The 144,179-nt window shown below is 17.4% G+C and overlaps 32 protein-coding genes across 32 annotated transcripts in view; 12 read left to right on the forward strand and 20 right to left on the reverse strand.

Moving 5' to 3' along the window:
• PRELSG_0602400 (conserved Plasmodium protein, unknown function) overlaps nt 1–1,581 on the reverse strand; it is a gene marked incomplete at both ends in the record, with an annotated part of 1,851 nt that extends 270 nt beyond the window's left edge. The window contains one exon of the mRNA XM_028675472.1: nt 1–1,581. This exon is cut by the window's left edge and continues 270 nt beyond it. Within this exon, the coding sequence (XP_028532057.1) occupies nt 1–1,581 (1,581 nt within the window).
• Nucleotides 1,582–4,261: 2,680 nt separating this feature from the next.
• On the forward strand, nt 4,262–6,161 carry PRELSG_0602500 (hypothetical protein; the record flags this gene model as incomplete). Its single annotated transcript, XM_028675473.1, has 3 exons — nt 4,262–4,294; nt 4,384–4,445; nt 4,547–6,161. 3 exons carry the CDS (start codon nt 4,262–4,264, stop codon nt 6,159–6,161), a joined length of 1,710 nt encoding a protein of 569 aa, XP_028532058.1.
• A 2,652-nt stretch (nt 6,162–8,813) lies between these two features.
• PRELSG_0602600 (eukaryotic translation initiation factor subunit eIF2A, putative) lies at nt 8,814–15,046 on the forward strand (the record flags this gene model as incomplete). The annotated part of the gene is made up of 2 exons (XM_028675474.1): nt 8,814–14,780; nt 14,858–15,046. The coding sequence occupies 2 exons, from the start codon at nt 8,814–8,816 to the stop codon at nt 15,044–15,046; spliced, it is 6,156 nt and encodes a 2,051-aa protein (XP_028532059.1).
• Nucleotides 15,047–15,999: 953 nt separating this feature from the next.
• Nucleotides 16,000–21,651, reverse strand: PRELSG_0602700 (conserved Plasmodium protein, unknown function; the record flags this gene model as incomplete). The annotated part of the gene is made up of 1 exon (XM_028675475.1): nt 16,000–21,651. One exon carries the CDS (start codon nt 21,649–21,651, stop codon nt 16,000–16,002), a length of 5,652 nt encoding a protein of 1,883 aa, XP_028532060.1.
• Nucleotides 21,652–23,556: 1,905 nt separating this feature from the next.
• On the forward strand, nt 23,557–24,288 carry PRELSG_0602800 (conserved Plasmodium protein, unknown function; the record flags this gene model as incomplete). The annotated part of the gene is made up of 1 exon (XM_028675476.1): nt 23,557–24,288. One exon carries the CDS (start codon nt 23,557–23,559, stop codon nt 24,286–24,288), a length of 732 nt encoding a protein of 243 aa, XP_028532061.1.
• A 917-nt stretch (nt 24,289–25,205) lies between these two features.
• On the reverse strand, nt 25,206–30,202 carry PRELSG_0602900 (zinc finger protein, putative; the record flags this gene model as incomplete). The annotated part of the gene is made up of 3 exons (XM_028675477.1): nt 25,206–29,728; nt 29,876–29,968; nt 30,076–30,202. The coding sequence occupies 3 exons, from the start codon at nt 30,200–30,202 to the stop codon at nt 25,206–25,208; spliced, it is 4,743 nt and encodes a 1,580-aa protein (XP_028532062.1).
• Nucleotides 30,203–37,237: 7,035 nt separating this feature from the next.
• PRELSG_0603000 (60S ribosomal protein L30e, putative) lies at nt 37,238–37,784 on the forward strand (the record flags this gene model as incomplete). The annotated part of the gene is made up of 2 exons (XM_028675478.1): nt 37,238–37,361; nt 37,582–37,784. The coding sequence occupies 2 exons, from the start codon at nt 37,238–37,240 to the stop codon at nt 37,782–37,784; spliced, it is 327 nt and encodes a 108-aa protein (XP_028532063.1).
• Nucleotides 37,785–38,421: 637 nt separating this feature from the next.
• On the reverse strand, nt 38,422–45,374 carry PRELSG_0603100 (conserved Plasmodium membrane protein, unknown function; the record flags this gene model as incomplete). Its single annotated transcript, XM_028675480.1, has 25 exons — nt 38,422–38,583; nt 38,666–38,801; nt 38,892–39,051; nt 39,190–39,388; nt 39,584–39,721; nt 39,793–39,956; nt 40,054–40,184; nt 40,267–40,382; nt 40,471–40,551; nt 40,729–40,804; nt 40,894–41,012; nt 41,104–41,168; nt 41,290–41,496; nt 41,618–41,738; nt 41,810–42,053; nt 42,160–42,285; nt 42,380–42,699; nt 42,793–42,994; nt 43,064–43,168; nt 43,340–43,658; nt 43,754–43,835; nt 44,051–44,212; nt 44,467–44,570; nt 44,672–44,798; nt 45,294–45,374. The coding sequence occupies 25 exons, from the start codon at nt 45,372–45,374 to the stop codon at nt 38,422–38,424; spliced, it is 3,747 nt and encodes a 1,248-aa protein (XP_028532064.1).
• A 997-nt stretch (nt 45,375–46,371) lies between these two features.
• On the forward strand, nt 46,372–49,014 carry PRELSG_0603200 (conserved Plasmodium protein, unknown function; the record flags this gene model as incomplete). The annotated part of the gene is made up of 1 exon (XM_028675481.1): nt 46,372–49,014. The coding sequence occupies one exon, from the start codon at nt 46,372–46,374 to the stop codon at nt 49,012–49,014; it is 2,643 nt and encodes an 880-aa protein (XP_028532065.1).
• A 649-nt stretch (nt 49,015–49,663) lies between these two features.
• Nucleotides 49,664–51,736, reverse strand: PRELSG_0603300 (conserved Plasmodium protein, unknown function; the record flags this gene model as incomplete). The annotated part of the gene is made up of 1 exon (XM_028675482.1): nt 49,664–51,736. One exon carries the CDS (start codon nt 51,734–51,736, stop codon nt 49,664–49,666), a length of 2,073 nt encoding a protein of 690 aa, XP_028532066.1.
• A 667-nt stretch (nt 51,737–52,403) lies between these two features.
• PRELSG_0603400 (tRNA methyltransferase, putative) lies at nt 52,404–54,932 on the reverse strand (the record flags this gene model as incomplete). Its single annotated transcript, XM_028675483.1, has 1 exon — nt 52,404–54,932. One exon carries the CDS (start codon nt 54,930–54,932, stop codon nt 52,404–52,406), a length of 2,529 nt encoding a protein of 842 aa, XP_028532067.1.
• A 1,967-nt stretch (nt 54,933–56,899) lies between these two features.
• ATG8 (autophagy-related protein 8, putative) lies at nt 56,900–57,274 on the reverse strand (the record flags this gene model as incomplete). The annotated part of the gene is made up of 1 exon (XM_028675484.1): nt 56,900–57,274. The coding sequence occupies one exon, from the start codon at nt 57,272–57,274 to the stop codon at nt 56,900–56,902; it is 375 nt and encodes a 124-aa protein (XP_028532068.1).
• A 1,761-nt stretch (nt 57,275–59,035) lies between these two features.
• Nucleotides 59,036–61,252, reverse strand: PRELSG_0603600 (large subunit rRNA processing RRM protein, putative; the record flags this gene model as incomplete). Its single annotated transcript, XM_028675485.1, has 10 exons — nt 59,036–59,157; nt 59,241–59,298; nt 59,432–59,509; nt 59,632–59,672; nt 59,757–59,910; nt 59,980–60,054; nt 60,184–60,261; nt 60,389–60,507; nt 60,649–60,753; nt 60,859–61,252. The coding sequence occupies 10 exons, from the start codon at nt 61,250–61,252 to the stop codon at nt 59,036–59,038; spliced, it is 1,224 nt and encodes a 407-aa protein (XP_028532069.1).
• Nucleotides 61,253–61,864: 612 nt separating this feature from the next.
• On the reverse strand, nt 61,865–62,793 carry PRELSG_0603700 (flagellar outer arm dynein-associated protein, putative; the record flags this gene model as incomplete). Its single annotated transcript, XM_028675486.1, has 3 exons — nt 61,865–61,981; nt 62,228–62,413; nt 62,791–62,793. 3 exons carry the CDS (start codon nt 62,791–62,793, stop codon nt 61,865–61,867), a joined length of 306 nt encoding a protein of 101 aa, XP_028532070.1.
• Nucleotides 62,794–64,204: 1,411 nt separating this feature from the next.
• PRELSG_0603800 (conserved Plasmodium protein, unknown function) lies at nt 64,205–66,873 on the reverse strand (the record flags this gene model as incomplete). Its single annotated transcript, XM_028675487.1, has 3 exons — nt 64,205–65,836; nt 66,012–66,592; nt 66,711–66,873. 3 exons carry the CDS (start codon nt 66,871–66,873, stop codon nt 64,205–64,207), a joined length of 2,376 nt encoding a protein of 791 aa, XP_028532071.1.
• Nucleotides 66,874–69,093: 2,220 nt separating this feature from the next.
• PRELSG_0603900 (cytoplasmic dynein intermediate chain, putative) lies at nt 69,094–71,277 on the forward strand (the record flags this gene model as incomplete). Its single annotated transcript, XM_028675488.1, has 1 exon — nt 69,094–71,277. The coding sequence occupies one exon, from the start codon at nt 69,094–69,096 to the stop codon at nt 71,275–71,277; it is 2,184 nt and encodes a 727-aa protein (XP_028532072.1).
• A 648-nt stretch (nt 71,278–71,925) lies between these two features.
• PRELSG_0604000 (S-adenosyl-L-methionine-dependent methyltransferase, putative) lies at nt 71,926–73,529 on the reverse strand (the record flags this gene model as incomplete). Its single annotated transcript, XM_028675489.1, has 2 exons — nt 71,926–73,335; nt 73,425–73,529. The coding sequence occupies 2 exons, from the start codon at nt 73,527–73,529 to the stop codon at nt 71,926–71,928; spliced, it is 1,515 nt and encodes a 504-aa protein (XP_028532073.1).
• Nucleotides 73,530–73,970: 441 nt separating this feature from the next.
• PRELSG_0604100 (conserved Plasmodium protein, unknown function) lies at nt 73,971–75,212 on the forward strand (the record flags this gene model as incomplete). The annotated part of the gene is made up of 1 exon (XM_028675491.1): nt 73,971–75,212. The coding sequence occupies one exon, from the start codon at nt 73,971–73,973 to the stop codon at nt 75,210–75,212; it is 1,242 nt and encodes a 413-aa protein (XP_028532074.1).
• Nucleotides 75,213–75,560: 348 nt separating this feature from the next.
• On the forward strand, nt 75,561–81,117 carry PRELSG_0604200 (conserved Plasmodium protein, unknown function; the record flags this gene model as incomplete). The annotated part of the gene is made up of 3 exons (XM_028675492.1): nt 75,561–75,629; nt 75,782–75,904; nt 76,024–81,117. The coding sequence occupies 3 exons, from the start codon at nt 75,561–75,563 to the stop codon at nt 81,115–81,117; spliced, it is 5,286 nt and encodes a 1,761-aa protein (XP_028532075.1).
• Nucleotides 81,118–82,046: 929 nt separating this feature from the next.
• On the forward strand, nt 82,047–85,667 carry PRELSG_0604300 (histone acetyltransferase, putative; the record flags this gene model as incomplete). The annotated part of the gene is made up of 2 exons (XM_028675493.1): nt 82,047–85,232; nt 85,350–85,667. 2 exons carry the CDS (start codon nt 82,047–82,049, stop codon nt 85,665–85,667), a joined length of 3,504 nt encoding a protein of 1,167 aa, XP_028532076.1.
• Nucleotides 85,668–86,340: 673 nt separating this feature from the next.
• DLAT (dihydrolipoamide acyltransferase component E2, putative) lies at nt 86,341–89,263 on the forward strand (the record flags this gene model as incomplete). Its single annotated transcript, XM_028675494.1, has 11 exons — nt 86,341–86,580; nt 86,775–86,841; nt 86,910–87,263; nt 87,340–87,419; nt 87,512–87,558; nt 87,742–87,837; nt 87,917–87,997; nt 88,078–88,117; nt 88,239–88,318; nt 88,401–88,875; nt 88,952–89,263. 11 exons carry the CDS (start codon nt 86,341–86,343, stop codon nt 89,261–89,263), a joined length of 1,872 nt encoding a protein of 623 aa, XP_028532077.1.
• Nucleotides 89,264–90,525: 1,262 nt separating this feature from the next.
• On the reverse strand, nt 90,526–91,527 carry ARF1 (ADP-ribosylation factor, putative; the record flags this gene model as incomplete). The annotated part of the gene is made up of 5 exons (XM_028675495.1): nt 90,526–90,613; nt 90,722–90,872; nt 90,951–91,038; nt 91,160–91,230; nt 91,380–91,527. The coding sequence occupies 5 exons, from the start codon at nt 91,525–91,527 to the stop codon at nt 90,526–90,528; spliced, it is 546 nt and encodes a 181-aa protein (XP_028532078.1).
• Nucleotides 91,528–93,413: 1,886 nt separating this feature from the next.
• Nucleotides 93,414–94,724, reverse strand: PRELSG_0604600 (conserved Plasmodium protein, unknown function; the record flags this gene model as incomplete). Its single annotated transcript, XM_028675496.1, has 4 exons — nt 93,414–93,508; nt 93,594–94,091; nt 94,166–94,398; nt 94,498–94,724. The coding sequence occupies 4 exons, from the start codon at nt 94,722–94,724 to the stop codon at nt 93,414–93,416; spliced, it is 1,053 nt and encodes a 350-aa protein (XP_028532079.1).
• A 592-nt stretch (nt 94,725–95,316) lies between these two features.
• Nucleotides 95,317–99,915, reverse strand: PRELSG_0604700 (conserved Plasmodium protein, unknown function; the record flags this gene model as incomplete). Its single annotated transcript, XM_028675497.1, has 1 exon — nt 95,317–99,915. The coding sequence occupies one exon, from the start codon at nt 99,913–99,915 to the stop codon at nt 95,317–95,319; it is 4,599 nt and encodes a 1,532-aa protein (XP_028532080.1).
• An 889-nt stretch (nt 99,916–100,804) lies between these two features.
• Nucleotides 100,805–102,508, reverse strand: PRELSG_0604800 (conserved Plasmodium protein, unknown function; the record flags this gene model as incomplete). Its single annotated transcript, XM_028675498.1, has 1 exon — nt 100,805–102,508. The coding sequence occupies one exon, from the start codon at nt 102,506–102,508 to the stop codon at nt 100,805–100,807; it is 1,704 nt and encodes a 567-aa protein (XP_028532081.1).
• A 737-nt stretch (nt 102,509–103,245) lies between these two features.
• On the reverse strand, nt 103,246–104,675 carry PRELSG_0604900 (conserved Plasmodium membrane protein, unknown function; the record flags this gene model as incomplete). The annotated part of the gene is made up of 2 exons (XM_028675499.1): nt 103,246–103,688; nt 103,778–104,675. The coding sequence occupies 2 exons, from the start codon at nt 104,673–104,675 to the stop codon at nt 103,246–103,248; spliced, it is 1,341 nt and encodes a 446-aa protein (XP_028532082.1).
• Nucleotides 104,676–105,886: 1,211 nt separating this feature from the next.
• Nucleotides 105,887–108,372, forward strand: PRELSG_0605000 (endomembrane protein 70, putative; the record flags this gene model as incomplete). The annotated part of the gene is made up of 7 exons (XM_028675500.1): nt 105,887–105,979; nt 106,137–106,520; nt 106,651–106,757; nt 106,849–107,727; nt 107,816–107,883; nt 107,959–108,040; nt 108,129–108,372. 7 exons carry the CDS (start codon nt 105,887–105,889, stop codon nt 108,370–108,372), a joined length of 1,857 nt encoding a protein of 618 aa, XP_028532083.1.
• Nucleotides 108,373–109,760: 1,388 nt separating this feature from the next.
• Nucleotides 109,761–111,722, reverse strand: PRELSG_0605100 (RNA helicase, putative; the record flags this gene model as incomplete). The annotated part of the gene is made up of 1 exon (XM_028675502.1): nt 109,761–111,722. The coding sequence occupies one exon, from the start codon at nt 111,720–111,722 to the stop codon at nt 109,761–109,763; it is 1,962 nt and encodes a 653-aa protein (XP_028532084.1).
• Nucleotides 111,723–112,778: 1,056 nt separating this feature from the next.
• PRELSG_0605200 (deoxyribose-phosphate aldolase, putative) lies at nt 112,779–113,570 on the forward strand (the record flags this gene model as incomplete). The annotated part of the gene is made up of 1 exon (XM_028675503.1): nt 112,779–113,570. One exon carries the CDS (start codon nt 112,779–112,781, stop codon nt 113,568–113,570), a length of 792 nt encoding a protein of 263 aa, XP_028532085.1.
• A 1,355-nt stretch (nt 113,571–114,925) lies between these two features.
• PRELSG_0605300 (conserved Plasmodium membrane protein, unknown function) lies at nt 114,926–131,274 on the reverse strand (the record flags this gene model as incomplete). The annotated part of the gene is made up of 5 exons (XM_028675504.1): nt 114,926–115,169; nt 115,287–115,716; nt 115,931–125,275; nt 125,454–130,806; nt 131,074–131,274. 5 exons carry the CDS (start codon nt 131,272–131,274, stop codon nt 114,926–114,928), a joined length of 15,573 nt encoding a protein of 5,190 aa, XP_028532086.1.
• Nucleotides 131,275–132,560: 1,286 nt separating this feature from the next.
• SEA1 (schizont egress antigen-1, putative) lies at nt 132,561–138,661 on the reverse strand (the record flags this gene model as incomplete). Its single annotated transcript, XM_028675505.1, has 4 exons — nt 132,561–132,600; nt 132,693–132,814; nt 132,912–132,996; nt 133,137–138,661. 4 exons carry the CDS (start codon nt 138,659–138,661, stop codon nt 132,561–132,563), a joined length of 5,772 nt encoding a protein of 1,923 aa, XP_028532087.1.
• A 1,437-nt stretch (nt 138,662–140,098) lies between these two features.
• Nucleotides 140,099–144,179, reverse strand: part of PRELSG_0605500 (conserved Plasmodium protein, unknown function) — a gene marked incomplete at both ends in the record, with an annotated part of 4,947 nt that continues 866 nt past the window's right edge. The window contains one exon of the mRNA XM_028675506.1: nt 140,099–144,179. This exon is cut by the window's right edge and continues 866 nt beyond it. Coding sequence (XP_028532088.1) covers nt 140,099–144,179 — 4,081 coding nt within the window.

A 144,179-nucleotide genomic window follows, 5' to 3' on the forward strand; every position in this document is an offset into this window, starting at 1 on the left:
TTTTTTCTCTTTTAAAAAATTTAAATATTTAAGCATTTCTCCCCATTCTTCATTATTTTTACTATAAAAATGCAAAAATAAATTCAGCTCCTCTAAATTACAATTTTTTTCAAAATTTTTTTGGTTTTTAAAAATAAAGCAATCAATTTTTGATAAAATATTATCACTATGTATATTTAAATTTTTAAAACATAAAAGTAAGCGATATATATAAGAATAATTAAAAATAATATTTTTTTCTAAATTTTGTAAAACTATATTCATAATTTTTTCCATATTATTATCCATATAAGGTAAGATAACAAAAAATTCTAATATTAAAATACTTTCTTCTAAATTTATTTTATTTGATTGAACTTTAGATAACAAAAAATTTAGTAATCTTTTATAAACAAATATGTAATTAAAATAATTTAAATCTTTATAACAACACAACAGTTTAATCATCTGTTTTAATGACAAAAATGCTAAACAACTATTTACTTTCGAAAATAAAAGATGAATGATATCTTTTAGTATTTTCTTATTATAATTTATACTATTTTCATCTTTACTATAATCATTTAAGTAGCATTCTTCTTCTAAATCTTTTTTATATATACAGCTTTCTTTCTCTTTATTTATAGTAGTACTATTATCATTTATGTATACTTTATTATTAATATTGTTACTTTGTTCACTATTTTCTTTCTTTGAATCAATAACATTTTTACTAGCATCACTGATAGTACTACTTTTATTTATTTTATCATCATATAATATATTTTCTTCACTGAAATAAATAGAATAATTCTTATCATTTTTTATTTTATTTATAATATATTTTATTTGTGTTAATGTATTGTATATAGAAATAGAATCAAACGAATTTATATTTTTATATATATATTTAATTAATTTTAGACATAACTCAGAATGATTATTATTAGATTTTGAATATGCTGAAATTAAATGATTAATATAATTACTTTTAATTTCGTCAAAATTTTTTAAAATATAATTCCCAGAAATTTCTAATAATTCTTCATCATTTATTTTTAATTTAGAAAATGCGTGTAAAATTTTCGAAATTTTTTTTATACCGAAATAATCTAAATTTTGTTTAACTTGTTTCAAAAAAATTGTCATCAATTCAAAATCAGAAAAATTCAGTTGATTACTAGCTATAATATACTTATAAATATTATCATAAGTTATTGATTCATATTTAATTTTGTTTTCTTTGAATATATGTAATGATCTATTAGATAAAATAGAATAAATTTCAAAATTTCTTTCTTTACACAATGCATAAGATTGTAAAATTAGTACTATATCTGAAAATTTTAAATCATTAAGATGTTTTTTTACCAAATTATTATATAAATCAAACATATTCTTATTAATAAATCCATTTTTGACACTTTTTTTAATACCATTACATATGTTTTCACTATTCATATCTTTTAATTTTTTTATAACATTATTTTCTACGTCTAAGCCCGTTCTTGATGATATGTTTTTCCTTACTATTAACCTACATATTTTATCATTCTTATTCAAATGATATATAAAATATTTTTTTAAAGAATTCACAAACATTGCACATTTCATTTATATAAATATATATATAATTAAATATATTTTCATATATAATAATAATAATAATAAATTTCACTTTTAATATTTTTTTCCCTTTTTTTTTATAGCTTGTTTTTTTTTTTTTTTGTAAAATAAATTCTTTATCAAAATTATTTAATTTTATTTTATTTTATTTCATTTATTTTATTTTATATTATTTTATTTTTTTTTTTTTATTTTTTTTTTTTTAAAGAAATTTCATTGTAAGCAGTTAATTGTTCTCTAAATTTTTTTCTTTAATAAAAATACAAAACCCTATAGAACACTAGTGAATTTTTGAAATATTCATGATTCATCTATTAAATTATACTTTTAAAAAAATTCAAGTTGTTCATATATATACTTTTTACAATAAATAATTAGATTCAAATATTTTAATATGGGTTCTTAAAATATTTAGGTAGATTAAAAAAAGTTTTGAAATTATAAAAAAGGAAAAATTAAAATTCTAAAAAAAATCTATATGTATTACAAAGCTTAAAAAATAAATATAGATTTGTTTATTAAGAAAAACTAAAAATACATTTAACTTGATTACGAAATGTTTTCCCATTTTCATTTCAATCATTTATTTTGAATTTTGATAAAGAAATATTTGAGAAAAAAAAAAAAAAACTGTAAATCCTAAATTTATATTTAATAAAAATGGAAAACAAATAAAATAAATTTAAAGAAAAACTGAAAAATAACCTTTTTAAAAGAATAACGATAAAATAATAAGAATTTAATATAAGGGTCTATTTTAAAAAAAAATTATAAAATAAAACAACAAATTACGCAACATGAAGAAAAATAAAATAAAATAAATAAATAAATAAAAATTATAATAAATTCCACATTATTAAAATTCTAGATTTATGCGTTTTTATAAATATTTTATCCTTAATTTTTTAATTGTTTAATAACTAGTATATATCCCATTTGGGAATAATCATATCTAGAAAAGTTATATTAATTTTTTTTAAAAACAAGTTTAAAAATATATTATTAAATTATTATAAATTAAATAAAAAAAAATTTCCACTGTTCTAATTGTTAATTGTAAATTATTTTTATAACGGGGGTAGACAATATACAAAAAAAAAGATTTCAAAAAACAATTATCAGAAAGTTTTGTGGTACTAGTAACTGTTTAAAGCTAAGAATGAGAAAAACAAAAAACAATTAGAATAAAATGAAATGTAATAATTTAACAAAAAATAAAATTACCACATCTTATTTATTATTCGTGTGTTATACATTTAGAAAAATTAAAAAAAAATTATTATCCCATTGAAAAAAAATTATTTAAAAATGTTTATATTATTATAAAAAATTACTTTATTAATATTAAATATAAATAAAAAGTGGTGAAAATAATGCATAAGATATAGAGTATATTAATTTTATTGTAGATAATTTTTTTTTTGTTTTGTATCCACATGCATGTAACTTCAAGATTAATGTAAACAGAACATAAATTATTAGTGCTTTATAATAATTAGTTAAAAAGTCGAAATACAATTATCATATTTATTAAATATATTTTATAATATAAATGTATTTTATTTGAATAGAGACAATCTCAACATTAATAAAATCAAAAATATATCTAATAGACTTTTATAAATTAATAATGTTATTTTTGCATTGATATAGTAGATTTTACTTACACCGTATTAGTATTTTGCTGTTTTTAAAAAAAATTAATAGAATAATGTTGGGTGCATGGTTATTTACCTTTTTATATACAGTTCTACATAATGTAATTTTTTTTTTTTTTTTTTTTTTTTTTTTTTTTTTTTTTTTTTGTTCTTTCTCTTTTTAATATATTAGCATTTTTTTATGTTGATTATATAAATTTAAAAAAAAAATTTATCATAATAAATTGTATCTTTTGAATAAAATATTTTTATAGATTACCTACTTATTAGTAGTAAACTTAAATTATAACCAACATACGCAATATAGTAAAAATATAATTCTTTATTATTTAAATATCTATACATATATATATATATATATATTTGGAGAAAAAAATAAAATAAATAAAAGATGCATAAATAAAATAAGAAAATGTGTTTTTTTTTTTATAAGTATATAGAATGTCATTCACAAATTATATTCAAAATAATAATATTAAGATTAATAAAAAAATACTATTGCACTTTTTTAAAAGATATATTTTTTCTTAACGTATCTCTTAAAACTTCATGAATTCATTTTTACATGTATATAAATATATATACTTATATCTATACATATCCATATCTATATATATTATTATTATTATCGTAAGTATATGAAACCTTTTCGTTTCTTAAATAAATATTTTTAATTGAACTTAGATTATTGCAGAAAATAATTTGTCATGTTGAAATAATATTTTAAAAATTATAATTTTTAGAGGTAATTCTTTTTTTTTTTTAATCTTGTGCACATTTAAATATTTTACATATGCATAATAAACAGATTGATTTAAAATTAATAAAAATTTAAAATTTAAAAAAAAAAAAATAAAAAAAAAGGAGAAATCTTTACATTTTTATAGAGAACACCTAAATATAATCTACTAGGCGAAGGTAGTTTAAATTTTCTTAAAGTTAAAAAAAAAAGAACAAAAGCTTACTTTGAAGATATAAATTTTTCTATAAATTGGAATATGAACAAAGTGATTGTCTATTTTATCGCTTTCGTAATAATTATATAAACATAATTTAAAAAAAAAAAAAGATAGAATCATACTTTTAGAAATTTAAGAAATATTTTTTTTTTCTATTTCAGACTTTATTATATTTTCGGAGTATGAACTACAAAAATAATATTCTTGTAACAGAAGCTTCACAGTAATTTTTTTTTTTTTTTATATTATTTATTAATATTAGAGATTCCATTTTTTTTTTTTTTTCTTCTTTATACTAATATATAAGAAATTTTTATTTTTTAGATTATCTAAAGAATGCGTTAATGATGACATGGAGAAAAAAGCTAATACATTCCCAAGTCGAAGAAGAAGCATATATCAGATTAATTTACCTGAAGATGATGACAAAAATAAGGATATAAGTAATTCATCAAAATTAAAATATAATATGAATAAAAATATTAATATTCAGAATGAACCTAATTTTTCACTTATTGCTGATATGGATAACATGGAATTATTATGTAAAACATTTTCTAATTATTCAATGGAAGATACATATGGCAGAGATTATATAAAAAATTTAAATAGAGGAATATTTTTTTTTATGTATGAAATATATTATTTTTTCAAATCAAGAACATTTGAAAAAGTTAATAAGATTGTTAAAAGAATAACTGTATTAAATTCATTTAATTTTTTAGAAAATATGAGCAATTTTAAAGAAAAAAATGTAAATTACCTAGAATATGTTCCTACAAGTTTGAGGAAAATGAGTATAAGTGAATTTGATGATATTCATAAAAAATTAATAATGCTAATGCAAAAAACTTATATAGAAATGTATATTCATAATAATAATTTTTATAATTTAAAAGTGGGAACGGACTACATTTTAGATATTTCTTTTTTTTTAAGAGAAAATGTTTTCGAAATTAGCACTATGGATAAAGATCCTAGTTTTTTTAAAATTTGTATTAATTTATTAGAATTAACTTATAAAAATTTAAATGAACTTACTTCAAAAGATATTTTATATAATATAAAATTAAACAATAAAATTAATATGTTTTTAAATAAAGAATTTACTTTAGTAGGTAAGCAGGCTAGAGAAGAATTAAAAAAATTAGATTCAGCATTAAAAGACCTTCATTTATCCCATTTATTAAATAGAAACAACTTCAATATTTTCTTTCATTCTTTCCTAATTAAAATATTAGAAAAATCAAAAGAAAAGGCAAAAGAAATTGCTAATGATTATAATTCAAGAAAAGTATTTAAACCATTTGTTAAAATAAATAGCTCATTATTAAATTTTTATAAAGAGAACTTAAAATACCACACTTATTTTCATTTTAATAATATTGAAACTGTTTTAAAAAAATATTTGGAAGAAGAATTCTCTAAAGTTGAAAATAATTTAATTAATGAAGCTTTACAATCACATAGAAGACATGAGTTTTTAAAAAAAAAGTTGATTTATCTAATTGATATTGCAAAATTAAATCACAATAATAAAAAAATCCTGAGATATGCTAATATGCTTGGAGAAAATTATATGGATGATATTGCAGTTAAAGAGAAAATACACTCCAATTTAAAAAATATCAATGAGAAATTAAAAAGTATTACAGAAAAGAAAAACATTGCAACTATAATTTTAAAAAATGTTCAACATGCCAATTTATTATTGAATGAATTAACGAATAATGAGGATTTTTTAAAAAATATACAGAAATATCTAAATACACTAATCTTAAGTAGTAAAAGTATAAAAGAAAAATTGAACAATTCAGAAGAAACCAATTGCCTTTTTAGATTATTACAAAGAAAAAAGAAAGTTATATTAGATAATAAATTTATGTCTGCATATACTCTTCTTTTCTTTTACAATTATATTTCTATTACTACAATTTAATGAAATAACTACCTCTTCTCATAATGTATGTAGTACGTATAAAAAAAAAAAAAAAAAGATTATTCGTTACATAATATTTTTTAGTAAACATTTTTCAATTAAATTTAATACTTTTAATTTTTTTTTTTTAGTGATTTATATTTATATATATATATATATATATATATTTGTGTATTATAATGATATTTTTGTATATAATTTATTTTACTTACTATTTTTTATTAGAAATAATAAAATTAAATAGTTATATACATTTATATGTTTGTTTAAAATAATACATTTTTTTTTCTTTTTTATCATTGGATAAACTTATTTTAAAATTTTTCTTTTCATAATTTGTTAAATAGCTTTTAAGGAATTATTAAAAATATTATAAAAGCTTTTAATATGTTTCTATAATTATGTTAATATTACAAAGTTTTAAATGTTAGTGGAACAAAAAAATAAAAGAACAATATGAAAAAACAATATCTTAAAGAGGGGTTCCTATAAAAAGAGGAAATTGAAAATTTTGTAATTTTCTTTAAAATTTTAAAAAATACTGTATATTATTTATTAATTTTATATTTATTACTTTATTATTTTTTTTTTTATAAAATTTCTCATAATTATTTTCTGCAAAATTTTTAAATTATATAAATTCCAAATATATATGTTCATAAATGTTTCTGAATTTTTTTTTTTTTTTTTGAGTAACTTTCCTTACAAAATAAAAGTCTTAAACAATTTCTGATGTTTTAAAAATTTTAAATTTTTATGTTTTTTAAGAAGTGTTTAAACGTGTAAGGTATGTCACTATTTTTAATGAAATTTTAGTGATTCTTTAAAATATAATTTTCTTAGATTTTACATATTTCTCCATATTTGTATTTTTTTTTAATATTAACAATTATGAGTATACTAATCTCAATATAATAATAATTTTATCATTCTACAAAATGTCTACTAAATTATATCTATAATAAAGAAATATATATATAAATATTAAATGAAAAAAATGAGTATATTTCTTAAATATATAGCTATATGCCTACAAAACAATAAAATAATTTTCTAAAGCATTTACTTAACATAATTTACAAAAAAAAAATACCTTTTGTTAGTTTAAAAACTTATTTTGAATTTTTTTTTTTTAATTATATATTAATAAAAATAATTTTAAAAAGATTAATATATATATATATAATGACAAACTTGTTTTATTTAAATTAGAAAAGTTTATTCCTTTTAATCTTGTTATGAATACATATGTACCTTTTTTTTTCAATGTAACTTTTAGTTAAAATTACATAAAAATAAAAACATAAAATTCTTTTATATAATTTTAGGAAAAAAAGAATTAAAAAAATGAACTTAAAAAGAGAACCTAAAAATAAAATTCCAAAAAATTATATCCGTTTTTAACAATATATTTATGTCATATATTAAAAACTATTTTTTCTTTTTTTTTGCTTATTTTTAGTTTCCTTTTTCCTTTTTGGTTGCTTATATATCTATTGGTTTAATTTTCTCTTTATCTATTTGTTATTTTGAATTTTGTATAATTTATTTTTTTTTAGCATATTTCTTTTTTTTTATTTTTATTCATTTATTGATGCATGTTACTTTTTATAGAAACACAAATAATTATAATAATAATTGTATTATTAAAACTTCTTAAATTATATATGCACATGTATGTAAGAATTATTTTTTCCTTATATTTTTTTAATGTACGAATGTATTTGATATTAAATAATGCAAAAAAAAAAAAAAAAAAATAATTTTTTATATTGTAAACGAGTATATTCATAATACTATATTTTATTTATTTATTTTATATATATATATATGCAACAAAAAGAAAAAAGGAAATGCATATAATATTAAAAAATATATCTTTATATATGATCTCATTTAATAGGTTTAAGTTATAATTACATTATTTAATTTAAACTTTTGTACATTTATCATATAAATAAAAAAACTTTTTAATAATGACCAATAGTTTTTTCTTTTCTACAAAATAAAATAATTATTAAATTTTTATTATAATTATTTTTCTTTTTACGCAATTTTTAAATATAATTCCAAAATATATATATATATATATATATTTCTTGTGTTTAAAAAAAAAAAAATTAATTTAAATTAAAAGAATTTTAAGACTGAAAATATAACGAATGATTTTTTTTTTTTTTTTTTTATGCATATATTTAATTCCATTTTTATTTAATGTATTTTGATATAAACATATTAATTTTTTTTTTTTTTTTTAAAGTGTATAAATTTACTATTTTGATTTATTAAATGAAGAACAAAAAATAGTTTTTTCTTTTTTTTGTATTTTTTTTTTTTTCTTAATCGTTTAATTAAGAAATAAAAAAAAAAATTAAATTAAATAGAAGGAAAAAAAATTTTAAATAATATTATAAGAATTAAAAATAAGAAGGTTTTAAAAGAAAACAAAAACTAATAGAGTAGTTATTAAAACAATTTCGAAGAAAAAGTATCTTTTTATATATGTAATTTTGAAAAAGTTTATTTAAATAATTAAACTTTAGTGAATAAGAAAGAAATTAAAACAAGATAAAGATATCTTAATACATTTAATATTGAAGGAAAAAATATATCTTAATAATAAAAATTTTAGAAAAAAAAAAAAAGAAAAAGATGAGCGAATTGCTTATTAGATCAAAAAGTGGTATAAAATTGTATAAATTTGATAAAAATGAAAATAAATATGATAGTAAAATAATCTTCGAATATGACGGTTGTATACATGATGCTATTTGGTCTTATGATGGCAATTCTTTTTTAATTTTACATTCAGTAGAAGGATTATTATTAATTACAAATTATAGTGAAGAGAATAAAAAAATTAATAAAATTACTTGCTTAAATAAATATAAACAATTATTTGATTATGATAATATAAAATTAATAAAACACGTACAATGGTCGCCTAATAATAAATTTATTGTTTTCTTCTTCCCATATGAAGAAAATAAACATGTAAAACTAGGAAACTTATTACTTTGGAATGTTAAAGATAATAATGTTTTATGTTCTTTTAAAATAAAAAAAAAAAGTTGTAGTAATTGGCCTATTATTAACTTTACTGATGACGACGGTTATTTTTTTTTACAGAAAAAATCAGAAGTATATGTTTATGATACATTACAACTAATACAAAATGGAAATATTGATAACTTAGAAAATTCTGATGTTCCTATTAATTATATTTATTCATGGAATCAACCAAATATTATAAGTATATATTTATCTTCATATATTGATGAAAAACAATTTAGATATTTTGTTGCACACACAAAAAATAATTTTTTGGGAGATATATATATTTACAAAATAGGAGGATTAATTAATAAAAATCAAAAAAAAAAAAAAGAAAATGAAACAAGTATAATTACGAATACTACTAATATAAAAATTGAAGGTATAAATGATAAAAATGATGAGTCAAATAATGTAAATGAAAATAGTGTAAATGATGATAATACTATAAATAATAATAATAATAATGGAGGTGATATAAAAAATAATTCAGATGAAAAAAATTCTTGTTTAAACAAAGATATAATTAAAATGGAATTACTCATAAGAAAAAGTTTTGATAATTTAGATAATTTAAATTGCATGTGGTCAGAAAGTGGAAAGCATGTAATATTGCTAGTTCATACAAATGACACAACAAATAAATCTTACGGCTATCTAAGTAATTGTTATTACTGTTCTTTGATTTCAAATAATTTTTCTATAAAAAGAATAAATGAAAATATAGCTCAAGATGTGAAATGGAGCAAAACAAAAGATGAATTTTTAATAATAGAAGGAAAATCAGATAATACTATTTATTTATATGATCATGAATTAAACATTAAATGTAAATTTCTTTCTCAATATAAAAATACAATTAAATGGTGTCCTTTTGGAAATATGATAGCATTAGGAGGATTTGGAAATTTAGCAGGAGATATTAATTTTTATTATAAAGAAAAAGATGATTCTGTTATTTTAATAAAAGAATATAGGGAAGCTTGTACTGTTTTGTGCGATTGGTCAAATGACGGTTTATTATTTATGACAGCATCTACATATCCTAGAATGAAAGTTGAAAACACTTTTAAAATTTATACATATGAAGGTAATTTAGTAAATAGTTTTAATTTTAATGAGCTATATGATGTGAAATGGAAGAATTCTCTACCCGGGTTCTTTAAAGAACCAATTAAACCTAAAGCCAATCTAAAAGATAATAAAAAAAGTGTTTATAAAATTAAAAATATGAATGTAGATAATAATAGTAATAATGATATATATGAAGAAAAAAATTTAAAAAAAAATAGAAACGAAAGTGAAAAAGAAAAAACGAAAATAAAAAAAATTATTACTTCAAGTACTACTACTACTAATACTGCTGCTACTAATACTGCTGCTACTAATATTTCTACTACTTCAGGGACTACAGCTACAACTAATAATGCTAATAGAAAGAAAAAAATAGAAAAAAACAAAAATGCATATGATTGGGATGTTGATTGGAGAAATAAGAATAACGATTCAAAAAATAATAATAATAAAAATATAGTAGAATATATAAATGAAAAACAAAACAATAACGATACAAGTAATAATAAAAATTTAGATTATTTAGTTGATAAACTATGTAAAGAAGATTTTAAAATTGATGATAATTTTTATACTAAATTATATAATTATGAAGAATTAGACAATAAGGATAATAAAAAACAAAATTATTATCAAGATAATAGCGATAATCTAGAAGAACAGAAAAAACAAAAAAAAAAAAAAAAAGAAAAAGATAAAGAGTATATTAAACAAAATTTTCAGTTAAAACAAATGATAAATAATTTTGATGAAGATGAAATTAACGAAAAATTTCTCCTTAATAATATCAATTTAGATAAGGATAAACTAATTTATTTCAATTATTTAAAAAATAAAGATAAAAATAGAGATGAAGAAATTGAAAAATTGAACAGTATTTATATAAAGGATATAAATAAAAGCAATTATTATAAAAAAGTTGAAGAACAAGAAGATAAAAAAGTAGAATGTCGTAAAGAAGAAAAAAGTCAAGAGAAAAAAATTAAAATGAAAGAAAAAGAAAATAAAAGTTCTGGAAATAATTTAACTGATGAACAAGATAAAGAAAAAGAAAAGGAACAAGAAAAAAAAAAAAAGAAAGAAAACAAAAATAAAAAAGGAAAAAAAAAAAAAAATGATGATGATAGTAACAACAATAATATTAATAATAATAGCAATAACATAAAAAATGACAGCAATCATAGTCATAATAATAATAACAGTAATAATGATAATATTAATATTACTAATAATAATAATAATATTACTAATAATAATAATAATATTAATAATAATAATAATAATAATGATAGCAATACTAATAATAGTAATGATAGCAATACTAATAATAATAATGATAATAATATTAATATTAATAATAATAATAGCATTAATTTAGAAGAAACAAAAAATAGAGAAGAGGAAAATATTAATAATGTAAATGAATTTTCCAATTTATTTTTAAAAATAATGAAATATAAGAATGAATTAAATGCTAAGCAAGAAATAAAAAATAATGTATTGTATAATAATAATCCAAATGAAAATAAATATTTTAAAAATCATGATAAAGATATTATGAATAATGAAAATTGTAAGTATATATCTAATAATAATGATAATGTAAATTTTAAAATAGATATGAATTTAAATAAAATGGATAATGACAACATTAATTTATCAAATGTTGATAATTCTATATTAAATTATAATAAATTACATGTTTTTTCCAGGAACAGTAACCCTGATTATATAAATCATAAAGTTATAGATACACAAAACAATAACAAAAATAATAATATGAATGATAATGCAGTTATTAATAATGAAGAATTTATAAAGCATTTATCAATTATTAAGAATGAAAAAATTAATATGAATGATAAAAGTATAATAAACCAATTAAATAATAACAGTTTATTAAATCATTTAATTAATAATAAGCAAATCTTAAATAATAATTATATGAGAGATTTATTAGATAATACACAAAAGCAGTCAATACAAAATGAAAATATTGAAATGAATAATGATTTTAATATATATAATTCTTCAAAAAGCAATATATGTAATAATTTAAATCAACAAAACATAAATGAAATGAAAAATGTAAATAATTCAAGATCGCTATTTTATTCAGAAAGTAATTTAAAAAATAAAGATTTAAATAATGAGCATATAAAAAATGGAGTAACTTATGAAAAAAATATAGTTGATAATGATAATAAAAACGAGAATTTAAAAAATATAATGAATTATCAATCAAATGAAGATTTATTAAATTTATTTAAAAAGGTTTTACCTCATGCAAAAGTAAATATAGTATCAAAAAATCAAAACACATCGATGTATGATCATAATAATTTACAAAATGTAAACAGAAATGTGCCAAGAAATATAGACATGTATAATGAATATGTACAACAAATGAATTTTAAAAGAGAATCAATCGATTCTAACTTTGAAAAAAAGAAAGATAATAATAACGCTTCTATTAACGAAATGAAAACGGAAATAAACGGTATAAATGAATATAATAAAGAACATTATATAAAGGATTTGCTACTAAAACAAAATAGATTAAATCAAAATAATGCATATTTAAATAATAAAGAAGAAAAAGTGCTAAATAAAACAGATATTCCCTTAAATTTAAAAATCCAATTAGATAATTTAGATTTTTGTGAATTATTAAAATGCTATCATTCTCTAAATATACAACAAATACAAATAAAATTATATTGGATACATCATAAAATTCAAACATGTGAGCATAGTAATGTAGTAGCCAATATGTTGGATAATTTTAATAAGGAAAAAAAAATAATAAGTAAATTAAAAGAAATAAGATTAATATTAAATTATGCAAATGATTTATTGAGAGAAAAATTTTCAAATAATAAAGCTAAATATCAATCTTTATTACAACAATTTATAGTTATATTAAAACATCATGATAATTTATATCAACAAAAAAAAGAAAAAATAATTAGTGAAAATTATAACAATCAACAAATTATACATTTTATATATAATATTGAGAAACTAATAGAAAAAAATATAATGAATGAAGAATGCAATCAAAGTAATATAAATGATTTTATTTCATCAGATAATAAATTAATCAACAATAGTAATGGTAACAATAATAATAATAATAAAATTGGCAATATCCCAATCAAAAATGTTAACAATTTAGAACTTCAAAAAAAATTAATAATACAAAAAATGAATGAACATTTCATGAATATCAATGCAAGTGAAGAACAAAAGATTATTTTTTTAAATAAATTAAATTTAAGTGATGCACAAAAAAAATATATATTAAATAAAATGAATTTAAATGAACAAAATACTAATTTCTTAAATCATACAGATATAAAAAATCAAGAGAATATTAATTACTCAAATGAAAATTTACGATTAGAAAAATCAAATTATAATAATAATTTAAATTCAAACTATTTTGATATGAATGATGATGATAATCCCTCTCCTCTTTTAAGCATTATAAATAAATCTTATGATAATAAAGTTAATAGAGAGGTTGATGAAGTAAACAATGATAATCAAAAAAATTTAGCAAAAAAATATCTTTTACTTGATATGTTAAAAAATAAAAATAAAAATGAATCAGAAAATAATGATCATTTAAATGAAGATTACATTGGTATGAAGCATTTATCAAGAAAAATAGATAATTCTTTACAAACAAATAATTACAATCTTCAAGATGAATTAGCACAAAAGCTAAAAAATATAGTGAACTTATATCAAAAAGATCAACCACATTCAAATCAAATTGATCAAATGAATTATTCATATCAAACTAATCAGTTAGAACAAATTACATACCCTAGTCATATAAATCAACAACCAGAACAAAGAAATCATTCTGATCAAATATGCAATCAACACGACCCAATAAGCCACTCTGATCAGTTAAAACAAGAACAGTTAAGTAAACAATATCATTTTTCTTCACAACAAAAAGATTTTATAAATTATAGTAATTTTAATTCATTGAATAAGAATGTTAATATAAATGCTAATAATTTAAATCAAAATAGTTACTTTTCTCAGTCAAGAGATGATAGTAAGAATATAAATGCATATTTAAGAATATTAAATAATGAAAATATGTTAGTTAATCAAAAAAATAGGAATGATAATTCTAATTCTAAGATTTTGAGTATAAGAAATATAATAGATGAACAAAAGGTTATAGATAATAGTGAGATACATCATGATTATTTAATGAATGATCAAAATAAAAATTCAAAATTTTATTTTATGAATCAGAACGGCGAAAATTCAATAAATAATCATCATTCTCAGCCACTTCTCAATAAAATGCCAAATAAGTATAAAATAAGTACTGGTAACAAACCTTTTAATAATACACCTGAGAAAAAACCTACAAGTAATATTTTAGAAATAGAAGAAACAAAAAGGCCAGATGCCTTAAGGGATAAATGTTGGCAGTATGTTGATCCTAAAGGAGTTGTACAAGTATTAAAAAGAAAAAAAAAAATTATTGTAAAAACTTTTAATGTATTATTTTATACATTTTACATTTTATTTTTTAGGGTCCCTTTTTTTTAGATGAAATGAGGGTTTGGAGTGAAATGGGATACTTTGAACCTATGCTACCTGTACGATGTTGTGATTCTGATCGTTTTGTTGCATTAAATAAGTTATTTCCCCCACCTCATAAACCTTTTACCATTGTACCAAAGCCTCAGCCAATATTACAATGGGAAGAAGAAATATTATAAAATTCAATATTCTTTTTTAATTTATATTATATATTATTATTATTATTATTTAATTTTTTTTTTTTTTTTTAATTTATCTGTAATTTAAAATACAGAAACTGTATGTGTAATTGTATATATATATATATATATATATATATATATATATATATATATATATATATGTGTATATATGTATATACGTGTGTCAATAATAATAGTTCTTTCTCTTTTTTTCTGTTTTTTCTTTTTTTTTTTTTGTTGTTTGTGCTTAAAGAAAAATATATATATATATATATATAATATAAAAATAATGAAAAGATTTATAACTTTTTTTTTTAACTTTAAACTTTGTTTTCTTTTAATTTGTTCATATGAGAATATGTATAAATCATCTATTATTTTAAAATAGTATAAATTTAATATAATGTAATATGATTTCCATATTTATTAAATAATTATCAAATTATATTTTTTTTTTTTTTTTTAATAACATCACGATTGTATTTTTCTACATTTATAATTTTTTATTAAAAAAAGACATTTTTATTAAAATGCTAACTCATGATCCTTATTTCAATAACTTAATTAAATATATAATAAAAATCATGTGATTCATTAACAATTTTTTAAAAATTTTAAAATTTTATTTTTTATATAAAAAATTATTTATAAATTCAAATAATTTAGATTAATTTTTCAAAGAAAGTTTTTAAATTACATTTCATATATTTAAGACATTCTAATACATAATTTTATTAAAAAAAAAAATAAAAAAAAAAAAACAAAAAAAACAAAAAAAACAACAAACAAAAAGCAAAAAACAAAAACAAAAGAAAAAAAAAAAGGTATTTATATGAATTTTTACCGTTATTTATTTTATTTTATTATTTTTTTTTTTTTATTTACCTTTAATAGAACAGTATTTTATTTCTGAAATTTTTTAAAGCAAATTTCGTATACAAATATATAAACTATTTATATTTTAATTTTTCATATTTTTCGATCAGAGCAGATGTTTTTAACAGTGAATTTTTTTTTTTTGTGCTAGTAGACTGTCTACTGATATAGCAGTTTTTGCTACAACTAGAATGCTCATTTTCATTTACAAATTTGAAAGAAGATGATCTTGAAAATGTGTTGTTTTTTTCCGTATAATTAATATTTATTGGTTGTTGATATAAAAATAATTTAGCTTTATTATTCATTAAATATTCATTTATACATTTATTTTTATTATTTATAAAATAATTCATTTTATTGTTATTTTGATCAAAGTTGCTTTTTATTAGTTTATTTTTATTTATACTTTCTGATAACGTGATAGAATTATTCTTTTTAAGGAACAGATTTTCATTCATTTTTGTTCTTGTTAAAAAAATAGAATCTTTAATAAATTTTTTTTTGTTATTAAACTTATTTATAATTTCATTACTTTTACAATTAACGTGTGTATTTATATTTTTTTCATTATATTTTAAAACATTGTTTTTTTTTTTAATATATGTATTAATAGATTGATAAACGTTCTCATTACTATCTTTTCTAGAATTTTTTTCATTAATACCATTTCTTAAGCTAAATAATTTAATAATAGAAAAAGCTGTTTTATCTAAATCATCTCCACTTTTAGATAAATTATAATCCATTTCCTTTAGATAATTACTAAATAAATTATAATCCTCGCAAAAAAATTTTGCTAATTTAAAAAATTCTATATTATATTTTAGCGTATACTTTTCAGAATTTTTATTTTTTCTTTTATTATTTAAGTATGCTTTCATTAATTTACTTTTATCATCCTTAGTTATTGGTTCTTCTGAATTGGGATATACGTCATTATTTTCCATATTTTTTAAATAACGACAGTAATATGATTCATTAAAATCTAAAACATCAATTTTGCTATTTGATTCAAACATTATATCATTTATTTCATCTGAATTACTTGCGTTTTCATTACTATTATTTTTACAATTACTATTTTTACTATCATACTTTTTGTTAGTATCAATTACAAATTCATTATTGTTAACATTATCACTACTGCAATTACTATTATTTTTAATATTAACAGAATTGTTATTATTATTTTTATTTCTAGTATTAACTACATTATCATAATATTTTATATTATTATTTTCTTTAATATTAACTCTACTAATATTATTATCATATATATTATTATTATTTAACATTTCAGAACTCTTCTTAATTGTTTTATAAAAAGTGTCAGTGTTATTAGCACTATTAAAAAAATTATCAATTGATGTAATATGATTACTTGAATTTATTTTATTATTATTATTAGAGGATTTATCAAAATTAATTTCATCGTCGCTATTGTTACTACCTGTTTCAACCACTTTATAGTTAATATCATTATTATTACTCGATGAAATTATTACATTTTTTTCTTTAATATTGTTTTTTTCATAATTTTTTAACTCTATTCCTTCATCATATGACAAAATTTCTTTTGGTAATTCCAATATTTCCTTAGCATTAAAAGAATTTAATTCCATTTTATTTTCTTCGTTAACTTTTCTATTATTATCATTTTTCATTGATTCAATTTTCATTTTTAATATTTTTTTTAAAACATTACTATTTATTTTTAAATTAGTCTTATTTTTTTTTTCATTCAAGTTTTTTTTATCTTCATTAAAATAGTCATTTTTTTTCTCTAATAAGTTCTCTTTTTCTTTGTTATCATTTATGAGTGAAATACTATTATTAATATCATTAATTGTTGAATTCATTTCATTTTCAGTTTCTTTTCTTAAAAAATTATATTTTGCATTACCATTATTATTTAAATATGGAATTTTTGCGCTTATGAAGTTTTCTACATTTTTCTTATTGCTGTTCAATTTTTTATTGTAATTAATTTCTTCCTCGTTTTTTTCTTTATCTATTTCTTCCTCATTTTTTTCTTTATCTATTTCTTCCTCATTTTTTTCTTTATCCATTTCTTCCTCATTTTTGTTTTTATCTATTTCTTCCTCGTTTTTTTCTTTGTCTATTTTTTCGTTATATTTTTCCTTATCTGATTCTTCTTTATTTTTAAGTGTATGCAATTCTTTTATCATATAATTTATTATGTTACTATGACATATACTGTTTGAATTTTTAAAAGAATTTTCACGTGTATGATTATATATATTACTTTCTAAATTAATTAAAGGATCCCTACATAATAAGTACATACTTTTTATGTAATTGATAATTTTTTTTTTCTTTTTTTCTACATATATCTTATCCATAATTAATTTCATTTCATTATATTTATTATTTTTTTCTTTTTCATAATGTTCTGTATCATAATTTTTCAATGAATGAAGAAAATTTTTATTTGAATCATAACTAGCACTTCTTTTCTTTTTATTTATACTATTTTTTTTTATATATTTTTTAGTAAAATTAACTTCATTATAATTTTTTTTAATCTTGTTTAATTTTTTTATATAATTGCAGAAGTTTAAATTATATGTAAAATTATTGCTTGGTAGTGTAGAAACTAAAGTGTTTTTATTATCCTCTATTTCTCTTTTTTTGTTATTAATTAGTTTTATATCACCAATTTTTTCAATTTTTTCTTTTTTTATATTAATATTTTTGCATTTTTTTTTTATATTTTCAGCATTATCTTCATTTTTACTTTTTTTATTATGTCTATTATTAAAATATTTTTCTTTTTCATTTTCACTTTTATATTCACATCCACATTCACTTTGCTCTTTTTCACTTTCTTTCTTATTTTTTTCTTTATTATCGTAAATATCTTCATAATTTTTAATCTTATTTTTATTTTTTTGATATTCATTTTTGTATCTTTTTTCTTTATATTTAACTTCATCCTTTTCTTTTAACCTCTTTTTAATCATATCAAATTTTAAACTACCAGAAACACTATCTTTTTTTAAAAAATATTTTTTTTCATTTTTATGTATAGGAAATGAACATATAAAACAATTTGTACTGATATCATGTTGATCTTTTCCTTCTGTTGACAAAACTGAATTAGAATAAGAGTTATTTTCCTTGTTACTATTCAGAGATGAATTTTTAATATTTAAAGTGTTTTCGCATTTGAGATTGTTCAGATCATTTAGATGATCATTACTTTTCTTTTCTATCATTTTTTTTTTTTTTTCTCTCTCTAAAGTTGAAGAAATTATGTTGTTTTTGAACATGTATTCATTGGATAAAAAAAGTTTTTGTGTATTTTTCAGCAAATCGTTAGAATGTTCTAGTGTTAAATTATTTTTATCATTATAAATATTTGATAAAACACTTTTAAAATAATGAGAATTTTTTTTTAAATAACTTGGTATTTTTTTTCGTTTCCATTTTTCTATTTGCTCTTTTATAAAATTACGTTTATTGTCATAATCACATAAATAGTCCACTTTATGAGAACAAGGATTAGAATAATAATTATTCATATATTTAAGAATATTGCTATTTATACATTCTTTAGAGTTAATATAATTTTCATTATTTGAAATATTCCTTTTTATATCATTAGATGATATTATGTATTCATCATATAAATTATAATTACTTATATACGCATTAGAACTTGCTATATATGAACTTAATTCATATTTTGTTTTTTTTAAAACACTATTTTTGTCTATATTTTTATATACTTTATTTTTTCTTTTTATTATATCCTTAACATTATAAGCTAATGGATTAGTATGATAGTGAAGCATCATCATCTGTTTTTTTAATAATTTTTTTTGGCATCTTTTTATATTGTCATTAGTTTCATTCACACAGTTAAGATTTATATCATATCTATAATCATTATTACAATTACCTTTTACTGAAGAATTAGAAATATCTGATTTATAATTTAGGTTATTTGAATTATATATTACAATTTTTTTTTTTTTTTTTTTATTTAAATGAATAGGAACACATTCATTATTAAACGTATCTTTATCATTTATTATGTTTTCATTGATTAAATTATAAAAATCATTTTTACATTCATTCCTTTTAAGTGTCTTATATTTATTTATACTTATATTCCTTGGAAAATAAAAAATCCTTTTTTTTATATTATCAAAATGTTTAACATATTGCTTATTGCCACATATATTATTTTTCTTTTTTTCATAATCTTCCTCTTGCCTGATTTCATCATCTTCTGTATCATCGTTATCAGTATCTTCAGAAGTTTCTATATATGTTCTATTGTTTTCTAGTAATTGGTTTTCTTTTGATACATCCATTTTATAATTTATATCACTATTTTCATTTACTAAATAATCAAAGGATTTTTTTTTTTTTTTTTTTTTTCTCCTTTTTTTTTCCATATTAATATGCTTATTAATTAATAATTTTTTAAAAGAATTTGAATGTTCATCAATACTATCAATGTATTCAGCATTGGTGAAATGCCCATTCTTATAATTTTCTATTAATGCATTTGGATTTAAATTTTTTTTTTTATTTGTCTTTTTTTTATAATAATTACAAACATAAATATTTTTTTGAGTAGTAAATAACTCTACACTATCTGATACAGACTTCTTCTCTTCATTTGAATTAACGATTGATAGAGAAGATGATATATTAACGAGCACGGAATCTTTTGAAGAATTTATATATGTTAACTGATTACTACTTTCTGTTGAAATCTTTTGAATACTCTTTCCATTAGATGAAAGAACACAGCATAAAGTACTATCCTCATTTGTTGGATTTCCCTTTTGTTCTTCGAAATGTCTTATCTTATCTTTCATATTTTTTTCTATTTCCAATAGTTTTTTTAAATTATTTTCATATGTTCCTTTATCATTAAAATGAGATTTTATATTTTTTAAGTCATTTTTATTATCAATGATTTCATTTTCTCTATAATTTATTTCTTCAATTACATTAGCTTTTTCTTTCTTCTCATTATCATGATAATCACTCTTATCATTATCTCCATTTTCGATGTCTCTCAACTCTTTTTCATTTAGACTAACATCGTTTTTTGGATAATTACTTCTTTCACCACTTATAAGATAAAGATTATTAATTTTACAATTAACAAAATTTCGAAATAAATCATTTAAATTGTCACTAACCTCTTTTGAAATATTTTGAAAATCATTATTGTTATCTGATATATTTGCATCGATAATATCGTCATCATATTTTAATTTTTTGACATAATTTTCTACATTTTTTTTATTTTCAGAATTGTTAATCTTACCTATTATATTTCCTTCTTTAATATAATTGTCTTTTTTTTTAACTGTTTGATTAATTTTAATTTTATTTCTGTTTTCTTTTGAATAAGCTAACTTAATATCTTTTTTTTTCATTTCACAGGATTTATAAGAACACTCATTTTTTTTTACATATTTATTTATTGATGACAATTTAGAATTTTTAAAATTTTCTATTGATTTTTTTTTTGGTAAATTACATTGTTTATTATTTAATAATTTATCTACATTAATAATTTTTGCAGTATGTAAATTACTCTTTCCTTTATTCTTGTCTTTAATTGTTCGGATGGTAGTTGAAGAAATTTTTTTTTCTCTTGTTTTTAATAATCTATTTTTATGTTTTTCTAACGACTCTTCTAATCTCTGCTTTATTCTATCTAAATTATTCATCTTTTTCTTAAAATATGCATGTGATATTACAATAATATTTCTGTGTATTTTAGATTATATATTTTCTTTTCAATTTTAACTAAGTATCAAAAAATTACAAATTTCAAAAATAAATATGTGTAAAGAATTTTTATTTCAATTAAAAAAAAAAAAATAAATAAAATAAAATAATAAAATTAACAAAATAACTAACAAAAATAAATAAATAAAATAAATAAACAAATTAACAATTATGTAAAATTAAGAAATTATATAGAATTTTCACTTTTATATTGTTGTATATGTGTTTGAAACAAAATTTACAAATAAATTAAAATATATGAAAATATATATATATATATATATAAATAGACAAATTATGCGGTATAATTAATTAAATGAAAAAAAAAAAAAAAAAAAAAGAATTAAAATAATTATTCCCATAAAATAATTGTTTCATTTATTTATATTAATATCAAACAACTTAATTGAAAAAATAATATATTTTAAAATAATTACAAATGGTGTAAAAAAAAAAAAAAAAAATCCTTCAACGTAAATTTTTTTTCTGATGGGATTATTAAAAATATAAAGTAGAAGAAAACCTATAAAAGTAAAAAGAATATTAAGATAAACCTTTAAGTAATTAAATTAAGAAATGAAAGTTGGTTATTTAATTTTAAATATTTTTCTTTTAATTATTGGATATAATAGAATATTATATTTTTCCCTTTTTCTTTTTTTTTTTTTTTTTAACCTCGAGTAAATCAAATTTGACGGAAAAAAAAAGAAAAAGAAAAAGAAAAAATAGTAAAAGAAGAGGAAAAATATATTAGACAATAATAAAAAAAAAAGAGAAAATTATATTACAAAAAAATAAAATCTTAATTTTCATTGAATCATTGGAACCATTAGAAAAATGTTTAAAAAAAAAAAAGAAAAGAGTAAATATAAAATATATATGTTAGCTAAATAAAAATTATTCTAACACTCTTTTAAAATTTTATATTACATAATGATAAACTAAATAGTTTTAACCAAAAAAATTAAACATTTTTTTTTACTTTTTTTTTTTAATTTATTCTATATAAATATATATATATATATATATTCTTTGCACCTTCTTGCATTAGCATTGCAGATGTAATTTTTTTTTATTTTATTGTTTTGCTTATATAATATTTTATTTTTTTATTAGTTAAAATAAAAAATACAAAAGAAAAAAATGTGTATGCAACACTTATTTGGATGAATACATTTATTTTCATACTTATATCTAAAACAAAATGAAAGATAAAAAGAAAAATAATATTAATTATCGTTGTATTTCATTTATTATAAAAAAAAATTAGTTTTAATCCCCTCATACTAATTAATTAAAATACATTTCTTCACGTCTTGTTAATGTTTTCATGTGAAAATTAAAACTTGTTAAATAAAGATTTAAATATGATGTCGTTAAATTTTTTTTTCAGATCTTCACCTTTAAAAAATTATGGGTATAAAAAATATTTAAAAATTAAAGAGAATATTTTTTTTCTTATTTAAGAATTAGTTTTAAAACTTTACATTTTTTTTTTTCTATTTCTTTTTCTTTTCTTCTTTTTTGTAAGTACACCTCTTATTTGTAACTTTTACAATTTTTATTAAATATCTAATTTTAAAATATTTATACTATCAATTATGTTATTTTTATTCTTAAAAAAATTAAGAAATTAAGATAATATCAAATTTTTTTTATATCTTTCTCGAAATTAAAAAATAAAATGAATTACTATTGAATATTTATATTTCAGTTAAACAATTTTTTTTTTTATATAATATTAAATTTACATTTAAAAAAAAAAATTGAAAAAAAGAAAAAATATAATAAAAAAAATTTTCATAAGTTTTTACAGTATATATATATATTTTATTTGAAATATAATGAAATATTATTTAGAATTCTTGAAAAAAAAATTATTAAAGAAAAAGAAATTGTCTATAAAGAGTGAGACAATAAATAAATATTCTAAAAATCAACCATTAGACATAAAGAAAACGGAAATAGATATAGTGAAAAAGAATTTAACAAATAAAGATAAAATTAAAGAAGATAATAATTTAAAATTGATCAAATTAGCAAATACAAATACACTAGAATCAAGTACAAATATAAAATTTACATTGCAAAATATAAAGTGTAATGAAATTAGAAGATTTTATTTAAATAATAGCAACAATTTTGTGAATTCAGATGGATTAAAATGTAACATTTTATCAGCCGTATATTGTAATGAAAAAAATATTTTATTTTATTTATTAGTATTTTCTTTCACAAATATAGACAAATATTATTTAGAATTAATAAAGATTCATATAAGAAATTCTAAAACTGAAGAATCAATTGTTAAAAATGCTGAATTTATAATAGTAAATAAAAATAATAACATAAAAAATGAAAATAAAAGAACATTTACAAATATTAAAATAGCTATGAAAATACAAGAAAACAAAAAAATTAGTCAATTCGCTAATCATAATAGTTTTATTCAAGATATATCACTTGATAATATATTTTATATAATTGAATATAGGAAATGGCATAATTATTGTGACTGTTTTGAAAATGCAAATTATAATGCTTTAAATAGTAGATACTATAAGAAAAATATTTAGTCATTATATATATATGCAACTAAAGAAAAATAAGGAATAATTACAAATAAAAAAAATGTAATAGTTAAAACAGTTGATAACTAAATGTTTAAAATTTATAATCTTTTTTGAAAGAAAAAAAAAAAAAAATGGAATGTTTTATTTGTTTTGTGAAATTATTTTTATGCAACTTTTGATTATTATTTAATGGTTTCACAACTTTAATTTAAAATTCTTATATAAATAAAAAAATAAAATTTTTTTTTATTTTTTAGTAATGTGCATATTTCACAAACTTTTTTATTTCATATATAAAAACTGAAAAGATTTTAAATTCCTTAAAAAGGCAAAGAACAAATATGATGCATATATATTTAAATTTTAATTTTTATAATTACTAGAGAAAAAAAATATTTATATATATTTATATGAACCTGTGATAAAAATATAGAAAATGATGTTATTTTAAATTAATAAAGTATTTATAAAACAATTTTTTTATTTTTTTTTTTCTTAATAAAAATTTAATATAAAAATGGGATAAATTTATACATGAAATTAATTTAAATTATTCAATATTATTATGTTTTTTTATATACAGTTGGGATAACAAAAAAAAAAAATTTAAAAAAAAAAAAATCATGTATATATATTTTTATGTAGACAATATTTTGAAAAACATTTCAGAAAAGTATCAATATTTTTTAATCATAAAAATATTAAAAAACAATAAAATACATTATTAATATATAAATAGTAATGAAAAATATATAATATATATATATATATATATATATATATATATATATATATATATATATATATTTACATATGTATAAATAGAAAAATAAAAATTTATAAATTATAAAAAAGTATTTGAAATAAAAAAATTATTAAAAAGAATTGTATGAAATGCTTGTTTATTTATATATATAAAATTATTCACTTTTATTTAAAAAATTAAAATTTATATCATTAGAAAATTTCATACAGTCACCTTCATCATTAACAAAAGATTTATTTTCAAAATGAACATTATAAAGGCATGAATTATTATTTAAAGCATTATTAGAAGACATATTATTTGCCATTAAATTACTAAAATCATTTTCTGCTCTTTTAGATATATCATAATTAAAAAAAGATGATGCATTATTTGTAGATATTTCAAAAAAATTATAATCATTTTTTAAAGAATCAAAAAAATTCAATGAATTTTTATTAGAATTATTATTATTATTTAAAAACATATCATTTTTTAAAAAATTTAATTTTGAATTATTATTATTAAAAATACTCGTTTTATTGCTTGAAGTATTTATTTGATCTGAATTATCAACTGCATCAATATTCATAATGGTTTCTATGCTATCAAAATTATCATCATTTAAATAATTTTTTTGATATAATTTATTATTGTTAAATATATTATCTATGTAACTATTTTCTTTATTCACTGTGTTATTATTATTGTTTGTTTCACTACCAGTATTGGTGTTATTAGATATACTAGTTTCAGCATTAATTCGAAATGAATTTAAAGCTCTTGTGCTAGAACTATTCAAATAATTATTTTCATTATTCATTTCCATATAATCCATTGATAAATTGTTTAAATTAAAATCATATATTTTTTCTTCACTTTCTTTTACACAATTAGGTTTATTATATACAATTTTAAAAATTGCTCTATTTTGTTTATTTTCTTGTGTAAGCGCATCTTGTTGCCTGTTTTGATTTTCTTCTAAATGTTCTTTGTCTTTGAAGTGTATAATATCATTCTCCTCATTTAAAGTATGCATATTTGCTTCTTTATTTAAATCAAAGTTTTCATTTAAATTGCCAAAATTACTAAATGAATTATTTTTAAAGATTTTTTTATCAATATAATTTGTAGTACTAATTATTTTATTTTTCGATATAGAATTTAGTTTAGGAAATTTATAATTATGTGAGTTGCTATCTTCTTTTCTATTTTTTATTAAATTGCAATCTTTTAAATCGTTTATTTCTTCGTACAATTTGCAATTCATGTTATTTGATAGTATCTTTTCATCATTATTATCATAAAAGAAATTATTTATTTGTTTTTCATTCATTTGATTATTATAAATATTATCATTATTATTGTTCTTAATGTTTTGATTATTGCTTCCATTTCTATTACTTTTATTACTATCATTAATATTATTATTATTATTATTACAACTATTCTTAATAGGATTAATGCTATTAATATCATTACTTTTACTATTATTTCTATTTTTAATATTATCTACTATGATATTGCTCGTATCTACTTCAATTTCTTTATTATAAACGTTTAAATTTTCCTCATTTTTAACAATTGATTCTTGTAATAAATTTATTAAGATGCTATTATTTGCATTTATATCTAATGCTGATAAATTAAAAGAATTCCTTGTTGAATTATCATTCATATTTTTTTTGCAATTATTTATAGCATCTATGACATCGTTAACATTAATAATGTTATTATTTTTTTTATTATTAATCCAACTTTTATTTTCAAACTTTTTTTTGTTTGATATATCACTAATATAATAATTATTGCTATTATTTTCGAAAAGTAAATTACATGAATTTCCTTTAATGATATTGTTATTTGTCACACAATTCTTGTTTATATTTTGTGAAATAAGCTTTTGTTGTTTCTCTTCATTAAAATTATCATAATGTTCCCTCTTTTCCATTCCATCATAATTTAAATTAACTCCTTGCTCGTAGTTTATAAAATCTTTATTCATATTAATGCTATTATCATCTTTTAAATTATTGTCATTATTATTCACAATAAAAGTATTGTTACTATTATTACTATTAATATTATTAGAAGTAGCAATATTAGTGTTATTTTTGCTATTATTGGAGTTTGTATAGTTATTATTATCATTATTTTCATTAATATTTGATTCATTATAGTCATTTTTTAAGTTTCTATGATTTCTTTTTTGCTCTTCTACATTATTACTTATATTTTTTTTATTGTTATCTATATTATTATAATTATTTATCTCATTGTTATCATCATATATATTGGAACATTTATCACCAATAATATTTATGTTATTTTCTTCTTTATCTACATAATCGTCTTTTTTTTTTTGAATCAAATTTTTTTTGTGCATCTTCGAATTGTCAATATATTTAAAAAATTCACTTGGATTGTTATTATTATTATTATGTGAACAATTTTTATATTCATTCAACTTTTCTAAATAAAATTCTTCAAAGTTTTTTAAAGTTGTTCCAATCATGTTATCACCTTTCAAAAAAAATTTTGAGTTTTCTATATTACTATCATTTTTTGAAACATTATAGCTAAAAATATTGTTTTTTTGTTTACTTTTTAATTCAGATGAATCATTAAATATTCCATTTTCAAATTGAGGATAATTAAAAATTGTCTCATTGGTCATTTTATTTAATCTATTAACATCTTCTTTTTCTGAATCTACATCATTTTTATCTTTTTCTTGTATTTTTTCTCCTTTTTTATCTATTTCTTCTTTTCTTTTCTTTAATTCTTCAGAAATTTCTTTCTGACTATTTCCTGCTTCTTTTTTTTCCTCATTTTTATTTTCTTCATCTAATTCATTTTGGTAAATACTCTTCTTTATGATCACTTTGTTATCATTATCTATAGTATCCATCCTATTTTCATCATTCATATTTTTAAAAGAGGTATTTCCACTAAAATTGTATTTTATCACATTTTCACAAGTTTCTCTTTTTTTATCTTGAACATTAATATTTTCTACACTACTATTACTTACATTTTCGACATAATTAAATTTTTCATTGAAAGAGTTTTTAATATTCATGTTCTCATTCAAATATGCATTAATATTCATTAGTTTATTTTTTTTCTTTTCATCATCCATTTTTAAATATCTTTCCATGTCCATTAATTTAGGAAGTAATGTTTTCATATCAAAATGATTGCCATTTAAAACAATATTTTCATAATAATTTATGCATTTATTTTTTTCTCTTTTATTTTTATTTAAATCAGTGCTCATATTTTCTAAGTTTGTGTTTTCTTTTACAATTTTTTTTAAGTCATTTACATTATTTGTATCATTTAAAAAACTAGAACTTCTATTTTCAGAATAGCCTATATTTTTTTTTTCATCATTTTTGTATAAATACTCTCCAAAATATTTTAAGGACTCATCAATATTGTAATAATTAAAATCAAGTTTATCCTGATTTATTTTATTTAATGGTTTTATATAATTATTTTCATTATTCGAATCATCGTTCTTTTCGTTCATACTATAATCATTGTAAACTAAATGAGTACTTCCATTTTTTTTATTTTTATTTAATATATCATTATTATGTATTATTGATGAAAATAAGTTGTTCCTACTTAAAGTGTTATCGTTATGTAAATTGGTATCCTTAGAAATATAATTATTTAAGATATAATCATTGTTTTTATTATTTAAATTATTTGAATTTGTGATTATTTGATTCAATTTATTAATACTTTTTTGATTTTTATTACAAGAGTTATAACTATTTAAATTATTTTCTATATTATTCATTACAACCTCATCACCTCTACTGGAAAAATTCATAGAGTAAGCATTACCTTTATTACTTTTCGCAATGTGATTTTTTAAAGTTGTTTCCACATTATCCAATTTTCTCATTAATTCATAATTTATGCTATCATTTATGGTACTGATATTATTTAAATTACTATTAGAACTGTTATTTTCCATTTGCTGAGGAGAATTAAAAGATAAAAAAGATTGCAAATTTAAAGAGGATACATTTTGATTAAAAGACTCATTTAAAATATTCCCATTAAGCGGGTTTTCAATATTATTTAATTTATTAATATTTCGAGTTAGTAAGTAATTTTTATTATTATTAATATTGTTATCCAATAGCAAACTATTATAATCATAAGATTGATCTTTATTCATGGTTATTGCACACAACTTTGTATTTTTTAAAGTTCGATTGTTCAATTGATTATCTTCTTTTTTTTCTTTTATGTATGATGTGTTTGGATTATCATTTAAAAAAGTATTGCAAGATGTTTGTTTAATTAAATTTGTTCTATTCATATTTTTTACAATGTTTTTTTTATTATTCGCCATAGCATTATATAAATTGTTTGAAAGAATGGAAGAATTAGAACTACTATCATTAATGTTTCTATTTAAATTCCATATTTCGTTTTTATTTTTATTCACAGTTTGTATTATTTCCTCATTTTCATTTCTTAAATCTACATATCCTTTCATTTTATTCAACATAGATGACTTTCCACTGTTTATCATATTTAAACAATTATTTAAATTTGACATACTGCTTTCTTCTTCATTGCTATTTTCCTCATTACCATAAAATTGAACCAATTTTGTATTTATATCATTTATAGAATGAGCAAATCTACATTGATTTCCTTTTATACAACGTCCTATTTTTAGAAAAAAGTTAAATATAAAGATAAAATAAAATGAATGATAATACGTTTAATAAAAATTAAATAGACACAATTATAAACAATGGAAATGCTAACAAACTTAAATAGTACAAACGAATATACGTGTATTATTATTTATACCTTCTCTGTGCAATTGGCAAATAGCTGGTTTCCCAACTTCTCTTAATTCATTAACAGAATGAGCATATATACAATTATGGTCAGTACATTTTCCTATAATTCATATAAAAAATATGTAACAAAATAAAAATATATATATGTATAAATCAAAAAATAGAATAAAAATATGTATGTTATTAACATATTAAAAAAAAAGTTACCTAGTATGTAGCTTTTACATAACTTTGTTTTTCTCATGTCAGGCTTAATTCTTAGTTCACTTATATCATGAGCAAATGTGCAATTTTCTCCTCTATCACATTTATTTATCAATGCATACTTACACATTTGAATTTTATATATTCTGAAAAAAAAAATAAAATGAAGAATATTTATAGATTTCTCATATAATAGTTACTAATATAGTTAGACTTATATAAAATAATGATTATAATTCTTATTTATTATATTATTTTTCTATTTTACTTGAATCTATGCATTTTATTCTTTAAAAATATATTTTAGATAAAAAAAAAAAAAAAATTAGATAAAATGAAACAAAAAATAAAAAAAAAAAATACTGAATTTTTTTTTTTTTTTTTGTTAAATTTATAAATTCATAAAAATATTAAAATATGTTACTTTTAAAAATATATGCATATTTATACAAAAATATATATCTACCAATCTTAAGGTGTAAAAAAAATTATATTTAAATATATAGGAAATATGTGTAAAAAAACAATTTAGAACAATAGCAATTCAAAAAAAATTTCTCTTATTATTGTTTATATTTTATTTAAAAATACAACAAAAATTATAAAGTATTATAAGAAAAAAAAAATAAAGATTAACAAGTTAAAATGAATAAAAAATTAAGAAAAAAAAAGAAAAATAGTATTTTTATAATGATACAATTATATAAAATTTGACATAACTCATGTTGTATTAATAAGGATACAAAAAATAACCATATATATAAATATAAAAAAATACAAATACTAATTTTTAATAAAAGAATGAAAATGTGAAATACGAATATTTGGAATATAATTTTTTATTTAAATACATGTATTTTTTTATATAATGATATTAAATTACTTTATTTTTAATAATGTTAATTTTACATGTATATATATATATATATATATATATATATATATATATATATATATATATATATATATGTATATAAAATCAAAAAAATTTTATTTTTTGTATTTGCATAATTTTTTTTCTATGTATTCTGAATAAATATTTCTTTTCTTTTTTCTACACAACTAATTTTTATAAGTTTTTGTTTATAATATTTCATAAATATTCTTTATTTGCATTACGGTTCATATATTTTCTCTTCATTTATATTGTATGTACAGGTCTTTTTTTTTTTTTTTGTTGATAATCAATGTTCTAATAACAATAAACATTATAATAAAAATATGTTATATAAATATATATATATATATCTATATATATATATAGATATATATATATATATATATATATATATGTACATAATAATAATTTCATAATATAGTAATTATAAAAATTCCTATTAACACCACTTAGATAAATTTTATTAAATAAATGTACAAAAATTTTATTCTTCAATTAAAAAATAAAAATATAAAAATTTTTATTCTTTGTACTATTATGTAAATATATTTTGAAAAATGTAAATACATATTAAAATATCTTCCTTTCGCACTTATATGTCTCTTTTTTTTTTTTTTTATATATATAACTAGATCATTGTTTAAATTTAGACATCCTTTATTATAATTTAACAACGATTAATTTTATATATATTATTTCTTTTAATTAAGAAGTATATTTTTTTTTAATAAATAGAAATAAAATGAATGTTCATAGTATCATCAATAAAAATACGTATATACTTGTTCTTCAATTAATCTATTTTTATAAATTTTTTTTTTTATAAATATATATTATGATTAAATAATATTTTAATTTTGCATGTTTATAACATATATTTTATAATTATATATAGGTGCATAAAAATAAAAATGAAAACAATGTTGCATTAATGATTGAACAAAATTAAAACAAATTAATCACATTTAAAGTAACAAAACAATAAAAAGAATAAAATATATTCATTCACAGCAATCAATATATACATATATATATACATATATATATATAAATATATATATATATGCATTCAACAAATGATAATTTATTAAATATAAATAGCAGGAATAATATTTTACCAAGTAAAATTAAATATGTGAAATCATATATGCATGAAGAAAATCAAAGGATAATAATATATATTTTTAAGCATTTTAAAAATTAATTAAATTAATGTTTTCTTTTTATATAAGAGACATATGCATGATGTATAATTATATATATTTATGTAATATACAAAAATGAACAATGGAAAATTATATATATATATATTTTCCACTCATGGAAAAAAATAGAAAAAACAAAAATTAATAGATGATATAAAATTAAATAAAGTTCATAAATTATATTCTTAAGAAAATATGTATTAAAGAAAAAAATAATAAATAGAAAATATAACAAATTTCATATAAAGAAATAGTTTCTTCAAAAAAATTCTAAAATTTTCTATATCTAATATATTTTTCCTTTTAATCAATTCATTTTTTTTTTTATTTATGTTTTATTTATATATATATATTTTAATTAAAATTTTTCACTTTTTAACAAAATAAATGGACATATATTTTTATATAGACGACTTATTTATACAATTTTTTATAAGGGAGATGAAAAACAGATAAATGTATTACATGAAAATTTTATCAAGAGGAAATGTATAACAAAGAAAAAAAATTAAATCATATATAAAAGGAAATATATAAAAATCATAATTATAAAACACATATAAAGATTTTTAATAGATTTAAAGTATTACGTATTATTTTATATATATATTAAAAGAAAAAATCATTCTTATTTATTTCATAATGTATCATCATATATATATATATATTTATCACATAATATAAAATTCTTTTTATTTTAATAAATAATAAATTATCATACATATATAAAAAACAAGGACTTAATGAAAATAAAAAAAAAAAATATCAAACAATCAAAGGCTTTTTATATCTCTCTTTTTTTTTTCTATTTTTCCTAAAAAAAATTGTAAATACATTATAAATTTATATTATTCTCTAAGAATTAATACAGAAATATTGAAAATAAAATAGAAAAAAAATACATGTATAAATAAAACTATCAATAAGTCAAGAAATATATATATTTTTTTTATGCAGAAGCATGTGTAATTAAGCTTTTATTATATATTTATATTCATAATAATAAAAAATAAATGCAGCAACTACTCGTGCATATAATTTTTATAAAGGTAATATACAGTTGTAATATATGGATTTTAATAGGTAAAAATTTATGCAAAATATGTTTGTATTAATGTAACTATTATCAATTTTCCTAAAAAATAAAAAAATATATTTTTTTTTTCATATAAACAGATGTATCATTATTTCTGAACTAAGTTTTAATGAAATTAAAAAAAAAAAAAAAATATACATTTTTGTTAATCAAAGTATTTATAATAAAAAGTAACTTAAAATTTTATCGTAATTAAAAAAAAAAAAAAATAATTAATATAAATAGGGAATACATATGAGAACACTTTAATAATAAAAAGGGCTTAAGATTGTATGTATGTTTATATATGTGCATACGTTAAATAATTAAAAACTAAAATATCATGGAATATTATTTTTCAATAGAAAGTGCTTTATGCCTTATGTCCCAGATCAAAAATAAAAGAATATAAATAAATTAATCAATATAAAAAAAAAAAAAATTTCCTTTTTTCATAAATAAATTATATTTTTAAAAATATTATTTTATTTTTTTTTTTTTTTAAACTTTATTTTTATAAAAAGCCCATTCTATTCATATCAAAGAATAAGCACATATTATTAAATAATAAAAAGTAGATAAAAAAAAGGTAAGAAAATTTTAAGATAAATATAAGGATTAAGAGTTATAAATTAATAATTAAAACTATTTTTTTTTTTTTTAGTAAAATAAAAAATTATAAAATATATTACATTGAAAAAGAATTAAAATATATCAAAAAATATATAGTTTTATACAAACATGTTCTTCTAAATTTGTTATTATACTATTAATAATATCTCTATTACTACAATAAAAATATTTCCTTTTAATTTTTATATATTTAAAGGAATACAAAAAAAAAAAAAATGCTACATGAAAATTTCTAATAATACAATACAAAATGCATATATAAAGAAGTAAAAAAAACATATATGCTAATTTTATATAAATATATAAAATGTATATATTTATACTTTACATAAATACATAAAAAAAAATAAATATTTTAAGATATTATATAAAAACAAACACATATATTGTAATAAATATAAACACATATATATGCTTATGAAAAGATGCAACGCATAAATAATATCTATTTTACGATTTTATAATTTCTTAAAAATAACATTTTAGGTTTTGTATTCTTTATAAAAATACAACTTATGAAGTACTTAAATAAATTCATTATAAAAGTAAAAAATTTAATCATATGTATTCTTTCATAATTAAGTTGTAATTTCTTATTTTATTAAAATAATAGCATAGAAAGTATTATATGAAGCAACAAAGCTCTAAATAGAAACAAAATAAAATATTTTAATATATGAACATAAAATAAAAAACAGGTAAATTAAAAATGCATGAAGTTTTCATTTAAAATATAATTTCAATTTTATAATTAAACTATTCTATTTTAATTATGTAATTCATAAAAACAAGACCTTCATTAAAGGATAAAGAAAAAATTTTATAAAAAGTAAAATAAGAAATATGTATATCATTTATTTAAAAAACAAAATTATGGATTTTTTTTTTTTTTTTTTTGTTATATATATTAGATAACATTTTTTATTTCTTTTTATTTTTTTTATTTTTAATCTTTTTATGCAACACAAAAAATCTTAATAAACGTATATATATTGTGAAATTTTTTTAAGAATAACTCGAAGTTTATTATAACTTTCTGTTTTTTTTCTTTTTTTTATCATTTTTTTTAATTTTTCAAAATAATAATTTACAAGTTCTTTAACAATTTAATAGAAAAAAAATAAAAAAGGAAAAAAAAGAGGAAAATAAATATTAGTGCATTATTTATTACCTAATCCTAGAATTATTAATGAGAGTTTTCTAACCTAATAAGCTTACATTTTTGGAATATTTTTTTTAAACCTTTTTATAATTTTTTGGTATTTTCTTTCTGTTAAAAAATGATAAAAAAAGAAAATAATTATAAATATTAAATTATCAAAAATAACTTTCTTTTATAATGAAAGTAACATTGTTTACTCCTAATTTTTTCTTTTCCACTATTTCTTTTTTAAAAGGAAAAAAAAAAAAAAAGAAACAAATAGTGCATGCACTTTTTAGAGTTTATATTTTTAAGATATATTAAATAGGAATTTTTCCATAATAAACTATTTTTTTTTTTTTTTGGAAAATATTTAAAATGTTTTTACCTAATTTCTTAAATGATGGGCTCATTAAAATAAGGTTCTTTATTATCCAATAATTCAGATTATAATTAAAATAATACATATATATTTATATATATTTCTTACATTATGTTTACTTGTAATAACATTTAATTAATATAAATAACAAAAATATTTGTATGCACATAAAGTGTATATAAATTATATAACTTAAAAATTCTTATAATAACAATTATTTAAGGACTTACAGTGGAAACAATATTACTTTATATATTTAATACAAAAAAAAAAAAAAAAAAAATATAATAATGCATATTTTTTAAATGTATTTTTTTAAATATATATATATAATGTAGTATTTTCATATAATCCCAGTAAATTTATAAGTTTTTGACTATGTTTATTTTTAACGTAATAGGTTTAAGTTAATATTTTAATCAATTAATAGTAGTGTAATGAAAATAACCTAAGATACATAATTGTACTTAATGCCTAATTTCAAATGAGCAAATATAAATTCCAATACGATATATATATTAGCACAAATATTTTTCCTTTATTTTATTTTTTATTTTTAAAGCATATGAAGGTATATATATAAAAATTTTTTTTTTTCTTAATTTGAAATGATGACTTTTTTTTTAAATTTTCTTTGTCCACTATATTCATATATGAACATATTTATTATATTGTAATTGTATCCTTAAACATATTTAAAAATTAAAAAAAAAATTAGCCAAAAATGATAAAAAGAAATGAAAATAAAAAAAACTTATGTTGCATTAATAGAAAGTATAAAAATATTATAAAATAAGATTTTAATTATGTAAAAATATTTAAAATAAAAAAATAAAAATATATTTATTAAAACAACTGATTTCGAAATAAAAAAAAAAAATAATTTTTTTCTATTAATTCAATGTCACGGTAAAATATAATGAGCGTAAATTTTCTTTATTAATTTTGAACATAAGAAAATTTTATGATAAAATTAATACTTTAAATTATTAAAATGTTATTTAAATTTTAATTTTTTCCATATTTGTATAGAAAATAATTTCACATATATATATATATTTTTATTTAAAATTTTTTAATTGAATATAATTTTTATCTTTTTCTTACGTGATATATATATTAAATTTAATTAAAGAAAAATTTAAACTTACACAAAAATAAGCATTTTAAGGGGTGACTCTTTTAAGTTTATTATTAATCCAAAAGTTAACATAAATTATTAATTTAATATATATAAAAGTTACTATTCCCAATTTCATTACTTTATAAAATACTTTTATAAATTATATTAATTTAAAAAGAAATACTTTTATTATTTTTTTTTAAGGAATTAAACTTTCAAAAAAAAAAGTCATATATGTATAATAAATAATTGGGTACATTATTTTATGAAAGGATATATAAAATTAAGATGCGTAATTTAATTTTTTTTATTTCAATTTGATTCTTTTATTTTAATTATTCAAACTTATTTCAAATATTTTATTTTATTCCATTTTATTTTTATTTCTTTTTCTCATTTATTTTTTTCATTTATTTTACTTTACATTTTTTTTTTTTCAGTAGAAGATTTTAAAAAAATATATAAAAAATATTTTTTTTTTTTTTTATATATAGAAAAATTAAAGATTTATAATTTGTTTGATATGCAAAAAATAAAATTTTTATAGTTCCTTTTAAGTATAATTATAATATAAACTATTTTAAAAAAGTATTTTTCATTTTTTTGAAAAAAAAATATATATAACATATATATATATATATATGTTTTTTTGTCATTTTTTATATTTTATTTGAAAAATATAAATTTTATTTTGATACATAAACAAAAATGGCCAAAAAAACAAAAAAGAGTGCAGGTGATAATATAAACTCAAAATTACAACTTGTTATGAAATCAGGGAAGTATCAATTTGGAAGAAAATCTTGTTTAAAAGCTTTAAGAACAGGAAAAGGTTTTTAAAAAAAAATTTTTAAAACAAATTTTATATATATTATATTTAAACATTAAATATATTTCATAAAAAACAATTTATCCAAAATAAGAATAAAAAAAAAAAATAAAATAAAACAAAAATATATATTTTTCTATTATTGTTTTATTCTCTACTTAATACAAATGGAAATTTTATGTATATATATCTTTATATATTTATATATATTTTTTTTTATTAGGAAAATTAGTAATAGTTAGTAGTAATTGTCCACCTATACAAAGAAGTGTAATTGAATACTATGCAATGCTTTCAAAATGCGGAGTTCATGATTATCATGGGGATAATAATGATTTAGGAACTGCTTGTGGAAAATTATTTAGAATTAGTTGTTTAGTTATAACAGATGTAGGTGATTCAGATATAATTAAAACAAATGAATAAAATTATACAACAAAAAAGAAAAAAAAATTTTTTAATTTCTATTATTATGATAAGAATTCTTTAAAAAATATATATATATATATATATTTTATATCTACCTTTTTTTTTTTTATATATTATATATATATATATATATAAAATAATTCTTTGAAACATATTATCTTTTTGTTTTTCATTTATATTTTAATCGTAAAAAAAAAAAATATATTTATATATATATGTTCTATAACATTATAAAGATATGATCAGAAAACTTCCATCTTTGCAAGATTATATAAAAATAATTTTAAAATGTATTATTAAAAAATAAAATAATTTAATCATTAGTTTAATAAAAATGAATATTGTAATTAAAAAGGAAAAGTTTTTTATAATAATAAAAAAAAAAAAAAAGCTACCTATTTTTTTTTTATGTCAAAAGGAGAAATTTTTAAATATTTTAGTTATAAAAAAATACTATTATTTTTATTATTATAATTTTGTTATATATAACAATTTAATACATATATAAATTTATAAAAAAAAAAATTTAATGAACATTTTATATCAGGAACTTATTGTAACATTAAAACAATATATTTTAAAAAAGTTCTCAAAAAAAAAAAAAAAGAAAATAACAAAAAAAAATTTTATTATTTTATTTAGGACTCCACATACCTAAACGAGTACCAAATAAAACTTTTAAATATTTCTGTCTGTTTATTTTTATTTTTTCTTCAACTTTTTTTAATATTTCATTTGTTATTAATATTAATAAATTAAAAATGATCATTAAGAAAATTAATGCTGTATCAGGGTACTATTTAAAAAAAAAAAAAGATATATATATATATATATAAGTTTAAATATTGCATATTTAAAAAATTAAAATAAAAAAATACCTGCTTAATATAATAAGAAGGCAATATAATTATACGAATTGCTACATTTATAAAACTTAAAATAAGAAAAACAAATAAACACAAAAAATAATTTTTAGAATTTTGTATACAGGACAACTTAAATATTGATTCATATCTGAAATTAATACAAATATATATATATATAATAATTTAATTTTAAAAGTAACTTTTTTATTTTATTTTATTTTATTATTTTTTTACTAACCTATCGCTATAAGACAAGGATGACACAAAAAAAAAAAGAGAAAAATGAAAAAAAAAAAAAATTTGTGATTGTTTAATCATTACATCAGCCATATTACGCATATTAAAATTCAATTTTTCATAAAGTATATAAATTAACATATGACATTTATAAAAAGATCCTATTTATAAAGTAGTAAAGTATAAATTTAAAAAAAAAGTACAAAATATTAATAATTTAATAACTTTTGCTATATGCATATAGTTTACAATTATACTTTCATATATAAATATATATATTTTTTCTAAATTTTTATTACTTATAGACATATTCTGAAGACAGTGATAAACTATATCTTCTTTGAAATTTTTTTTAAAATTATTACTTAATTCTTGTATAATTAATTTATTTTCTATTATGTATTTTTTTGTAAAACTTCTATTTATCAAATGTAGATAATATGACGATAAAATACTTGAGTATATTAGCATGGGTACCCACTTAATTAAAAAAAAAATCTAGAAAAGAAATAAAAATAAATATATAAATAAATATATTATATACATGATTTTTTATGTATTATTTTCATATTATTATTTTTTTTTTTAAATAGAAATGATAAAAAATGTAAAAAAATATTATGCAGAACTTTTGTATTATATATTTAAATATAAATATGCATATTCATTTATTTATTAAAATATTGTTCTTACTAATTTTTTAATTAAAAACTCTTTTGTAATAACTTTATCTGGGATATCATTCATTATAGTTGAATTGTTGTTATTACTTAAGAGGCATATCGACAATATAGGTATTATTAAGAGAATGAATAATAAGTAATCCACCACCTAAAAAATTGATATCATATGCATATACATAATATTCACATACTTATTTATATATTGTGGTAAATAGTTACCGAGATAAATGGTGGCAAAAAAAAAACCAAAATCATAAATACTAAAAAAGATAAATAGGAATAATAAAAGTAAAAATAAAACATCATTAATGATACGTTTTTTTTGTAAATTCTTGAGCTTTTTAATAATTTATAAACTAATTCGACTGTGTTTTGAGACAAATCTAAAAATGCATATTTATATATTTATATTTATATATATGCTATTTATAAAGCTTTCTTAATATGATGTTATTTTTTATTTTTTTTCTCTCTAAATACCTAAATTATTTTTTTCAATAATTAAATTGCAAGGGAAGCTATTTATGAAAGAAGAATATGACAATAAAGGATTTTTTTTTGATGAAAAATCTTCAAAAGGATTACTTTTTTCTTTTTTTCCGTAGCAATCTCTATAATTAAAAAAAATTATTATTAAATATTTTAAAAAAGAATAAAAAATAAAGAAAAAAATGATATATTTTGTTATTATACTTGCAAATATTATTAAAAGGTAATAATATTGAGATGGAATAATCGCATAAATTATATATATCAAAATTACTGCAATTCAAGCTATTACCAACACATGTTATAATTTCATTATTTTTCTAATAATAAAAATATATATATGGAAAAATATATCTATATATTTAAAAAATACTTTTAACAAAATTTTTAATTTTCTCTTATTAATACAAGTAAAATTTTTATCATTTCAGCTGTATTAAATTTGTTGCAACCAGAATATAGTGAAACACGTAATGGAATATCATCAACCTAAAAATTGTAAAAAATTAAATTCAAATTAATAAAGTTTAAATGAATAAATATATAATAATAATAATAATAATAATAATAATAATAATAATAATAAAGAGAAAAAATCATGAATTAATATATTATTATATAAATAAATTAATGATTGTTTAAATTTTTTTTATTTTTTTATTTTACTTCTTCTATATGTCTTTTTATATTATTTATTCCACTAGGAATAACAACTTTTCCATCTCTATTTTTAAAACTAGGTCTAAGCAAAAAAAAAAGATATATATATATATATATATAATATGAAATTATTGATTCTTTAATACAATTCTTTTTTAAGTATTTCCTAACTTATCATTAAAACTTAAAGAAATGGATGTATTCCAGTTTGTCTCCATACCTAGTAAATTTGCTATATTTCTTGTATTAATTTCATCACTTTTACTGAAATATACAAATCTAATACCTGCCTATAAGAAGTAAATTATTTTTTTATTTTAAATAAAGAATAATAACTCATATAAATTTCTTATATGTATTTTTAAGAATTTATATAATAACCTCATAAAAATCATTTATTCTAGATTGAATTTCATTGTTAGTTAAAAGTTTAACTGCCGAATTTCCTAAAAGGAATAAAATTAGTAAATAGTAATAAATTGCATATTATATATTATTTTTATTTTTTTTTTAAAAAAATTTTTTATTATATTTTTATTTCTTAATTTAAAATTTTATTTTCTTAACCAATAAATATAGTAGTTGATAATAAATGAGAAAGAAATTTTTCATTTTCTTTTAAAGGAAATGATTCTTCATTATAGAAATTTTTTATATTATAAACCTTTTTTTTGTTTATTGTTATTATATAAATGTTTTTGCGAAAATATTGTTTTAAATATTTAACTTCTTGGAAACTTAAAGGTCGATAAGCGAAACAAATACTTTCTATACCTAGAAGAAAATAAAAAATATTTTAAATATATCAGGAATTAGTATATTTGGAAAGATAAATTATGTATTCTACTTTTTTTTTTTTTATAATATTAAAAAATGAAATAATAGTAAATATAACCCGAAGAAATCCACTGCATATTTAAAATTCTTAATTCTTTTTTTTTTCTCCTTTTTAATTTTTTTATTACTTTGCCATCATAATAAAACATACATTTACTAACTAAAGCTTCTAACTGACCCTAATAAAAAAAAAAAAAATTCGTAATTTTGTAAAAATATTCAACTGTAAAAAAAAAGAAATAATTTATACCTTTAAAAACATATGATATTTATCCTTCTTTTTTTCATATAAAATAAAAATAAATACAAAGTTGTCTCTAGTTGTCAAATTGTCATATATATTGATTCCTATTAAATTTTCTCCTTCATTGTTATCTTTTACATGATATGGTATATCATCTTCAGAAATTATGGATTTTTTATATTTTTTTAATTCAATATATTTTCTCTTATATAATTCATAGTCACTTTTATTTTCTATGCAAAAAAATAACCTTAAAAAAAAAAGTTAAACAAGTAAACAAATGATAATCTATAATTATTCTTAGAGAAAACTATTTTTATTTCTTTTAATAATATATTTTTATTAATTTTTTTTACTTCTGAAATGTAAATTTATTATATGAAAAAGAAATATTCCCAATGTCACATAAGCATATGTACAAATAACTATAATCACTTTGATTCATATAATTTAATATATTATTTTGAAATTCATCTAGCAACCTAATTTAATAATTATACAAATAAAATAATAAAATAAGATATAAAAAAATGTATTTTTTATTATGAATAAAATATTTTTTTATAAAATTTCTACTTTAAATATTTAGGAATCTGAGTATAGTATGATATTAAAAATAAGGAATGTAAAATTTTAATATTCTGAATTCTTTGATAAGCGTACATACTTTTATTATCCATGAATATATCAATTATCGTCAAAATATAATTATAATTGTTCTGTATACTTTTTATATTTTTATTTAAATTAAAGTCATTTTTATTATTTAAATAATTATATATACAAATTTCTTTAATGCTATGATTAGTATTTACTATAATCCCACTGCTATCTAAAAAACATAGAACTGAGCAATCGCTTAAAATATTCAAATGGCGTTTATCTACCTTTATTCCCTTTAAATAAAATATATATATATATATATATATATATATATATATATATATATATATAAATTAAGTAGATAAGAATATTTATATATATTATACCTTAATGATTAACAAAAAGTTGCTTTTTAAATTGTAAAATAAACCAATTTTTTTTTTATTAACATAAGAACTATCATCAGTTGTTGATGAAAAATCATAAGACGAAGAAAATGTTGTCTTCTCATATTGTTTATCCTTAAAATAATTTTCATATATCATATTTAAGGAAGAGCAATAACCATATATTAATTCTGAAAATATTCTATAAAAATATTAATTATATAATAAATATTTTTATGCATTTTATTTTATTTCGTTTTATTTTATAAACCTATGAATAAATGGCAATAAAGTAACAGACATTAGTACATTGTAAATTAAAAAATAAATAATAACAAAATGAGGTATATCTATATCCTTATTAATATCTAAAAAACTTAATTTCATAAAATAAAAAAAAATTAAATAAAATATTATTTAATATTTTTTATATAATTACTAATATTTAAAAAAAAATAAAAAATAAAAATAAAAATATAATTATAATGATAATTAAAAATATGTTCCTTGAAATTATTTAACAATAATATATATTTTAATATATTACTATATGACTGATAAAATACTGGAAATTGAAAAAAGGGTTATCCATATATAAATATAAAATAGATGTATTCTTTCAGTTAAAATAATATTCCTTAAATTTTTTTTATTTTTTAATCTTTTATTATATACTACATTATCTTCAATATATTTTTTAATAATAGATATAGATACATTATCATATGATATAAAAGAATAAAGATGAAAAGATGGTAGATATTCTCTCTTCTCTTCCTTTGGATATTTTGTTAATAAGTTAATACTAATTTTATTTTTGTTAATAGGCATAAATAATTCATTCTTTTCATATTCTCTACCATATACTATCATAAAAAAAAAAAAAAATAATAATAACATATTAATAATATATTTATTAAAAAAAAAAAAAAGGAATAAAAATATTTATATATATTTATACCATTTTCATTAATATTATATTCTGCACAATGACATGGGATTAGATCACCAGATCGTAATAAAAATATATCCTGTTTTATAAGCTATTATTATCCAATTAAAAAAAAAAATATACATTTGCATATTTAAAATATGAAAATTAAAATAAAAAATATAATTAAAAAAGTTAAAATTTAAAGATATATATATATATATAAACTAAATAAATAAATAACTATATAGTTATTTTGAAATAAAACATAAATTACAATTTTTTTTATATTAAAGAAAACAATGATATTAATTTTTCATTTCTTACTAGGTTTGTTGGTAGCAACTCCCATTTTTTGTTTCTTAAAATAAAAATGAAATTAGAATTTGGAAAATAAGTAAAAGGAAAATCTCCCTTTTTATTTTTAGTGAAATTGCTAATTGATAAATATTTTATACCTTCATTAATTTTGTTTATAAATTGATTATTCTGTAAATATAAGAATTTAAATAGAATAAAAAGTGTATAAATAGAAAATATGTATCTTAATATATAGTATATATATATATATATATATAATAAGAAAATGTAAATAGTATATTGTTAAATATATAAAAAAAGGTTAAGGAAAAGTTTTTTAATTAAAATAAAAAAAAAAAAGAGTGCATATATTTATACTAATTAAAATATATAAAAATGCTAATAAAGAAAAATAAAAATGAAAAAAAAAATAAATTTGTTACTTGAGCTTTCTTTGTTTCATAATAAGTAATAGTAAACAACAATAATAATAATGATATTAATATAAATAATGAAATTAAATAATTAGTACTAATAATATTATTATCTATAAAAAAAAAATAAAATAAGAAAGGAAAGAAGATTAAAAAAAAGATGTTATATTTTCTTTATATGCCCAATTAACTTTTTTTTTTTCCTTTTTATTACCTTTTAATAGTAGCTTTCCTATAAATAAAGGAATAAGAAAAATAGATATTATAAATCCTTCTGTTTTATATAAGTATTCGAACCAAAGAACTTTTTTGATTTTCTTTTTATAATTTTCTATTAAATTCTTTTTAAAAGTATATAAAAAATTAATATATAAAAATGTATATATACATATATACACATTAAGTTCAGACAAAATTAAAAATTTATTATTTTACTATCAATGTAACATAATGATACATAGAGCAAAATATATAGAATATCTTTGTATATTTCAAATTTATCTTATTCATAACATAAAAGAATCATTATACATAAAGAAAATATTTAGAGGAAATGATTAATAAATTAATAATCAATCTCACAATATTCAAACAAAAATAAAAGTTGTGTTTTTATTAATAAAAGTTAAATTTTTATAATTTATATAAAATATGAATTATATAATAGCTAATCTATATATTTTTTTATAGGATTTTTCTTTTTTTTTTTAATTCAGCATATGATTGAAAATGCAATTTATAATAGGATCATATATATATTAAAAACATAGAATATTATTATATATTGCACACATTCATATATATATAATATATATAATATTATATACTTTTAATACCTGTAATTCTGTTATAATATATTTACAAAAAAATGCATCATTTATTGCTTCTGAATTTTTCTTGTTCTCAGAATTAACCATTTTAGTTCAGTTATTAAAAAATAAATATATATGAAAAGCAAGAATAAAAAAACTTTTTGTTATCGTACTACTTCATATGCACATCCTAAATTTTATTCATTTTTTTTTAATAAGTAAAAAAAACTTTCGTTTTTTGAATGTGTGCATAGGAAATATCTTAAAGGTATTTTTTTTTTTTCTTTTTTTAAAGAAATCATTTAACTATTATGTATATTTATTTATAAAGAGGAATATTTATGTGATATATATTTGTATTTTACTATTATATCTTTTTTTTTGCTTTTTTTTTTTTTTTTTTTCTTAATTTATATTTTTTTTTATTCTGTTTTATTATTATTCTTTTTTTTTTTTTTTTTTTGCTTAAATATATTTAACAATTTTTTTTATTATCAATTAATTCATTAAATGTTTTTTTGATTTCAATTGTAATTGGTATTATACTTATAATTTATAATCACTATAAGTGCAAATAATAATTTATATTAATTTTACAAACTTATGATCCATGTGCCTATAAAGAATTTTCTTTAGTAATTTTATTTATATATTAAATTTACCTAACCGTTGTCCTTATTTAACTATTTTTCCTTCTTTTTTTTTGAAAAATAAAAATATTAGATATTTTTTTTTTATTGTTTTTTAGTGATTTTACATAATGATTCATTAATTTTTGTCTTTTATTATAAGAATAAATATATGTATAATATATATATATATATATATATATATATATATATATATATATATATTCATTTTAAAAAGTATTTTAATGCTATATCTTAAAATGCTAATTTTTAGTTTTATATTAACTACTAATTTTATTTATTATTAATTGTATTTTACTTTTTTTTTTTAAATTGTTATGAAAAATTAATTTGTATAATTAGTTTTAATCCATCCTTAAACTATTAATTTAAGCTACTAAATGTTTATTATATATTACTTATTTTAATATATTATTATACAATATTTGGGTTTTTTTTTTCTTTTTTTAAATATGGGAAAAGAAAAATCAAGATTATATGAAGAATACTTAAAAGATGATATAAAAAAGGAAGAATTTTATGATATTAAAATTGACAGCAATGACCAAAGAATTTCAAGTTTTGCATCGATGAAATTTTCTAATTTAGAAAAAGAATTTCAAATGTTTAATGAATCCCCAATAAATAAAAAAATGATAAATAAAGAATTCGAAGAAAATCAAGATTTATCTGAATTAGAAATTGAGGAAAAAAAGCAATCAGAAAAATATAACGAAGACATTTTCTATAAAAAGGAAAATAACAGTTACAATGAATATGCAAATGAACACAATTTAAAAGATGAAAATAATCTGTCAGGAGTCAATTTTATTGATAGCATTTTAAAAAATATTCAAAATGATAACATTTTAGAAAGTAACGACAAAAAATTTTCTAATAATTTGAAATTTTATGAAACTTATGATTTAAAGAATAATGATGATAAAGCTATGTATAATAATGAGATGGAACATATTTTATATATATGGAATGGTAATAAGAAATTATTTTTTAGTTGGTGTTCTTCTTTGGGAAAGGGAGATCTAAAAAATTCCATATATAATTTCTGTATGAATGTTATAAACGATGAATTTTATTTAATACGCCTGGAAGAATTAAAAGAGGAAAATTTATATAAGGAAGATGATAAGAATATAAAAAAAATACATTTAAATGAAAACAAAATTATATATTATAAAATATGTGAATCATATGATTATGATGATTTTGGAAACATAAAAAAAAATGAAGAATATTTAATTAAAAAAAAAAAAAAAAGTTATGAAAAATTAGAAGATTCTCTAAGTTTTCCAGAAGTTTGGAGTGCAATCGAATATACGAAGGAAGGATCTAATTTATTAAAACATACGGTTTTTAATATACCTCATTTACGTTTTTTTTTTTTAAGTAAAAATTTACAATTTATAAAATGGTATTCCTCAAGAAAATCAGATGAAGAATCAAAAATTTATTTTAGAAATATAAATAGTTTAGAAATTAATAATATAGATGATAAACTATTTGAAAACTACAAAATTGATTTATTAAAAAAGCTTTCCTTCAGTATTACATACAATAATGAAAAGAAAAAAATAATTTTAACTTGTAAAAATTTCCGAGAATTTAACTATTGGATTACTGCTGTTAGGGCTCTTTTGTTTCATTTCAGGAAAATAAAGATTACAAAAGATATTTTGTTGTCCCATTTAAGTGAATTTACATATTTTGATAAAAATAAAAAATATTCCACTAAATTAAAATTAACAAATCAATCTGATAAATTTTGTGAATTAAAAAGAGTAGACGAAAAAGAGAAAGAAAAAATAAAAGAATTAGAATCATTAAAAAAGTTTAACCTTTATAATTTAATAAGCTTTCCAAATTACAATATATATCAAATAAAAACCAAATTTTATTTATTAAAGGAAAGGTTTTATAAATATAGAATTTTAATTGAACAAGAGATAGACGATTTTTACGCAAATGAAAATATAAAAAATCTATGCAAAAATAATAATAATCAAGATAGCAAAAATATAGCATTTAAATCAATAAGAAATGAGATGATACATTATAACTATAAAAGCAGTCATGAAATAAACAAAATGAGTAATTATGATTTACTTCAGCAGGGATCTCATCAATTTAATAGTAGTGGTGATAATAATAATGAAATTAATAATTTATATAAAAATTATTGTAATGATGATTATAATAATAATAATTTTTCAGAAAATGTTAATTTAAATGAGGATAAGGAAAATACAAAAGAAAATATAAACACTAAATTAAAAACAAATATTTTATCATATGAAAATTACAATTCAAGTAATAAAAATGTAAATGAGAAAAAGGAAATGGAAGCTTCATTTAAAAAAAATGATTTTGATAATACCACGAAATTAGAAGAAATATATTCATTAAATAATCAGCCAAATTTAAATATTAATAAAACGAATTTTCTTCAGAAATTAGAAGAAAATAATATTGAAGAGGATTCCAACGAATTTAAACTTTTTTTAATTATTAAAATATTTAACAGGATTGATAAAAAACTTAGAGTTATACAAAAAAATATTCTAGAAATTGTTAAAATAGTAAAATTAGAAGAATCAAGGCAAAAAAAAAATGATGTCAATTTTCTTTCATTAGATAATATTTTGAAATATACTACTGATATCTATAAAGCTATTGAAAACAAACTCGTAAAAAATGAAAGTAATATAAATATTGAAAATATGAAATTTTTTAATTCACAGAAAAATGATAATGAAATAGATAAAAACAAATTTAATAACTCTTTTAACAATATTGATTATATTAGTAATCCTAGTAATGAAAATTTACTTAATACGAATTACAATGGAAAACAAATATGTTTGCAAGAACAAAAATTTTCTGGAAAAAAAATAATAAATTCAAGTAAATTAATTCATAATATTCTGTTTGATATGTGGTTATGCGAAATAGAGTTAGGAAATATTGAAGACATTTATACTATTTACACTTATAATTTAAAAAAGAAAAATTTTTTAATTAACTTTGATGGAAATAAAATTCTTAAAACTATATCACAACATATATCAACAACAATTATGAAATATATAAATTTTTAAATTATTTTTTTTTTTTATGTAACTTCTAAACATAAATATAGATATTTACTTATTTTATAATTATTTTACACTTATTTCTCTTTTATTTTTTTTTTTGTTTTAATTTAGTATATTTTCGTTAAACTGTAATTTTATATTTAAAAAAAAAAAAAAAATCATAATTCAACAAAACAAAAAAATGATATAATAATACTTTTTAAAAAATTTGTATATATTAATAAAAAAAAAGAAAGGCTACATATTATATTTTTAAATAGAAATTTGATAACTTAAAAAATAAAAAAAAAAATAAAAATTCTTTTATAAACGAATAAAGATATATAAAAACATATAGTTTAATTATATCCGTTAACTTTAAAATTAAAAAAACTAAAACAAAAATTTATTCTAAAATATTTTATAAAAAAATATATTAGTTATTCTACATGTATATATACATAAATACATACATATAAATTTTTGATTTATAAGTATATAGACATTGTTTATACATATATATAAGTATGATTATTTTATTATATTTTTTATACATTCTCTTTTAACCGTTTATATATTTATCATCTAATGAACAACTATCATTATTTTTTTATGTTCACTAAAGTGAGAAGAAGAAACAATTCATTTAATTGAAACTCATTTAAAATTTTGATTAATTTGATATATATAATTGATATGTTTTATCGAAATCTATAAGACATTCATTTATTTCTTTAAGTAAATAATTAATAATAACTCCTTTGTGATTAAAAATAAAAAAAAAACGAGAATTTAATTTTTCTAATTCTTTTAGGATTTTTTTCTTCTTTTTTCTAGTTGCAATTTTTTCATTTTTATTTTTAAGTTGTAATGAATTTTCTTCTTGATTAGATAAAGCTGTTGATTTTGATTCAATACTTAAAAAATTTTTAAAACCATTATTATTATTTATATAATTTTTGTTTAAATCATTTTGTAATTTTTCACTGTTTTTATTTAAATTATTAATACATTTCTCAGATGCATTTGTTATATTATTTTTATCTGGATTTAAAATATAGCACATTTGCGCAGTGTTTTCATTCTTATTTTTTTCTTCATTCTTAACAAGTTGTTCATCCAATACAGTACTTAAATTTTTATTATCATTTAATATATTCATTGAAAAATCTTTATTTTCTATATTACTGTTTGATTTTTTTGTAATAATTGTATTATCAATATTGTTTATATTTTTATTTTTTATTGTTCCATTTTCCATTATTTTAACATGGAAATTTTCCCTTTTTTTCTCTATTGTATTATTATTATTATTATTTACAATATTTTCATATTTAATTATATTATCTTCAATAATGTTTACATTATTATCCAAATTATTCTCCTTTTGAATAATATTATTACTATGAATATTGTTATCACAACTGTAATTTATGAATATTTTTCCTTCTACAGAATTATTGTTATCTATTGTTGATGAACAATTCACTGTATTATTTTTATCATCACGTTGTGCTTCTTCATATTTTTCACATAGAATTTTGTTGTTCTTGATATTTTTTAAAAGTATATCTACTTCTTTATAAGATTTATAAAGATTTCGTATTTTTTTGATTGTAAAAGATAAGTTAATATCACATTTAACGATTATATTATAATATGATTGCATTAAAAGATTTACATTTTCTACAATTTCTATTAACTTCATTTTATTTTTATTATTGCTTTTATCTACCTGCATTATATTTCTAATAGTTTCTGAGATTCCATTAATAATAAATAAAAGTGATGGATTTTTATTAATATTTAAATTGTATAAATCACTGTAATTGACTAAAAAATCATTTTCATTAAAATTATGTGATAGTATCTTTTCTCCTCTAAAGTGCTTTCCTTTATCTAAAACATTGTCATGTTTTAAAAAAAAACAGTTTTCATCCATATTTAAATTTTCATAGAGACTACCCTTTCCGTCCATTTTCGAGTCTAAATTATTCATAATGTATTTGTTATTATGCATTAAAATTGATTTAGTATTACTAAGTGTTTTTATTAAGTTATAATTATCTTTCTTATTTTTTTTTATAATTCTATCATCTTTTAATTCTTTTAAATTTTCTTCTTGTCTTTGTTTTAATATATTTTTATTTTCATCATTTAACGTACTATACGTTTTAACTTCTTTATTTAATCTTTCAGTTTTCAATTTCTCTATATTATATATATTATTTTTGTTTATTTCATTGCGTTCTATGTGCATATTTTCAATTGAATATTTTTCTTCATTTTTTGCTTTTTGATCTTTCTTTTTTTTTAACATTTTTTTATTTTCTATTTCCATATTTTCACTCGTGTTTAAATTTTTATCTTTTATAAATATTGATATATTTTCAGTATTAGGTTTTACATCTTCGTTAATTATAATTTCATCCTTTTTATGTTCGTGCATATTAAGTGGTTCATCGCTTTTATTATTAAGAAATGATTTCTGATTATTACAAATGATTTTATTTTCTTCTTCATAAGAATTTTTTTTTTTGTTACACTCTACTTTTTTATTTAGATTATCATAATCATTTAAGGAAAATGATTTTGTTGCATAAATATTTTCTTTATTAAGAATTTTTTTATATAAGTGTAAATTTTTATTTTCATTTGGATTTATTACACCATTTTCATATTTTTCACTATCATTATTTGTTTCATTTATGTTTTCATTTTTTCCCTTGAATTTACTAATATTCATTTTTAATAATAATTTTTTTTAATATTTATAATTATTACTCTTATGGTATATATATATATATATATACAAGTACATGTGTTTAATTTTATATTTCTAAAAAAAATTCTTTTTATTTAAAATGATTTATTGAAAATAAGAAGTATAATATTTTTTATATTAACACAGAGTCACTAATATAAATATGTAACAAAAATAATCTTTTTAATCATACTGTTTTTTTTTTTTAAATTTCTTAATTTTTATTTTCACTTTATCTTATTAAAATTCTAATGAATGAAAAAATTAAAAAAAAAAAATAGTTACAACAGAAAAAAAAAAAAAAAAAAATCGATATTACCATAATAAATAAAAAAAAAATTCATATATAAAAATTAATTAAATACTTCTAAAATTAAAATATTCACAATCTATTTTTCTTATCATAAATGGAAATTTATTATTATTTTGTAAAATTTTTCACATATATATATATATATGTATAATATATTTTTTACTCTTTAAAAATATACACATTCATATATAATTTTTTTTTCTTTCTGAAAATATATTAAGAAATATAAATGTGAAATACACTAAAAAAATATATTCCAATTTTTGATTAAATTAGTTGTTAAATTTATATATATATGAGATAATTTTTTTTTTTTTTTTCATTTCACTAATAATGTCAAAAAATTGTTATATTATTACTTTTATGAATATTTAATATTTTTTGATATAATTTAATATCAAGAAATTGATTGCTAATCTTAGAAGATCCAATACAATGATAATAAATTAAATCATTTTGATATTTTTTTAGAGAATAAATATATTTTATTTTTCTATTTTTTATTATAAAAGGAAAGTAAAATGTTATTATTTGTCCTGGAGATAATCCTATATCTTTTTTTTGTAATTTTAAATATGCAACATTATTTAAATGAAATATTATTTTCGCCTTTTTTATATTCTCATTATTTCTAATCTTAATATATATTATTTTTTGATCTTTTGATCTTTTTTGTTTTTTTAAACATAGAGGAAATTTTCCTTCTATCCATTTTATGTTTTTTAATTTACACTTTGTTCTTATACTTTTAAATAGATCATTCTTATAATTTTTTGTCACATAAATAAAATTTTCTGCTACATTTTTATTTTTGTTTTTTATTATTTTTTTATAAACAACTACCCATTGACATGAAGAAAAAGTATTTTTGCAATTTTTTTTTATCCTTTTATTATAAAGAGAATGAATAAAATTAGTTATATATTTATTTTGTCCAATTGCATATAAATGAATATCAGAATTTTTATCTATCACAATTTCATCATCAATACTTATAATATAGTTAATATAATTCAAATTAAACAATGAAATATATTTTTCTTTAAAATTTAACAAATCATTTGTAATTAATTCACCAGATGATTCCTTTGATACGTTTTCGTTTTTATTATCTTTATCATTTTTAAAATACGTTTGTAATAACAAATGCATATTAACCTTTCCGAATAAGCATAAGCCTTTTGTCTCATTTTTATTATAATAATCAATATTTTCTTTTTTCATAAAATTTTTAATACCTTCTTTTGTATGTAGACATAAAGGAAAAAGAAATTTAGATAACTGTTTTTCAGTAAATGATGATAAAAAAAAGGTTTGATCTTTTTTTCTATCATTGCTAACAAGTAATTTATATCTTTTTTTCTTTATTTCTTCCTCTTCATTTTTTCCATGTGCATATGGAAAATTATTATTAAAAAAATTATTAGCATTATATGTATCATTAGTACTTATCATAGCATAATGTCCAGTTGATATATAAGAATAATTAAAAAAGTTATTTTTTTTTTTATACAAGCTCTTAATAATCTTTAAAAGAAAATTATATTTTATTTTTTTATTACACATTATATCTGGATTAGGTATCTCTCCTTCAGAATAACTTTTTAACATTGGCACAAGAACTTTTTTAAAATATTCATCATTAATATTTACAATGTATAAATTTCTTCTTTTTTTGCAAATGCGTTTTACATATTTCAAATCATTTTTACTACAATCATAGTTATTAAAATTAAAAAAAAAATTATCAATGTAATATTTTTTTTTTTCTAATAAAAATAAAGCCATTAAAGAATCAATTCCACCACTAAGCATATGTGCTACTCGTGGATAGGAATATATTTTCATAATATTCTTATCGGAATTTAAAGGATTACATCTATTTCTTGTTTCATTTTTATCAGATATTGAAAATAATGCTTCATTATCAGGGGCATTTTCAAGTGAATTTGAAGATATCTTTTTATCTTCATTTACACTTCTATATACCAACACATGTTCATTATATATAAAAGATGCTTTTTCTTTATTTTTAATTTTACATTTATCATTTTTAATATCTTCTTTCAAAATGAAACTGTATATATATTGATATATATAATTTATTATATGTTCAATATTAAAATGAATAGTAAATAAATTTCTTAAATTATTAGCTATTTGTTTAAAGTCCATCTTAAGAAAAAGGTTTAAGCTTACTTGTTGTAATCCTTTTAATATGGAATGAAGAAAGCAACATAACAATATATTATCACTATATCCATCTATTGTTATAAGGTATCTTTGTCTTTTTAAATTACTTTTAATTAAATCATCTACGTTATTATCTATTTTTAAAATGTTAAGAGACACTTTTTTACTCTTATTATTTAACTCTTTTTTTCCTTTAATTAACTCTAAATTGAATAAACATTTGTCTCTTTTAACTTCATTTTTTTTTTTTTTTCTCGTTATATCTACAGCTAAATAAACATTAGAATTGCAGCTGTGGATGTATTTATAAAAAACATTTTTTCTTACTTCATTGATATAAAAACTTTTTTTTCCTTTAGTAAAATCACTTATATTTTTATTTATAAATTTTTTTTTAATTAAAGGAAAATAGTTGTTTTTACATGTTTCTATATTTTTTTTTATCAAATAATTTATTTTTTTTTCTCTTTCATTTAATGATTTTAAATCTTCATATATATTTCTGATGTTCCTTTTAAAATTTTGAATGCTATATAACTTTTTCTCCAAGTTTATAATATTTTTGTTTACATTGCTAATATAACTAATAGTGCCCTTTCTTTCATAATTCCTTATTATTTTATTATTAAAAAATGACAAACATAAAATATAATATATCAAAATAATAAACATGAAAAACAATTTTAAATATTTACATCTTCTATATATATATATATATATATATATATATATATATATTTTTTTTTTATCTTTATTTTTCTGTGATACTAAAACAAAAACATTAAATCACTATATTGTTCTCTTTCTTTTATATATATATACATATATATGTATTTATTTCTATAGCTTTCAGCATTTTTTTCAACTATATTATTTCATGATTTTTATATATGTTATTATTTAATTTATTTTTTAATAAATATTTTTTTATTGTAATTATAATTGAGTTATGTGATTGTACCAGAACATATATAATATTTACTTAATTATGTTTACAGAATTTCATCATTTTTAAGTATATCCATTTTAATTGTTTATGTATGGTTTTATAATTATTAAAATCGTTTTATTACTATCAGTAATTTTTATTTTATTAATATACATAGTATTTCTATCTTTTTTTCCTTCCTCCCTTTCTTTAAATTAACCTTTTTAAGTTACAAATTAATTCACCTCTTTTTATTTTAATATTTAAATTAATATTCATTGAGATTTTTCTTTTATAGCTTTTCTCTTTTTTTTAATTGTTTATTCTAAAAAATTTTCTTCTTTACTATTTATTTTAGAAATTTTGATTGTTCATGCAAATCATTATCTAAATCCTATAAGGATTTTATCAATATTCTACTTTTTTCCCATATAAAATTATGATTTTAAAATATATCATCCGATTTATTACATTTTACAAAACTATAGTATTAGATCAATTATTCTTTAAGATTATATATATATATATAATTCTTTTTATTTCTTTTATCTTTGTGTTTTTTGAATTTATAGAAGTATTTTTATCACATAATGTGGAAATTTATTTATGTTTTCACAGAAGAAAAAAAAAAATATGTATATATATATATATATATATATACGAATTTTAACATAATTTGGTAGGTAATTAAAATATGAATAGAAGAATCATATAATGAATACGTTAAATTTTATAAAAAAAAAAAAAAAGATGAATAAAAATTTATATGAATTAAAAATGGATGTAGAATTATTATTATATCTAAACCATGAAGATATTTATATCGAAACGACAATATGCATTAACAAAAGATAAAAATATTAGTATTACAGAAAAAAGCACTGAATAATTTTTGAATAGACCATAATATAAAATTAATTTTTAGTAAGATAAATATGAAATAAATAATTTTTGAAAAATTCTTAATAATAATATGAGTTTACATTTTATTTTCTTTAAATCTTAAGATCATAGCTCTTTTATGTATCTAAGATATTTCTATGAATATTTGAAAATTATAAAAATCTACACTTTCATTTTCATATGAAGGAATATCTATTAAACAATATAATAATTTTATTACTGAAATTATTTTTAAGATAATTTGTTAGTTTTCAAAATTAATTCAAACTAAAATAGAAAAAAAAAAAAAAAAAAGTAAATACATACACAACATTTATAAAAAAAAAAAAATATAAGCATATATTATTAAAAATAATAAAGAAATAAAAAAAAAAAAAAACAAATAAATATGTGTATATACACACATGTTCACATATATTTTGACTATAAAAAATAAAATACTAATATTATTAAAATAGACATAATAACTAATTTTGTTTTTCTAATAAGAATTAAGTGTATAAATATATATGCATCTTATAATAATAAATAAAATTTATAATGAAATAATATTAAAAAAAAAAAAACTAAAATAAATATTTCCTTATATGTATTCATACATATATTTCTATAAAAAAATTTAACAGTGTTAATAATTTTATTAAAAATATTTAAAAACTATTTGATTTAAAAAAAAAAAAAAGAAGAAAAAGAAAGAAAAAATTAGCGGCATTCAACATATACATAATATTAAAAAAAATATACTGTGAAAGAAATAAAATTTTAATTTTTTATTTTTTTTATTTTTTTCTTTACTTTTTTTATTATTTTATCCTAAACAACTTTCACAACTATATTCAAGATATAAATATCCATCTTCATCTTTATACATTTCATATAATTCTTGCATTAATAAACCAGTTTTAGGTACAATATTATTAACAAATATATAAATTGTTTTTTCCCTGAATAGTTTCATATTATTTCCGTATGCACACTGATTAATATGTTGATGAAGAATGAATTTAAACTCACCAACTAGCATATTCATAGGAACAAGAAATTTTTTTTTTTCAATAGCTGGTAAATCTGATCTACTAGCTTTTTCACAGACTACAGGTATTCTATTTGGATATTTTGCTCGAATTTTATGGGTTTCTGCTACTCTATTTTCAAAAGGTACCTCTTCTTTTAATGATGGCATTTTGACAAAAAATTGGGGAAAAAAAAAAAAATTAAAAAAAAAATTCTGTACATACAATTATTTATTCTACTATTTTTATAATTCCATAGATAAAAAAAAAAAAAATTAAATTAAACTTTTGCACATATTAATTTAGTTATCTATTTTCATAACTTGAAAACAAAAAAATTATTTATAAACATATATATATATATATTAAAATATATATATCTATATAAACATCTATATACACACATTTATATATATATATTTTTTCAATTTACATATTTATATGAATTTCTATATAATTATCCTTATAAATGTTATTATTTCCAAAATTGCACGTTATATTAATGAATTTAAATAACTTACACAAAAAAAAAAAAGAAAAAGAAAATAATTATAAAGTGATACAAATTAATATAAATATTTACGTTTTTATATCTATTATTCTATTTTATCATTAATATATATTTTATTCTGTTATTTCTATATATTATATCTTTAGTATTCATGAAATGATTGGTACTTCGTTTATTCGTTTCTTTTTTTTTTTTTTTCTTATATATTTTCATCATATTTCATTCATTCTAATTTAATATTGTTACTATCTATTTTTTTTATTTTAATCAAATCTTTCAACATTGCTTTTGTAATTATTTTCTCTCTTTTTTTTTACTTTTTATACTTTTAGAATACCTATAATTAAATTGTAAATATTTCAACAGTATTTTTATTTTATCTTCTGTTTTTATAACCTTTTATAAATATTTTTTTAATTTTTTAATCTTTTCTTTTATTTTAACGATTAAAAATATAAAAAAGAATGTTTATTCAAACATTTCTTTACTAGTACATTTATCATTTAAATAAAAAATAACCTATATTTATTACTTCATGTAGTTTAATGCTTTTATTGAAATAAAATTAACGTTTTTATGTAAATATTTATTCTTTTATATATATAAATATATATATATTTTAAAACAAGAATTTTTTGAAATGTTGTGATATATTTTTTTTTTCTGTGCAAAAAAAAAATAAAAATAAAAATGAAATAAAATAAAATAAAGTGAACTTTATTTTTTTTTTTAAAACATTGTAAATCTGTAACAATTAAAAAAAAACGTATATATATATATATTTCTTTTTTTTTTTTTTTTGTATATTTACATAAATATTTATATCATAAAGTTTTAAACAACTCTCATTGTTGCATTTAAAGATGTATTATAAACAAATATGCATTTTGCATAAAAAAAAGTATACATATATATATATTATTTAAAATGATTGTTCTAATTTTTTTTTTTTTTCTTATTTTATAAAATGTCTGCATATATTTATACGTTATATTTACTATGTTTATTATTTATTTTTTAAAATAATAGTAAATTGATTTATAATGTTTTCCTATTAGAACAGTAAAAGTATTTAGCTACAGCATAAAATATAATAACTAATGTGTTTTGATATTTATTATTTTGCAATATTCTAATTTAGAATTATATTTTTAGTTATAAATATAAGAAAAAAAAGAAAAAAACTAAAACAACATAAAAATTAGTTATTTTTATTTTTCCTTATGTTTATACAAAACTGAAAAATATTTTGTGTGCAAAAACAATTTTGAGTAGTTTTATTTTTAAATTTTTAAAAAAAGGAACTTCAATTTTTCATATAATTAACATTAAAATAAAAAAAAATAAAAATAAACAAAGAAAGAAAAACAGAAATACATTTATGTATCATTTATATAATGAAAGCACTTAATGTAAATATTTAACTTGTTTCAACATTTTTATCTTTTATTCTAATTTTTTTTCTGAAGTATTTTTTTTTTTTTTTTCTGTACTTTTTAAATTTTTTGTTAATTTCTTTTTTCATTGTCTCTTTGTTTTTTTCTAAAAACAAAATTTTTTTTTTATATACATATATATTTAATTTTTTTTTTTTCATGTTCTTTTTTTTAATTTTTCAATCTTACTTTTCTCATTGTCTTTTTCGTTTTTATCAATCACTTTTTGAACAATAATTTGTCTATTCTATACAAAAAAATTATAATAAACATATTTAATATTAGATGATGAAAAATATACCTAAAGATTAGAATACATCTTATTTTTAAATTTCTATTTTTATCAAGTTATTTTATATATTTAATATAATTTTTTTTACATTTATATTTTTTCCATTAAACATCTCAATAGCCTTTTTCACTGAACTTCTATTTTTAAATAAAATAAAAGCTACTCCCTGTAAATATAAAGTACATATGAACATATTAACGTAATTATCATTAGATTCAATATTTTTAATATATTAAATATATTTATAAATTATTTTATTTGTTTTTTTTTGTTTTTTTTTTTTTTAACCGTAGAACAACTTGTTATGTTATCTCTTAAAATTCGAATTCCTAAAAGAATAGAGAAAAAAAATAAAAATGAAAGAATATAAAATAATTTTATTAATTTATAAACGATAATATATTTTAATTTACCTTTTATTTCATCTACTTCTTTCATCATTTCATATAAATCTTTTTCATTTAGTTGTTTATGCAAATTTCTTAAGCAAACAGATTTCTTCTTATTAAAAAAATTATTATCTCCAACTTTATTAATTCTTAATACATAACCATCATACACTGTTCCCTAACAAAATATAAAGAAAATGACTATATATATTAAAATAAAAATAAAAAATGTAATAGAGGAATTTACATTTCTACTCAAAAGAGTTGGTACATAATCCTCTTTCTTTAATGTTATTAATGCATTTTTGTTATCTTTAGCATCCTAATTAAATTTTAAAAAATAATATAAATTATATATAAAATTTAACTTTTGCTTTTATTTCTTATTTGCTCTTGTTATTGTTGTTGTTCATCTTTTATTTCCCCTTATTATTTTTTTTTTCTTTCATACGGTAAATTTTTTAAGTATAACTCCTAACTTTTTCTTATTTGCATATTTTTCTTCTAATGGTAACGATCGAAATCTAATCTAAAACATAGAAAGAAAAAAAAATATATATTTTTGTTTATATATATGCTAAATACAAAATATATATATATAATAAGAATAAAATGTAACAAAAATATATAAAATAAATGTATATATAAATTATTACTGATTCAACAATAGAACGCTTAATATTCAGTATTTTTAACAGTTTTGGGCCTGTTACATTTTTTAAAGGAACATTTCCAACAAAAACAGTCCTCTTATTTTTTTCAAATAATTTCTTTTCTAAAAAAAAAAATAAAAATAAAAATTAAATAATTTTAAAGTTACATTGTACAAAAATTATTAAACACTAACAATTTTAAAATTTTTTAATAAAATAATATATACATATATATATTTGCATAAAGTAAAAAAAATTATTACTATATTCATCCTCATCTTGCAATGTATGCTTTTTTAATCCTTTTAATTCTTTGTCTTTACTTGAATTAATGTTTGTTGTTATTTCCCCATCATTTTTTTTATCGTCTAAAAATGAAATATGAATAAAGATATATATATATATGTATAAATATTTAGTTTTACAATATAAAAAAAGAGTAAAAAATATAATTTATACAAAATTTATTTTACTTATTTTTAGATTAACTGCTTCATTTTTACTTAAAAATTTGACAACTGAACTAATTTCTTCCTTTTTAGTTTCATTTTTTGAACTTAATTTTTTCAATATCTTTGAAATTTTTTTCTTTTTTTTTCTTTTCAAATTATGTTTTACATTATATTTATTATCTTTTTTAGAAACTTTAGAATCATCTGTTAAATTCTTTATATTATTTTTATTAGTTTGTACATTTTTTGTAGAGTTTTCAATATTATTCTTATATTCTTTTTCTCCTTTTTTTATCTTATTTTTTTCCTTTTTTTCTTTTAATATTTTTCTTTTCTTTTCTTTTCTATTCTTTTCAATGAATTTTTTATGTATCTTAATGCTATTGGCACCCAATATTTTATCTTTGTTCTCCATATTTTATTCTTATATTTTTCAATTTAAACTTTTGAATTTATAATAATAAATTATTTTCATCATTCAATTAATACTATAAGTGTATTTAATTATATAATAGTATTTTTTCTTTTTTTTTGTATGAAAAAAATAATATGTATTTTAAGTTAAATATAATGTTATATTCTCTTTTATTTATTTATTTTATTTTTTTTTTTTATTATTTTATTTTTTAGAAATAATGATGAATCTTTTTAAAAAAAAAAATAAACATATATAATGTATCCAATTATAATATTATTTAAGGTTAATGGATATTAATATTTAAAAAAAAATAAAAATATATAATTTTACTTACAAAGCTATTATATGAAACAAATAAATGATTACCTATTTCTTTATAAAAATAAAAAATTTTTATCAAATATTTTATTTTTATAATTTAATATTTTTAAACGATAATATTTTAATTTTTTTTTTTTTTTTTAATATTTATTTAGCAAACTTACGAAAAAATGACAGTGTTTTTTTTTTTTTTATGTTTTATAGTTAATTAAATAAAAGGAAATGGGAATTTCAAAAATAAATAAAAAATTAATAAATAGAAATAATAAATACTTTTATTAAGAATAGTTAATTTTTATCTTTATCGGCAAAAGGATCTTGAACAACAATTAATGTATAATCCTTATCTGGTGCTATCATAATTTCATGTTTCTTTGATCGTAGACGCAAAAAATTTATATCATTCTTTAAAAGATATACATAAAAGAAAAAAAAAAAATTAAATAGAAATAGCTATATAAGATATATATATATATATATTTATGTTTCATAAAAATATGTAAATAAAAATATAATTGGTTATTAAAATAAAATAAATTTCATATATTTAAAAAAGTAATGTTATTTCAATGAAAACTGTATAATAATGCATAATACATTATTTTTTTTTTTTTTTTTCTTTCTTTTTTTCATATATTATTTCTTATTAACTTGAGGATCTAATTCTCTAATGACATCTCTTGCTTTATTAGACAACTGTGTTAGTAATGATGCGTGTAAATCAGATTGCTGTTGATCAAAAGTACTTTTAATTATTAATCCCTCATTATTTACAACTAGAATTCCAATTACTCCTTTATGATTTTTAATTCTATTTAATATTTCTTCTGCTTCACTCTATGTATGAAAAAAACGGGAATACTTAATTAAATTACTATGATATTATATTATAGCTGTCTAATATATAAATTCTATTTATTATCATTCAAAAATATCCTTTATAAAAATATAATAAAAATAAGAAATTTATCTTTTATATATATATATATATTTATATATATTTATATATTTTTTAAAATGATCATAATTTTTTATAGAAAAAGAAAAAAAAAATTTTAACTCTTATACTATATATATAATAAATTTTTTTTTATTTTTTAAAATATATTTTAAATAATTCTTATCTAATTACTACACTTTCTATATTCAATATTAATAATAAAAATATGTATATTCCTTATTTATTTTATCTTTCAATTTATATCTTTTATTACCATTTTTCTATATTATATTTTTTCGTTTATTTTGTATATGTAACTTTTTTAAATAATTAATAAATTTTTTAAAGATAAAGTAAATATAAATTCATTTTAATTTTTCTAATTAGAAAATTATACTAATTAATGAAGATAAGATGTATACATATAATAAAGATCATATATGTATGTATGTACAATTTTGTTAAATGAAATATGTTTTTTACATTTTATGAAAACAAAATATTTTCCTTAAATATATGATTCAATTTATCTTTTTTTTCTTTATATGTGTGCATAAAAACATTTAAAAATATAAAATATAATAATTTTTTTTTATATAAAATTAAAATAATGAAAAAAAAAAAGGCATAAAAAATTTCTATATATAATTTATAAGCTGGACATTTATAAATAAATTGAAATGAAAAAAAAAAAAAAAATGAAATAAATTTTACACACTAGTATGCACATAATTTCTTTTCTTTTTTTTTTATATTTTATTATAAAGAAATTAAAAATTTAAATATTTCTTTTAATTTAATTTTTCTTAATAAAAATTGTTATTTTGTTATAATTTCATAAACAAAAAAACAAAAAAAAAAATACATTTCATAGATATTGAAAATTGAAAAGCCTATATTAAAATTAAAAATAAAAAAAGAATTTAACATATATATATATTTATATATATAAATGATATATATAATTAGAACAAAACTAATATTTCTAGAATACAAAAAAAAAAAAATCTGATAAATTTATTTTGTATTATTCTTTTTCTTTTTTTTTTTTTTTCTTTTGATAAAAATAATTAGAATTAAAAAGAGAGTATTTTCTAAAAATTTTCAAAAATTGTTTAGTAGTAATTGATAATATAATAATAAAATAACAAAAAATAAAACATAAAATGTAAAAATATAAAACTAAGACAAAAGATAAAATAAATTTAATTAAAATAAAACAAATAAGAAAAAAAAATAAAATAAAATAAAAAACAAAAAAATAGAACATTGAAATGGAAATAGAAATATTTTGGAAAAGTTAATTTTTCTTTATTACTCTTTTATATAAAATAATTTTTTCCTTTTCATATACATATATATATATAGGTATATAGATAGATAGATAGATAGATAGATAGATAGATATAAAAACACATGTAAAATATATTCTTTTACTTTAATTTTTTTGTTATCAAAATAAGAGAAACTAAAAATTTTCTTTTGTAATTAATTCTCTATATTTTAACAAAAAATGTATATATGGAATTCTTATTTTTCTTTTTTCTTTTTTTTTTATTTTCATTTATTTTATTTTTTAAAATAATTAATTTATAATAAAATATTTTTAAACAAAATAAGATTCATTGAAAAATGATTCTGTAATTTCATAAAAATTAACGTAATAATTATGTGTATATAAAATGTTCTTATAAGTGTTGAAATAAATCAAAAGAATTATTATTTTTTGATGTTTTTATTTTAGAAAATATTTTATTACTATTATTATTATTACTATTAACTTGATACAATGGTGTCTTTTTAGAGCCTATTAATGTTTGGCATTCTTTTCGATTCTTTATTTTTTCAAGTAATCTTGTTATATGTGGTGATTTCACCGAACGGTTTTGAATTTTAATGCCTTTTCTTATAACTCCAGGGGATGTTACATCAAAATAACCAAATTTATATTGATCAGAAACTGTAAATAATTTATATTTATTTAAATTACTATAAGAATTACTCTTTTGATATGATATAGTATTTTCCTTTTTTTTAGAATTATTATTCTGTATATCATTTCCTTTATTATCTTCTAAATTTTTCTTATCATTTTCATTTTCCTTATGCTTACTTAATAGTTCTTTATAATAATTTATCAAATCATTTTTTTTTTTTAATTCTTCATCAAGTTCTTTGTTTTCTTTATCATTTTTTTCTTTTTCATCTTTTTCAAAGTCTACTTTTTTTAAATCATACTCTTTCTTAATTTTTTCAGAATATTCACTTATTTCTTCTTTCATTTTTTTTTTTTCTTTGGAATTTATATCTATTTTATAATCTTTAGAGTTATATAAACTTTTCGTTTTTTCATCATAGTCTTTATGTAGTTGCATAATTTTTGATTCTGTTTTTTTGTAAATTGCTTTCAAACTTTTCTCCATTTCTTTATTTTCATTATCTTCCTTTTCATAATTGAATTTCATATCTTTCATTTCTTCTTTAATATCTGATAAACATTTTTCAACATCTTCTTCTTTATTCTTAAGTTCTATTAATTCTTCCCTTTTTGAATTTATAAATTCATCTATTTCATTTTTTTTTTTTTTTTCTTCATCTAATTTTTCTATTAATTCCTGAATTCTCACATTTATATTTTGTATTTCTCTATCCCTTTTCCATTGATCATCCTGTTCTTCTTTAATTTTCACTTTCATCTTTTCTAAAATAGCTTCTAAGTGACTTAGGAAGTTTTTATTATCAGTACAGTTCACATCAATATCAATTAAAGCGTTATCCATTTTATTTTTTTCATTTAAAATTAAGTTGTTAATTTCTTCTTTATAATTGTTAATTTCTTCTTCTATAATATTTTTCTCTTTATTCAAATCACTTAACATATTTTGATTTAACTTTTTTCTTTCATTTTCAATTTTATCATTTAAAATTCTTTCTTCATTTTTTAGTTCAGTTAATTCTTTCTCTTTTACTTTGAACTCATTTCCTAATTCATCTACTTTTATTTTTAATTCATTAAATTTATTATTCTCTTTTCTTTTTTCTTCTTCTGTTTCTTTTAAAGAACATACTAAAATATTTATTTCCTTTTGAATATTTTCTGCGTTTTCTTCTAATTCTTTTTTTGTATTTAGTGTGTTATTTAAACCAGTATTAATTACATTTAAATAATATTCTTGAGATGATATTTGATTTTCTAAAAATTGTAATTGTGATTCTACCCTTGAGTTATTAGATTCTATTTCATTTTTCTTGATTATTAAATTTTCTTTTTGAAATTTTAATTCTTTTTCACTTAAAATTAATGTATCATTTTTTCCATCCTGAAATTAAAAAAATATACACATAAATAATATTAATTCAATAAAAAAGAATACAAATATAATAATAAAGAATATTAATACAATTTGTAATGCTAATAAAAATTACATATATAATACACAGTTTTATTTTCTTATGAATTTTTTTTTATTTTATTTTTTTTAATTATAAAATAACCAATTCCTTTTTTTGATCAATTAAATTTTGTCTACATATTTTTATTTTATCCTTATTCTCATTGATATTATTTATTATGCTTTCTTTTTCATCACATATTCTTTTAAAGTCATTTTCCAATATATTAATTTTTTCATAATTTAAATTGGTTAAAATGTTAAATGATTCAAATGCTTCTTTATGTTGATTAATCTGATAATCTATTTCTTTTATTTTATTAGTTATATTTAAAGATTCATTGTTCATAAAATTTATATCATTTATCAATTCTTTTAATTCTTTTTTTATTTTTTCATTGATTTCCTCTTTTTCCTTCAGATTTATTAATTCATTTTCTTCATAATTTTTTAAAATTTCTTCAGTTTTTTCTGCATCTTCATTTCTCTTTTTTATCTTTACTAAAGAATCACTAAATATTTTAAAAAGAATGTTAAAGTTTTCACAGGATTCATGAAAGTTTATATTTGTTTTATAATAATAATCGCAACTTCTCTTACAAACATCTCCTATTTTTTTTAAAAAAATATATTCACTTTCTACTTCTTTTTTCTTATTTTTATTTTGAGATTCTAACAGAGAGACTATAATAAAAAAATATAAATGAAATATTTAAAATAATTAAAAATAAAAACAGTTAAAAAGAAAGTGAAATAAACATCATTTTAAAAAAAAAAATTGTCTTTTATATTTTGAAAATACTTTTATTTCTAGAATTATCTATTAATTCTATGAGAGTGTCCATTTCAGAGTTAAATTCTTTATTTACTTTATTATTTCTACTAGAAGATATACTTGTCATATTTATATGATTTTTACTTGTTGAATTGTCTATGTCTGATAAATAATCTTTGTTTAAAATCATTTTTAAAAAATTTGATCTAAATATATATTTATATAAAATAATAATATATACCAAAATAGACAAAAAAAAAAAAAAAACAAAAACAAAAACAAAAACAAAAGGAAAAAAAAAAAAAGACTTTTATACTTTTAAATTATTATTATATTGTAGACAAAACAAATAAAAAATTGTATTAAAAAAACATTTTTATAGAAACATAAAAAATTGAATTATGAGAAAGAAAAATTAAATGACTAATTTAAAATAATTGAATAAATAGGGAACTTTTCAAAAATATTTTTAAATAATTAGAAAAGTTTAATATATTTCTATCTCAAATATTTTAAAAAATATAATTTCTTAAAAAAGTAAAGGTGTACATACATATTAATATGTGGACATAATAAACAAATTAAAAAAAGTAAAATAATGAGAAAAAAAAAAAAAAATGAATTTTTTCTTTTCTATTTCTCATTTATAGAAAGCATTAATGGAAATAATGAAAAAATGTATATACAACAAATAGTTTTTTAAAATCATTTTATTCTTTATAAACACTATATAAATTAATATTATTAAACAGTGAAATGGAAATACTGGACATTCTATAATCTTTATGAATGTAGTTTTAAAAAAATGATTTTTAAAAGTAATTTTTATTTTTTTAATTTAATTTTCTTTTCTTTTTCTCTTTTTTTTTTTTATGAGAAATATTAATACTTAATATAATTCATTGAAAATAATTAAAATGTTAGTTTTCCACTTAAATTTATTTTATAATATTTATAACTTAAATAAAAAAAATAAAAAATTATTTTGCAGAATATTTATGTAAATAGAATACAATTTTTTTTATTTTTAATATAAAAATAAAAAAGACAAAAAATTAATTTTTTATTTATACAATTTTATAATACAGGGATGTATTCTACAGAAAAATTCTACAATAAAATTAATCTGCTATCACATATTTAAATAGATTTAAAAAAAAATATAGTTTTTCTTTAAAAAAAAATTAGTAGTTACTTTTATAAAATAAAAAAATATTTCATTATAAAAAAAAAAATGAAGGGCAATATCTATATACATATTTATATGTATATAAAATAATAATAAAAGAAAGTAGTCTACAAAGATAATATTCATTTATTAAAAAAAAATATTTTTATATTAATAAAATTATATTTATTTGAATTAAAAGAAATAATATTAAAAATATTAATCATGGTTTTTTGATTATTTCATTATTTCTTTTTTTTAAAATAAAAATATATTTCTAGTCTTATTTTTAATAGTTCAAAATCTCTACCTAATAATTTTCTTATTTTATTTTAATAGATCTTGAATTTCAACCCTTAACATTTTAAAATAAAAAGTTCATTATATAAATATTATAAAAATTCATATTAAAAGTTATAAAACTATTATTTCAAAAATATACAAAAAAAGAAATAAGTATATATATATATATATATACAAGTATTTATTTAATGTGTGTGAGAATATTTTTTTAATTTTACATTTATTGCATTATTTTTTTATTTTATTTTTTTTTTTGTTAAATATTCAAAATCTTTAATTTAAAAAGTTCAATTAAAAACTTTTTAAAGATTAAAAAAATTTTTATTAAATTAAAATAAGGTTAAACATACTTTTAATTTAAAAAAATGTATTTCCTTAAAATTCATTCTTCAAAAAAATTTCATACATGGAAAAAATACCTTTATTAAAAAAAAAAATATATATTCTTTAGAAAAAATTAAAAAAAATATGTTATTTTTTTTATCCAAAAGAAAAGTTAATTTTTTTTTTTTTTTTAAATATAAAATATAAAAAATAGACACAAAAAATGGAGTAAACAATACTATTTCAGAGCTTAAACAAATGTATATGAAAAATAATTTATTTTTTTATATATTTATCAGGACAACTTAGATTTTTCCTTTTTGATTTTCATTTTATAAAAATTTAAGTTAATGTGTATGCATAGATATATACAAATACTAATGTATTTTTTTTTGTATATATATATATATATATATATATATATATATATATATTCTTTTCGAATAATAACTAATTCTTGAAAGGATAAAAATAATCATACTTCTAAGAAAAATTAAAGAAAAATAAGGAATAAGTTAAATTGATAATTTTTGATAATAAACATATTTCAAAAGTGAAGTTATATATTTTTTTAGTAATAAAAAGAGAATATATATCAAATTGAATAAAAAAAAAATGGACGATAATTCAGTATCTAATATTTTAAAACCAATTGATGAAGAAGAAAGAATACAATTACAAAACAAATTGAATGAACAAAGATTAGAACTAGAAGAAAAGAAAAAGTATCTAGAAGAATTGAAAAAATCAAATGAAAGAGCAAAAGGTGTATCAGAGTTACAATACACTGATGATTATCCAGATCCTGATAAAATGCTAGAGAATTTTTTAGAATCCTTAGAAAAAGATGAAAAAGAAATAGGAGAATTATATGAACAACGAAAAGATAAAGATATGAAATATTTAGATAACCATTTAATAAGTAGTAATATTTCAAATGATAAATTTTACAATAACAATAATTCTTTAGAAGATCAAATGGAACAATCATTTATTTTTAAAAAAAAAACGTCTATAAAAAATTTTAATTTTAAAATTAACAAGTTAAACGAAGCAAGAGTTATAAATGTTCAACAAAAAGATATAAAACATTTTGATAAATCAATTCAAGTTAACTTAATTGACGAAAAAAATACTACTACTGAAAAGAAAAAAGAAAAGATAACTGCATTATCACTAAATAAAGACCATTCAATAAATAAAATTAAAGGAGACAAATTAAATAATAATATAGTAAATGACAAAAAGAGTGTTATATTAAAATTAAAAAAAAAAAAAAAAAAAAAATCAGTGAAAAAAGAGGACCAGCAACAAAAAGACAAAAAAAAAGAAAATGAAGAAGAAAATGAAGAGAAAATGAGAAAGGAAGACCGAAAGGAAAACGAATATGAAGATGAAGAAGAAGATGAAGAAGAAGAAGAAGAAGAAGGTGAAGATGAAGATGAAGAAGAAATAAAGAAGGATATAGAAGATAAAACAAAGAAAGTAAGTAAATTAAAAATATCAAAAAAAAAATCTTTAGATGAAGAAAAAAAGAAAAATATATTAAATAGTAATAATTTTATTAAATTTATTGAAAATACTTCAAAAATAGTAGAAAGAACCTTAGGAGAACAAGAAATGTTTAATACTATATTTGACTTTGTATCAAAAGATTTATCAGAAGAATCAGAAAGTCTAGAAAAATTAAAATTATTGAACACTTATTATTGTAAAAAATATACAAGTGGAAGACCAATAACAGATGTTAAGACATCACATATATACAGTGAATTATTTTTAGCCTCTTATGGAACTTCAGAAACAGCTACTTCAACTGATCCTGATGGATATGTTTTGGTGTGGAATACGAGTATGAACAATAGGCCCGAGTATGTATTTACTTCTCAACCAGCTGTATGTACAGCTTTATTTAATAAATTTAATCCTCATTTAATAATAGGAGGAACCTATACAGGTAATATTCTTCTTTGGGATATCAGAGCTAGAGAAAAGCCAGTTCAGAAAACATTACTTTCAGCTAATGGGCATTTGCATCCAATTTACTGTGCAGAAATAATAGGAACTCAAAATGCACATAATCTAGTAACTGCTGATACAGATGGAAGATTATGTAACTGGTCATTAAATATGCTTACCTGTCCCTCAGATACAGTAGATTTAAAAAGAGGAAACAAAGAAGTATCTTGCTGTTGTTTTTCATTTCAAGAAGGAGAAATAAATACTTTATATGGAGGTGCAGAAGATGGCTCTTTATTTCAAGCACAAATACATGGAACTAAAGTAGGAATAACAGAATCTTATAATATTCATAATGGACAATTAACAGCTACTCAATTTCATCCTTTAATTGAGGGAACCAATGATCATAATGATCTTTTATTAACAGCTTCAGTAGATTGGACATGTAAATTATTAAGTGTAAAGAATGCAACAAATCCCTTATTTACTTTTGATGCCTTTGAAGATTATTTAATGGATATTAAATGGAATCCCGTTCACCCAGGAATTTTTGCAACAAGTAGTAGTAATGGACAAATAAAAGTGTGGAATATCTCTTATGATATAGAATGCCCTTACTTTGAAACTAGCATTAATGAAAAATCAACAAACAAAATAGCTTGGTCATGTGAAGGTAAAAAATTAATAGCTGGAAATTCCGATGGGTCCTTAACTTTATGGAATACTTCAAGTGAAATATATCAACCCAGATCAGAAGATATTGCTAAATTTGAAAATAAAATTGCAAAAATGAAAACAGAATGTATTGCAACTGATCATACAGAAATTGAAATTTAAAATGTATATAAACATATGATCGTAATTAGAATGCCAAAATTTTTTTTATTTATTCTTTTCTTTTTTTTGTTATATATATGTGCGTGTGTATTTCTTTTTAATATTAAATTTTTACATTAAATTAATTTTTAGACAAAAGAAGAAATTATAAATATATTTTTATTTATTTTTTTTTTTTTTTTTTCCAAATTTTTTTATTTCTCTTCTTTTCCAAAAAATACTTCTAAATAAGTAATTATTATTTTCATTATATCCCTTTTATTTCAACTAATTATATGTATCTATATACATATTTATATATATTATTCATACTAATTTTTAATTTTTTTTATCCATTTATATTTTTATTGTTTTTACAATAGACTATATCTTCATATTACTAAGATGCCTTTTGTTTTCATTTTTTTTTTTTTTTTTTTGTGATTTAATGTTAAACAATTAAAAAAACTTTTTTTATGTGCAAATTAAAAAGAAATTTTTCATCATTTTTTATGATTTTTTTTTTATTTATTTCTTATTTAACAAAAAAAAAAAAAGTAATAATAAACATACAAGTTAACAAACAAATTTTTAATTATTACCGAAAAAGCAAAAAAAAAAAAAAAAATGGTAAAATAATTTTTAAACTTTATATAATTCTTTAAAATATTATATATTTTTTCGACATATTTTAGAAATGAATATTCCTCTACATAAATCTTTTTCCGGAAATGTTCTAATACATTTGTTTGAAAAATCATACTTATGATTGTTAGAAAGAAATTTATCTTTTCCAGCTTTTTTTAAGTAAAAATTGGGATTTTTTTGCAATACTTCTTGTATAACCTGCTCATTTTCTTCTTCAAAAAATGAACAGGTAGAATATATAAAAGTGCTAGAACCTGTTAGATTAACTAAAGCATGATTTAATATTTTTTTCTGAAATTCAGATAATTTTTTTACTTTATCTTTAAAAATAGAAGGAACTTTGGGGATCTTAATTTCTGATATTTTTTCAGGCATATAATCATTACTTTCTTCAATTATATTATCTGACTCATTTATGTTTTGCCATTCAGTAGCATTATTAAATTTATCTATATTATTTGTGTTTTCATTCCTTTGTTTGTTGATTTTTTTCTTAAAATTATCACTTTTATTATATTTTTCATTTTTGTAATTTTTATTTGAAAAAGCATTTTCTATATTTTTTTTATATATAAAATCTGGCATTCCACTAGAAGAACATGAAGGATCAATATATACAACATCTATTTTATTTGGAAAATCGTCAGAACTTAAATTTAGAAAATCACAATTATATATTTTTATTATTAATTCATTATTTTTGTGTTTTATATAATAAATATTGTGTTTTTTATTATTAAAAAAATTATATTCATTAAGAATAAATTTTTCACTTTCAATAAAGTGTTCATCTAGATACAAACCATCGTATTCTCCGTTTTTTAAAATTTCATTCAATAAAGTAAAACACCTTTTTTTATTTTTTTCTACACATATTAAGTATCCTTTTTTTTTTAAGGAAATAAGACTAAAAATAGCCTTGCTACCTGGAGAGGAGCATATATCAACAACAACCATACCCCTTTTTATATTACCTGCTTTTACAACCAAACATGATGTTTTATCAATTATCCTTATTTTATTTTCTCTATAAAAACGACTATCTATTAACATTTTTACTTTATTATTAGTAATTTTATACAAATTTCTTATATCTTCGTCTTCTTCAATTTGAATACTTCTCATTAATTCTTCCTTGATGCTGTTATCATTTCCATATATTAAAAAATATTTTGATATATTATTTATTTCTAAAATATTATTATTATATGGTTTTTCTCGAGCTTTTTTATAAAAATCTAAAATTTCTCTTTCTCTTTTTTTAATTTCCCTTTTTAGTTTTCCACCACCATCTATTTTATTTCTATGAACTAATACACTCAAAAGAATTATTCCCAGAAATTTATTTTTACATATTTTAGATAAATAAATATTATAAATTTTATTTAATAGATCTAAATCTTCCAACGCTTTATATAATATTGAATACAACTAAAAAAAAATATATATTTATGTATTTATATATATATGAACATTTATATAAATGAAAAATAATAATTTTAGATTCTTTATTATTTTACTTTTTTAATTGATTTATCTTCATTTTCAAGTAAAACATTTTTTATTCCTCCTCCTTGTGAACATCTTGACAACATTTGTGCTGCTTTTCTGTATAGAAATGACATTTTTTTTTTCTTTTTTTTTAAAAGTACAAATTTTATGAAAATCTACATTTTCAGTAAAAATAAAAATATATAACTAAATTTTTCAAACTATTAGATAAAAGATGTTACGTTTTCATTTTATTTTTTTGTTTAGTCATTTTAAAAGCATTTAATACTATTTTTTATGATTTTTATTTTTTAAAAAAAGAAAAAAAAAAAGGAAAATATTTTCTCTAAGAATATATCGTACAATAAATGAAATTATGAACATAAAACATATTTATGATCAAATTTAAAAAGAAAAAAAAGAAATATTTACTTAAAAAAATATACCTTTTAAAAATATATATATTTATATATGTATATATTTGCAAAAAAAAAAAAAAAAAAATATATATTGAGAAATGTTTATTATTAGAAGCATATAATGTTTTAAGAAATTTTACTTTTTTTTTTTCAAAAATGCTTAGAAGAAAATTTCCTTTTCTCTTAACAAAAAGATATATTACTGAGCAAAAAATTTTTGATAAATTAAAAAAAATTCAAAATATTAATGAATGCGAAAATATTAAAAAAGAGGAAAATGAAAAAATTGAAATAATCAACATTGATGATCAAATCACTGAACATACTAAATTAAAAAATAAAGAATCTTATGAAAATGAAAAAGATGATGAATTTCATGAGAATATTAAATTTTTTAAGAACATAAATATAAAGGATTTTATTGAAGAAACAATAGATTATTATAGCTCAAAGCAGTTTAATGAAAATGAATGGATAAATGAAAAAAAAACACCAAATGAAAAAATAAGTACATCTAAAGATATATATAATACTAAAAATTGTAGTAAAACAATTTTAAACGAAGACATACAACCAGATAAAATGGAGGAAGACAAATGTATAAACGAAAATTTTTATTATTTAAAAGAACATAATAATAAAATAAATGAAAATACGAAAAATGAAAATTTTAAAGATAAATATGAAGGTTTAACTCCAGCACAAAGATTTTTTGAAGAAAATAAAGAAAAGTTAATATATGAAAGTTTAAAATTATATAATGAAAAAAAAACGAAATTAAATGATAATGATAATGAGAATGATCATGATTATTATAATTGTACTACTGATCCAATTGTAAGACCTAATGAAAATTATTTATTTGATTACGAAAATGATGAAAATGATGATATGAATGAAAACTTAGAATTAGAAAAAGGGATAATGCCCACGATAGAACAAGTAGTTTGTATATTAAAGCATGAAAAGGTTAAAAATATTAAAGTAATCGATTTAAATAAATGTGGAAGAAGAGATATTGGTATGTTCTTAATTTTATGTACTGGTCAAACAGCAAAACATAACAAAAAAGTAGGAAAGTTAATAAGCAAAATTCTTATTGATTTAGAAATACCTTATATATCCAATGTAGTATATTGTTATTGTAATAAATTTGATGATTGGATAATAAGCCATTGTGGACCCCTGAAAATTCATATAGTCACAAAAGAAATAAGAGATATATATAATATAGAAAATTTATTTTTATATCCTCATGAACATTTTGATAGCCAACATTTTCCTTCATTTTTTGATTATACTCCAGGTATACCTCCACCTTACTTAGTTAGAAGTAACTCTTCATTAGACGCCTATCAAAATGATATATTATACAAAAAATTTATTTCTGATACTTGATTAATAAAAAAAAAATGGAAAAAAATTAAGTTAGAAGATGTATAAAAAAAAAAAAAGAATTAATATAAATCTTATTTGTGTATTTATATGTATTATCTTTCAGAAAAGAATTAAGAAATAATAAAATTATATATTTTTTATATTTAATGAATAAAATGTTAAGACAAAGAAAAAAAAAAAAAAAAATTATATACGAAAAAAAGGAACATTTTATAAGTATATTTGTGTTATTTATTTTCCTTAAATAAAAAAAAAAAAAAAGAAAATAAGTTCTTAAATTATAACAATATTTATGTAGTGTTTTAGTTATTTTTTAAATTAAAAACTTTTATTTTAAAATTTTTAAAAATGGAAGAAATTAAACAACAAAAAAAAATTTTAATTGCGGAAAATTTAAAGGAAAATAAGGAAAAAAGAGTAATAATAAAAAAAAGAAATTTTTTAATAGAAATTACTTAGAATAAACAAAAAAATTCTTATATTTTTATATGCATACTATTTAAAATAAATTTTTTATAAATGTTTCAATAAAATGTACTACTATAGCATTTTTATTATCAATATTTCAGATTTTAAAAAAATTTGATGAAACAAAATCAAAATGGGATAAGCAGAGCAAACTGATAAAAGAAAAAACAAAAAAAAAAGAAACTTTAGCAGATCAGGGAGATAAATACAGAGAAAAAAACGAAGTAATAAATATATATATATGAATGTAATACGTTGTTAGAATATTTTATTTTAACATTTCATCTTTTATATTGATACAGAATTTTTTTTTTTTTTTTTTTTTTTTGATATAAACTATTAGTTAAATATTTTAATTGATTACTTAAATAAAGAAGAAAAAAAAAAAAATAATTGGACAGAAAATTTAAGATATGGATGTGAGAAAATAAAATTTAAGGAATCAGTTATAAAAATAGATTTAAATAACAAAATATCAAAGAATAATAAAAAGTTATTTGATAAAGTATTTGAAAAGAACGATGGAAAAAAAGAATTAAACCAAGAATATTATAAAAAAAATAAGGATATAAAAAAAGAAGAAAATGAAAAAATAATTATTGAAAAAATCAAAAATAATTTAGAATTTGTTTTATCAAATTTTGCAATACCTTTAGATAATAGTTTCTGTATCAAAGGTGATAAGATAGAAATAAACAAATTATGTGAAGAAAATAATCTTCAAATAAATGAAGAAAAGCAATTAACAGATAACGAAATTAATGATAAAAAAGAAGTAACACATATTAAGTATGATAATTTAAATATTGATAATGTTGATAACATACCAAATAACAAGGAATACTTAAAAGTAAGTTGTTCTGTTATAGAAATTAAAAATTTCGGAACAGAAGTTATCAACAAATGTATTACTTTAACAAATTGTTCTTCAAGTATAATTATTTATCAAATTACTTTTAAAAAAAATATAAAATTAAAAAATGAAGTCATACACTTAAAAGATGCGATATATTTTGATAATGAAAAAAATTATAATATTTTTATTTCTCCTAATACTGGATATATAAATCCTAAAGAAAAAATAAAAATAAACTTTTCTTTTATTTTTTACTATTTTGTAAATAGTTTTGGTTGTTTTACTATAAAGTATTTGTGTAATAATAAAATTTTCAAAAAATATATTTTCCTGGACGTTAATTCTTTCTATAATATTACTGAATTAAAAAAAAAAATTAAAAAAAAAATTCAGATTGAAAATTATAATAAAGATGAAGCAAATTTAAAAAATCCTATAGAGGGTTTAGATATAAGAAAATTATGTAAAACTATTAATTTTATAAATTTTAATTATCATTTAAATTTAAATGAAAGAAATATTATTTATTTTTTTAAAATAATAGAGGAAATTAATTATAATTTTTTTACAAAATTAAAATGTTTGATAAAAGAAGAAATAACTGATTACTCAGATAAAAATTGTAATAATAATAATGAGAAAATAAAAAATAAATCTAGTGATGATATTGAAGAAAATAATGCTAGCAACTTAAAAAGAACTGAAAAAAATTTACATGATAATAATGTTTTTTTTCAAAATAAATCAGAAGTAATACTTGTCTGTGAGAAGCATAACTATTTTAGGAAAAATAAAAAACATTTTAATTTAAAAAATTGCTTGAACAGTTTTTTTATTTATATGAAGTTTAAGTTATCTTTTTTTTTTAATAATTATTCATCATGTTATGATTTGAATTTTTTTAAAAGTCATTTTCTTATGGATAAATCAACTTTCCTGTTCAATCACTTAAATTTAAATACACTTATAAATAATATGAAGAAAACTTATTATAAAGAAGATGAGAAAAAAATAGAATTATATGATAAAGAGGAATTTAAAAAATTTGACAAGCCTGGAATTGAAAGTATCTATAATTTCTTCATTAACATATATGAAAAAATTAATTATAAAAAGGAAAATTTTTTTCACATATTTACTTTAAATATTCATGAATATATAACAGAATTAATCAATTCTTATAAAAATTTAAAAAAAAATTATAAAATTAGTAAAAATGTTATATTCTTAAAAAAAGAAATTTGCAATAAGCAAGTATTTCAAAATTTAAAAGATAATGACATTAATCAAAAAAAAAATAAAGTTAGTAAAATAGAAGAAAAAGAATTTCATGATTTTTTAGTTAGCATTAGGAATAATTATCATATCAATATGTTACATATATTTCCTAATATAATTATTAATAATTATCTTAATTTTTTTATAAATTTTGTATATTTACAAAATAAATTAAATATTTCTCCTACCTTTTATTTTTTTTATTATTTTCAAATTTTGAATTTTATCAAGAACTTATTTATAAAAAAAAAAAATACATTTTATAAGGGTACAGAGCAAAACGTTATTATAGAAATAAATAATAAATTATTATTTGAAATTCTTACATATATATACACCATTTATAAAAATAAAGAAAATAATAATAAAATTAATGAAATAAAGGAAAGTGTTGTTTTTTTATTTTCTTCAATTTTTTTATATGTAAGACAAAATATAAAAAATTTATATATATTTTTTGACGCTCATAATTTTTACAATATTATAAATCAAGAGAAAAATAACTTATTTCAGGAAGAATTTTGTAAAAATGTTTTCTTTCTATTCCTTTTTCCCTATTTAAGAAATTTTATTTCTCAAATTTCAAATTTCAAATATGAATTATATTTCTTAAAGAATTATGATGATATAATGCAATTTTGTGAAAACTATATATGCAATGAAAAATTTGAAAAAGAAGAAAGAGGAGAAAAAGAAGAGAAAGAAGAAAAAGTAGAAAAAGAAGAAAAAGAAGAGAAAGAAGAAAAGGTAGAAAAAGAAGAAAAAGAAGAGAAAGAAGAAAAGGTAGAAAAAGAAGAAAAAGAAGAGAAAGAAGAAAAGGTAGAAAAAGAAGAAAAAGAAGAGAAAGAAGAAAAGGTAGAAAAAGAAGAAAAAGAAGAAAAAGAAAATACAAGAGCTGACAAAGATAGTAAAAATGAATATAGAGACGAAAATGAAAAAGTTGGAACTTACACAAATAAATTTAGTAATTTTGATACAGTTAAAAGTATAAATTTAAATAACCCAGAAGAAAATAAAATTAATTTTTTTGATAATTTTCATATTAACAGTGAATACATCTATGAAAAAAAAGAAAATTTAAAAGAAATAAATGAAATAAAAGAAATGAAAAATAGTAATAAGAATGAAAATGGTAATATATTTTTTATTTCTGATAAAAAAATGTTTTCCAAGATAGTTTATGAATATTATTTTGAGGACTTAAAAAAAAAAACAGAACTAAATTTATTATTTTTGAAGAAGATATATAACAATAAGATAAAAAAAAATGAAGAAGAAAAAGGAGAAAACAGTGTTATTATTTCAGTAACAGGTGAAGAGAAAATAAAAAAAAAAAAAAAAAAAAAGGGAAAGGAAAAAGAAAAAGAAAAAGAAAAAGAAAATCTTCATAATAATGAATGTGATAACAGAGAGGAACAAAATACAGAAAAAGAAAAAAAAAAAAAAAAAAAGAAAGAAAGGGGAAATAATAATAGTTCATTTATTAAAAGCAAAAATGGAGAACAAAACTTACAAAAAGATAATAAAAAAGAAAATAAAGAATTTATTCAATATTATTTTATAAAAATATTTGAAATTTTAAATGTGAACACATATATTATAGATGATAAAAAAATGTTAAGCAATATAAGAAGCATCAATTTTTGCAGTAGAATAAACATAAAAACAGGACCCCTTTTAAATAAAAAAATTTATTCTATTTTATTTATTTTTAATTTAATATCAGTTGAACACCTAAATCATTTGTATAAAAATTTAAAAAGTCCGAATTATTACTTATATAGTGATTATATTGAATATAATAGAAAAACAATTTTGATTTTATTTAAAGAAATTATTCAGTACTTTGATCTTCAAAACAATATGAATAAAAATAATTTTTTAATGAAACTTCCTCTGGATACAAATTTTGATTTCTTATTTATTCAATTAAAAAATATGATAGAAGACAAACAAAAAATATGTATAGAAGAAAAATATGACAAAAAGGAAAATGAAGAAGACAATTATGATAAAGAAAAAATTTCTGTAAAAGATGATGAACAAAATTGGACTACAGAATTTTTTATAATACATTTTAATAAAAAAAAAGAAGAATTTATTCAAATTTTAAAAAATAATATAAAAAGAGAAGAATTGAAATATATATGTATTATTTCACCTAATATAAAAAATTCTTTTTTAAACTTTTCTAACTTAAAAAAAATTATTGAATGGATAAAACTATTAAACATGTTAATATTTTTTAATATTTCAGATGTATATATATGTGGTGATTTGCTTTTTATATTTTTGTTTTTTATATATGATAACCACATAATAAAAGGTAAATTGTGTAAGAACAAAAATGATATTTATATTAAATTAGATACAAATAAAAGTATAAAGAGAAAAAACAATTATGTAGAAATGGAAAGTATGTATAATACAAATAATAGTGATAATATTTATTTACAAATTTTTGATATACATAACTTTCCTCATAATTTATTATTATTATTAAAAATTAGTATATTTAATATTCTAAATTTATACAAAACATACAACATAAATATACATTTTCCTTTTGATATTTATATTAAATCCGATAAAATTTTAAATAACTCTTCATTTTCTATGTATTGCTTATTACCTTATAAAAACTATACTTCAATGATAAATTCAGCTAAAAAGAACTTTCTTAATAAATACAAAAATAAAATAAGTAAAATGTCCTTTTTTGAAAATAAGCAACAAAGTCCTTATGTAAATAATTTGATAAATATAAATCCAAATGAAAAAAAAAACAATGAAGCATATTCAATTAAAAAAGGTTTTTATATTAAAAAAGAGGAAAAAGAAAAGGAGGATAGTTACAAAACAAATATGGAAAAAATTGATGCAAACTTTGAAATTACTTCATTATCAAAAGAATTCACAGAAAAAGAAAAAGACTTAACAAGTTCTCAAGTTAAAAATGTATGCTTATTAAATATAGGAAAACTAACAGTAAGTAACATCTTAAAAAATATAAAAAAAGAAAATAAAATATTGTGGTTATGTGGATCATTTGAAAAAAATATAAAAGAAAATTCTGAAACTAGCCTAAAAATACTTGAATATTTCTTAAATTATTCTTCATATAATAATAATATAATACATGTAAATAATTTGATAATATTAAATAAAAGGATTTATTATTTATATTATTATCATATATCAAAAAAAATACATATAACTTTTTTGTTTAATAGTTACAAATTTTTAGTGAAATTTTTTGATACAAAATATTCGAAAAATGATATGTTATCTTTAATTATTTGATTTATTTTATTCTTTTGAATAATATTTGGATAATATATTTAAGTTACTTTTTTTATATTAGATTAAATTTTAAAACTTTTTTCTCCATTTTTTTTCTTTTTATGTTATTGTATTTAAACTTTTTCATTTTTACTTTTGTTAAATTTTTCATTTTATTTTTCTTTATACTTGATTTATATATTTTTATTTGTATTATTATTTATATATTTAATTAAACTTTTTCTTTTTTCTACATTTAATATCTCCCTTCCTCTTTTTTTTTTCATTTTTTTTTTTAGTGTATGTTGACATGTTGATTTAACATACTATTTGAATAACAGAAATAATAAAATATCTATTATTTACGGAAAAATGTTAGAAAAAAATAAAAAAGCAATATAAAATAAAACTAAAAATGTTAAATATAATAATGAAACAAAAAAAAAATAAAAAATAAAAAATAAAAAAAAATAAAAATTAAATATTCATCATATATATATACAATTTTTTTTTCAACATTCTTTTTATATTCTATGAGATGTTACATTTTTTTTTTTTTTTAATTTCTTTTAAAATCATAAAAATTAAATTATTAAAAAAATATAAATTTAATTTTTAAAATTAATATATTTTAAAAACATATTCATAAAAGAAATTAAAAAAAAAAAATAAAATAATAAATGCTTTATGATCTATATATATATTTTTATTTCATTTTTATAATAATATTAATTATTGAAAGCTTAAAGTTTGATAAATAAAAAATATAAATATATATTTTACCAACATTGAATTTTGTTATATATTATTTTAAAAGTGAAAAATTAAAAATATTTATGTTCAATACAATTTTATAAGAGAAAATTTATAAAATTGGCATATTAAACTACAAAGTTATATATTGTTAGTTAAAATTTTATAATAATTTGTTCTTTTTTTATAAAAAAATAATGAAAAAAAAGGTAGATAGTAGAATAAAAATTTTAGTTGAGAACAATGTGGCACTGGGGCAACGAAGTATGTTCCTAGTTATAGGAGATCAAGGAAAAAATGTAGTTGTAAATTTTTACTTTTTATTAAATAGATTAGTAAATAGATCTCATGATATATTATGGTGTTATAAAAAAAAATTAGATTTTTCTACGAGTAAAAAAAAAAGATTTCGTGAGATGAAAAAAAAAATAAAAAAAGGGACATTTGATGCAACTGTTGATAATAACTTTGATTCTTTTTTAAAAAATACAAATATAAGATTTTGTTTTTATAAGGAAACTAAGAAAATTTTAGGAAAAACATATTCTATATGTGTATTACAAGATTTTTCTTATATAACACCAAATATCTTATGTAGATGTATCGAAACGGTAATTGGTGGAGGACTAATTATTTTTTTAATTAATAAATTAGATGAATTAAAAGATATCTATAATTTAACATTAAACTATCATAAAAAATATACTATGAATGGAGTATGTAGTGCCTATAATAATTATATTCATCGTTTTTTTCTTTCTTTAAATAAATGTAAAAACGCTATGTTCATTGATGATGAAATGAATATATTACCATTAAATGATAATCATATACATATAAAAAAAATTACGAGTAATTTAAATAATGATTCATTAAATGAAAATTATAATAATAATAATAATGATATGAATAATTTGCAAAATAAAAAAAATATTTTAATTAACGATAGAAAATCAGCAACATTAGGTGGGTTCTTATGCCCTGACAAAAACTTATTAGAAGAAAAATTGAAATTTTTAGAAAATATATGTGAAGAAAATGAAAAAAAAAAAGAAGAAAGAAAAATATTTCTATATTCTTCAAAATTTAATGCTGGAGATAATTCAAAAAAAGAAGACAATGATAATGTTGCTACCACTAATAACAGCAATAGTAAACATATGTATAGTTTTTTAGATAGAAATATAATGAATTTGCTAAAGATTTGTTTAAGTATTGACCAATTAGAAATATTATTAAATATGTGTAAAATATTAAGAAATGATGAAGAAAAAAAAAGAAATATAAAAGAAATAATTTTTAGTTTATTGGCTAATAGAGGAAGGGGAAAGTCTGCTACTTTAGGTTTATTATTATCTTTAAGTATTTATTTTAACTATAGTAATATCATTATTTCATCAGGAAATAATGATGGAGTGCAAACAATATTTGAGTTCTTAGATAAAGGGTTACATATTCTAGGTTTTCAAGAATTTAAAGATTATGAAAAGGTATACGAAATGGGGAAATTAAAAGAAATAATAATTTTTAAAAATATAAAATACTTAAAGCAAAGAATACGATATTTTGATATAATTGAAGATGAGATTTTAAATTGTGAATTAATGATAATTGATGAAGCTGCATGCATTCCTATAGATATTTTAAGAAACAAAATAAAAGGAGAAATAACTATTTTATCAACAACTTTAAATGGTTATGAAGGTACAGGAAAGACTTTTACTTTTAAATTATTAAAACAATTAAAAAAAAAATTCATCACACAATTAACATATGAAGAATTTAAGAATATGAAATATTTATATTTTGATAAAGCTTTTGTTGATTTAAGTTTAAATAATCCTATAAGATATAGCTACAATGACGAAATAGAAAATTGGTTAAATAATTTTTTATGTTTGAATTGTAATGAAGCTTCGAATTTAAAAGACAATTTATGCTCACCAAATAATTGCCAATTATATTTTGTTAATAAGAATATTTTTAAAAATTATAATAGTACTAGTGAAAATTTATTGAAAAAAATTATGACTTTATTTGTAACATCTCACTATAAAAACACCCCAAATGATTTAATCATGATATTAGATTCACAACAACATCATTTATTTATTCTTATTAATAATAATTCATTAACCGATAACATTGATAACATAGATATATACGGAGTTCTTCACTGTGCTATTGATGGTGTCATTTATCAAGATAAAATAAAAAAAGCTGTTAAATTAGAAGATATCGTTGATATAATGAAAAACAACAAAAGAAACGATCAAAATGGATATAACCAAAATGGTTTAAATGAAGCAAATACAAATATAAATAATCATATCAATGGAACTAATAAACATTTTGATAAACCTATTAATTGCATAAATGAAAATAGTATTAATTATTCAAATGAAATAAATAATAATTATTCATCTCAAATAGAAAAAAACAATATGCTTCAAAATAATGATTTATTAAATAAAGAATTTGAAGGAAATTTAATTCCATATATAATCAGTGACTATTTTGATTTTTATTTTTATAATTATATTGGTATAAGAATAGTACGTATTTCCATTCATCCGTCCATACAAAATTTAAATTATGGATCTGAGTTTTTAAAAAAAATTTGTGATTATTATAATTTATACAATTCAAAAGATAGAAAAGAAAATTCATATTATAATGAAAACATAATTTTGTATAATTGTAATGGAATTGATGTATTTTTTGATGAAAAATTAAAAAAAATTGATTATATTGGTACTTGTTTTGGATTAACAAAAGGGTTGTTGATTTTTTGGAAAAAAAATAATTTTATTCCTGTTTTTTTAAAACAACAAAAAAATGAAATAACAGGAGAATTCAGCATTTTAATGTTAAAACATTTAAATGAAGAATTAAAAGATTTATTTATAAAATTTTATCACGATTTTGTTAGAAGTCTATGCAATTTACTTCCATATTCATTTAAAAAACTAGAATCTTTTATTGTTTTCAACTTATTACATAATACAACTCATTTATCAAAAAATATTGAAGATAATATAGATAATCAACAGGATAATATTTCATGTTTTTACGATAACAAATTACTAAATGAAAAATCAATATCTTATTTTTTTCATTCCAATGATATATGCAGATTAAAAAGATTTGTTATAGAAGGAAGAAATTTTTACGAAATTTTATATTTATTATCTATCATATCTAAATTAATATTATTCAAAAAAGTTAAAATTGATTTAAACTTTCTAGAATATACTATTTTGTATGCTGTATCCTTTCAAAAAAAAACTTGTAAAGAAATATCAGATGAAATAAAAATTAATGTAAATCAAACAAATGCTATTTTTAGAAAAATTATTCATCGTTTTTATAATTTCATCAAGGTACAAGAAGAAAAATATATATATATATATATTTATTTATTTATTTATTTATATTTATATATACTCTTCAATATGAAATATTATCTCGTTTGCTTAATTTTTTTTTTCTATTACTAGGATATAATGGAAAAACAAATAGAGAAAGAAGTAAACGAGGAAATTAAGGAAAAGTTAAAAAAAAAAAAAAAAAAATCTTTAAATAAAGAACTACCTTCCGAAGAATACAAAGAAGAATTAAAGAAAAATTCTTTAATAATTAAAAAAAAGCATAAAAATGAAAAACTTTCATTAATGAAAGAATTTAATATTTCAGGTATGTTTATATATTATTATTTATATTACAGGACCCTTTATATTATATATTTTTTATTTTTATTCATTGCATTTAAATATATTTTTTTTAATGTATCTTATTGTATTATTTTTTTTTTTTAATATTTCAATTTATTTTATTTTATGTTTTTTGTTTTTTTTTTTCCTTTTATATTCTTTTATTTAAATTATTTTTTTTTATTTATATTTTCTAAATTGTATTATATATATATATATTCTTGTATAAAATATTCTTACACTTTTATAAATTTATATTTTTTATTTTAGGAAATATCAAAAGGAAACATATTAATTTAAAAAAAAACGATAACCCAAATCTTACTAAAAAAAAAAAAGTGATGAACTGATGTTATGAGAACTTTTTTTTTTGGTAGTTGCAAAACGATGAAACGTCATTAATTTTTTTTTTTTAATATTTTTTTTTCTATTTTTTTTTTTTTTTTTCTCTTATTACACTCTTTTTTTTATTTTTATAATTTTATGTATTTTGTTATTGAACATATATATTACACTATTATTATTTGTTTTAATTACTATTTTATTTATATTTTATAATTTTTAAAAAACTTCATGAATTTCACTAGAAATTAAATTATTAAGAAATTGTTTTATTCTGAATTTTTTTAAATTTAAAAAAAAAAATTCTTGTATATATATATATATATATATATATATATATATATATATATATATATATATGTATCTATATATATATATATATATATATATATATATATATATATATGTATCTATATGTATTTATATTTAGAATAAAATGCTTTATAATATAATTATTTTAATTTTTTATTTAAAACTTTCTAAATGTTACTCAAAAAACAAATATGGTTTCATAAATATAAATAATTTTTCGAATATTACCAATAACAATAAAAATTTAAGAAGTAAAAAAAATGCCATTTATTCCAAGATTGAAATAAAAATGCCCGCATTATCAAGTACAATGACATCAGGAAAAATTGTTAAATGGAATAAAAATATAGGAGACTATGTTAATGTATGACCTTAATTTTCTTTTTTTTTTCTTTTTTTGTATTTTAATTCTAATTCTAATTCAGTATTTTTAAATAACGTTTTCTTTTTATTTAAAAAACCTTTTTTTAATGCTTAATTTTAATAAACGCTATTTTCCACGGAAAATTTTAGGATTATGCATACTGTTTTCCTTTTCAATTTTTTTTTTTTTTGTAGCTGGGTGATATTATTATGACAGTTGAAAGTGATAAGGCAGATATGGACGTTGAAGCATTTGATGAAGGTATTAAAAAATTGAAAAGAATGAATTCTTAATTTTTTTAAAAAATATATATATGTATACATTCTTAGGTTTTTTAAGAGAAAAACATGTAGATGATGGTTCAGAAGCTAATGTTGGTGATACCTTGGGAATTTTAACAACAGAAGAAAATGAAAGCATAAATGAAGAAAATAATAATATTGATATAAAAGATAAAATGAAAGATGGAAAAAATGATGAAAAACAAATAAAAACAAATATAAAAAAACAGGAAGACAATGCAAGTGAAGTAAAAATTTATATTCCATTTATTATGAGTAAAAAAAATAAAGCGAGAATAAATAAGTGGCTAAAGAAAGAAAATGATTTTATAAAAAAAAATGAGGTATTTTTTCATGTAGAAGATGATAAAAGTACAATAGAAGTGGAAAGTGAATATTCTGGTAATTTTATTTATATAAAACACATAAATTATTTAATTATATATATATATATTAAAATTCATTTTAATTTTTTTAGGTATTGTTAAAAAAATACTAATTAATGAGGGAGAATTTGCTGATTTAAACAAGGAAGTTGCTATCATTTCAGTAAACAAGGTAAAATATTTTAAATATATATCCAAGAAAACTTTTTTTGCTTTATAATTTTTTATTTTATTATTATTCTTTTTATATATATATATATATAGGAAGAAAATAAAAAAAAGGAAGAAAAAGATACTTTTAACCAATCCAAGTTATAAATATATGATAATTCACATTGTTTTTATTTTTAGCATTTTTATAAAAACTTTAACAATATTGTTATTTTAATATTTGTTTTCAATTTTATTTTCATTATTATAGTTAATTATTCTTTTATATATATACAATCATTATGTTTCTCATTTTAATACTTGTAATTTTATGTTAAAATTAGGGAAAATGAACAGATAAATGAAAATAATGTATTAAAGCATTATAAAAATATAATTAATAATACTAATGAGGGAAAGCTTTTTTTGAAAAATTTAAAGTAAAATTAAAAATTCCTTAATTACGAAATATATTTCTGAGTATTTTAAGATAATTATCTGTTCTTTTTTTATTAATAGTTCACAAGAAGAAAAAATGCTAGAAGAACGACTTAAGCTAAATTTTGAGAAATATAATCACACTTCAAATGATCTTTTCAGGTAAATATTAAAATAAACATAAAAATTAAAAATGGATAAAAACTTAATATAAAATTTATATGTATATTTTAATCTTTTAGATTACCTGAATCTAGTAGCCATAACCCAATAACTAATGAAGTAAATATAAACAACAAAAATATATATATATATATATATATGTGTATTAATTCTCAAATAAATGTAAACTTTTGATTATTATTTACTTTCTTTTTCTTCCCTTTTTTTTTATCATTTATAGAAACATTTAAATATGCAAATTATTTTACCTTCTGCATCTGAGCTTATGAAGCAAAAGAAAATAAATCCAAACGATATAACGTAATACATATATATATATATATATATATATATATATATATATATATGTATATATTTGTGTATATATAATTTTTTTTTTTAGGGATACACAAACGCTTAATCGAATAACTTATGAAGATGTGGATAATTTTTTAAAAAAAAAAATTTCCGTTAAAGATCCTTCAATAGAAAAAAAAAATGAACAAGCTGTTGAACACAAGGGAAAGGTAATTGAACTGACTAGTATTCAAAGAGCAATAAAAAATAATATGATGCATACATTAAATATCCCAGTTTTCCGAGTTACACATTTAATAAAGACGAATAATTTACTTAAATTATATGAAAGAATAAAACATAAAATCAGTATGAGTGTTATATTAAACAAATGTGTATCAAATATTTTATTAAAGCATCCAATAATTTATTCAACTTATATTGATGAGGGTAATGGAAAAATAATTTATCATGAAGATGTTAACATTGGAAATGCATTAGGATTAAAGGATGCACTTTTAACACCAGTCCTTAAACAAGTTGATAAAAAAAATATATATTCCTTATCTCATGAGTGGAAGGTTAGAAAATCATATACATATATATATAGTTATATAATGCGTTTATAATCATTTTTTTTTTTTTTAATGAATATAGGAGTTAATTGAGAAAGGAAAAAATGGTTTATTAACTGCAAATGATATGACTGGTAGCAATTTTTACATTTCAAATTTAGGTATGTTTAATACTTATCAGTTTGATGCTATACTTCCAAAAAATGCTTCTTGCATTTTATCTATTGGTACAAATATTGGTAGTATTGAAAATTTTGAAGATTTAAAAATTCAGAAAGGGATGATGATGACTTTAACTTGTGATCATAGACATATATATGGAGCTCATGCAGCAGCTTTTATGAACGATTTATCAAAATTTATTGAGAATGATATTATGGAAATATTTTTATAAATTAATTTTTTATTACCTTAAGACTATCATAACAAAAAATGAAAAAAAAATTATTTTCAATAATAATGCAAAAGTTTATTTTGTAAAAAATTCAAAAAATTTATACAAAATAAAGTAAATATTTATATTTATTTATGTGCACATATAATTTTTTTTTAGAATAATAAAAAAATATACAGTAACCCTACTCAATTTTTAGTATTTATATATATATTGCTTATAAATTTATAGAAAATAATTTGCAAATTTTAATATGCTTACATATATTTGTGATTACAAAAGTACAATTTTTCGTATTTTTAATTATAATTTTCCTTTTTATATTCCCATTTATTCTTATTTTTCTTATATATATTCTTTTCATTTGTGTTTTCATTTATCAATTATCAATAATATATTATATTATCTTTTTTTTTTTTAAATATTTCTTTTTTAAGCAATTCTTACTAAAGAAATGTGAATACGATAAAAAAAAATTAAGGAATATATTAAATTTTAATATATATATATATATATACGATTATGTAAATAAAATTAATATATATATAATTAATATTTCAATAACTTTTAACACTTAAACTTCCAAGCATTGTCTTAAAAACATTTAAATCTTAAAATTATTTTTCATTTGAAATTTTCCATTACAAAAAAAAATGAAAATGAAACAGCTGCATAATGTTGAATGATAATGAAAATTATGTAACAATTTTATTTTTAAAATAATAAAAGCATTTTTAATTTTTTTCTTTAATTCTATTGTGATAAGTATAAAAAACACAAAAAAAAAAAAAAAAAAAAAAAATATATATATATAAATACAAGTATATGTATATATTTGTCAACTCAAGTTTACATGTGTTAAGAAATCATATGCATGTAAAATTTAATGAATATAAAAAATAACAAAATATAAAAAGAAAAAAAAAAAAAAAAAAATATAAATATATATATATATATATATACATATGAGTTAATGTATTGTAATCGTATGTTAAATGCAAATTTGTTTCTCAAAATTAATTTTTAAATTTTCATAAAATTAAAAAATTTAGTATAATATTATCCTAATTTCATTTTAATTTTTTTTTTTTTTATATATTTTTTAATATAATAGTTTCCATTTTAAATTAATAAAAAAATAAAGGAAAACTTTATTTCAATAATCGTAAGAATATAAAATTAGTACACTTCAGTAAATGTTATATATTAATATTTTTTCCCTCTTTCATATTCTATTAATAATAATAGTTAGTAACAATTTTCTACTTAGCATTATTTAAATGTGTAGTAAGCCAATCAAAACCTTCGTACAACCCATCTCCCCTTGTAGCACAAGTTGATTGAATAAACCTATAAAAAGAAAAAATTAAAAAAAAATAAATAAAAATATAAATTACAAAAAAGGAAATTATGTAAATTAGAAATTGCACAAAAAAAATTATTTATAAATCTATTTACCAATTTCTTTCTCTAATAGTATTTAATTGTAATTTTTCGGTAACTTCAGCTGCTGACATTGCATTTGGTAAATCTTGTTTATTTGCAAAAACTAAAATAATAGCATCTTTTAACTCCTCCTCATTTATCATTCTATGCAACTCTTCTCGAGCTAAAAATAATAAAAAGAAAAAAAATAAGAATGTATTTTTATATTAATAAATGTGTTTTTTTTTTTTTTTTTTTATACCATCATCAATTCTTTCTCTATCATTACTATCAACAACAAAAATTAATCCGTCAGTATTTGAATAATAATGTCTCCATAATGGTCTTATCTGAATTTAAATAAAAAGTATTTTTTTAAAATTTATAATTTTTTAATATATTTAGAATATAAAAAAAAAAAAAATGAAAAAATAGTAAGATAATATATGAATGAATAAAAAAAATGATTACCTTATCTTGTCCTCCAACATCCCACACAGTGAAGGAAATGTTGCGAAATTCAACAGTTTCAACATTGAAACCTAAAAAAAAAAAAAAATCATATGAATAATAAAAATAAAAATAATAAATGTAACAAATGTTTTATAGGTGCACAATAAATATAAAAATACTTGCTATATATATATATATATATATATATATATATATATATATTTTTTTTTTTATATACCTATTGTGGGAATTGTTGTAACAACTTCCCCCAATTTTACTTTGTATAAAATTGTTGTTTTCCCTGCAGCATCTAAACCGACCATTAAAATACGAACATCTTTTTTTTGAAATAAACGATTAAATAACCTACTTACATATAATCCCATCTTAACTAAAAAAAGAATTTAAAATATTATATATATATATTCAATTATTCTTTTTCTTATATTTATTTATTTACATATATATATAATTTTATATTAAAAAGATATTCAAAAAAAAAGAAAAAGGATATATAAAATAGTAGAATTCAATATTTTATTTTATTTTTTTCAGCTGCATTAATAAAAAATCCAACACTAATTTAATAAAAGAATTAATAAATAATATATATATATATATATATATAAATGTATTTAAATTATTTAATTATAAGATTTATAAAAATTTTAAGCTTAATAAGAATTAATAAATGCATTTATATTTACATAAAAATATTATTATTATAAATTTTTTTGTTTACCTTTATATGATAATTATTTCAAAGAAATAACTTTATAAAAAAAATAATAATATAGTAAAATAAACTATTCAAAAAATATATTAGTCATATAAATAAATTTAAAAGAAATATAAATAAATATTAAATATTAAAAAATTTTATTTATTTATTTTTTTTTAATATTTTTATTTTACATTATTATATATATATAAATGTAATTATTTTTATATCTGCTACTTTATATATTCATGTAATATATATATATATATATATATATATATATATATATATATATAATATATATATATATATGTATTTATATTTCTTAATATTTTAACTTTATATTTTTATATGCAAATAATAAGAAAAGCAATATTTTTTTTTTTTTTCTCTTTCTTTATAATATTAAAGTTTACACAAATACCAACAAAATTTATTCAAACATACAAAACTAAAATTTAATAAGAGAAAATTGAAAGAAAAAAAAAATATATATATATATATATATATGAAACTTATTAGAATTTTTTTTTGTTTTTTTTTTTTTCATTTATTCTCTATAATATTATATATATATATATACATTTTTTTTTTATTTTTCTCTAATAAAAACTATAACAAAATAAAATATATTGAAAGATTCGTGCACAATGTTAATATACATTTATATATATAAAAATTTTAAAATAAAAAAAAAAATTACAGTATTTTTAATTTTTATAAATAAATTTTAATACAATTTTATGAATATATACATATTTATATAAAATATTAATTTATCTATATTTCTTTTTTTTTTTACTTGAAAAAGTTAAAATTGTAGTAGTAAAATTATTAAGAATTTATGATAGCATTAAAAAAAAAACATATACGTACATACACATATGGAAAAGAAAATGTTGAAATTATTATAACTATATAACTAAACAATTATAAAGAATTGCACAAAAAAAAAATTATATATATATATGTTTAAACAAAAAATATCATTTCATATAATTATTCATTTTAGTCTATACATAGGTAAGTTCATTAATAATAATCATGTATAAATGATTTATAAGAAGTAAAAAGGCAGTTTTTATTAAACCGTACTAGTAAAATTAATATATTATATATATACATAATGTTTTAAATAATAAAATAGTTTCTTATTTTTAATGAAAAAATTTAAAACAAAACGTAATACTATCATTATTTATAATGTACTTTTATATTTATTAATGAAAGTATATTATAAAAATCAATCTTATTATTTATTATTTTCATAAGGAAAGTATATTACTATTAAATTAAAAAATTGATATTATTAACGATTTTTTCTTATAATATATCTTATATTGATTGAATTAGTAAATATTATCATTTAAAAATAAAAAGGAAAATTTTTAAATAAAAATATATATTTTCATTCCTTTTCTTGTTGAAAAAAAAAAAAAAGGTACTAAATTTTTTTTTTTAATATTTAAAAACATATTTCTTATTTTTTATTAAATAAATTTTTAAAAACCATAATATATTTTGATGAAATATGTAATAAACTATATTTTCTTAAAATTTATATTTTTGATTTTCTTTTAATTTTCTTTGTTCTCTAAGCATAATAAGGTATTCTTCTTTTATAACGTCTCTAAAGTCTTCTATACCTAAAAAAAAAAAAAGTTAAAATTATAATTAGAATATTATTTAAATAACTTTTTTTTTTTCATATTGTTTTCTTTTATTTTTAACCATGTTCAAAAGCTTTAATTACAGACAGCCTAGTAGGTACATGAACATTTTGATGAACCATTTTTCTCAATTCTTTATTTTCAGGAGTAAGTGCACACAAATTTTCCCATTCTAAATTTACATCATAAACATAATAATTATATTTGTCATTATATACACATTCTGTCATTATTTGCATCATACTATACTCATCATATCTTGGAAACAATCCAGGAGCACATTCACCTCCATATTTCTCTTGTAAAATTTTATTTTCTTTCAAAATTTTGCATTTAGTCCAAAATACAGGAGGTAATCTATATTGTAAAGTCCTACCTCTTGCATAAAAAATTTTTATTTGAGTGTGAATATTTGCTTGCAAAAATATTTCAAATAATGGCATTTTTACATCAATTTTTAAATTTACTATTTCTACTTTTCTGCCAAATTTCTCTTTAACTTTACTAACTAAACTTTCCATTTTATCTTTGTCATTTTCCATTAATTTGCAATAAGGACCTAATAAATAAAAAATAATATATATATATATTTATACATATAAATACATTTATATAAATATTTATATAATTAACCTATTTTGGGAGTTACAAAATATAAAATATTTTTTTGTTTATTTTTTTGAATTTCATAATTACAATGATTTATTAAACGAGTTTGTCTCATTATATCTAAAACCTTTTCTCTACTTTCATGAGATAATTTATAATCATCAACACTTCTTCTTTCATCTTCTTTTTTATTTCTTATCTCTTCCTTTATCAGTAAATCTTCCCAAGTTTCAACTGGGGGTAATGCAGGTATATATCTAAAAAAGAAAAAGAGCTTTATATATATATATATATATATATATATATATATATATATATATATATATGTATATATGCATTATATTTTTTTTAATTACTCATCTTCTCCAAAATATTTATAATCATCTAATTCTTCATTTGATTGTAATGTAAATAACGTTTGCTTAAATTTATTTTTTTTAAAACAAAAGATTTTCTTAAAGGATGGTTTTAATATAAAATTTGTTTTTTTATAAATACTGTAGTTCTCAACATAATTATCATAAAATATAAATATTACTAATAATGATATTTTTATATTTACATATTTAAAATAATTTAACATTATAAATTTAAAAATAATACAAAGAAGATATGAAAATTTTATATATCAGTCTTCTTTAAACATGGGGATTTAAAATATATAAAAATGTTTTATATTTTATTATTTATAAATAATTGATTTAAAATAAAAAAAAAAAAAAAAAAAAAAATTGTTAATATTTCAATCTACTATTTTCTTTTTTCTTATTAATGTATTATTTAAAAAAAAAAATATATTTTTCCTCAAATTTTAACAATGTTTCTAGAAAAATTATAAAAAATAAAAATAATAAATTAATTTTTATATACACAAAGATATTAATAAAAGTTATTTTTTTTAAAAATTCATTAACATAACTTTTAAATTTTTACAATTATTTACTGAAAATAAACACAAATTTATTAAAATATATATATATATATAATTATGTGTATTATTTAATTATAAATGTATTATCCAACTTATAAAAAAAATGTTATATAATGAATAAATTTAAAATTAAAAAAAAAAAAAATGGAATTTTATATATTTTTAAAACAAAATATGTATATATATACATTTTTTTTTTTTTTTTTTTGATGAAAATGAAGATATTTTGGAAATGAGACAATATTTATAAAGTATTATTATCTTTGTTCTCTTTATGTAATTTATACTGAATTAAAACATTTTTGAAATATTCAGAATTGTTTTGTTTTAATAAATCAGTTACTATAGCTTCAATATTAAATGAATTTGAATTTTCTATATTTTGAAATAGCATTAAAAAAATTTTTACACTATCAATATTTAAAAGTTCTTTAAATGACATATTTTCATTAATATTAAAAATATTTTTTTGTAAAAGAAAATAATTTTTACTTATTCTTATAAGAGCAGATGTAAAAATATTTAAAAAAGAATTTAATTCAAGTGGATCATTTTTCATAAATAAATTCATTTCCCCAATATAAACCTCTACCTTCTCTTCAGTGTATTCATTAAATATGTTATTATTCTCTTTATCTTCTTTATATTGACTCAATATTAAAATTTGAGGGTTATATAATAAGAATACTTTTAAAACAATTTTAATAATTTGAATGTAAAAATGAAAATGTGAAGAATTAAAAGTTAAATTAATAATTGTTTCTGATATTTCTACGAGAGAATTTAAGCATTTTTTAATTATATCACAATCATAATAGTTCAATAAATATTCCATTGTGGATAAGAAGGAATCTAATAATACGTTTTGATTATTATTATTATTATTATTGTTGTTATATATATTTTGATAAAATATTTTATCATTATTATTCTTAAAATCATTTGGTGTAACAAAAAAATTTTTACAAATTTTTAAATAATTTAATATATATTTTTTATTGTTATATAAATAATCATGATACATTACATAATCATCTTCGTTAATATTTGTTTTAGTACTAAGTTCTGAATTTATTTTTTTTATATGTTCACATTCTTCTCTAATATAAAGAAAATTTTTTTCAAAAAATTGAGAAAATACTTGAAAATACCATTGAATTATTAATTCATTTATTATTTTATTGTATATTAAATATTTTAATTGTTCGCTTAAGCATAAATAAACAGATAAGGTATTAATATTAATATAGTAAAAAGGCATATAACTAAAACTACTAGATAAAATATTATTGAGTATATGAATACTGTCGTTATATATAAATAAATAACCTTCTTTGATGAATCTTTTAATTATATTACAAATGTTCTCATGTAATAGTTTAAAAGTAAAATTGGATTTTCTTATTGAATTTTTATTATTAAAATCATTATTAGAATTTTTATTACTATTTTTATTATTTAAATTACATAAATTGAAAACTTCTTTATCATTCTGATTTAAATGAAAATAACTTGCCTCTAAACAGCAATTTGTATATTTTTCAAAAGAAATATTATTATTTATCATATAGCTGAAAAGAGAATAAATACAGAATACATTACTAAATAAATTTATAGAGATTTGTAAAATTTCATTTTCATTTATTAAAGAAATGTTATTCTTCATTAATTGATAAATGTCTCTCTCTTTCATATTAATACTGTTTTCTTTATTCTGATTATAACAATAATTTTCGCTTTCCTTTTTGCTACTTTTTATTTTATGTTGTATATTATAATATGAAAATAAGGAAAAATAACTATAAATTATTTTAAATATGTCAAATAGTGAATGTGATGTTTCTATTTTTTTATCATTATCATTACTGTTTACATAAAAAAGATCATAAAGTCTATCAAAATTAGTTATATTTTTATTAAAATTTGTTAAAAAATCATAAGTGTCTTGTAACACTAGTTTAACATAAATGACTTTTTTATTTACACAATCCTCCTTTAATATTGATATCAATGTTAAGAGAAAAATACAAAATTCTTTATTACATTTAAAAATATTGGTTGATTTTTTATATTCTAAAAAAGTGTTCAAAATTTTTTCTATCATATCATTAGAAATAAAATTCTCTAAATTTATTATTATTGATGTAAATATATCTAGATAATTTTTTTTTAATTCAATGGAATTTTCTGAATTATTTTGTGTGATGTTTTTGACTAAATTTTCCATCATAAAAAATGCAAAATCTTTATTATAATTTAAAATATAAGCAGTTTCTGAAATAAATTGTAACCTTTTTGATTCAAATAGAGCAAAATCAAGTGATATTTTTGAAAAATCAACAAAATCTTTTTGTAAAATAACTTTATAGCAGTTTAATAAATTAACAATACATTTATTACATATTTCATAATACGGAGAACAATTATATTTTTCTATACATTTAATTATAAATAATTCTAAGTCAATATGTTCTTTTTTTTTCTTTAATTCTTCTCTGTTTTGATTATTTATGTTATCACTATTCATTTCATTTTTATTTAATGAGCAATAGTTATTAAACATATTATTATTTTCTTCTTTTGAACTTAATTCAATAATTTTATTTTCAATCGAATTTCTTAAGTTAATTTTATTTTGTATATAAATATCTCTTACACTTTTTTCATTTTCTAAATTACTTATCTGATATGAAATAACATTTGTACTTATTTCTTTATTATCTCCAGTAACTAATCTTTTTGAGTCTTTCAATATTTCTATAAAATTTTTTAATAATTGATAATAAGCTCTTACCAAAACATAAATAAAATAATCATGTACTTTTACCATTTCATTACATAAATTAGTTACATTTATATTGTCATAAAATTTAAAGAAATCACAAAAAACTTCTATTATAAAATGAAACACTTCATGATTTAAAGCTACTAATACTTTCAACAAACTAATGATTTTTTGCTTTAAATCATGTTTATTATTATTTTTATTATTATTATTATTATCATTATTATAACTATTTTGATATTTTTTCATATACTCATAATACGTATCAAACCATTCTTTATTGTATTGGTTTACATAATTACTAACAAATTCTATCAACAATTTTTTATTTAAAGAATTATTTTCTTTATATATTGGTATTTTGAGAAACCTTATAAACATTAATATAAATAATTTCTTGAAATCGTCACATGTTATAATGAATTGATTGTTAAATATTTTCTCATTATTTATATTTAATAAACTTTCTTTATCTGTTTTGTATATATTATATATTTTACTTTCTATTTCACTATCCTTATTTTTGATATAAATTAAATCTTTGTTATAATCAAATATATTTTTACATATTGTTAATATATTTATCAAGATTTTTATATTAGGATGGTATATGTTCTTAAATATATTTATAATAAATATATGTAAGCATTTTAATTTATTTTCTCTCTTATGTAAGTAATTAGATATAGGTATACAAGACAAATTCAAAATCATTTTTATATATATTTTTTGAAATTCATAATTATTAATATCATAAAAATTTAAATCTATGTTGAAATAATTATCTAAAAATTGCATTAATTCGTTTTCATTTAACTGAAAGAAGGTTTTGTTATTAATCTTTGATATATATTCTATTATATTTAAAAATATTATTAGCAAATTTTCTATTATATCTTTATTTTGCAAAAAATTATTTATGTATATTGTATATTTTAATTCATCTATTGATAAATATCTATCATATAATTTATAAAAACTATTTAATGATAATGTGCTATTATTGATACCATTGTAATTATTATTATCATTAATACAATTACAAGAATTTTTTCTAAAATAAAGAAGTAATAAATTTAATAAAAATTTAGCTGGTGAAGTAGACTCATTAAAAAATATATATGCTGGTAAAAAAAAAGACAGTTCTTTTATACACTCTATTAATAATTCAAATTCATTTTTTTTATTAAAATGGAAACAATAATAAAATACAATAGAAAAAAATTGAAACAATTCATTTATATCATTTATTATAATCGTTCGAAAATTATTTAATTGCTGTTTATTAAATACATTAGAATAATTTTCGTTACTTATTTTATAAAAAATTTCTTTAAAAAAATTGATACTTATTTGAAGAACAGTATTAAAATAATCATTATTTATTTTTTGAAAATTATTATTGTCATTCAAAGTATAATTGTTTTCCTTTTCTTTATGATCACATATTGATAATATTCTTTTTAAATTTTCACATACAAAAAATGTAATGAAATTTAATAGATATCTAAAATAAGTATATTCATTATACATACATAATATACTTAATATTTGAGAATATTTATTTCTTATTGAATTCATATAATTACTAATCAAATATTTATCTTTCAAATTAAAATAACATTCCAAAATAAAATTATTTTCATTCATAAAATCCTCCATAAACTTTTTTTTTATTAAATTATTTGATTTTTCTTTTAAGCTTAAAATATTATTATCTATTACATGATTATAATCTAATGCAATGGAAAATAAAATGTTAATAAAATTATTTCTTATGTTTATTTTTTCTTCAATAGAATATATTTTGTAACTTTTTTCAAGTAATTTATTCATGTAACAAAAAGACAAAAACAGCAAATGATCCTTATAAATAACTAAATCTTTATCATTATTTATTATATCTGAATACAATATATAAAAAACACTATAATATTCTGAAATATCCAAATTTTTACACTCATTTAAATATTTAACACTTGATTCATCATTTTTAAAATATTTCAAAAAAATTCCAATCAATTCTTTGCTTTTATTCAATATATTTGAACTATTCATTGTTATATAATTAAAATAAATGAAAAAATAATATGAAGAGAGATAAAAATAAAAAAAGAGAGAATAAAATGAACACAACAATAAAATAAAAAAAAAAAAAGAAAATGAGAAGGAAAAAGAGAAAGAAAAAGAATAAATAAAAATATATATATATATTTGAAAATATACGAAAAAAATTGTAGAATTATATAACAAAAAAAAAAAAAAAAGGAAGATTCGACTTATTATAATTAAAATATTATAAAAAATAAAATTAAATTTAAATTAAATATAATTTTTTTTTTTTAAATTCCAATATTATTGTATTATTATTTCATAATTATTGAAAAGAGGTTCTTTTTTATTTTTAGGCTACTAAATATAAAACCATTAAAAAATCTAAAATGAAAAAACTGCTATTTTCTTTTTTTTCTTATTTTTTTTATTTCTTTATTTTTTTTTTTTTTTTATTTCTTATATTAAAAATAAATGAATATGTCTTAAGAATAAATAACTTATAAATAAATTTTCTAAAAATATTTTTATGTTTTTACAAATAACTACAAAAAATAAAGGAAAATGAAACCTATGAATTTAAACTTGACAAAATTTCACAATTTTACTTTTATTTTCCAATAATATTTTTTTCTTTTTTTTTTTTTTTGTTTAATAGAAAAAAGCCTTAGTTATAAAATTTACACTTAAAAAAAATATATATATCAAAATAAATAAATAAATATATATATATATATATATTGAGTAATAATAAAAATTTCAAATTTAAGAATTTTTATTAAAAATTACCCTAAATTAAAATTAGAAAAAAATATAAATTCTTATTAAAATATGTAAGAATTTTAATAAAAAATAATATAAATTATAATATAAAAATAATACTTCCAAATGATATTTATATAATTTTAATTCTACTTTCTAATAGTTTTTTTTTTTTTTCTCTAGCTATTCTCTTAGCTCTTTCTAAAGGTGTTTCATTAAGGTTATTATTATCATTATTTTCATTTTCCATATTCTTTTGTTCAAAAATGTTTTTATTATCATTATTATTATTATTAATTTCATTTTTCTCTTCTTTCTTTTCAGGAATATTTAAATCAGTATTGCCATTTTGTAAATTTTTGCTACAATCATTTTGCATATTCACATTAAAAAAATCATCATTATATACATCGTTTGTATATAAATCTTCGGAAGAAGTTTTGTCTTTTTTTTTATTTTGACTCATCATTTCTTCTTTTTCATTTTTTTCAGTGTTACTTATATTTTCATTTTGTGTTTCAGTTTTTTCATAATCCTTTATAATGAAAAATTTTTCTTTCGAAAATTCAGTATTATAAAATTTTTTAAAGTTAAATATATTAATATTATCTTTCATTATATGATTTTTAAAAGCATCATCGCAAACGGGATAAGTTGTTTTATATTTATATATTAAATAAGAACGATAATGTTCATATACTTCTTTTTTTTGTGTTAATTTTTGAACTTTAGCTAAAACATCATGTATATTATATTTTCTTCTAATTGTTTTATAAATATCAGCTATATTTGAATTATTGTCATCTATTAAAAAAACATTATGGATAGAAAAATATAACTTTGAAGTAACTTCATTAATTAGATTCATAAATAAATTAAAATTTGTTCTTAAATCTTTTCTTTTATGTTTCTTTATTTTATTTATCATTAGAGAATACTTATCAGATAATTTGCTTAAGGATAAATTAAGTTTTTCTTTTTCTATTATTAAATTGGTACTCTGTCTTTTATAAGTTTCATATTTTCTACTGTTATTATTGTTATCACCTTCTTCATTTAAATTTTCTTCTTTTTTTTCATTAAAAAAATTTATTTCTTTTATATAACTACAGTAATTTCCTTTATTATACAATTCAATTAATTTTTTCTTGATATCTTTTAATGAGTTTTTTTTTTTAATAAGGGGAATCAGTGTATTTTTTTCTATATTCTCAATATTGTTACTTTTTAGAAAATCAGAAAAATCAGTTATAATTAAATATTCTTCGAAATTTTTATTTTGAAATAATTTTTCCTTAATTATATCTTTATATTCTTTTTCTACATTTTCTAATATTTTTTTAATCGCTAAACTATAATATTTTTCGTCATAATCAATTTTTCTTTTCTTTTTTTTTAAATTTAGGTAAATAAACATTTCCCATAACTCATCTTTTTCTGGCAGTACTTGTTTTATTTTATCTTTTTCTTCTCTAACGTATTTTTGTAATTCATCTTCATAGGAATCTTCTTCATTATCATCTTCATATAAATTAGAATTATCATCATAACTATTTCTATGTTCGCTCTTTCTTTTTTTTTGAATATAGCTATTAATTTTATTTAGGGCTATATCATTAAATAGATTTTTCAATTGAAATCCTACACTTTTTTTTCTTTTCTTTTTTTCTTCAACTTCACATTCTTCCATTTCATCATAATGATCTTTCTGGATAAAATTTTCATCGTTTTTTTTTTCGTCATTGAAGGAATCATAATTCAAATCATTATTTTCACTTTTTTCTTTATTAGCATTATCTTCATATATATCATCTTCATCACTAAAATGTAAGCTCATTTTTAATGCATCTGTAAATTAAAAATATTCTATATATATTTTTATTTTTATCAAATTAATTTAACTATTTTTTTAAATAAAAAAAAATTCAACTATTTTTTATGAGGAAAATAAGAAAATTTTTAAAAATCTTTATATATATATATATTCAACAAAAAAACATTAAACAAATAAAGAATATAATTGTTTAATTTTTTTAAATCTTAAAAATTTTGTTATTTTTTTTTTTCTTTTTTTTATAATATGTATTCATTCGTAAATAAAAATCTTTAAGAACTGTATGTGTAATATATGACTAAATTTTGTATCTCTGATTATAACATTCTTAAAAAATAAAAATAAAAAATATTCATAATATAAAATATGATATTATTTGAAAATAAAACTACTAAAAAACTTTATGAAAAAAGAAAATATAAATAGTTTTTTTTTTTTTTGTTTTTAAAAAAATTGTAAAAAAATGTAAATTTTATCAAAAATATTTAGTATAATTTAAAGATTGTCTCAAAATTCTACAAAATATTTAAATAATAATAAAAAAAAAAGGTAAAATATAAATTTAAAAATTTTTTTTTTTTTTTTTCGTAAATTTATATACAATTTATTTAAATTAAAACTATAATATATAACAAAAAAAAAAAATAAAATAATTGAAATATATTTTTAAAAAAATTTGAAAGATTTTATTGAAGATTAAAATACATCGCTTTTTTTTTAATTTTTTTTTTTTTTCCTTTTTAAATAGGTTTTGTTAAAAAATACATATCTATTTTATTAGAAATTATTTTGATAAGTAAAAGAATAAAGGAAAAGGAGGATATGTAAATACCAGCATATGACAAGTTGTTTAAATAAAAATAAATAGAATGAGCTATATATATATAAAATAAATTATTAATTGGAAATATAATATCTAATAGATATTTATATTTATGTAAATATAAAATAATTTCATAAAATTTGTTATTTCCAATATAAAGCTTTTTTAAAAAATGATATTGATTTAATAAACTGACGTAAAAATCAATTCTTCTATTATTTTTTATATTTTTAATTAATTCATCTTTATTAAAAAATTCTTCATCTGTCCACTTTTTCATAAACATTAAATTATTTTGAAAAATTAGTCTAATATAAATTAAAAGCAATTGAAATAAAAAAATACTTCCCAAAAGTTTACCTGAAGAAATAAAATTTATATAATAATAATATATATAATAACATAAAATAATAAAATATATATATATATATATCTTAAAAATATATTACTTTTCTTAGAATCAATTAAATGAAAACTTCCCCAGTTAGCTTGAACAAGAAAATAAGGGAAAATAAATATATATGAAAAAAAAATAAAATGTAAGATATTGTTTAATACATATAATCTTCTTGAGAAAAAATTATATGAATTAAGAATAAATAAAAGTCTGAGAACAAAAAATTTATAAAAGAAAAAAAACAAAGTAGACAAAGTATGTATTTTTATATACTTTTCTGTTTTAATGTTTTTGAATTCTCCTATAAAAGCATATTTTCTTTTTAAAAATTTGTAAATATAATCACTTTTATAATACAAGAAAGTAAATAATAAAAATAGTAAATTAACAGAATTATAACTTATTAACTTTGACAAAGTTCTTTTATTTAAAAAAGGAAGATTTTCAATATATACGTATAGCATGTTATTTTGAAGAGCAAACTTTTTCTTTAAATTGTAAAATATTATATTAGAATAATTTGTAAATTTTTTTGTATATATTATAATGTTATGTTTCCATCTGTTTATTATTAAAATAATATATTTCTTTACTAAATTATATTTGTATAAAACTAGTTGTCTTGCTTTTGTTTTAAAATATTTAGCCTTCCCTTTATATATTTTTAGATTATATTTATTTAAAACATTTTTAATTTTCTTTATTTTATTTAATTTTTCTTTAATTATCTCTTTTTCAGAGATATGTATTTTCTTTATTTCATTATTTAAATTATTCGAATTATTAAACTTTATGCTCGAATATATTAATCTCCATTTATTTGATTGATGTGCAATTGCTTTTAAATAATTATGTTTTAAATCATAACCCTTTTTTCTTATTTCTATATTTACTACGTTTTTCATAAATAGAAAAAAAATTAAAATAAATATCAAAGAAGCTTTTTTCATTTTCACTCACATCTTAAAAATAAGAAAATAAAAGAAATAACTTCTTGTGTTTAACTAATAAATTTATAATTTCTAATGTTATTAAATATTAATAATTTTTAATATTATCATAATGATTTATAAATGTATCATTGATTTTAGTTATAAAACAAGAAAATTTTCTTTTTAATAAAAATATTAGTCAAAAAAAAAAATTTATTATAAAGATCATCTTAATACTTTTAATAGACATTTTAAATAATTCATATAATTTAAATTTTATAAAATATATACATATATATATATATTTTATTATTAGGTACTATTCCTTAATATAATTTTTTGGCATTTACTATTTTCATTATAAATAATATATTTTATATTAATAAATATTATTTATTTTAAAATAATTTTCCAAGTTTTTTTATAAATTAATTAAAAGATAAATTAATTTTTATAACATTTTTATATTTACATAAAAAAAAAAAAAAAGATAACATAATATAAAAACCAATAAAATATATTAGTATAATTTTAATAAATATACATAATATTGTAATTTTTATTTTATTTAATATATTCAATAGTAATATATATATATATATATATATATATATATATATATATAATATAATAAAAAAAGAAAATACACAAAATTTAAAAAAAAGAAAATATTTTTTATGTTTTAAAGAAATATATTATTAGTTTAAATTGAATTATTTTTCTTTTTTTAATAATTAAAACATTATATTCTAAAAAAAAAGATTAGAATACTTTTAACTTTTATTCTAAATTAATTTATAAAGTATATGTAACTATTATATTTCCCGATTTTTTCTTAATACTTTATTTTATTTTTTTTTTTTTTCAAAGAAAAAATTATGAAAGTTTCAAAAACATAAAAAATAAATAATAAAAAGAATATAAATTTTAATTTATTACATTTTTTTTTTTATATATTTTATTTTTTCTTATTTTTTTTTATTAATTTTTTATATTTTATTTTATTTTACTTCATTATTTTTATATTTAGAGTATTTTACTTCAAATTATTTTATTTTTATATATTTTTTCTTGTTAACTTGTTTTAGTTATATAATACTTGAAATTATTATATGTTATTACTTTATGCAAGTTTCTATATATATAAGCATTAATATATTTTATTAAGTTTTAATTATTTATTCAGCATTGAATAAACATGTTTATAATTTTAAAAATAGCTTAGTAAAATGGCTTATAAATTTGTTATATTAAATTTATTTTTATTTTTTTTATACTTTATTAAAAATGTTGAGACATATTTACCTGGAATGAATCCAACAGTATTAATATAAATTTTATTCATTTATATTTTTTTTTTTTTTTCTTCTCAAGTTTTGTTTATTCTTCTATTTGATACTCTATATGCTTATTTATTATTATTATTATTATTTTACCTTATTTTATTTTATTTCTTTTTTTTTTTTTTTTTTGGATCAGACATATAAAGAGGGAGATAAGGTTGTAATTAAAGTAAAAAATTTGGCTAGTAAAAGAGCTGTTACAACGTTAGACTATTTTTCATTTCCATTATGTTCATTTGAAAGTCAAAGTATAAATGATGAAAAAGCTCCAAATATTTTTAAAATTTTACTTGGAGATATATTACATACTACTAGTATAGAAACAACATTTCTTAAGGATAAAAAATGTACATTTTATTGTAAAATTTTTATTGATGATAATGTATATGAAAAATATAAGTATTTAATATTATACAATTATAATATAATATATTTAGTTGATAATATTGAAATATTTATACCTGATCCTAAAAGAAAAGGATTTTACTATACAGGAATACCAATTGGATATGTTGATGATGTATGCTAAAAAAAAAACTTTTAAAAATACAATTAAGCCTTTTTTATATATAAGATGAAATTTTTTTTTATCTATTACTCTTTTAATGAAAAATTTATTATTTTATTTTTTTTTTTTTTTTATTGTCTAGATGAATTATTACTTATATACTCATTATAAAATTACAATATTATATAATACAAGCAATGGAAATTCAGATAAAAATTATATTGTTGGTTTTGAAGTAGAGCCAAAAAGGTAAAAAAAAAAAAATTTTTAAAAGAAATATACAGTAATATATATATATAATTATAAATTTTTGCATTAAAACATTTTTATATTTTTTTAGTATTGATTTTGAAAAGAATGACGATTGTGTTGAGAATGAAACTAATATGATAATGGAAAAGAAAAAATATGTAACTTTTAAATATGATATAAGATATGTAAAAAGTGATAACTCTTATCAACATAGATCAGAGCATTATTATAGAAATTTAAATGATCAAAGTATGATACACTGGTTTTCTATTATTAATAGTATAATTTTAGTTATACTATTGTCATTTTTAATAAGTACTATATTAATTAAAGCTTTACATAAGGATATAAATAAATATAATAGAATTAATACAAACATATTTGAGACTGATGATATTGATGATAGAGGATGGAAATTAGTGCATGGTGATGTGTTTAGAAAACCTAGAAATTCCACCTTTTTTTCAGCTTTTATAGGAGTAGGAATACAAATAATTTTTATGATTATTGTGTGTGCATTAATATTATTAATTGGTGTTTATAAATATAAGCAAAGATATAGATATATACAAATTATGTTTTTTATCTGGATATTTATAAGCAGTGTATCTGGTTATGCTTCTTCCAGATTATATAAACTTTTTAAAAGTAAGCATGTAAAATTAACTATTTTCAGAACTTCTCTCATTTATCCGTTTATAGTTTTTCTCATTTTCTTTCTTATAAATATGGTTCTACATTATGAACATTCTAATACCGCTATCTCTTTTTCATCTTTAACATTTATATGTGCTCTTTGGTTTGGTATATCTGTACCTCTTATTTGTATTGGATCATACATTGGAAATAAAAAAAAACCAATAGAATTACCTGTTCGTGTTAATAATATTCCTAGACATATTCCTAAACAACCATTTTTAAATTCCTTTTTTTTATCATCCTTCCTAGTTGGTTTAATACTTTTTGCGTAATTAAAAAAATATATAAACATATATATTACACTATATTCATAAACATAAATATATATATATATATATATATTTTCCTTTTTTCAGAACAATGTACACAGAACTATTTTTCTTATTCACATCATTATGGAAAAGTAATATGTATTATTTATTTGGTATGTTAAATATTATAAGAAAGATTTAAAATATAATAAAATATATATATACATTTATATTTTTCTTTTTTATAGGTTTTTTATTTTTGGTTATATTCTTATTAGGCTTATTAAGTGCCCAATTATCAATAGCCTTAATTTATTATACATTATCTTGGTAAATATTATTTTTTTTTTTTTTACATTTTCATTTTTATTACTTGTATTTAAATATATCTTCATATAATTTTTTTTTTTTTTTTAAGTGAGGATTATAATTGGTGGTGGAAATCATTTTTTGCTCCTGGATCTTCTGGAATATTTCTTTTCCTTTATTCAATTTATTATTACTTTTTTAAATTAAACATTTCTACTTTTGCAGAAACCTTTATTTATTTTGCTTATTCCTTTATAATGTCTTATACCTGTTTTATTTATACGGGAACAGTAGGATTTTTGGCTTCTTTTATTTTTCTAAAAAAAATATATTCATCTATCAAAGTTGATTAAATGTATTTATATATATATATATATTTTCGTATAATTTTTGTATAATTAAAAAAGAAAAAAAATTTAATTAATTTATAAAAAATAATATGTTCTCTATTTTAAATTTCTAGTTTATATTTATTTTATCTATACATATTACATTTTGTTTATTAATTTTCTTTCTTTTTCTTTTTCTATTTTCTTTTTCTTATTCTTACTTTTCTCATTTGATGAAAACCTCTTTTAAATATTTTGTTGATTTTTTTTTTCTAAGTTTTAATGTGTTTTTTTTGAATTCAATATGCTATATTTCAATTTGTTTTTTGTCTAAATCTTTCTTTATTTTTTACAGAATTTTAAACAATAAAAAAAAAAAAATTATAAGTAAAATGTTTTGATGTATGTAAAAAATTAAAATACAGTTTTTTATATGTTTTTATTTTTATTATATCTTTTAAATAACATATATATATATATATTTTTCTTTATTAACAAAAAAAAAAAAAAAATACATTTTTTCATTTCCTAAATTGTGTTGATATAGATAAAATATAGCACTCAAAAGAATAAATTTATTTACATAAATAAAATATAGAAGAATCATCTTAAAATAAATAACAGATTAACTAAATTTTGAATTGCAAGAATATATATTTAGTATATAAGAAATAATAAAACTATATATTATATATATATCAAAACAAACGCAAGAATTTTAATTAATACTATAAATATTAAAATATACTTGAATTACATTAGCATATCAACAGACAACATTTGAAATAAATCATTTACAATTGGCAAATTATCTAATTCTATTATTTATTTATATCTTTTCAAATTCCTTTTAAAAATATAAGAAAAAATATATACAAAATATAAAATAATCAATAAAACATATTCAAATAAAAAAATTTGCTTTAATGTATATATATAATACTTAATTATAATAAAAAAAAATTATAAAAAAAGAATATGGATATAGTTTAAAAAAATAGAGAAAATACAAATTATTTTTTTTTTTTGTCAATTATATTTTTTATTGAACAATATATATTTTTTTAGAATTTTATCTAATATTGAATATACAACCTTTCAAATTTAAATTCTATCCATTAAAAAAATTTACATATTTAAAAGAGATATTATGTTTCTTTGTTATTAGACAAATATTTAAAAAATTTTTATATAATGTATACAATTACAAAAAAAAAAAAAATAAATAAATAAATGAATGAATAATCCTTCATATTACCTATTAAAATGAATTAAGAAGGAAAACACATATACACAATATAATTAGAAAAAAAATTAAAAAAAAAAATGAATTTAAAATAAAAAGTCATGTTTTTAATTATACATATATATATATTTTTTTTTTTTTGGCTTAATGTATTCTTCTCTTTCTTTTAATTTTTCTTCGAATTTATTTTCTTTTTTAAATTTTTCTTCGACTTTATTTTCTTTTCTAAATTTTTCTTTATTTTAACCTTTTCCTTTACACTTGTTGATTCATCTTCTTGTTTTTCTGTTTTAAGTCTTTCCTTTTTTTTCCACTTGTTTTTATTTAAAACCTTAAAGTTCTTTTTATCTTTAACTTTTTTTTTCTTTGAGGAATTTTTTTTAACAGAAAATTTAAATTTAGGTATTTTTTTAAAATTAAAATTTTCTAAGTATGCAGGTATTTCGGTACCACTATTTTTAACAAATTTAATAATATCCTTCATATATTTTATATTTTCTTTTGTAAAAAATGTTATTGCTTTTCCTTCTTTTCTATCAGATCTACAAGCCCTTCCTATTCTATGCATATAATTATATTTATCATAACAAACATCATAATTTATTATTGTTTCTATTCCTTTTATGTCTATACCTCTACTCATAATATCTGTGCATATAAGGTACCATATATAACCTGATTGAAATCTTTGAAATATTTTTTTTCTTTCTTCTTTTGTTTTTTCAGAAGTTAGCATATCAATGTAAGATACACTTTTACTTAAATTTGTGTAAATCATTTTTGCCTTTGTTATACTTTCGACAAATATCAAAACAGGTATATGTATTTCTTTATTTTTAATCAAATTGTTTAATACTAAAAACTTTTCATCTTCATTATTTACATATAGCAATTCTTGCTTCACATTATTATTTATTGTATTTATACTTTTACCAAAATAAACAACAGCATAATTTGTACATAATGTACTTATAAAACTTTTAGTCTTCCCTGGTAGTGTTGCTGTAGTAAATATTTTTTGAATTTTTTTATTTTGAATTTCTTTTAAAAGAGAATTTACATGATCTAAAAATTTTACTTCAAATAATTTATCTACTTCGTCAAATACTATAAAAAAACATCTTTTTAAACTAACCTTCTTTTTCTCAATTAAATTTAACAACATAAGAGGTGTGCATATGCATACATCTATATCTTCATTAATTTCTGTCTCTTTACTAAGTTGAACAATGGAATATTCTTTATAAGATTCAAATACAATTAGGGTTTGTTCATAAATTTGGGTAGCTAATTCATTAGTAGGCACTACAATTAAACTTTTTATATAAAAAGTAATATCATTTAGTTGCTTATTCTTTAATATATTACTTTTTTCAACCCTTGAAGTATTTATTTTTATCAAAAGAGGAATGAGAAAAGCACATGTTTTTCCACTACCTGTTTGAGATATACATATTGTATTGAATCCACTTAAAATAGCTGGAATACAAATTTTTTGAATTGAAGTTGGATTTTTAAAACATAATGTATTTTTTATTGTAATCATTAATTTTTCATATACTTTGTTTATAATATTTTCATTAAATAATTCTTTTTCTTTTTTTTCCTTCTCTTCTTTACTTGTGGTGGAATTGTTTTCTTTTTTAAAATTTTCTTCTTTAGAATTTAATAAGATTCTCGTTTTTTTAATTAATTTTTTCCCTTTATTTTCATTTTTCATAAAAGATGCTTCTTTGTTAACATCATTTTCTTTTTCAATAATACCATCCACTTTTTCAACAATTGTGTTTCCATCTTTATTTAATACTTTTAAATATTCAATAATATCGCTAAAAAATCGTATAGGAACAACATTTCTATTCAAATGGAAATATTCTATATTTATTTCATTTCCTTTCATATAATTGCTAACTAAATTTTCATTATTATAAAATTTAGTAAAACTTATAGATTCACAACTTTGAGAAATTTTTTTTTTCTTTTCATTTTCAGTTGGTTTGTTGTTTTTATTTAAACTTAATATATTTCTTAACGGTTTTAAATTTTCTTCTTTCAAACTCATAAGATCATCATTTTTTAAAAAACTTTTTAAATTTAAGCCATATGTCAAATTTTTTACTAAATCCATTTTTTGTTTAATTTTTTATAAATTCAACCTTAATTATTTTAAAAAATTTTTCCAATTGTCATTTTACATATATGTAAATATTTAGAAATAAATAAATCTATTTTTTTCTTTTTTTTTTTTTTATATTCTTTTTTTCTGCTTTTTACAAATATATATTTTTTCATAAATATATGCATTTACCACCATTTGAAATTTATATAACATAAATTAAATTTTTTATTTTTATGTATTGTTTTTAAAAAATTATATTAAAAATATATATAATTTTTAAAAATTTTATGTAGTAACCTTTGATTAATTATTTCATTTTTTTTTTTTTTTTTAATTTTAACTTATTTGTATGTAACATTAGCCATTTTATAAATAATTATTATGAACTTTTATATTATTAAATTGTATTACTTTTCTTTCTAATTTTTTTTATGTAAAATTTTTATTTTTTTAATAATTATTTTGTATTCACTTTATTATTCTTTGGTGCATTTTATATCTTATAAATTAATAAATTTCTACGTATGTATATACATGTATGATACTACAACTTTAAGAATTTTTTTTTTTTTTGTTTTGCCCATGTATAGTAATAATAATGTTTTTAAAATAATAAATTTTAGAATTTTTTAAAAATTTGTAAAAACTTAAAATTTTATTATTATTTTTTTTTTTATATATTATAAAAAGAATAATAATGTATGTTGTTTTATATACCTTTTAGTAAATATATATATATTATTTTTATTAAATATATAAACGAAAATTAAGAGTATAATATGTGATTTACAACAAAAAAAGGGAATTCATTTTTTTCTATTCTGAAAAAAAAAATTTATATATGAGTATTAAAATCTTAAATTTTAAATAATTAAATATAATATAGTACTTTTCATATATTAATGAACTTTCCTTTTTTTTAATATTTTAAATAAAGATAAGAAATAAATTTCTTTTTATTCATTTATACATTTATAAACTTTTCTTATAAATAGAATACCTCTTTTATATATTTATATAAAAACATTAGCTATTTGCTTAAAATATTTTTTTTTTTTTCTAAAAATGGCTAATTACACAGAAACATTTGCTGCATGGACAACTATATGTGTAACTGATCACACACTTTTAGGAGAAAATGACAAAGAAGAAGACATAAGAGCTTTATGTCAAGAATCTGTGAAAACCTGTCCATATGCAGCTGCTGTTTGTGTATATCCGAAGTTTGTAAAATTTATCAATGAAAAAATAAAGAAAGAAATTTCTTCATTTAAACCAAAAATTGCTTGTGTAATAAATTTTCCTCATGGTACTGATCCCATAGAAAAGGTGTTAGAAGATACAAAGAAAGCAGTAGAAGATGGGGTTGATGAAATTGACTTGGTAATAAATTATAAAAAAATTTTAGAGAACGCTGATGAAGGTCTGAAAGAAGCAACTCAATTAACAAAACACGTTAAAGAATTAATCAAAAACAAACTACTAAAAGTTATAATAGAAGTGGGTGAGCTAAAGACAAAGGACTTAATTATAAAAACTTCACTAGCTGTACTTGAAGGAAATGCTGATTTTGTAAAAACATCAACAGGAAAAGTTAAAGTTAATGCAACACCTGATTCTGTTAAGGCAATTATAGAGGCACTAAAACAGTATATAGAAAAGCATCCCGAAAAAAAAGATAAAATTGGTATAAAAGTTGCAGGAGGAGTAGGAGATTTAAATTCAGCTAGTTACTATATTTTACTAGCAAGAACTTGCTTTGGTGCTCTTGCTTGCCATCCTAATAATTTTCGTATTGGTTCATCTTCATTAGTTCCTAAATTAAGAAAAATTATTGAACAGTGCCCAGCAAATTAGACAACAAAAAAATTACAAAAAGGATAAAAAAAAAAATAATAAAATAAATAACAGAAAGAACATTTATCTTATTTTAAAAAGATATTGTAATATTTTTTTTCGTCTTTTATTTTTTTTATTTTTTTATCTTAAAAAATTATAACTAAATTCACTTATCTTCATGATCGTAATTTTTTATATTACTTTATTTTAGCACTAATTTTTTCTTTATTTACTTTTATAATAATAGTTATTTTTCTATTATTACTTTCTTAGTATTTTTTTTTTTTGCTTTTTTTTTTTTTTATTTTTATAAATGTATGTTCATCTTTTTTATTCTACTTTTTATATATTATATTTTCCATTTATTTATCTCTTTAAAATAAATGAATTATAATATAACCTTTAACTTATTTTTTTATGATATATTCTTTAATTCAATAAAAACGCTAAATTAAAATATATATATATACTTCTTTTTCTATTAAATATACTGGTAATTTTTTATGGATAAAGGTATATATTATAACTTAAAAGTCTATTTTTTTTTTGTAAAAAGAATTGTAAATACTAATACAAATTTTAATTTTTAAAATGATGTAAAGTTTTTTTATAAAAAAAAAAAAAATAATATCATATTAAACTGAAGTCTTTTTATACAAAATTAGTAAAAAAATTATAAAACTATAATTATCTTTGTTATTACTACTTTTTATCAAATTTTAAAATTATATAAAAATAAAATAGAACTTTAATCATATCTAAAGATAAAATGCATTAATCCACTTTTAAAAGATCATATATTATAAAAAATTATGAAAAATTATGAAAAATAAATTAAAAAATTATGAAAAATTATGAAAAATAAATTAAAAAATTATAAAAGTTTCACGAAAAAAAAAAAATTAAATAAATATATAAACAATAATTAATGTAATTAAGAACTAAAAAATGATAATTTTTAAGTTTACATACACAATGAATAGAAATAAATTTTAAAAGATTTATAACAAAAAAAAAAAAATAAAAATATAGTGAAATAAAGTAAATCCAAATAAAAAAACGTAAAATAAAATAAATCAAAGTAAAATAAAATGAGAATATTTTGATCAAAAATACGCATTAAAAAACAATAATATAAATAATATTAAAAGAATTTTATAATTAATAAAAAAAAAAAAGATATACTTAAAAAATTAAGTAAATCACAATTTTAAAATAGAAAAAGAATTATATTAAAATTTAACCATTAATCCAATATTAATTATCAATATATATATTTTTTTTTTTAAGTCAAGGAAATAACAAAATAATTTCATCATAATTTTAAGATATATATATGCAATTTGCGTATGTATTAACAAAAAGATTTAATTTTAATTATCATGAGAATATCTGCATAAACACTCAAAAATGTTTAAACTAGAATGAAAATCATCAAAATTTAATTTAAAAGTAATGTTATTAGGTGCCATTTTTTTAAAATCTTTATTTTTTATTTTTTTATTTTGTGTATTTTCTTGTCTATTTTTATCTTTTGGTTTTTTTTTTATATTAGATACATTATTTTTTAATCTTCCTGATCTAAATAATGATATAACTGAAAAACATTTAAAAAATCTGATAAAAAAAAGAAAGAAATACATGTATGTATATATATAATAAAAAATTATAATTGTATATATATTCTTAAAAAATAAATATTATAAATTTGTTTTATATATATTTTTTTTATACTTTTTTAAAAAGGAAAACATATCAGTGAGAATATTATGAAACCTTAAACTTCTATTTACTTTTACTGTATCCTTTTTACTATTAATCTTTTTTTCTTTATTTGACTTTACTTCATAATTTATGTTTTTACATAAAGGCAAGTAAATATTATTGAAACTTTTTTGAATTTTTGAAAAAGACTGAAAAAATTTCTTCGGATTATAATAAGCACTTTCTACAATATTCATATTATTTTTAATAGTAATTTTGACTGATATAATATAATTAGAATTCCTATTATTTATATTAATAATCTCATTTCTTTTTGTTAATGCTAATTCCGAATTTAAGAAATATATTATATTTTTATTTTCTATTAAATTATTAGATAAGCTGCTTTTATTATAAATAGAAGTAGAAATGCTATTATTTTCTTCATATGTCAAGTTATCTGCACATCAAAAATACAAAATATATATATATATATTAAGTTATATATTAAATTGTTAAAAGTTCTAAATCTCTTCTTAAAGAAATATTTATTTAAAAAAAAAAAAATAAATAAAATAAAATTATAAACCATATCTATAAGTTTATATAAATTAATATATATATATATATATATATATATATATATATGATTTTATTTGTTCTTTTTATTTTACCCAAATTAATAGTATAGTTAGAAAAAGTATTTTTTGATCTACTTTTTTTTACAAACTTGCTTCCTTTTCTCTTATAGTAACTATTTAATCCAAAACTATGATTAATTGTATGAATAGTAATATCAATGCTCTTTAAATCACACTTTCTAAATAAAAAAACTATTTTATTTTCTTGAATATAAAAAAATAATTCTTTTGTATAAACAAAATAATGCATTTTTTTTGGAGCACACGCATACATAAAATCTTGATAAGACAAAAAATATTTAAATGGTTCTTTTAAAAGAATATATTTATTTATAATTTGATTAATTTTTATATAACTAATAATATTCATATGATTGATATTATTTTTATTTAGGAAATCTAGGTAATTTTTGTTACTCTGATAATATACTAACTTTATACAACATCTCAAAAAATTCTGAAATAAATTATTCATTGTTAAAAGAAATAAAAGTGAAAATACAATATGCCCAAATAAGAAAATATTTATAATATTCAATATATTTAAGAAAAAATTAAAAAGAAAAGAAAATTTTCTCTTTTTCTTTAAATTAGCCTTTAATTTTTTTATGAAAATTTTATTTTTTCCTGACAAATCCTTTTTATTCTTCTTCATTTTATACAATACATTATGCCAAATAAACTTTACAATATTAATATATATACTTATATAATAGTAAAATAATTTTGTAATATTAAAATTATTATATTCTTCTATATTATTGAAAACAAATATTTGTTTTCTTTCATATTTTTTATTAAAAACCAAAAACACATTGTCAACATTATTAATATTTATTTTTTCAATCAAATTAATTAATGACTGCAAAATTAAGGTAATAGAAAAAAGTAGGGATAATATCAATTGAATGAATAAAACATATAATCCAATTAAAATTCTCTTTCCTTTTATACATATATATCGAATATTTGATGTACACTTTTGAATAGCAGAAGGGAAGCACTTTTTTTTTGTTTTTGTTATTTCTTTCTTACTAAAAACCCTATTAATATTATCATTATTTTTTTTGTTGTTATTAACTTCTCTATTTAACAATAGTAAATTTTTTTTATTATTAAAAAGTAAAGAATTAATAGAAGCATTATCATCTATAACTAAGTTTTCTAATTCTCTGTTCTTTATGTTATTTTTGTAAAAATAACTTAAATTGTTAAAACTTCCTTCTTCTTCTCTCTTTGTTGCATTACAACTTTTGCTTTTCTTTATATTATTAAAATAACACTCTTCATTAAAAAAATTATTTTGATATGAATTATGATCATTTAAAATATGCATAATATATTTTCTATTGTTTATTATATCTTCCTTTTCTTCAGTAAATGAACTTTCATTTGACTCATTTAGTAGATTTATAAGATCATTTTTTTCGTATTCTTTAGAAATTTGAATATGTCCTATTTTATTTTTATTTGTTTTTGTTTGATTATTATAGTCTTTTTTAATAGTTGAATTATCATTAATAATGTAAAAAAATTCATTAAATGCTTTTTTTATATGAGCAATTAAAGAAGTAGGGCTACCAATTATGTTAAAAGAAATCAAAAGATTAGAAATATTAACTATTGTTTGATTATAATAAAAATTCTGAAGAAAATTTATTAGAAGATGATAATTTGTAAATATGTGTATATTAGATAAACTTTTTAAAAAAATATTACAATTTGATATATCACCTAATTTATTATATGCACTAATATATTCTTTATAAAACAAATCATTAACACGATTATTTAATTCTTTTTTATATTCTGATTGAAAATTTAATAAAATATTTATGTTATCGATACTAATGTATTGCAAATAAACATACTTATTAACTTCATTTTTTTCTAAATTCTCCTTTACTTTCTGTTTTTCATCATTCTCTTTTTTTCTTAAGTCTTCTTCTATAAATTCTTCCATTTCCTCCCACTCTTTTTCTTCCCTTTCTTTCTCTTCTTTTCTTTCTATGTTTTCAAATGAATCAAAAGAAGAATAATAGTTTTTCTTTATATCACTTATGCTTTTTTTATTTCTATTTTTATTACTTTCACTTTTAGTGCTATCAGAATCATTTTCTACATTTTCCTTTTCTGTTTTTTTTTTGTTATAAAAAGTTTTATAAAAATAGAACAAAATAGTTATTGAATTAATATCAGCATTAATTACTATTGGTTTAATACTTAATAAAAAATATTTAAAAAAAAGGGTTTCACACTTTCTTATATATTGAAAATTACATATTAAAAATTCTGCGTTTTCCAATACATCACTTTCATTTGGTTTGTTATTCGTGTTGCTAGCTATTGATGAGACAGATGAATTAACACTTTTTAAATCATATTTTTTATCAATAAATAAATTTCTTTTTACCTGTAATTCATTGATTAACATTCTTAAATGATTATTTTTTAAATTTATATCGTCATTTGTATATAAAATCGCATAAGCACTTAAATATTTATATATAGTATAACATAAAATATTACTTATTTTTATATCTACGTTATAATAATCTATATTCTCTATATATTCTTTCTTAAATAATAAATCATTTAGTTCAAAAGAAATCATATAATCTGACGAATGTTCGAATAAGTTTATTTTAATACCGCATAACAATAATTGCAAGTTAGTTATAAATTTTATTGACATATTTTCTTTTCTACTTCCTTTTTTATCACAATAATTTTTAAAAATTTTTGGATCTACTTCTTCACTATCTAAATAATGATGAAGAATATTGTTTTCCTCATTATTTTTTATATTCTCTTGGCTATATATGCTATTTTCCTTATTCGATAAATAATTTCTAATCAATGTATTTAATTCATCACTTCTACTACTTCTTTTTAAAAAAATAGGATATATTTTTGTTAGATCTTTTAACTTTTTCCTATTCTTTTTAATTTTCTTAAAAATATAATCACTAAGCTTTCTTTTAATTTTTTTTTTACTTTTTTTTCTATTAAAGAAATACGATTCACTGCAATTTTCATCACTATTTTTATAGTATTTCTTAGAATAAATTTTACTATTTTCGTTTATGCATGCATTTGATTCGTTGTTCGAACTTGTATTATCATCACTTGAATTTTTATTAACACTTAAAAAACCTTCGTTTATATTTTCATCATAATTCAATTTTTTTTTAAACTTTACATTAAAAAGGTAATCATACCCTTTAACAGTATTATTTTCGTTTAACAATAATGAATCATTTTTTTCTTTAGTTACATTATTATCATTAAAGTTATTTTTGTATTTTTTCGAGTAACTTTTTCTACTTTTTGATAAAGATCTTTTTGGTGCAGATTTATTTTCTTCTTTTTTTAAAAAAATTTTATTTAATTTTATTTTTTTATTATCTTTTTCTAAATCCTTGAAACTGATACTTTTTTTTTTTTCTTTATGAGAAATATTTTTAGTAAATCCTTTTTTTTTTTTTTTTTTTTTTAAATTTTCCGATTCTTTTTCCTTATTATTTATATCTATATTTTTTAAAATAAAAAATGAACGAAAACGAAAATAACTGCTTTTCTTTTTTTTCTTTTTTCTTTTCTTCTTCTTAAAATATATTATATTAAAACGATTTTTATTTAATAGAAGTACTTTACTATTTAAATTATCCTTTTTTAATTTAATATACTTTTTTTGTTTTAATTCATTAAATTCATTATTATTATAAAAATTTATTTTATGTAATTTTTTTTGTGTTTTAAACTTATTGGAATCTTTAGCAGATAAAAATGGAACTATAGATTTTTCTTCATTTTCTTTATTCATTTCTTCTAAGCAAAATACTCTCTTTCCATTTTCAATTTTTGTTAAAACATTAATTCTTTTATTGTTATTTAAAATTATATTATTATGTTCTTTCACAATATTTAAATTACAAGAAAAAATATATATTTCATTTTTTTTAAAAATTAAAAAACATTTTATAACTTTTGGTTTGGACACATCTGACCATCCAAATATTTCTTTATCAAAAGGTTTTAACAAATTCACAATTTTTTTCTTAGTTTTTCTTTGATAAAATATTAGATAATAATTAGTTTTATTATAAATTATAGTATCAGGATTGTTTTCAATAGATACATTTATTTCAATATTAGTGTTTCTATTCATTGCTATATTAATTTCAGTTATAACACTTTCTTCTTTATATTCATAGTAATATTCTTGATATTCTTTCACCAAATCATTTTTATTTTCCTCATTTTTTCTTTCCTCTTCATATTCCATTAAATCTTTAATATTTTTTTCTATATCAAATAATTTATTATAATCCTTTCTTTCATTTGTTTCCTTTTTTCTTTTTCCTTCTTCATTTTCCATGAGTATTATAAAAGAATTTAATTCATCCAATTTGCTATTTTCTTTTTCATTATTTATATTTCCATCATTCTTTTCTTTGATATCATTTAAATTACTTATATTTACCTTTTCATTTTCATTAAAATCAATTATAAAATTTTCAGAAATTTTTTCATTAGTTTTTTCAATAGTATCTTTAGTGCAAAAATTCATATCTCCAATTAAAGATTTTTCATTATTTAAAATATACTTATCATTGGGATTAATTTCATTAATTGAAATTCTTTCATTATTAAGAGCACTTTTTTCATTAGAATTTTTGTCAACTGAAATTCCATAATTGAAATAAGTTTCATCAATTACATTACTTTCATAAAATGAATTATTCTCAATTTTATAAGAATCTCCTTTCCTTACTTTGCTTATTTTAGCTGAACTTTCTGAATTATTAAAAATTTCAGTTTTTTCATTATTTTTAATTTTTTTTTCTATTTTATTAATAGTTTTATGAAAAATTTTAAAATTGCCAACTTTTTCAATTTCCACAGGACTAGTATAAAATAAATTAAAAAAATCTTCATTATTTTTTATATAATCATTTGAATTTTCTTCGTTTAGAAGTGAACTTCTAGATTTAATTATTTTCTTTTTTAAATAATCATTAAATAAATTCATTATATCATTTTCATTGTTTGTAAATTCATAGCACCCTTTTCTATCAATAAAATTAACATTATTCATGCATTCATTAATATCTGCATATGAAAATTTTAAAAAGCATTTATTTGTATTTATTGGGTGATAATAAAATGACTCATAAGGTTTAATAGATATTATATTCAATGGTTCTTTGGGAATTTCATGATTTAAATTTGAATACTCTTTTTTTTTCTTGTAAAATTTGTTTTTCTCATCTTTTTTTAAAAACTCGTCTTTTTCAACTTCAATTTTTTTTTCTTTAATGACTTTTTCTTTAGATTTGTTCTTTTTTTCATTTGATTCATCTGTATCACTTATAATATTAATTTTTTTCATTTTTTTATCAGAATAGAAATTTTTCTTATATAAATTATATAAGGAAATAGAATTATTATAATCAATATTTTTTTTTTCTTTTTTAATAATTTTAAATTCTTTACTAACTTCTTGGACATATAGAGTTCGGTTAGTATTATTAATAATAGTATATCTATTATTTAATGTTATAGTTTTCGTATTATATATTTTTCCATTTAAAGTAATATTCATAGATAAAAAGATATTCTCCTTCTTATTTTTACTTGTTAATATAATTTTCTTATTTATGCATACTTCATTTATTTTTATTTTTTTTGACACAAATATTTGATTGTTATAAAAAATCTCAAAAACCACTTTGCTATTATCAATATCACCAAAGAACATACCTGCTTTTTTTTTAATTTTTTGTGAATTTCCGTTTGATTTTACTATAAGATCTTTATCTAAATTATTTTGAAAATGAAATAATGAATAAATTAATAATTGTAACACATTGCTATCTATTACGTGCTTAAAGTTATTTTCCTTGTAGGTGTTCAGAAAATCTGTTTTTTTTCTTAATGTTAAATTCAGAAAAAAAAATTTAGGAATTTCTTTACATAATTGTTCATAGTCCTTGGATTCCAAATAAATGTATTTTTTATTGTTATATTTTGAATTTTTTTTTAACAAATTCAATTTATATTTTTTCTTTTTATATATAATATTATTTTTATTATCATTAATATACCCGATATGCATTTTAACTCTGAATGATTTATCAAGTGCATTAGTAAATTGATGCAACTGAATTTTTTTTGAAAAAAAATTAAAAACGTAATTTTTATTGTTAAAAACATAAAAAAAATTTATATAACTTGGTATGGTATCTAAATATTTAATAGATTTGGGCATGATCGTTTCTCTTTTAATTCTTTTTATTTTCTTAGGTAAATTATTTAAATAGTAATTTTGACAGTATCCAATTTTTATTTCTTCATACATAAAATTGTGTATTTCAAATATATAATCTATATATACACCAAATGAGTAAATTTTATTCACTTCTAAATTTTTTTGTTCACATATTATTGTATTACTATAATTGCTTTGTTTTTTTGCTGTGAATATATATTTTTTTTTTTTTCTAGTTTCATCTGATTTTATGTAATTTACTTTAGCATTTCTTTTTTCATCTGAATTGTATAAGTAAAAAGATTCATTACTAAACATATTCTTCCCAGAATAACTTTTACTTGTATCATATTTTACCAAGCTAGTTAATGTATGACTCTTTTTATTATGATATATACTATTTAAATATTTTTCATTTATACATAATTTATCATAAGAAATAATAGATTTATTCATACTTCCATGATAATTATAATTATTTAAAACTGTTAAATTGTTATTATTATTCACTTCATAGTTCTTTTTTTCTATTTCCTTCTCCTTTCCTATATTTGTTTTATATTCATCCTCATTCTCATTCCTACTTTCATTTTCATTGTAATTCCCAAAGTTATCTTCATTTTTTTCTCCCTTTTTTTCTAATTCTTCCTTCATATACCTATTATGTTTGTCATAGAAAATAATTTTCAAAGTTTTCAACTTCATCGTTTGAGCATATATATTATATTTTAAAAAATCAAATGAATGTCTATATATAATTTCTTTTAAACTAGAATTATTCAGCAACTTTTTAGCACCATTTTTCATTAAAAAATTAAAAATTTCAAAATAGCTTTTTTTATTTTCATACTTACTTATATAAAAATCATAAAATTCCTTTTTAATTATATAAATATAATTTATATTTTTAATATTTTTGTTACTTTTTTCACTTATATATTTTTCTAATCTCTTTAAAATTTTATTTTTTTTTATTTTATCACTTTCATTTATTTTATTTAAATTTACTGATTTCATAATTTGACCATATCTTAAATCATTTTCGCCTTTGTAATTTGAAATATTCGATAAATTTATTTGACTATTTCGGAAATTTAATTCATAATGTTTTAATTTTAAATTGTTAGAAGAAATGCTCTTAAACTCATTAAATGAATAATTATATTTTTTGCTTTTACTGAAATTTTGTATTTCTTTTACTGTAGTATTCCTATTTGTATAATCAAAAGAAAAACTTTCACTTTTTTTTTTTTTTTTCTTGAATACACTAATATCATTATTGTTAATATAATAATTGGTACTAGTATAATTGTTTACTGTGTTAAAATTATTGTAATTAATTTTTCCATTGCAGTTATTTTTTAAGTTACATTTATTTTCATTACATTCTTCAATGTTATTTTTTCTATTTAAGTAATCAAATAAAATTATTATTGGAACAAAAGAAATAAGTGGTAAGAAATATTTTTCATTTGGTTTAATTGTTGTTATCCCATTATTATCAAGATTTTTAATATTTTCTATATTTTTAAAACTATTATGATTGCACTTTTTATTAAATAATTGAAAATAATATAAAACTGGATGAAATAATAAAACAAAATTACTATTAGTTGTGTTATTAATAAACAAATTAGAAGAAAAATATATAGACACAATTCCTTTTTCATCAATATTTGTTTGAATATATAATTTGATAAATGTTTTAAATGTTTTATTTTTTAATGAATACTCATTATACATATCAAAATTAAAATCATATTTTTTTATCATAATCCTTTTTTTTTCATTTCTCTTCTTTAATTCATAAACAATTGGAAGAAATCTTATTTCACAAGTATTCTTATTTTTTTCTATATCAACAATTTCAAATACATAATTAAAAATTTTTATAATAACAACTACTTCACAAACTTCTCCATTTTCATCATTTAACAAGCCTCCATGCTCATTATTTTGTAATTCATAAAAAATATATTTATTTTTATTTTTGTTATTCGAGCTATTTTTTTGAATTTTATTTCTTAATGATTGTTTTAATCTAACATTAATTGACAATCCAGTGTAATTGTAAATTTTTGAAGTAATCTGAGAAAAAGACAATTTTTCTTTTTTTTTTATTATAAAGCTATTTATTTTGAAATTACATTTTCTTCTATTGTTAATTATATTCATTTTTTTATATGATGGAGAAAACAAATATAAATTTTTATCCAGAAAAGAATTTATTAAACCTATTAAAATATTTTTATTTTTATTAGTATATAAAATATTAATATATGATGTTTCTAATTTTAAATTAAGTATGTTAATTTTTTTTTTATTATTCTCAAATGTTAAATATATCTCCATTTTTTCTAGTAAAGTATCATATAATATCTTATAGTTATCATAAATATCTATGTGTAAATGAAAGTTTAAAAAATTATAAATACTCCTATCTTTTTGAAGAAGCAATTTTAAATTAAATATACTAACTACAATAAGAGGCATATTTCTATTGCTGTTTCCATCATAAAAATTGAAACGAATATCATCTAAGAAATATTCAAGTAAAAAGTCTGTTTTATTATATAAATAATATAATATGTCTCTGATTATATTACTGTCATTATTTTTATCTTCCATTTTGTTACAACAACTCAAAAAATAAGAAAAAGTATTATAACAAATAATTGCATTCTTTAAAATTTCATTTGAAAAATTTAAAATAATCGGATCATTATAAAAACTAATAATCTCCTTTGTATCAATAAAATTTTTTAAGTTAAAATTATTTTCTCCGTAATATGAATTTTTTGATATAGCCGTAAAAAAAGTATTTAATGAAGATAATTTTTTATCATAATTACTAACACTTAAATTTTCATAAGTACTACTGTTTTCCTCGTTTTCTATAACTTCGTAATTTATTTTTCTTTTTATATTTATTTGAAATCTTAAATCGTTTATTATAGTTTCATTACTTTTATTCTTTCCATTAAAATTAAGTACACAAATATAAAATTTTTTATTTTTTTTGTGTTTATGTATATTTAAACAAGGCATAATTAATTTACTTCCTAAATTTCTAACTTGTACAGATTTAACACTTTCATCATTACCTACAAAAAATAAAAATATATATATATAATAAAATAGAATAAAATGTGGTAGAATAATGAAATATATAAAATATTATCAAAAATAATTATAAATTTTTTTTAAATGAAAGTTGTTAAAATATATATATCTCATTCTTTCAAAAAAACATATATATATATGTATATTTCTTTATTTTACTATTTAATGATTTATAAGAACAAGAAAAATGGAATTCCAAAACTGGTAGAAATGAAATATATGAATTATTTTTTAAATTATCATAATAAGTGTATTGTGCAATTGATAAATCATAAATTGGTGTATAAATTCGATTATTCTGTATAAAAAAATTATAATTATATTTTACATTATTAAGATTAAATCCTTCATTAGTTTTATTATTATATGCAAAATCAGAAATTTCCTTTATTTTTTCAAATTTTCTACTCAATTTATTAAACCATTTAAATAAATGAATAAAATATAAATAATCTATAATTAATTGAGAATTTATCATATGAAATTCAAAACTTTTGGTATTTTCATTTTTTTCCTTATTTTCTTTTTCATCGTCTTCTTCATCTTCTTTTTCACTTCCTTCTTCCTCATCATCATTTGCATCTTCTTCTCTGCCTCTATTATTTTGAATTATTGATGAGGATAAACTATTCATAAGAAAACACGATGTATTAAAGTTGCTATTGCTTTTTATTAAATTGTTTAAACAAGATAAATTGTTAGTGGCATTATGATTATGTGTATTAAAATTATCTTCTGAGTATGTTTTATTATTTAAAAGGGAAATTTTATTCTCTGTATTAAAATATTTTGTATTATTTAGATTACCATCACATTCATATTTATTCATATTATAATAAACAGTATCATTTTTATCTAATTTCTCATTTTCTTTTATAAAAATTTTATTATGTAATTTATTTTTCATTAAATTTCTTTTTTTTTTTAAATTATATTCTTCTTTTTCGTTTTCATTTTTTCTAATTAATTTTTCATTATTATATGCAATATTATTTTGATTATCACTTGAATTAATATTAAAACATTTATTGTTTGAACTATTATCATTATTGTTATCATCACAATTATTGTTGGTATTATTTTTTATATTATTACAATTTATTTTATCACTATATAGACTATACAAATTTCCATAATTATCTGACTTTATATAATTAATTTCATTAGATGTCTGATATTCAACATTATTATTTGAAAAATTATTTTTTTCTTTTGAATTCTTGTATATATTTTGATCATTTTGAGCACATGTAGAAATATTATTTGCTGAATTGTTTTTTGATGAAAAAGACAATAAAAAATTTCCATTTTTTACTAGTTTAAAAATACTATTATAAAAATATATACTGTTAACATTTGCATTTTTTCTTCTCTCATTTAATTTTGAATTTTTTTTGTTTAAATTATTTATGCAATTTTTTTTATCTATAAAAGGCAGAAAACTATTATAATTATCATTATAAGATAAGCAATTAAGAACATTAATTTTTTTCAGATTAAAAAGAAAATTATAAATTCTTGTTTCATAGAAGAAGTATATAAAAATATCTGAAAGATGAACAGATATCATACGATTATTTTGTTTATAATCATTAACATGTATCTTTATTTTGTTTAAGAAAAAAACGATTTCTTGCGTGTCTTCATTGTGATATTCCATATTATTAATATCTTTTTTTAAACTAAGTTCTTCATATTTATCACTTGAGTAAACATTTATTGAATTCTTCTTTTTTTCTTTTTTTTCTTCGTTAACTTCATTAATATGTACTTTGTATTTTTTTATATTTTCTCCTTCTATACTTATTTCTTCAGTTGAATTATTATTCATTTTTTTTTTATATTTTTTTTTATTTTCTTTATTATAATAGTTATTTGTATCATTTAATTTAAGATTTTCATTACCACTTACATTTTGTGTATTAATTTCCTTATTTGAGTTAATATTATCTAATTGATTTACAAATATACAAGAATTTTGTTTATTATTTAATTTATTATTTATTCTGAATTCATTATCTTTCGTTTCATTAAAAAAATCAGAATTATCATAAAAGTTATTCACTTCTTTATTTTCACAACAATTCTTGCTTTTTTTTTCTTCCTTTTCATTTTCATTTACTTCATTTTTTTCAATTTTCCTTTTAATTTCACTTTTATTATTTATCGTTGCATTATCTAATAAAATTTGGAGAGTTTTATAACTACGTATATCAATAGTATTTAAATTAAGATAATCAGTATTTTCTTTCTTCTTGAATTTTTCTAATATCTTATCTATATAGTGTTTATAATGATAGTAAAAGAAAATTATTTTAAAAATTATTTTATCATTTATAGTAAAGTTTAAATAATTCTTACTGCTGCTATGAATAAATGTTAATTTCTTATCGTTACTGTCCTTAAAATTATAAGTGATTTCATCAATATATATTTTCATTGGTTTTATTATGTACCTACTTGATTTATTTTTATGAAACAAAATATTTTGTATTTTTTTTTTTTTTCTATTTTTTAAAACAAAAATAGAGAATTCGAAATTCATTCTTTTCTGTTTAACTGTAGTTAAAATATCTTTATCTTTTTCATTATTAAATTTTTTCATAAATAGATTTTCTTTATATATGTTTATTTCCTCGTTCAGACACTCTTCTTTATTTAGGTTGCCATTGCAATCATTTTTTTCATTATTAAAAATGTTATTTTCATTATTATATATATTATATGTATCATTTGCAGTTTCTTGAAATTTAGTTGCATTATAAAAATTACTGAATTCATCTTCATTTTCTTTATTTAAATATAACTCTCTATTTATGTTATCTTGATTGCAACCGCATGTATTTTTTATGTTCTTATTTTCTTTTAAATTATTCACTTTTAAAAATTCTTGCTGATATTTTCTATATACTTTAGTTGATTCATCGTGTAAGCATATAGTATCTTTATAGATATTATATTTATTTATTTTCTTTGTATTATTATTTAAAACAGTATTCAAAGCATTTGTATCATATGTTCCCTTTATACTATCATTGTATAAATTTTTGTCACTATTCTTTAATGTATCTATATTAAAATTTTCATCTATATCATTTTTTAAACATAAAATAAGATTATCACTAGTAGCATTTAAATCATCAAAATCCTTTCCAATAAAATTATTGTGGTTATCTGTTTTCTCGTATTTTCTTTGTGCTTCATAACAATTTTTTAACATAAATAAATTATTTAAATGCGTATGCAAATAAGTTTTTGTAAAAAAAAAAGAATTTAATAACAAATTTTTAATGCATAATAATATAGAATATTTTTTATTTATAACTATATTAAAATAAATATTTTTAATAAAATCAAAATTTATGTCAATAAAATTTTTCTCTGATGCTATATATAATTCTTTACAGTATTTTTTTCCTAGTAAGTAATAATAATATATATTTTTAAAACGTTTAATTTTTTTTTCTAAATCTACCGTTTTATAATCATAATTTATGTTTAAAATGCTATATATTTCTTTTATACCTAAGGTAATTATAATAATTTGATTAGATTTAATATAAATTTTACTTTGAGAAGTTTCAAACTTTTTATATACTAAAACTGAAAGAGCTTTGTCTTTTAATAAATCATCCTGTTTATTATTCAAATTATTATCACTATAAAAATCCCAATTAAACGACCTTTCATTCAAAGCAAAGTTTAATTGTTTTTTTTCTTTAAATTTTACTTCATTTAACTTTAAATTATCATTCATGTATATACTGTTTGATTTATTTTTTATAGATGAATTATTTTTGAAACTAGAACTATTGCTCAAATAAGTGTTAAAAATATAATTTTTACCTTTTCTTTTATTTTTTTTAAAGTTCTCTTTTTTCTTTTCTTCATTTTTATGATTTTCGCTTGAATTGCTATGAAAAAATTCTAGTAGTGGATATCTTTTGTTTTTATGATGAAAGTATACATTTATATCATTTAGTAGTATATTGTACGCAAAATCATTATTAATATATGATTTTAAAATATATTCAAAATAATTCAAGTTCACTCGTATAATTTTATTCATTTTTTGTGAGTTATATATATTTAAATTCATTTTTTTTATCATAAATGTACAACTACAATTTACTGATATATCATCATTACATACAGAAGTTTTAGAGTCATTTTTATTTTTTTTTTCCGCATTTTCAAAAACATGTCTTTTTAGACTAGAAATAATTTGAAAACTATGTAAATATTCAAATTTTTCAATAAAATCTTTATCATATTTTTCTTTATTTTTTTTTTTAGTTAATTCTTGTTTATATATTAAAATATCATTAATTTCTGGAATATTTAGCCATTCTTCTACACTTAAACCATTTATAAAATAACTATATATAAAATAAAAATTTAAAAAGTCAAAAATATAATTTAGCTGCTTAAAAGACAACATAAAATTCAATTTATCTATTTTTATTTCAAAATTCATGTATTCATTCTCCCGAAAATTTATATTTTCTTCTAATATTTCAAATTTTTCAATAAAATTTTCATTCATACTACTTACTTTAAAATATACATTATTTTCATTAAATTCTCTTACATTTTTTTCATTATCCACATTTTTTCTCTCCTTTATTTTATCATTTAAAGAAACTAACTGTCCATTAATGCTATCATTTACATTATTCATAAAATTATTTGTATTTAAATATTTCTCTTTATCGCTATTATTTCTTTTATTATATGACTCATAAGTAAATTCTCTATTTTCTCTTTGTTTATTTTCTTTCTTTAAAAATATTTTTTGAAAAATATTTTTATCTTTTTTTACTTCTTTACATTGAAATAAATACTTATCACAATGTGAACACGTGATATCAAAATAATCATTTTTTTTAAAAATATATTTGGAATTTCTGTATGCATATTCAGTACAATTACTTAAGTAAATATTTGTATTGATCACGATAATAGGGATTTCTGAAATTATGTTTTTTTTTCTGTGCAAATTGAAACATATATTTCTTATTTTATTATATAATTCTTCTTCATTTATGTTTCTTTTATTTTTTATTTTTTTTTGCTCCTTTTTTATTACTTTATTTATTAAATATTTCGCCTTATCATCATTCATATAAAATATTATATCTAAAAAAGAAAATTCTTTGCTTATTTTATTAGCATCATTATTACTTTTTACACTACTTATATTTTTAATAAATAACCCTAAAATATATTTTTTTTTATCTGAACTCTCCAATAATATTTCTACATTTTCGATATCAATAGACATATTATTGTATACTTCATATAATAAATAATTTATTCCCTTATGTATTTTTTGATTTAAGTCATAAAAATTATTATTAATATCTTCTATTTTTAAATTATTTTTCTTAAATTCTTTAATTCCATATATTTCTTCTTCTATATTAAATTCGCTAAAATTTTTTTCTTTAATCACTATCACTACGTCACTAATTTTTAACGTTGCTTTTTGAAACAAATAGAACAACGGTATCTAAAAAATTATTAGAAAAAATATAAAAATTATATAAAAATATTATGTGAAAAAAAATTAAACAACATGCCAATATAAAATAAAATATAACAAATTTATCAATGATAAATCCAATAGAAATTAGAACTATAAAAAGATCTTTTACAATAAATTTATCCACTTTTTCATTTTTTTTTATTATTAAACTTAAATATTACAATTTTTAGATATTATTATTATTATCTCTTTTTATTTATTTATTTTATTTTATTTTATTTTTTTTCTTACATGTAAATCTAACGAACGAATGTAGCCATATTTTATTGTATATGGTAGATACAAAATATCAAAAAAGTTTTTTTTAATTTTAACATTTTGCAAATGTACTTTTCCCCTTAAAAGTGATGTTTGTAATTGTTTTTCTTCAATATTTTCGAAAAAAGATGACAATAAAAAATTAACTATGCTTTTGTATAATGCTTTTATCATTATTCATAGATATTAAAAAAAAAAAAAGAAATAAAAATAACATGAATTCTTTTTTCTTTTTTTCATTATTGTGTTAGACAAAATATTTTATTACGTTAATTTTTTAAATATAAAAATTTATATATATTTAATATTATAGCAAAAGAAAATATAAGCTATACTTCTTTTTCTTTTCTCTATATATTTTAATGAACAACGGTAAAAATTTAAAAGATATATATATACTAATATTAGTAAATATATGAAAGAATTAAAAAAAACTATTAAAAATTTATAAATGAAAACAAAATTATTTTAAATAATATTTAAAATATAATAATTAATTATGTATATGTATAATATCAAAATGAAAAATAGTAAAATTTTTCGGTACTCTTGTCATTTGCGAATTTTTTAAAAAATTATTTAGAATTTGTTTTAAAATTAAAGTTAAAAATAAGAATAAAAATTTTTAAATTATTTAAAATGAAATAATGAAATTTTTTAAATGCTAAAAAATTAACATTTTAACTATTAAGAAGTAATGAAAAAAAAAAAAATTTACAAAATCTTTTATTTATATGTGAGTTTTTTTTTCTTTTCTATTTTTTTATAAATAAAAAATCTTAAAATTTGTTCTGATACAAAGCCATCATTAATATTAATAGAATATTAATGTATAAATAAATTTATATATAAAGTTAAATGTAACTAAAAAGAAAGTATATTAGAAAAAATTCTCGGAACATTTTAAGGAAAAAATATGCACACCTGAAAAATTGAAAAAAAAGATTCGTTTGAGAAAAAAAATTAAATAATACACACATTTTTTATCTTTTCTTATATATTATTTTACATATTTGTAGTATTATATAAAATTCTTTACTACATTTAAAAGTTTTTTTTATTATTAATTTGTTTCTTATTGTTAAAACTTATTTAAAAATTGTATCCTATAAATAATATATTTTATATGAAGTTTTCCCTTTTCAATTAAAAATTTAAAAAGATAATAGAAAAAAGATAATATGATTGTAGATTTTTATTAGTTTTATAAAAAAAATATTCATAATTTTTATTTTTTTTTTTTAAAACTTTTTTTTTTCATAAATTTATGATTATTAAAAACAAAATCCCTTTAAAAATATGTTAAATTAATATTTTTAGCTTTTTTTTTATTTAAAATTAAAAATTAAACAAAAAATAATATCAAATATTCACAATAAGAATATAAACATATAGGTATATGTATTTTTAGTGTTAAAATAATGTTTAGTGTTCTCTATTAAAAAAAAATATGGTAACCTTTATTTATTTATTGGACAAACATATAAAATACAGTAATATCTAAGAAAAAAAAAAAAAATGGTAAATAAATATAAATTATCTTTCTATTTTTTTATGATTTTTTTTCTTTTTTTTTTTTTTATTTTAATCACCTGCTTTCATTAATAACTATGAAATTAGAAAATTTAGGTATAAAAAAAAAGTCACCTTTTTCGTAACATTTTTCACTTTCAAGTAATATTTTAATTTTTTCTCCTTTATCAATATATCCAATCTAAAATGAAAAATTAAGAATAGTAAAATGACATAATAGTAAGAGATAGAAATATGAAAAATCATAAATGAAAAAAAATTTATTATTTTATAATTACTAAATTGCTTTTATAACTATCATTTCTAAATTGTTCATTTGGTTCGATTTTAATGCAATATATACTAATGTTTAATTTAAAATTACTAATGAAATTCTAAAAAAAAAAAAAAAATTTTTTAAACCTTATTTTATATATATATATATTTTCTATCATTTTATTTTTAAACCTTTTGGCTTAGTAGTAAATCTGTTGACGGATATAAATATTTACAGAAATTGTTACCTATGAAAAAATAAAATAAGGATATATTTTAAATTGAATATTAACATATCATAAAAAAGAAATAATTTTAAAATTATATAACTATTATTACCTTTCATATTATTGTTAAATGAATATACTATTGAAAATTTTATTTTTTTTAAATATGTAAAATATTTCTCTTTTAAAGTGTTATTTTTCCTTAAAATAATATTTTCGTTTTTTTTTATATTTAGAGTATTTTTTTTGTTTTTTTTCTTTTTTTTTATTATTTCATTTTTATAATTATGTTTTAATGTTTTTAAAAAAGCATTTCTAATAACATTATTATTACAGTAAGTCATATTTGTTAATATGTTATTATCTTCAGATTTTACATCCTTCTTTTCTATATTTCCATTTATACTAATTTTATTTAATGAATCATATTCTACATAACTACTCCCTTTTTCGTTGGAATAATTTTTTTTTTGTCTATTATTCTTACAAATTTTAGAATTGTCTTTTTTTGAAATTATATTTTTATAACTTTTTATACTGGAGCTTTTATTCATCTTTTCAAGAATTTTTAAGTATAAATTATGTCTGCTTAAATTTTTTATTATTTCATTTTTATCAGTTTGATATTCATTTACATCAATTTGAATCAAATCATTTTTGTTTTCATCATTTTCATTTTCATTTTCATTTTCATCATTTTCATTTTCATCATTTTCATTTTCAACATTTTCATTTTTAACATTTTCATGAATATTTTTTGCTGAATAGCATAAATCATTAGTATATGTATTAATATTATTTCTTATAAATGTATTTATGCTATTTTTTTTTCCACTTCCTTTTTCTAATTCATCCTTACTTTTACTATTATTATTGTTCCATTTTTTAGATGAATTATTAATTATTTTACTTTTTTTATCTACCCCAAGAATTTTATTTTCTCCATTTTTATAATTATCATTATTATTATTATTATCATCTTTTTTTTTTTTTAATTTATTATGCTCACTATTTTCTGTCTTTTTTTTTTGTTTCCGTATTTTTTTTTGTTTCTGTTTCTGATTTTGTTTTTCATTTTTTTTTATTTTATTTTTTTTTTCATCAAATTTTTTTTTTTTAACATCATTTTTTAAATCCTTTTTTTTTTTTTCCTCATCCTCTAAAATTAGGGATTTTGATTTCCTCCTTTTTGATGGAAAAAAATTTAAATTTAGCATAGATAATTGATTGTACATTTTATCTATTTTTCTTTCTTTCTTTTTTTTCTTCGCATCTTTCAATTTTTTTTTAATCTTTTTATTTTTTGCAGAAATAATATTTTTTCTCTCTGAATCATTCTTTATCATATTTTCTTTTCTATTATATTTAATATGAATATTATTAGAATTATATCCATTCATTTTTTTTACTTCATTACTTTCTTTTATTTCATTCATATCCTTTATGTTTTCATTTTCATTTATTTTAATTGTTTCTTCTATTTCATTCATATCCTTTATGTTTTCATTTTCATTTATTTTAATTGTTTCTTCTATTTCATCCATATCCTTTATGTTTTCATTTTCATTTATTTTAATTGTTTCTTTTATTTCATTCACTTCATTTTTATCTTCGTAACTTGTATTATTATTTATCGTTCCAATGAATTCATTGCCGTCTTCCTTTTTTTCCTTATTATAATCATAAATATTTATATCATCAAAAAATAAATTATAATCATTAGCTAAAATATTATTGGACATGGAATCTTCAATTAAATTATTATTTTCTTTTTTGTTATCATAATTAAATATTTTATTACTTTCCTTATCCTTAATATTACATTCATAAAATATATTATTATTTTCTATAACATTGCTATCTTCCTTAGGCAAATTATGATTATCTGTATTATAATTTCCTTTTTGCATATTTATATTTTCATTATCTAAATTGTTATCTTCTTCATTATTTTTAAAAAATGATTTTTTTCCTTCCATTTTATCCATACTTCTCATTAATTTTTTTTTTTTTTTTTTTTTTATGTAATTAACAATATTAATGAATTTTCTTCTTCTTCTCTTTTTTCTACTATTACTTGTACTTGCTTCATTTTTAATTCTGTTTTGATCAGAATTATCATCTTTATTAAAAGTTGGATTATATTTATCGTTATTTATAATATTTTCCTCTTTCTTATTATCGCTTTTTCTATTATTTTCTTCTAAACCTTTTTCATCATAATTGGAATTTTCATTATTATATTCTTTTTCTTTTGAATCAATTATATCTTTTAAATATACATTCTTATATTCTACTGGTCCAATAATATGAGGAGATAAATCTTCTAAATTTTTGCACTCACTAAATCCTATAACATCAATTTCTCCTGTATATGGATTTCTTTCAGTGATTTCTCTTTCACCAATCCAATAACGTAGAGTTTTAATTCTATTCCTTTTAGGATATCTTCTAATTTGTTCATTTTCATTTTCATTTCCCTTTTCTTTTTCTTTTTTTTTTTTAATTTTTTTCTCTATTAGTTTTACTTCAACACTCTTCTTTCTTGGTGTTCTATTTACACTTCTTGAAAAATCAAGCGCAAAATCTGTTTGGCATTCCGTATCCTTTTTTATTTCAGAATATTTTTTAGAATTATCTAAAAAAGAATTTCCATTTTTATTTTCTTTCGATTCATTTAAATCTGATAGCTTTAACTTCGAACCAACGTAAGAACATTTACTTTGATTCACATCACTGGTATAATTGTTATTTATACCATTCATGTAATTTTCATTTAAATCATCTTCTCTATTATTTAAATTATATTCATTATTATTCATCACTTCCTCATTATCATTACAACAATACTCATTTATATGTACTGAATCTAATAAATCAAATGCATTCTGATTATTTTCATTATTTATATCAAATTCTTGTTCATTTTCCAATTTACTTTTATCTGAATATATATCATTATTTAAATTTATTTGACTTGTTATGTCAACTTTAAGTTTTTCTAGGAAGGCTTTAATTTCATCGTTTTCTAAATATTCTTCTTTTGTATTATTTACTAATTCTACATACTTATTGTTTTCATCAAAATTTAGGACATTCTTCTCTTCATCATTTTCCTCTAATGTTTTGTACTCTTCTTTTGAATAGATTTTTTTTTCATTTACCTCTAATTTATTAAAGCATTCATCATTGCTTAAACTTTCACTATATATAAAAATGTCTTTTTTTAATAAATTTTTAGAAAAACCAAAATCATACGTTTTTAGGTTGTGTAAATCATGCATTTTTAAATTATATAAATCATACATATCATTTTCTAATAATTTTTCATATCCTATTTCATATGTTTTCCTCACTTTTTTTTTATATTCTATTTTATTTTCCATTGCTTCACTTTTTCCTTTTAACTCCCCTATTTCATTCTGTTCTTTTTTTTTTTCATCATCTTCTTTTTCATGTGTCTCATCATTTGGGGTTCTAAAGTCTACTAATTCTTTTCCTACTTTCTCTTCATTAAACTCATTTTTATATTTTTCACTGCTATTTCTCCTAAAAATTTTTATTTCATTCTCTTCATCTTTTTTTTCATCATCATTTTCTTTCTTTTTTGTTACATCATTTAAAAATTCATCGGAAACATTTACGAATTCTTCCTTTTGTACATCATTAAGATTAGGAGAAATATTTTCATATTCATCAATCATTATTTTTGTTTTTTCATATTTTTTTATCAATAAATGAAAATCATCTTTATCCTCTTTACTAGCTAAATAACTTTCATCTTTTTCACTAATTTTTTTTAAACTACTTAAACTATTTATTGATTCATTATAATTACCAATCTTACTGACGGATAGTTTATCTGAAAAGTTGTTGATTTCTAGCTTTTTTTCTTCATGATTATTCTCATCTTTATCTTTAGAAAAACTATTCTCTTCATTTTCTTTTACACATACTTTATTTTCGTTGCAGTAATCACCATTATAGTTGTCCATTTTTTCTGATTTATTAAATATATTATCCACTTTTTCATGGCATTTATCACATAATGTATCTTCACGAGGTATATTATTATTTTTATCTTTATCATAATCATATTGTTCATTTTTTTTTCTTTTTTTTTCAAAATGCAAATCATTTTCTGTATACACTTTCTCAATATCTTCATTTTTTTTATTATAAGAGGAATCCAATTGATTAAAAGTAATAGTGTCATCTTTAATTTCTTCATTATCACAAGTATAATCAATATTGTTATCATGTTTTTCATCATTAATGAATTTTTTTTGTATTGACTCATTATTATCATCTTTATTTCTATAAATTAAGCTTAAATTTTCATTTTTCTCTTCGATTGTTTCATTTTCTTCTTTTTTTGCCTCTTTATATGACATTACATTTTCTAATCCCTTTGTATCCTTGTGCACATTCTTTTTTAATGGTTCTAAAAAAGATGTATAGCCATTTTTTGAATAATAACAATTATTTTCCTTTTCAAAATAATTATTCCTATTTCTTCCTCTTTGTGCATATGTATTTCTATAAATTGGATCATATATATGATCCTTTTCCATTTCCTCCATATTAGTGCTATTTGGAAATTTTGTTTCTCTATAATAATCTTCATAATAATACATGTTTTTATCTTTTTTCCTATTTTTTCTTATATAGAAATTTTTTAAAAAGGTTCTGTCTTTTAGCATAAGTTCATCATATCCAATAACATGAGAATTATATTTTGATATAATATTCTTTTTTGCATTATTTTGTAAGTAATAAGAAATTTTTCTTTTACATAAATTATTAGAATTTTTATCAATTAAAATATTATTTAAATTATTACGATAAAAATTTTCTTTTTTCCTATGAAATTTTAAGTAATTACCTCTCTTGAATTCATTGATGTATTGATTTTTCATTTTCGTTTTTTTAAATGAATTTTCACATTTTCTTAAATTTTCACAAGAATTATGTAAAATGTTATTATCTTTTTTCTTATTTCTTAATGAATCGTATATTGTAAGAAAAATATCACCATAATCAATATGCTCAATGTTTAATGAACCTTTTTTATTCTTTATGTCCTTTGCTTTGCTTAAATTATGCGTATTTATATCAGCAATACTTTTACAACATATTTGATAAAATCTATCATTTAACTTTTTTTCAATATTTTCATCATTCACATTTGCCATAGATAAAATTTCTTCAAAATTATTTATTACTCCTTTATTTTGAATAATTATAATATTTATTTTTTCCCTCTTATTTTCTTTTTTTTTTTTTATATTATTTTCCTCTTCATATCTCGTAATAATGGTTGATGCACCATCATCAAGATAACTCCCTAAAGAATTTTTCTCAGAGTCTTCTTTGTTACTCTCAAGGTCTTGCAAAAGAAATGGTATTTCATATTCGCAAATACTATTGTTTTCATTACTTTCCAAAGATTTATCATTTTCTTCAATATTTTCTATTAAATCATTTAAATCATATCTATTCATATAACAATATGAATCATCTTCATTTCCACACTTATTTTGCATCATAATTTAAAATTTTTTTTAAAGAATCATTATAAAAATATATATTATTATGAAAAAAATAAAAAAAAATAAAAAAGCAAAGAAATAAAATGAAAACATAAAACTTTTCCCTTGATTACTTTATTCTTTTTTTTTTTTATAATTTAATAAGGGAATAATTTTTATATTATTAACAATTTTAAAAAAAAACAAAAAATTTTTTTTTTATTATTTTATAAAATAAAAAAGAACAATCACATAAACATTCTTATATTATAATTCTTTCATATATTTAAAAAGAAAAAAATATAAAACAAAATTTACTTTTTTTTTTTTTTTAAATTATGTGCATAATTTTTCTTTGAGTGCGTAGATAATGCAACATTTTTTTCAACCAGAAAAAGAAAAAGTCATTAAATTATCAATTTTTTATTTTATTTTATTTTATTTTTATTTTATAATTTTTATTACATTTATTTATTTATCTTTTATTTTTTTCTCATTTTTTATTTGCTTTTTGTTTTTTTTAATTATTTGTAGCATTACATTTTGAATATGTAAATAGCTATTTATTTTAACAGATTATTATAATATGAAAAGAAGAAAAATTTTGTTATATCAATATAAAAATTTTGTATAACACCTTTTTATAATTTATAAATAAAACATTATGTATTTATTTATTATTTAGGGCTGTTAACTAAGGAAATATATGTGATTATTTGACTTTTATTATCTCTTTTTTTTGAAGCATATAGATGAAAAATATGCAACTAAAATGCTTATATTTTTTTTGTGTGATAATTTATTTTAGACATTATGAGGAAACCATAAGTATTTAATTTTAAATTATACATTATTAATATACTAAAAAAATTCCTTTTTTTTTCTCGTTTTTTCACAGTTTAAAATTATTGTTTTTCATTTATTTCGTATAATGCAACAAAATTCATACGGGAAAAAAAAAAAAAAAACGTCCTTTTATGTACTGTTCATACAATTTTATGTGAGATAAAAAAGAGGATATAAAAATTAAAGGAAACAAATATACATAAAAAAAGAGCATACGTTTACTTTTAATTATACATAAATATATATACATATATATATTTTTATTTATCGTTAAAAAAATTTATCTGATAAATAAATATAAAATATTTCAATGTTTTTATAAAATATATAAGCAAATTAAAAAATTGCACTATTTTATGTTTATAATCTTTCTACACTATTTATTTGCATGTGCACTCTAATTATTAATTACATTAAAAATATATCATAATACTGTATTATATTTAAAAAAAAAAATTATTAAGAACACTATTAAAATGCCCTTTTTATTTTTATTAAAAAAAAAAAAAAGTTTAATAATTTTAAAAGTAAATTTTATATTATTTTAATTTTATACTAAACATATATAATTATTTATGTATTACGCATCTTAAAATTTATTATAATTTAAATTTTAGGATAATTATTATAATAAATATAATCTACATTATTTAAATGGATTTTTTGAGGATTATTTCCATAAAATTTACATAAATTATTTAATAAATACATATTTTGGTTATTTAAATAACCAGTGTAATTATTTTTTGCATTGCCTACATAATCATATATATTGTTTTGTAAATTATTCATATATGGAAATATATTATTCTGGTGGTAGTTCATAATTTCTTTATTAAAATTATTAATGTTATTATCAAATTTAAATTTTTCACTTTGATTTACTATATTACTCAAATGATATAAATGTTTTTTTTGATTTTGCATATCGTACAAATGACTAAAATTGCTATAAGAATTTTCTATTAAGTTTAAAAATGGAGATTTTGCATTATTTTTTCCAGTATAATTTGCATTATTTATTTTGTTATCAATATAAATGTGTGCATTTTTTTTCTTTTTTTTTTTTTTCTTTTTACTTTTTTCTTTTATTATTTCTGTGAATTGATCATTCGGAATAATATTATTTTTATTGTTATGAATTTGTAAATTATTACTTGTAGTTTTTAAATATGGATCATTAAAATTATTTATTTTATCACAAGTAATATTATCGTAATCATTAGTATAATTCATTTGATAATTATAATTATTTAAGGTGTAATTATGAATGGTATTGTTTAAAGGATTTCCATATTTTAATGATTTCTTATCTATACTTTTTGTTGCTTCTTTCGATTTATTCAGATGGTTATCATCCTTGCTGATATGCTTATTAAAATCATTTTTGGAATTGTATTTTTTCTTATTTTTAAAATTATTATTCCTATTACTTTCCTCCTGTTTTATAGTACATATTTTTTCATTAGTATCGTGCTTTTTTTTTTCATAATTTGATTTACTACTGTAATTGTCATCTTCTTTTATTTTTAAATTATTATTTTCACAGATATTTTTACTTTTTAAAGTTGTATTGCTACTCTTTATAGTATTCTTTAAATTTTCTTCTTCTTGTAGTAATTTTTTCTTTAATTTCCTATAAGTCTTTTTTTTTTCTTTTTCCTCTTCAACAATATAATCATATTTAAATTTTGATATAATATCGTTTTTATACATATATTTTATTAAATAGAAAAAAACCCCTCCAGTGCTTCTTTTACCTTTTTTATTAACTAAATCTATACCACCATAATTCTGAATCAATATAGTTTTTTCCAATAAGCTTAATGAAATATACACTCCTAAAGCATCAACTACTCTTTTAATTTGGTTTTTATTTCTTTCATTCAAAACAGTACTAATAGTCGTTGTCAAAATATCTTTAATCATTTTGTTGTCATTATAGAACTCTTTTGGATCCATCTTATTCTCATCATTTTCTTCTAATTCATTATTTTCATATTGTGTGTAATTTATTTCCTTATTATAGCATCTTGAATTATTATTTTCACTTTTATATTTGTCATTATTTTCGTTATTATCTTTTTCACTATTTACGGTTTTATGTTCACTAATAATTTCATTTTCACATTTTTCAGTGCTTTCCTTTTTATGATTATCAATATTTTCATTTATATGTTCATCAACATTTTCTTTTTTATTTTCATCAATACCTTCATTTTTACATTTATCATAAACTTTACCTTTATTGTTTTCATAGTATTCATGATTTACATTTTCTGAATTAAGAGGACAAAAACGTTCATTAATATATTTAGTTAAAAACTGTTTAATATGCTTAAATTTTTTAATGTGAGCAATATCTAATGGACTCATATTATAAATGTCTTTTTTCTGAACAAAACTTTTATTTTCTACTAAAATTTTTACATTTTCTAATACTCCACCTAAACAAGCTGAATGTATAGGCAATCTATTATGTGCATCAAAAATATTAATATTTGCTTTTTCTTCATAAATTAAGAATTTAAGATAATCTGGATTATTTCTGTAAGCAGCATAATGAAGAGCAGTTCTATTAGATAAATCGGTGTCATTAATTTGTGCCCCATATTGAAGTAATAGTTTTGTTATATCTTTGTTTCCTTTAATAGCTGCAAAATGTATGCACATACTTGCTGTAATCTTTCCCCTATTGGGGGATAAAGAATGTGGTAATAATGCATATATATTAGCATTATTCTTTAACAATAATTCTGTTATATCTTTATGCATTTTTGTTATTGCGATATGTAAAGGTGTCCAGTGCTTATAATCAGATACGTTAACCTTTGCACCGTTTTTTATTAACAGTTCACATATATCAAAATATCCACCTGCACAAGCATAATGTAAGGCACTTCTACCAATCTTATCAAAATAATTAATATCAGCTTTTTTTTCAAGGCATCTTTTTACAACAGTTATATTATCTAAATATGCACCATGTAGTAAAGCTCTATTTATATCTGGTAAACTTAAACCTGGAGGTATTGTTATATTCATTTTATTATTTTCTTCAAACATATTATTTTCATCTTTTTTATTTTCAATATCATGTTTTTCTTCATCTTTTTCATTTTCATTATTTACCTCTTCTTTACTTTTTTCCTTTTCAGTATCATGTTTCTCTTTATTTCCACTTTCATCTATTTTTTCATTTAATAACTTTTTAAATTTATCATATTCTTCAATTATGTCTTTATTTGCATCTTCAAATATTTCTCCAATATTTTTTTCTATTGTTTCATTCATATTCTTATCATTTATAAATGCAAAATTATTGCTTTCATCTTTTTCTAATATTGTTAATGTATTTAAATTTTCTTCGTCTATTTTTATTTTAAAAATATTTTTCAGTTCATCAAAATTTTCATTTATATTATTTGAAGAGAATTCGCTCAGTACATTCATTAAATTTTTATTACCATAATTTTTTACACAATAATCTATAAATTTATGTATTTCATTATTAATTTCAAAATCTTTCATCTTCTCTTTTTCAGCTGTTATATCTGTAACAATTTTTTCATTACATTTATCTAAAGTGTTATTACTTTTAGCGTTGACATATTTTTCTTTTTTATTTTGTGGATAACTTACTAAATTTTTTTTTTTTCTCTGATGATATATTTCATAAGGTACCATATTATTATACTTATTAACTTTACTTACTTGGTTTGATTCCTTACTTTTTTTTCTATTGAAATTATTTTTTTCATTTGCATTATTGTAACACAAATTGTTCTTAGTTTTAGAAGTACTTTCATAATTTTTGTAATTTTTTATTTGTTTACTATTTTCTTGACTCATTAAATAATCCATTCTTGTTCTATCTATATCATTTTTATAATTTTCTTTTTTTTTATTCAAATTAGTGGTATATTTTTTTGAAGCAGATCTATTTAAATTTGATTTAATATTATTATCTACTTGTTGAAAATTTTTATTTGCTTTATGTGTCTTTCTTTTACTTATATTATTAACAATTATTTCATCCTTTTTTTCATTTTCCAAATTTTTACTTACTTCACAGACCTTACTGTTATTAGCACTATTATTAGGTACCTCCTGTTTTTTATTAAATTCATTATTTTTATTTTTTATTTTATTTTCATATCCATTTGATTTATGCATATCTAACTTATAACAGCTATTATATATATTATCATTATTACTACTATATATATTATTCAAATTATGAATTCCTTGTATTTTTAACATATTTTCTAATAAAGCATTTTTTTGCATATCATTAGTATAATAAATGTTACTTATACTGTTATTAATACTATTTAAATATGGTAACTCATAATATTTGTTTAAATCATAAAAATTGACTGGGTTGTAAATATAATTTAAATATGAATAGTTATTCATGTCGTAATTATATTTACTATTTACATTCCTTTGTGTTTGTATGAAATTTTTTTTTGATTGACTATTTATTAAATTCATATAATAATTAGCATACAAACGATTATTTGAATTTGCATTGACTTTATTATTTAAATTGCTAATATGTAGATAATTCATATTATTAAAGTTTTTAATTTTTTCTTTATTTAAATTACTACCTAATAAATTATTTGTAACATAATTAGTATTTATGATCTTATTACAATACTCACTTTTATCTTTAAAGGAA

This window comes from Plasmodium relictum (genome assembly GCF_900005765.1).
Source record: "Plasmodium relictum strain SGS1 genome assembly, chromosome: 6".
Classification (NCBI taxonomy): domain Eukaryota; phylum Apicomplexa; class Aconoidasida; order Haemosporida; family Plasmodiidae; genus Plasmodium; species Plasmodium relictum.